Raw genomic sequence first — 120968 nt, forward strand, 5'->3', positions numbered from 1 at the left:
TAGTCCTATAGCTCGCGACCCAAGCGTCCGAATAATTTGATATGTCGGTGTTTATCGAAAGCAAGTGTCGCACTGATTCCAAAAATACGAATTGAAATCTCGCCAGGGCAATAAAACTACTCCGAAATAGCCAGCGAAGGTTGATTGTTCTGAACAACGGGAGCGGGGCAACACAATGGCCAATGGCGTCAAGCGAATGATCGGAACAATGCCAATTTTCATATTTTGGTGACTATTTTGGGCTCCTTTCATTGCCCTGGTATTCGTGCGGCCCCGACCGTACTCTGAAATTCAAAATTTGGCCCTGCCACCGAAAAAGGTTGGGAACCACTGATTTATACCGTAATTATGAGACACTCAGACACTCGACTCTGAGCCCGATACTCGATTTTGATTTTGCCCAGCCCTACTACTTAGACCACCTCTGCGGAATACTTGTTAGATTTTGAAAAGGTTTCGTACCTGGTGGACCGTGGAGTAATATTCCTTTCACGTGTTTCGCCCCCATTTTCTCCACAATGTCCGCAGGGAGCACTCGCGACGCAAACGCTCTGCGAAATATTTCCTTGAATTCTTCATCGAGTCCTCCGATTCCGAGCAAATTGAAGTCAAAATCCGGATTGACAATGTTGGTCCGAGCGGCTCGAGTCTTTGCCTTTCCGGTGAGACAGATCGGAGAGTTCTCCGCGCTTTGGAAAATCACTTTGGTCGTCGGCTGAAAAACATACAATTGGTAGACAGCTATTTGCAGAGGTGATCAGAAACCAAGTATTTTTCAAAGTGTTTAAATACGTTTAGCCTACTTGTAGTGGTTAGTCAAGTGCCTTAACACGGGGTGGCTTTGTACCACTTTTTCGACTCATTGCTAAATTATTTCATGATAGCCTATGTCATGATGTTCTGCTTTTTGCTATTCTGTTATGGGCGGACGAGCTACAGCTATAGATTAATCATGAAACAAAAAATTGTTTTCAAGTTTTTGATTACTTTTTCAAAAATTTTCTGTGGTGACTTTAGCCGAACACGATTTTTATTGCAATGCTACAGCAGATAGAAGTCATAAATGCCAATCACACAAGCTGAGAAGTCGAGTTTGGCCCCCTATGGTATTTTAGAAACAAAATATCAATCTAATAGTGGCACACTGTTACACTATCAAGCTGGCTGGTTAGATGGTAGAAATATTCCTGGGCGTCATCGGTTGTGACACCTGCAAGCAATAATTGTACACAGCCTTAGTGTCAATGACTCAATACTCAGCAGATATTCCCTGACCCAGTCCGATGAGACAGTGGGACTGAAAATACTTGAAAAATTATCTGAGATGATCCTATGATTATAGTACGTGAATTTGGCTACAAATGCATGCTGGCAGAATCTTTCACACTAACAAACTAGCCATTATTTTTAATGTGAAGTGTAGGGCTTGTACCAGGGTATATAATGACACATCTTTTTTAATTCAATACCATCCTCGAGTTGACTATTTTCAATTCAATTACAATATTTATCGGATGGGGGGCCTATGGTACCATACAGGGTTGGATTATCCAGATAACGGTTAACCGGTTAACCGCATGTATTTTCACTATCTGATATCCGGATATTTTTCTGCCGGTTAACCGGATAAAAAAGAATCGTTGCTAATGCATTTTACACGTTTTAGTAAGCTTCAATAAGTAGTATTCAGTGTTGGCGCGGCCGATTAACGAGAAGCGTGTCGCCAATTAGCGAGATGCGTCTGTGCACATTGCACAATGTAATGTGACGCGATCTCCTGCTGAGAAGATCGTTAAATTAGGTCATTAATTGCCGCGCGCTCGGCTATCGTCTCTGGCCTGATTTATCGCGTCTTCAACAAGCCGATAGTTCCACTGGATTGAAGAATCGCATCTGCAATAGGCCATGTGCAGTGGACACACTATTCCATCGCTGGCCTGCACAATCGCATCTTCATTGGCTTGGTGCTCACGATATTATCGTTGACCTACACAATCGCGTCTGCAATAGGCCTACGAACGATATAACCGCTGGCCTAACCATCTCGGACCCAGCATGCATTGGCTCCTATCTCTCGATGGCTTGTTGACGATATGCCGTTAAGTGTATTCTAATTAGTGATTCTGAGAGTGACACCGCGAAACTGAATGACATCGAATGTTCTCAAAAATGTGCGTGCGTGCAAGCGTAATTGATTTCCGCTGATGATTAATTCGAAAAAAAAATCGAAACCCCCTGATTTTATTTAAATCTCCCTACATTTTCGGCTGGCTGCGTGCCTGATCACGTGAATTAGAGCGAGGTATCATGTCGGCATCAATTCCAGTATCAGCTAGTCGTCCTTCTAGTACCCCAAACCTAAACATAGGGATGGTCAAAAGTATGTAAAGCCGTTGAAGTTTCCGGCGTACGACCTGCCAACCTTTTGACTCTCTACGAAGCGCTGCTTTCTATTCAGTCCACTTCTGTGGAAGCTGAAAAAGCATTCAATGAACGTGGACTCTTCTCTTTGTTACAAAATTCCGGTGCCGGCTACAGGATCCCACAATTGATGCATCTGTGCTTTATAAAGAGGGCATTGCGGAAGCAGTGAACATTAAATTTGCGTGGTTTTTCTCGTATTCGATCGCTCATACTGCGCGCGTAGGTAGGTACTCTACAATAACACTGTGTAATGATTTTGCGATCCGTTTTACATGCAGACCTAATGAAATCGATTGTCTCACTTAGCAGTTATTATCCGGTTAACCGGTTAGATAAATTCCAAAATACCCGGATATATCCGTTATCCGGATAGTGAAAATTATTGATATCCGAACTAACCCTAGTACCATAACCAAATCAAGCAAAATGTTTGAATCAACTAATCACTTAACAACAGAAACACGCCTACACATATAGAGGCTACAAGTCATAGTTTCCTGTGGTGTTTTATCATTACAACGAGGTATTTGAAAGTCAAAATGTCGATTTACGGGTAATATGTATGTGCCAATAATTTTGTTATTTTGGACGTAAATCGAAAGGTGATTTTACTCCAACATTTGAGTTGATATAATCAAATAATCTATTTTATTCTTGAAGGTGGCGACAAAACATTCTTCATTGACCTGCTGTAGCTTAGATTATATTACAAAACAAAACAACATGAAAAATTTGAGTTTTTGAACGTATGTCTCATAGGTCCCATGGTCGTGTGCCTTTGGAGTCCACCTGTGGGGACCAATGATACGTTCGAGCAACAAATTTTGAACGTTCATAAATATTTTTAAAAAACGGATATTCATGTAAATGTCCGAGATACGTAGAGCTTGCATCAAAGTGTTGAGCCAGCAAAAGATATATTCTCGGCTGAAGATTTGAGGGCCAGAGATCATTTTGCAATTTTTGATCCATCGGTACCACATCTCCCCTATGCAATTACGAGATTACATTTGTCAGGTATATTGATTCTAACTTGTTTCCAGGTTGCGTGTGACGGCTGTGGTCGATGGACGCACGAGCACTGTTGCCCGGGACAGCAGATACCTGATCCTGATTTTTATTGCATGCTATGTACCCAGATGTAAATTCTGATGTTAATATATTTATTGGGGACATTTTACTGTGGTTTCGTTGCGTATTTACTAATGATTTGTACTGTGGTTCCATTGCTTATTTCTCAGTCACTTTTACTGTGTTCCACTGCTGATTTCTCAATGACGTTTACTGTCGTTCCATATCTTATTTCTCTGTGACTTCTACTGTGGTTTCGTTGCTTGTTTCTTGATAATTTTTACTGTGGTATTCGTTGCATTTTTCTTATTATGGTTTCATTACAATATACAGTATCTACAGACTTGGGTCTGAAATTCATTGCGAGTGTACAGATATAGTGTTGGGATCAAGTCACTACCTTCGAGTCACGAGTCATTTCGAGTCATTGCGCATTTTGACTCGAGTGAAGTCAATCGACTTTCGAAGGTGACTCGAGTCAAGTCAAGTCATTTTAGCAAAGTGAATCGAGTCGATTCAAGTCATACGAAAAAGGTGACTTGAGTCAAGGTGACTTGAGTCAAGTCATGACTCGAGTCATCCCAACACTGATATGGGGTGGTGACAGGGTTGGAACCAAGTCAATTTGACTTGAGTCATTTTCAATTCACCACCGAGTCAAGTCCGAGAGCAATGGGTTGAGTCCAAGTCATAGTGTTTTGTGTTCCCCCATCCAGTTCAGCTTTAGGTCCCTTCTGTGGAACTCTCGGGGGTGATATCGAAGGCCTCGGATAATTAATATATTCATTTTTCCCACTCTGAACATGTTTATTGTAACAGATAAAAGGCAGGTTTTGGGCATATTTTTCATTTATCAGTCCTGATATACCATTCTTGAATAAGCCATGAGTAAATCCAATGTTAAGAAAATAACTCAGGTCAGCAAAAAAAATTGTGAGTTGAGTCATGACTCGATTCATTGCAACCCTGGGTGGTGATACAATAATTTTAAACAGCTGAACATACAATCATTTGGGATTCTGCCAACGCTTATTATGAAAAAAATGTAACAATATGCAATCTTCCGTATCATATAGTTGCGAGAACATAATAGTCGCGCCATGAAAGGATTTAGCCTCTGCTCAGTTTACCGAGATACCAGACTCCAAACGCCGTATAGCTACTCGGCGTCCTAACATAACAGACGCCAAAATCCAAATAGCTACTCGGCGTCTGGACATAACAGACGCCAAACGCCGTATAGCTACTCGGCGTCTCACCATATCAGACGCCAAACGCAGTATAGCTACTTGGCGTCTCAGAAAACCCCTACTTCAAAGTAGACGATACTGATAATTGAAAGTGAAATATAAATACTACTTCTATAGGCGAAACATGTATTTCATGTCTTTGGTCTAGAAAGTTTCGAAGGTGGTATGCTAAAACAGCTCTAAAACTAAAAAAATCAGAGTCCACTTTTCAAGATCAGGACACGCCATGGACATGCTAGATAACGTTATGATAAGTAACTATGCTACATTGCAAAACATCAGTTTCAAATGTTATGATGAGCCATATATACTGTGATGAAATATTTCATAAGGGCGAAGGGCGACAATGTGGTGTGAACGGAACCACGCCAACCCGCTACCTAAATTATATTCACCGATACTATCGTGAAACTATACTAGTCACTACGTATCCACTGCGCGCGTAGCGCGACAAAAATTCTAGGCTTTACTCAACTTTTATGAGTAAGTACCAGAAGTAGAGGAAAACTACTTGAGTACTTCAAAAAAGTAGAAGTACTTCGTTACTGACCACCTCTGCCAATAACGCAACTAGAATTATCTTCTTGTCCAAGTCTGGTTACCTGCAGGACACCCCCGATCGCACCAGGTTGACCTTCAGTTGTGATCCACTTGACACCTATGTTCAAGTGCTTTCCTTGGGACAAAACAATCAGGCTCTCATCTCTGGCGAACCAACGATGGCAATAAAGATCCATGAATAAGTTGGCAAGAACATCCGAATCCACTGGATCAGAGGATGCTTCTTTAGAACGATAGAAATCCACTTCAAGCTTCAATTCTGTAATCACATCGTTCCTCGTTGGCGTGAATTTCTCCACTTGCAAAGGTTGATTGATTCCGACATACGCCCATTTTCTCTGGACCATTGAAAAGCCAAGGTACTTGTCTTGAATTTGAGCGTCGGCATGACACGTGAAATGATACAGTTGGCCGCGATTATGGAATCGAACGTAATGATACCCGCGGGCGTAATCGGCAGGACTGATGATAACGCGATTCTTCAGTGACAGGTCATTACTTGGACATTTGGTGACTTGAAATTCCTCCATAGGTAACACTGTTCTAGTTAGAAGCAATTAAAATATGTAGTTGCTAAAATGTTGGTACACTCAATATTTTAAACCTGTATCGAAAAAACGGCATATTATATCATACCGTTGGTCAGTTAAATATACTAATCCGCCATCAATCAGGGTTGTTAGCTCCTATACTCTCCTCTAGTGTTGTACAACATGCGCCAACGATACCCTAAAAAAATGCTAAATGGCTTGGATGTATGAAAAGTTACAAAATATTGAAGTTTCATGTCTACATCTACAATCTACATACATCACAAAACTATATGTAGGCTATAGTCAATATGAAATACTATAAGGAATAATGAGAGATTTAATATTTGTGGTCTTCGTCATGAATGTTAAAATTGAAGCAGCTGGGTGGGCCAATACAGCAAAATGTCATTAAAGCTGTTGTAGGGAAGAGGAGGCCAAGATGAGACACTTTGATATTTCAATACCACTCGAAGATAAATGCTATGTGAGCATCAATTTTGGTGCCAATGAAAAGCCTGTGATATGTACTTTTCATATCTATGTTTTGAGTTGTATTGAAGAGCACACTCCCGGATTTTTAGGGCTTAAAAAGTCATTGGTCAAACGTCTCAACTTACCCCGGGTAGCATGAGACACGCTGGGTCCAAGATGAGACACCGCAGCAATTCTTATTCGTTACAGCACCAGTTTATCCTAACGACATCTATCAACTTGTAACATCATTCATGAAATTTAAGTAACCACGAAATAATCAACTTTCAAAATGACTTTGCGCATTGTTTGTGACATTGAACGTCATCAGATTGTCCAGCGGAGTGAGTTGAAAATCTTTTCATGACCTGAGACTCTTCAGACTGTCGGTTCTGGTTAACTCTGATAACTGTTGTATTATTTTTGCTGTAGACAGTTTACATTTCAAGCATATCGAGGCATTCAATGTAAAATCTTTCCTATACCCATGTCTTAACTTACCCCTATTCATTAGCCTCATCTTATCCCCACATCTCAGTTATTGAATAACCTTCAATAAAAACTTTCTTGTCTATATGGCTTTTCAGAAGTAAGTGCATGACTACACTGCTAATATTGTAATCTACGGACTCCACTAATGTCATTTCATTATATGGAGTATTATGTTTGTGCTTGGTATGCCCTTACAAACATGAATCAGCATTAATTTACTCCAACTATAGGCTAAAAATACCATTTTTGGAATATTTCTGTCCAACCTCGAACCTGTCAGCCTCAGTCACATGGTAGAACTTTAGAAAGGCACTGTGGGAACAACAAGGTTGAATCATTCTGTAAATCAACAAATTGTTCTATGAAAAAAATCCATCTCTCATCTGACACCGTGTCTGATCTTTGCCTCATCCCCCCTACCCATAAGGCCATAACCAATATATATACAGTTGAGGTTAACACTCTTAACAGTACTACAAAAATATAATCGAATATATAAGACAGGCTAACCATATTGAAATGAACTCGAATATTTTCAGCTGACACTGATCACTCGTCAGGGGAATCGTCAGAAATAAGTACACAATGCAAAAGAACATTGTACATCAACATGGAACAGCAGTCGACCACTGTGATTCTATTAGAATTTTTGACGAAAATCGGTGATCGGGTGAATCATGGAAATATACTCGGGTGTCATTACGTTTTGTGCTTTGGAAATTACATCGGCATATTCGGGAACCTCTTGCCAGACTATTTCTTGGTGATGTACCCAACGACAAATGCATGTAAACGACGGTTTTCGGGTGTATTTCCGGGTATTATGACGAAAGAACAATTTTAAGCAGACGAATGGATACCTACTACGCAGTCGTTTGACTGAATATGTTGCAGAGAAATCGCCAGAACTGTGTCGATGATAACGCTCAGCAGACCATGTCTATCGACAATGCTTGGGGTATAAATATATTTCGAAGAGTGCGAGAATGGTTTGACACCGGCGGCAGCTACAAAGAATCATCATTTTCCCGAACATATGATCACGACGGATAGTAAAACACTTTTTCAAAAGATTTAGGCTCCGGACTCTACATATATCTCATTAGAATCGAATTGAAATCGGACATTTTCGAAATTTTGATAATCCGGACACAATTATGGCCCCAGTTCGACCCTTGGGACGTCGACTTGATTAATAATTTTGGTCTCGATCGAAGCGGCTAGACTAGTAGAATCCATTTCAAAACGAATTAGGCTTCGGACTCTACACTACATATATCTCATTAGAATCGAATTGAAATCGGACATTTTCGAAATTTTGATAATCCGGACACAATTATGGCCCCAGTTCGACCCTTGGGACGTCGACTTGAATAATAATTTTGGTCTTGATCGAAGCGGCTAGACTAGTAGAATCCATTTCAAAACGAATTAGGCTTCGGACTCTACATATATCTCATTAGAATCGAATTGAAATCGGACATTTTTGAAATTTTGATAATCCGGACACAATTATGGCCCCAGTTCGACCCTTGGGACGTCGACTTGATTAATATATTTGGTCTCGATCGAAGCGGCTAGACTAGTAGAATCCATTTCAAAACGAATTAGGCTTCGGACTCTACATATATCTCATTAGAATCGAATTGAAATCGGACATTTTTAAAATTTTGATAATCCGGACACAATTATGGCCCCAGTTCGACCCTTGGGACGTCGACTTGATTAATAATTTTGGTATCGATCGAAGCGGCTGGACTAGTAGAATCCATTTCAAAACGAATTAGGCTTCGGACTCTACATATATCTCATTAGAATAGAATTGAAATCGGACATTTTTGAAATTTTGATAATCTAGACACAATTATGGCCCCAGTTCGACCCTTGGGACGTCGACTTGAATAATAATTTTGGTCTTGATCGAAGCGGCTAGACTAGTAGAATCCATTTCAAAACGAATTAGGCTTCGGACTCTACATATATCTCATTAGAATCGAATTGAAATCGGACATTTTTGAAATTTTGATAATCCGGACACAATTATGGCCCCAGTTCGACCCTTGGGACGTCGACTTGATTAATATATTTGGTCTCGATCGAAGCGGCTAGACTAGTAGAATCCATTTCAAAACGAATTAGGCTTCGGACTCTACATATATCTCATTAGAATCGAATTGAAATCGGACATTTTTAAAATTTTGATAATCCGGACACAATTATGGCCCCAGTTCGACCCTTGGGACGTCGACTTGATTAATAATTTTGGTCTCGATCGAAGCGGCTAGACTAGTAGAATCCTTTTCAAAACGAATTAGGCTTCGGACTCTACACTACATATATCTCATTAGAATCGAATTGAAATCGGACATTTTCGAAATTTTGATAATCCGGACACAATTATGGCCCCAGTTCGACCCTTGGGACGTCGACTTGAATAATAATTTTGGTCTTGATCGAAGCGGCTAGACTAGTAGAATCCATTTCAAAACGAATTAGGCTTCGGACTCTACATATATCTCATTAGAATCGAATTGAAATCGGACATTTTTGAAATTTTGATAATCTAGACACAATTATGGCCCCAGTTCGACCCTTGGGACGTCGACTTGATTAATAATTTTGGTATCGATCGAAGCGGCTGGACTAGTAGAATCCATTTCAAAACGAATTAGGCTTCGGACTCTACATATATCTCATTAGAATAGAATTGAAATCGAACATTTTTAAAATTTTGATAATATGGACACAATTATGGCCCCAGTTCGACCCTTGGGACGTCGACTTGAATAATAATTTTGGTCTTGATCGAAGCGGCTAGACTAGTAGAATCCATTTCAAAACGAATTAGGCTTCGGACTCTACATATATCTCATTAGAATCGAATTGAAATCGGACATTTTTGAAATTTTGATAATCCGGACACAATTATGGCCCCAGTTCGACCCTTGGGACGTCGACTTGATTAATAATTTTGGTCTCGATCGAAGCGGCTAGACTAGTAGAATCCATTTCAAAACGAATTAGGCTTCGGACTCTACATATATCTCATTAGAATCGAATTAAAATCGGACATTTTTAAAATTTTGATAATATGGACACAATTATGGCCCCAGTTCGACCCTTGGGACGTCGACTTGAATAAGAATATTGGTCTCGATCGAAGCGGCCACACTAGTAGAATCCATTTCAAAACGAATTAGGCTTCGGACTCTACATATATCTCATTAGAATCGAATTGAAATCGGACCTTTTCGAAATTTTGATAATCCGGACACAATTATGGCCCCAGTTCGACCCTTGGGACGTCGACTTGAATAATAATTTTGGTCTTGATCGAAGCGGCTAGACTAGTAGAATCCATTTCAAAACGAATTAGGCTTCGGACTCTACATATATCTCATTAGAATCGAATTGAAATCGGACATTTTTGAAATTTTGATAATCCGGACACAATTATGGCCCCAGTTCGACCCTTGGGACGTCGACTTGATTAATAATTTTGGTCTCGATCGAAGCGGCTAGACTAGTAGAATCCATTTTAAAACGAATTAGGCTTCGGACTCTACATATATCTCATTAGAATCGAATTGAAATCGGACATTTTTGAAATTTTGATAATCCGGACACAATTATGGCCCCAGTTCGACCCTTGGGACGTCGACTTGATTAATAAATTTGGTCTCGATCGAAGCGGCTAGACTAGTAGAATCCATTTCAAAGCGAATTAGGCTTCGGACTCTACATATATCTCATTAGAATCGAATTGAAATCGGACATTTTTGAAATTTTGATAATCTGGACACAATTATGGCCCCAGTTCGACCCTTGGGACGTCGACTTGAATAATAATTTTGGTCTTGATCGAAGCGGCTAGACTAGTAGAATCCATTTCAAAACGAATTAGGCTTCGGACTCTACATATATCTCATTAGAATCGAATTGAAATCGGACATTTTTGAAATTTTGATAATCCGGACACAATTATGGCCCCAGTTCGACCCTTGGGACGTCGACTTGATTAATAATTTTGGTCTCGATCGAAGCGGCTAGACTAGTAGAATCCATTTTAAAACGAATTAGGCTTCGGACTCTACATATATCTCATTAGAATCGAATTGAAATCAGACATTTTCGAAATTTTGATAATCCGGACACAATTATTGCCCCAGTTAGACCCTTGGGACGTCGACTTGAATATTATGGTATTGATGGAATTGGCTAGACTAGTAGAATACATTACAAAACGAATCAGGGTTCGGACTCTACATGTATCTCATTAAAATGGAATTGAAATTGGACATTTTCGAAATTTCGGTACGCGAATTACTAATAGGGCGCCGCTTGACGCGAGGATTTTGTTCTTCCAGCACTCTGTTGACGAGCAGGTGATATTGTACAGCTAAATTTTGTGCAGAAGTAATCTTTAGAAATGTTAGGGTTACAATACCTCCTTTAAAGAAGATTTGTACTCTTTTTTGACTATTTTGAAAGTGTCCCCGGAGGACGCCCAAATCTCTTTTTTTTTATTTTGCCATATTTTTTTTTGCGAATTATGGTTAAATATAAGGTGAAATTCGACTGAGTTACAGTAAATCGGCACCGGAGTAACGTTCTGGAGGACATTCCGGGAGCTGAGCTGGAAGTCGACATTTTTGTCTATTTAGGTCTGAAAATTTTGAAAATCTGTCCTCTTTTCAGATTTCCAAGATATGTTAACCCTGATTAATGTATTAAATTTAGTTGAATGTTTGTTTTGATTGGCGATTATCAACACTTCGGTCAATTGCGCCCTCACGGTAATTTCAGAACTTCGTGTCTTTTCGTTTTTTTTTTTCGCCTTCGCAGTTCTTTTTCTGGTCTCTGCTGGCGGCTTGGCTTTCTTGAGTCCGTGTCTCTCTTCATCTGGGCTTGTGAAGGCGCTGAGGAGCCCAGATAGACACATAGAAACATGGCGGTACCGAGACTACATCCAGCAACCATTGGTGTCGGGACTGTGTTGCTTAGCACACTGCGCCACTCGCTTTCCCTGTATTGTGTAGTATTGTGATAGATATTTGTATCAATGAAATTTGGGGTTCCGTGAAGGTCTCAAAATTGACGTGTTCCGTGGGTTCTGCGGCTTGGTAAGGGTTAATAACCACTGAGCTGACAGCTTCACGCCTTCACCATTTAGGCCTACTTTTAATTCAGACAATACATCTTCTGATCGGTTCAAGGTCTGGTGTCAGTCAAAATCCATTAGCGGTGTGTGCATGGCACGACGACGTAACTATGACATTTAAAATAATCAAATTATCAGGATTATTGACACCGTTGCTAAAACTTGAAGGCTTCAGCACAAGTTTAACTCATTCCGAATTCAAGAATGATAATTTCTCCCAGATGGCTTCGACCCCCTTCAGATGATTTGACGCCTGCAAAGGGGGTGCACCCCCAGAGAACCACTGTTATTGAAGAAGAACTATTGACAGCAATGCTTGGAGCAACGCGGGGGTCGTAGCTGAAGCAGTACATTTTTTGCCATTAGGGAGTATCGGTTTCAGACTTCAGAGTCGAAATCACAATTTCACTCACATGAGAGCCGGTAGCCGGAGCGAGTCGTCAGTCTGAGTCGCAAAGTTGAGTGCAGTCAGGAGTGGAGGCGCATCTAGATGCGAGATCTCCAGCCCGCGCGGTAGGCACCGGTTAATTGGAAAGGGACCCGGTGTTGGGTTTGGGATCAAGTCACCACCTTCGAGTCACGAGTCATTTCGAGTCATTGCACATTTCGACTCGAGTCAAGTCAATCGATTTTCAAAAGTGACTCGAGTCAAGTCAAGTCAATCAATTTTTGGAAGTGACTCGAGTCAAGTCGAGTCAGGTCAAGTCAAATCACGAGTTAAGTCACAATTCAAGTCAAGTTACCTTTTCGAAGTATGGGGCATGATTACGTCATTGCATTTTGCGAGCTGTCTGAAATACAGATTGAGTGGTCATTGATTCCGAACCGATGAACGAATATAGAGTTAAATGTACTTGTACATGCTAACAGACGCGACAACATTAATGTTCCGCCATTGCAAGTCGATCTGGAATGGACAATACCAAAGTACTGACCAGGGAGCAACGTATCGACAATAACAGCCAAACATCGACACTACAATTCCAAGACAAGCAACGCGAAGAAATGAATCCACGTTATTTCGTTTACGAACGGGACACTGCGGATTGAATGGACATCTCCACAGAATAGGGATCTCTGCGACACCTGTTTGTGACCATTGTGGAGTCATCGAAGACGTGCGCCATTTTTTGATGAATTGTCCGACATTAGAACAACGCAGACAGATACTAAGAAACAGTGCACATCGAAGGAGAATACCATTCGACTTGGAAAACTTATTGATAGACACCAATATATTACAACACGTAATCGACTTTGTAGCATCATAGGGACGCCGTATTTAGTTATTGACATTTGACTTCCCACTGAGAGTATCATGCACTGAATTTACAAGTTAGCTTGAGTTAGCGATGGAATTTGTTGTCACGTGGTGCAAAAGACCACGCTGTTATAAGCACCATAACATGCTTTTATTAATAAATAATAATAATAACTTGTACATGCAAGAAGGAGCTGTATCGCGTAAGTAATTGCACAGCCTCAGTTTATACTTTCCAGCCAAAATAGAGAATAGAGAATAGAGAAATGAATTGATAAGATATGCAATACATTATCCATTTACAAATTGATATGATACAATTCGAGCCTGCGCCAATGGTTTAGGACTATATGAATTATATATTCGAATTTAATTTCCTTAAACCAAGAGTTTTGGTTAAGGTAAGAGCAGAGAACAGAAATGCGCATTTTGCTACTAAACTACTTTACTACTAGTTTACGACAACGTAAGCTGTAAGCTTCGATCACTTCGATTGCGGTAATTTATTTGTGAGAGAACAATGGAGGCTCAGTCACACGAAAAAGGTGACTCGAGTCAAGTCATGACACGAGTCATCCTAACACTGAGGGATACATTGTTTGAGGGCCCTTTTTACAACAGTGCGGCACAGGAAGGATGACGCATAATGCAGTATTACGCGATTTATGGATCTATATTTTATACCTATACGCCTCTAATTAGGCGTTGTTTTAAATTGAAAAAAAAATGAAAATATGAGGTGTGTCAAAACACTTTGTTTAAAACACGTATCCTGCGAGCCACCTTGCTACATGACAGCCATCAAAGTTAGGGAATTTCTAGATGCTTACTACGCTAACTCAACGACTATATTCACAGATGGGTCTAAGACCGCGAATGGATCCGGATACTCGATATATATGCCAAGTATTAACCTGAGAATTGCTCACGCTGCTCACCGCAATTCCTCGTCATTCACAGCAGAATTATGTGCCATTAAATGTGCCTTGAATTGGATAGACCAAAACAACATAACTGACTCCATCATTTTAACAGATTGCTCTAGTGGGGGAGACCGGGGACAAATGTAACTAGGGGAAAATGTAACAATCGACCTCACCGCTAGTAGGGTGGAGAAATCAGCTTGATATTTTAAGTGCGCATGCAGTAGTTATCTCTCCTATTATACCTGGAGTTACGTTGAGCTACGACGCGAAACCTCGGAATAATTTGAAAAAAACGAAATTTTTGACCCTCGAGTAAATATTTTCTGGTCTGGAATAATTTGTTTAGACGAATAGTGTCTCAATTAGTTTCAACGTAATATCTGTAGCTGGAACAATGTTATCATACTCTACCGTGATGATGGAAAGAGTAGGACTTGCATCGCCTGGAAGGTACCATACTGAGACACTAATCATGGTCGAGCGTGTCAGGGGCAATCGTAACCCTCTGTTACTTTTGCCCCGTTACAATATGTTATCAATTCTGAATGTCTTTGTTCATATGTTGGTATTACCATTCATCTACTGCAGAATAATCTTGCAACAGCCAGAAGTTCACCAGAACAGATACTACCTTGCGATGCCAATTCTAACATGATCATCTGTCGAAACGGCCATACAAGAGTGGTGATGTGAATCTTACGGTTCGTTTATTTCCGTGATTCAACCACCCTTTCTCGTGTTGATCGGCTTTTGGTGTGTCGACCTTTATTGGTCATGACTGAATCCTCATCCCCTGACTTTGATCATGGCCCACTTATATTTTGATATTTGATGTGAACAATATATTTTAATTTCATTCCGCCCAGAAGACTGTCATTATAGCTTTGACGCCACACAATGTTGTGTCCTCGTTTTGCTATACTATCATCGGCCCATTCAACCAAGATATGTTGGCCAGGTCGGTTTCGCACCTTCGCATGTGACCGAATGACCAACCCATTATGCACGCTGAACAACAGAACCTTGGTAGAAGAGGCCGAATATGCGTAGGGAGATGATGGAATGAATGTGTTTCTTGTACACTTTAAGCTTGAACAAGACACGAAGGGTGATATTGCATTTAGATGCCATAAATGCGATGGGGCGTAGCCTGGAAGCGTTCAAACGTCTCTTCCTTTAGTTTAATGCAATTTTACAATTTGTGCTTCCGTTTTCATTGTTCATTTCGTTTGTTTATTAGTTATAAATAACACTGTTATAATTGCCCCGCAAGGGTGATACAATTGCCCCTATGGGTACGGTGCGATTGTAACATTTAAGCGGCGATTTTCGCGACCCAAAATTTCCATGATTGATTGTTGATTGAGTTCCAATTTAGTTTTTATATCAACTATCGAGTTGTTGGCTTCTTTATATAAAACTTTGGAAATGAAATTTCCAAGAGAAAAACACGTAATGTTGGAAAATACAAAAAGTGTTACAATTGTCCCCGGTCTCCCCTGCTCTACAATCCATCCACAATTTCCACTCAGCTCGACACTTCATAATCAATGAAATCGTGGAAATAGGACACCGCCTGAAGAATAGAAGCATGTCAACTACAATTGCGTGGATACCCGGACATTCCGGCGTCAGAGGAAACGAAATTGCAGACTGGTCAAATTTGGCCGTAAAATCGCCTTTAGACAAATGGAAAGTGTGTCGTAACCTAAATGCCGTTCAATATCGCTGTGGCAACACCACATGGTCCAGGGTTGCAATAACTCGAGTCGCGATTTTCTGATGACTCGATTTGGCTTTTATCAAAATGCAAAAATGACTCAACTCGAGTCAAGTTAATCTGTGTACTTGAAAATGCGACCAGAAACGGTTGAAAGTGAGGAAATTAGTATATCTTCAGTGCGAACTATTCGATATCACCAAACAGAGTTATAATAAGCGGTTTTCAACAAGACTTTAATTCGAAACTTAGCAGTGAGCAGTCAACGCAATGACTTGGACTCGAACTCGAGTCATAATACCACGACTCGGACTCGACCCTCTACTCACTGACTTGGACTTGACTCGGTGGTGAATTAAAAATGACTCGACTTTACTCGAGTCAAAACTATAAAAGTGAGATTGAATTGTGACTTGGTTATAACCCTTCTATGTTCACACCATCCCTATTGATTACCATTTAGCATATTTTAATCGAAAAAGTAAAGTTTAAGTGCGAGTTCAAGTTCATCAATGAAAGGAATTAATTCCGCAACTGTATAGCTCTCTACAATCTTTTCTATTTTCACTGTCTTATAGGTTACAATATAATTAGACGACAGAGATCGAAATTTATACATTTTTTTAAATATCACATCAGTAAACGTTTTAATTATTTCAAAAACGATCTTAAAAGACCGCATCTAATGATCGAATCGAGCTTCGAGGATGACAATATAATCACGCAAAAAGACAAAATTTCAATGGGAAAGCGCCGCAAAATGCCGGAATCTTCATCACCGGTTATATACGAGAGAGTTCCGATTTTCAAGACATTTCAAGCACCGATCCCGGAAATTTTGTCGGCGGAACAAAGAGAGGAAATTTTTAACACGTTAGGAGCATTTGAGTATGCTCTCTAACCAATTCAAATCAAGAGCAGCAGCACCTTCGTCGACACCGGCTTTTTCTGCTATCAAAAAACCATGACAGGTTGAAAATGCATGGATTTACAAATTCGATTTGGGAATACAATGACGTATTCTCGGTGTGTAAGTACGTCAAATCGAAACTTTGCTTACTGAGGACGTTTGCGAATAAATCAAAGGCAGAATACTTTCGCGACCAGGTGAATTAACAATCGAGGTGAAGGTAATCAACCCTGGCGTTAATGCAGAAAACTGTGATATTATGAAATTTTTGAAATCAGATTTCAAAGTCCATTCATATTTTAAACTTGTAATATTGATTGAATTTATAATCAAACTTACCATGGTAAAAAAAAACTTAATTACAAAGACGCTGAAGAACTCCTAGGATGTTACTCATCGATGATAGTAAATTGATTAATAGAACAGCCCGAATTTTGAATGTGCCTTACCGTATTTGTTATCTTCATCTTGTACATTCTTACATTGCGAATAAATGTGATAAAATCGGACTTGCTAGAGTGTTGTTTTATTGGTCTGTAACATTGGAGAAAGCAATGTTAATTAATTAGCAGCTGTGTACTTACATACATAGGTTGGATGAAAGGACAGAGCAGAGCAGAGCCATAACATACACAATTCAAACCCACGGGTCAAACGGGGGCCATAATTGTGTCAGGGGTACCGAAATTTAGAAAATGTCCAATTTCAATTCGATTCTAATGAGATATATGTAGAGTCCGAAGCCTAATTCGTTTTGAAATGGATTCTACTAGTCTAGCCGCTTCGATCGAGACCAAATTTATTAATCAAGTCGACGTCCCAAGGGTCGAACTGGGGCTATAATTGTGTCCGGATTATCAAAATTTCAAAAATGTCCGATTTCAATTCGATTCTAATGAGATATATGTAGAGTCCGAAGCCTAATACGTTTGGAAACGGATTCTACTAGTCTAGCCGCTTCGATCAAGACCAAAATTATTATTCAAGTCGACGTCCCAAGGGTCGAACTGGGGCCATAATTGTGTCCGGATTATCAAAATTTCGAAAATGTCCGATTTCAATTCGATTCTAATGAGATATATGTAGTGTAGAGTCCGAAGCCTAATTCGTTTTGAAATGGATTCTACTAGTCTAGCCGCTTCGATCGAGACCAAAATTATTAATCAAGTCGACGTCCCAAGGGTCGAACTGGGGCCATAATTGTGTCCGGATTATCAAAATTTCAAAAATGTCCGATTTCAATTCGATTCTAATGAGATATATGTAGAGTCCGAAGCCTAATTCGTTTTGAAATGGATTCTACTAGTCTAGCCAATTCCATCAATACCAAAATTATTATTCAAGTCGACGTCCCAAGGGTCGAACTGGGGCCATAATTGTGTCCGGATTACCGAAATTTTGAAAATGTCCGATTTCAATTCGATTCTAATGAGATATATGTAGAGTCCGAAGCCTAATTCGTTTTGAAATGGATTCTACTAGTCTAGCCGATTCCATCAATACCAAAATTATTATTCAAGTCGACGTCCCAAGGGTCGAACTGGGGCCATAATTGTGTCCGGATTACCGAAATTTCGAAAATGTCCGATTTCAATTCGATTCTAATGAGATATATGTAGAGTCCGAAGCCTAATTCGTTTTGAAATGGATTCTACTAGTCTAGCCGATTCCATCAATACCAAAATTATTATTCAAGTCGACGTCCCAAGGGTCGAACTGGGGCCATAATTGTGTCCGGATTACCGAAATTTCGAAAATGTCCGATTTCAATTCGATTCTAATGAGATATATGTAGAGTCCGAAGCCTAATTCGTTTTGAAATGGATTCTACTAGTCTTGCCAATTTCATCAATACCAAAATTATTATTCAAGTCGACGTCCCAAGGGTCGAACTGGGGCCATAATTGTGTCCGGATTATCAAAATTTCAAAAATGTCCGATTTCAATTCGATTCTAATGAGATATATGTAGAGTCCGAAGCCTAATTCGTTTTGAAATGGATTCTACTAGTCTAGCCGCTTCGATCAAGACCAAAATTATTATTCAAGTCGACGTCCCAAGGGTCGAACTGGGGCCATAATTGTGTCCGGATTATCAAAATTTCGAAAAGGTCCGATTTCAATTCGATTCTAATGAGATATATGTAGAGTCCGAAGCCTAATTCGTTTTGAAATGGATTCTACTAGTCTAGCCGCTTCGATCGAGACCAAATTTATTAATCAAGTCGACGTCCCAAGGGTCGAACTGGGGCCATAATTGTGTCCGGATTATCAAAATTTCAAAAATGTCCGATTTCAATTCGATTCTAATGAGATATATGTAGAGTCCGAAGCCTAATACGTTTGGAAACGGATTCTACTAGTCTAGCCGCTTCGATCAAGACCAAAATTATTATTCAAGTCGACGTCCCAAGGGTCGAACTGGGGCCATAATTGTGTCCGGATTATCAAAATTTCGAAAATGTCCGATTTCAATTCGATTCTAATGAGATATATGTAGTGTAGAGTCCGAAGCCTAATTCGTTTTGAAATGGATTCTACTAGTCTAGCCGCTTCGATCGAGACCAAAATTATTAATCAAGTCGACGTCCCAAGGGTCGAACTGGGGCCATAATTGTGTCCGGATTATCAAAATTTCAAAAATGTCCGATTTCAATTCGATTCTAATGAGATATATGTAGAGTCCGAAGCCTAATTCGTTTTGAAATGGATTCTACTAGTCTAGCCAATTCCATCAATACCAAAATTATTATTCAAGTCGACGTCCCAAGGGTCGAACTGGGGCCATAATTGTGTCCGGATTACCGAAATTTTGAAAATGTCCGATTTCAATTCGATTCTAATGAGATATATGTAGAGTCCGAAGCCTAATTCGTTTTGAAATAGATTCTACTAGTCTAGCCGATTCCATCAATACCAAAATTATTATTCAAGTCGACGTCCCAAGGGTCGAACTGGGGCCATAATTGTGTCCGGATTACCGAAATTTCGAAAATGTCCGATTTCAATTCGATTCTAATGAGATATATGTAGAGTCCGAAGCCTAATTCGTTTTGAAATGGATTCTACTAGTCTAGCCGATTCCATCAATACCAAAATTATTATTCAAGTCGACGTCCCAAGGGTCGAACTGGGGCCATAATTGTGTCCGGATTACCGAAATTTCGAAAATGTCCGATTTCAATTCGATTCTAATGAGATATATGTAGAGTCCGAAGCCTAATTCGTTTTGAAATGGATTCTACTAGTCTTGCCAATTTCATCAATACCAAAATTATTATTCAAGTCGACGTCCCAAGGGTCGAACTGGGGCCATAATTGTGTCCGGATTATCAAAATTTCAAAAATGTCCGATTTCAATTCGATTCTAATGAGATATATGTAGAGTCCGAAGCCTAATTCGTTTTGAAATGGATTCTACTAGTCTAGCCGATTCCATCAATACCAAAATTATTATTCAAGTAGACGTGTCAAGGATCTAACGGGGGCCATAAATATGTCCGGGGTACTGAAATTCCGAAAATGTCCAATTTCAATTCGATTCTAATGAGATATATGTAGAGTCCGGAGCCTAAATCTTGTAAAAAAGTGTTCTACTATTCGTTGTGATCATATATTCGGGTAAATGATGATTCTTCGTAGCAACCGCCGGTGTGAAACCATGCCCGCACTCTCGAAATATATTTATACCTAAGGATTGTCGATAGACATGGTCTGTTGAGCGTTATCATCGACACATTTCTGACGATTTCTCTGCAAAATATTCAGTCAAACGGCTGTGTAGTAGGTATCTATTCATCTTCTTAAAATTGTTTTTTCGTCATAATACCTGGAATTACACCCGAAAATAGTCGTTTACGTGCATTTGTCATTGAATACATCACCAAGAAGTAGTATGGCAAGAGGTTCCTGAATATGCCGCTGTAATTTCCGAAGCACAAAACGTCATGACAACCGAGTATATTTCCATGATTCACCCGATCACCGATTTTCGCTAAAAATTCTAATAGAATCACAGTGGTCAGCAGTCGTATCCCCAAATGACAAATCAAATATGACGTCATTCTATAACAAAAATTGAGGCGTACAAAAAGGCTTAGGCTTGCTGATGAATTTCTTTTGAAATGTCTACCGTACTAGTTGCTGACTTACCACACGAAGCTTGCATAAAAGATACATTCGCAAGGCACATTTTTCTGTATGTGCCGCTCAGCTGCTGCGAGGAGGGTTGGTGCGATGACATGCAAAATAAGGTCAACAACATGCAAAATAAGGTCAACAACATGCAAAATAAGGTTAGTCGCGACATGCAAAATAAGGTCAGTCACATGCAGAATAAGGTTTATAAATTTTTATTCGTGTTCATGGAAAGCATTTATTGGTGATCATGGTGAACACTTTTCGATGTCTACCTACTATCGAAGAAGTGCCGAATGTACTTGGTAAGACTAATTGGTTTTAAGACTTCTTTTTCTAAAAAATCGATTTGAGACCAAATTTGTCTAATTTTAGAGGAGGGTTGGTGCGATGACATGCAAAATAAGGTCAAAAACATGCAAAATAAGGTCAGTCGCGACATGCAAAATAAGGTCAGTCACATGCAAAATAAGGTCAGTCGCGACATGCAAAATAAGGTCAGTCCGCGCATTAATCCAAATCTATACTTCAACTCCAAATCCAACTCTTTTTCTTATGAAAACGAAATTCAAAATATCTTTCCTGTATAGTAGCCTACTTTCAACAGTGAAATTCCTTATCTATATCCTAAGTCTTAAGATGTTTCAATCAAAAGATAATCATGATTATCTTGATTACGAAGTCAGTCGCATGTAGAATATTATTATCAGTCGGCGCGTAAATCCAAATCCATATTTTAATTAGAAATCCAAGTCTTTCTCTTATGAAAAATAAATTTAAAATATCTTTCCTATATAGTAATTTCATGATTGAGATTCCTCATCTATATCCTAAAGGTGAAGATGTTTAAAACAAAACATAATCAGACGATTATTTCGATTACGGGGTGATTAGTCGCATCTAGAATATTAACAGTCCGTGTATAAATCCAAATATTTACTTCAAATCCGACTTTTTTCTTGTGCCACTGACCTTATAGTCCGCAATCTGCATGTGGCGACTGACCGTATTTTGAATGCGAATGACCTTATTTTACATGCGACTGACCTTATTTTGCATGTGGCTGACCTTATTCTGCATGTCGCGACTGACCTTATTTTGCATGTCGCGACTGACCTTATTTTGCTTGTGACTGACCTTATTTTGCATGTGACCGACCTTATTTTGCATGTGACTGACCTTATTTTGCATGTCGCGACTGACCTTATTTTGCATGTGACTGACCTTATTTTGCATGTGACTGACCTTATTTTGCATGTGACTGACCTTATTTTGCATGTCGCGACTGACCTTATTTTGCATGTGACTGACCTTATTTTGCATGTGACTGACCTTATTTTGCATGTGACTGACCTTATTTTGCATGTCGCGACTGACCTTATTTTGCATGCGACTGACCTTATTTTGCATGTGACTGACCTTATTTTGCATGTCGCGACTGACCTTATTTTGCATGTGACTGACCTTATTTTGCATGTGACTGACCTTATTTTGCATGTCGCGACTGACCTTATTTTGCATGTGACTGACCTTATTTTGCATGTGACTGACCTTATTTTGCATGTCGCGACTGACCTTATTTTGCATGCGACTGACCTTATTTTGCATGTGACTGACCTTATTTTGCATGTCGCGACTGACCTTATTTTGCATGTGACTGACCTTATTTTGCATGTGACTGACCTTATTTTGCATGTCGCGACTGACCTTATTTTGCATGCGACTGACCTTATTTTGCATGCGACTGACCTTATTTTGCATGTGACTGACCTTAATTTGCATGTCGCGACTGACCTTATTTTGCATGTGACTGACCTTATTTTGCATGTGACTGACCTTATTTTGCATGAGACTGACCTTATTCTGCATGTCGCGACTGACCTTATTTTGCATGTGACTGACCTTATTCTGCGTGTAGCGACTTATTGCGACCTTATTTTACATATCACGAAGACCTATAAATTCAGGGACTGGTATATTATTATCATTATTACAACTCACAATACAACAGTGATGCTTATAGCCTGATTAGGGCTTTGTGCTCCACGACATCACATTTTATCACACAGTTTAATGCATTTCTTCATGAGCTGATGGGCAGTCTCTGTATCTTCAAGGCTTTCATCGGTTCGTTATTTTCGACTCATAGCTTATAGCTCCATCCACTGTCATATCTGGGCCTTTTAAGTCACCGCAATTGCAGTGAGGTCGGTGATGAGGAGCCCATGTAACCTCCGACACATATAAGTTAGTCCGAACCGGGATTCGAACCACTCCCCTTGGTGGTTAACCAACTACGCCACTCGCTAGCTAACTAGTAAAGTTATTTATATAACATGTTGCGGCGAGTCGTCAAGCTGTTTGAAATACATTTCTGCGTGGGAAAATAAAACGAGCTCTCTGCACATTCCGCATATTTTCATCATTTTAAAACTGCGATACAATGAGAAGAAAGGAATAGGTGTCGAAACGACTTGGAGTGGGCTAGTCTTTGAAATCAGGCACCCCCCTTAACCTAGCCGAAGTAGAGAAGAGGTATGCACACTAAATGAAAAGTAAAAGTAGATAATATAGAAAAAAATGAGGTGGCATGATGGCGGCTGGCGAGATCGATATGTTAGTTCATGATCCGGTAATCCTGAAGGCTGACTAATAGTAGGCCTATTCATCTAGATAAAATTGCTTGTATTTCGACTTGAATGCGGACATGCTCGGCGATTGTCGGATAGTCGGGAGATGCTGTTTCACCACTACAGGTCCGGCAACTTGATAGCGCTACGCTTTTTCTTGTATTCCGCCCTGATCATATGGTAGTTTTTCTTCGTTCAAGCATATGTCGGTTTCCAGGTTTTGACGGGCAACGAGAGCACATTTATAAGTGCTATTTAAAACTACTCACTTGAGTAGTTTTCATAGTCACCTAATTCTACTTAAGGATGTTTTTGGCTGCTTCGAAAAGAACTTCCACTCGTAAAAAAACGCCTGTTTTTTGTTAGACCCAGTCTCGAGTCATTTGACTTGGTCCGAGTCATGCAAAATAAGTCGAGTACAAGTCGAGTCAATGAGTAGAGTCATTTTTAATTTTAAAGAAAATGACTCGAGTCACCAAAAAATCGCGATCCTGCATAAGACCGACTTCAATTATGCTTCTTGAACGCGGCAACCCGCTCGGCACTAACTACTAAATGACGGGTTTACCCCTGACTCCAGTAAGCAAATATTTAGTTTTACAAACCTTCTTTGAACTTTGGGCTTCCTATTTATGACAGGCCAGCTCGTCCTTTATGGGTGATGATGACACATAGTATTGACGCCACTGATTGACTTCATTTATGAATATTAAGCACAGACCGTGTAATTCGGTTTCGGGATATGAGAATGGTGATAAGGAAGGTTTGGTGACTTCTGGTGACAATAATTGTCAGGCTTAATTTGCTACATTGACATTATTTTGATTCTGGATTACGCAGATCAATTGTGACTAAGAAACTTTGCAGTTACGACGCTTTTAGAGCTCGTAAGTACACGGAGGTGTCAGAAAAATGAATTGATAATAGGAACGATTGTGTTGAAGGTTTGTCGAAACACGTTACGGTCCAATTTTGTCTTTTCCTTATAACAGCCGACGATCTATATAATGCAGACTTTTTCAGAGTTCAATTGTACATTTTGTATGATCAATATCCAAAAAGTCCTCTGGAATGTGTCCTATAAGTTGCTTAGGGATATCTAAATATCCCTGGATTTGGTAATTTAATTTAAAGAAGATGTCAGTGTTGGGATCACTCGAGTCATGAATTGACCCGAGTCAGACTCGAGTCAACTTTTTCGTATGACTTGACTTGACTTCACTCGACTTGACTCCAGTCACCTCCAAAAAACGAGTGACTTGACCTGACTCGAGTCATCTTCGAAAATCGATTGACTTGACTTGACTCGAGTCAAAATGTGCCATGACTCGAAATGACTCGGGACTTGAAGGTAGTGACTTGATCCCAACACTGGAAGATATACGCATATGCTACTCGTTCAACGCAATTCACGCATAAAGATAGGCTAATTGCAAAGTTCAATTCGTACAACGTGTCGTTCCGAGAAATATCCGACTTTAATAATATTATAGTAGGTCTATGGCTAAATTATTATAGAAGTACTTGAAGTCAATGCCATTTCGGGAATCTAGTCTGGCCATTATTGTTTATTATTGCCAATACGTTAGACCACAGCGATAACGTAATTATTAGGGCCATTCAGTTAACAAAAATATGCCTCGACTAGAACAATATTTCAAAATTTATACTCAAAATGGAAAAAAATCAAAGAGGCTCATGCCGATCTAAATACCCTTGATTTCGGAAAAGAACTGCTTGAGCTCAGAAACTACACGAAGAAGCGATTCGACAAAAACGATGGGAAACAAATTATGGAGCTACAACGACAAGACATTTCGCCAGTGCTGTATGCAAAACTGCAGAAGTGTCAACCCTCATCAGTGTCTGTGAAATCATTTTACGTCCAAATCGTAACTTCAGAGACTCTAACATTCCACACTAGGATGAAACTGTACTACAACAGTGGGTTAAAATAAAAATGGATGTGTATTAGTTTTATGTTGCGTATGTTTTACTCCGTAATTCCGTGAGTAAAAATACGCAATTTTCAGATAAAGTCATATAAAGTCATATTTTCCAAAAATTAAAGTCATATTATTGATTTTTTATGGTCATATAAAAATGGCCCTAGTAAAAATGAATGACTGTTTGATTTTTCAAGTGGAATATGATCTCTTCTGACATTAATCGTATCTCCGTGTCATTGCCAAGGCCCCAAAAAGGTCCTGTGCAACTTGCGAATCGCTCACTCGACCTTTAAACTCGTTTGCAATGAGAGAAACGAGTTTTAAGTAGTTATTTATAGTATGTATTAGTTTATACTGAGATCGCCATAGTGTATTTTTCATTTTTATATCCTTTGATATAAATTTCTAGCCTAATAAATTTATTTTTATCCGCTCAAGACACACAATGCAGTATGCAATACATATGACACACCCGATATAATGAACGGATAGAAGATTGCTGAAACGATATGCCCTGGCCCAATGCCTGATATAAAACTGTTCGCTATATATCTTTTGACGCTTCTCCTTGCTCTCTTTATTCACTTTATATTTTGTATAACTTTGTATTCGTCATTCACCACGTCTTTTTTCAAAAGGACGCTGTATATGAATACTGACGTAACATCATGTCTGCGATGAGGAGCCTGGACATCAATTTACATTATACAGTGACCGTCCGGGCGAAGATGACAGCGGTCTCAAACCACCTCTTCAACATACAATCCATGCATAAGAAGCAAACAATTCAGATTTTCTGGCGCCGGCAGTAAAGACATATTGACCTGACGATATACATCCTGAATCAAGCATTTTTTTAGTAATGGCTGGAAGAGCCCACCGCTGTAACTTTGCTCCCGGTCTTCCCCTATATTTGGATATGAAATTTAAATCATAATGTAGGCATGCAATTTGCAGAGAAGCAAAATAGGATTTTGATTTTAAAATGACCAAAGGAAACAAATCGAACGTTTCAATTTTCACGAGGACATATACCTGAATTTTCATTCGAATTTTGCAATTTCAATGTTGAAAGTAGGGTAGGTAGCAAAATATATATATTTTGATTTCAAGTAGAAAAAAGTTGGATTTGAAATTATGCTTTATGCGCGGACTGTATGCAGAATAAGGTCAGTCAAATGCAAAATAAGGTCAGTCCATGCAAAATAAGGTCAGTCGCGACATGCAAAATAAGGTCAGTCACATGCAAAATAAGGTCAGTCGCATGCAAAATAAGGTCAGTCGCGACATGCAAAATAAGGTCAGTCACATGCAAAATAAGGTCAGTCGCATGCAAAATAAGGTCAGTCGCGACATGCAAAATAAGGTCAGTCACATGCAAAATAAGGTCAGTCACATGCAAAATAAGGTCAGTCGCGACATGCAAAATAAGGTCAGTCACATGCAAAATAAGGTCAGTCACATGCAAAATAAGGTCAGTCACATGCAAAATAAGGTCAGTCGCATGCGAAATAAGGTCAGTCGCATGCGAAATACGGTCAGTCGCCACATGCAGATTGCAGACTGTAAGGTCAGTGGCACAAGAAAAAAGTCGGATTTGAAGTAAGTATTTGGATTTATACACGGACTGTTAATATTCTAGATGCGACTAATCACCTCGTAATCGTAATAATCGTCTGATCATTTTGTTTTGAACATCTTCACCTTTAGGATATAGATGAGGAATCTCAATCATGAAATTACTATATAGGAAAGATATTTTAAATTTATTTTTCATAAGAGAAAGACTTGGACTTCAAATTGAAAGATGAATTTGGATTTACGCGCCGACTGATAATAATATTTCACATGCGACTGACTTCGTAATCAAGATAATCATGGTTATCTTTTGATTGAAACATCCTAAGACTTAGGATATAGATAAGGAATTTCACTGTTGAACGTAGGCTACTATACAGGAAAGATATTTTGAATTTCGTTTTCATAAGAAAAAGAGTTGGATTTGGAATTGAAATATAGATTTGGATTTATGCGCGGACTGACCTTATTTTGCATGTCGCGACTGACCTTATTTTGCATGTGACTGACCTTATTTTGCATGTCGCGACTGACCTTATTTTGCATGTTTTTGACCTTATTTTGCATGTCATCGCACCAACCCTGTAGTAATTTTATGCTTTTGGCCCATGTCAACTTTCCGGTCTCATTTTCAAGACCACAAACCATGTTGTTTCTTGATTAGCGAAATCCGACTTCAAAACAAGACCGAAAATAATGAAACATCAATAACTGTCTCAAAAAGCTAGTTATGTCTTGTGCTCTTGGCCCATGTCAACTTTCCGGTCTCATTTTTAAGACCACAAATCATGTCATTCCTTGATTAGTGAAATTTGTCTTAGAAACAAGACCAAAAATACTGACACATCATAAACTGTCTTAATAAGCTTGTTATGTCTTAGAGCTCCTGACCCATGTTAACTTTCCAGTCTCATTTTTAAGACCACAAATCATGTTGTTACTTGATTAGCGAAATCTGTCTTAAAAACAAAACCAAAAATACTGACACATCAGAAATTGTCTGATTAAGCTAGTTATGTCTCAGAGCTCCTGACCCATGTCAACTTTCCGGTCTCATTTTTAAGACCACAAATCATGTCGTTTCTTGATTAGCAAAATTTGTCTTAAAAACAAGACCAAAAATATTGACACATCAAAAACTGTCTTAATAAGCACAATATGTCTCATGAGATGCGTTTTATTGGTCTCATTTTTAAGACCAAATAATTGTGACAATTATATATGGTCTTAAACAGCTGAATCTGTCTCAATTTTAAGACCTCAATTCATCAGTGAGACTAAAATTGCTGAAAATGAGACCAAATCATCCTCATTTCTTAAATTTGAGATCAAATCTGTCTAATTTTTTTTGTAGTGTATATGGAACTGTTTTTGCATAAATAGTACAGAATAATCACGTCTTAACATCGTACGTTGGAGCTGATGTTCCCATTTCACAAGATGATATGCACTGATATCGATACACAGTACCAGAAACATAAAATCTCCAACAATTTCTATGCTTACGAAACCTGCATCAGTAAATTATTCATGATGAAAAATCTGAAATTACAATACGCTGTCAGTGGAGTGCATTTAAATTGTAGACGTCAGCTATGCCGGCGATGTCATCGATATAATCATTGATTTTGTCAGTCACAATAAGTTAAGGTTACCATACGTCCTTTTCGGGTTTTTGAAAATGTCCTACGAGGACGTCTAAATATTATTTGTGTGTGCGTGTGTGTGTGTGTGTGTGTGTGTCTGTGTGTGTTCTTGTGTGCAGACACAGCCTTTCTAGTTTATTTCGTTCAAGTATAACAATGGCTGTAAATAGCTAGTGAAATAATCATCATTGGTTTATTAGCAATTTTATCAGTTCAATACACCACAAAAAATGCGATACAATGAAAAGACAGGAAGATGTCGAAGCGACAAGGAGTAGTCTATGGAATCTGACACCCACCTTGGCCTAGGCGATGTAAAGAGGAGGCATGCACACTGAATGAAAGTAAAGAAGATAGTATAGAAAAAGAATGCGACAAGAAATAGGGCGGCATGTCATGGGAAGCGAGATCGATAGGTCAGTCGTGGTCCGGTAATCTTGAGGATGGACTGTATTTATTTAGTAGTAATTGTTTGTATTTCGACTTGAATGTGGACATGCTCGTCGACTGTCTGATGGCCGGCGGGATACTGTTCCACACATCAGGTCCGGCATATTTGATGGAGCGATGATCTTTTCGGTCGATCATATGATATTTGGAAGACGTGGACGCGCGTGTGTTGTACTTGTGCGCTTTTGATTCAGAGGTAAATGCTATGAAGTGTTGAAAAATGCGCCTTTTGAGGTAGATTCCACCTTATTTAAATATCGACTGAATATATGGGCTAGAACGGACCGCGACTTCAAAGGATCAACATCGAAAAGAATTGTTGCATCAGGCACTCTAGGTGGAGGTGGATGTCCGTCTAAAAGACCGCAACTCCGCGTCGTTCGGCATCCTCCTCTCCGTTCATTACATCGCATGGTGTCTTCAATCAATCAATCAATCAATCAATCAGGTTAATTAATATTTTCATCGTTTCAAAACATCACAAGACTGCGATACAATGAAAAGATGGGAAGATGTCGAAACAACTTGGAGTAGCCATAAGACCAGACACCCACCTTAGCCTAGGCGAAGTAAATAAGAGGCATGCACAGTTACACACTGAATGAAAAGTAATGCAGAGAATATCCCAGCAAACACAGAACCGTAAAAAAACCTTTCGGGATGGTTTCGAATGGTTATTTTAGGGTTTCGATTTTTATGTTTCAGAGGTATGTTTAAAAAACGTAGGAAAAATGATCTTGAGGATCAAATTATTCTGTATGAATTCGAATTTGGTGGTAAGTATTCTGATGTGGGAAGCTATTTGGAACCTGTAGATACCGTTGCGTTTTGATAGAGTGCTGCCATCAGTATAAATTCGTGTTACTTGGTCGAAAACCTTATTTTCTGATTTACCGTCATCATTATATACAGCCTATATTCATTGTCTCGTGAGTCTCATCTGTTTCGCTAGCTGAGCATGAATTCCAGTTTTATTCCGAGTAAATATAACTAAATAAGTCGAATGGGTGCACTTAACTGTACGTGGTTATCCGAGCGTGACTTCTAGATTATTCTGGAAATTTGAACCGCGCTTCGCGCTTCGTTCGCGGGATGACTGTTTCGGAATGTGGTTGTAGTTGTGTATGTTAAATTCTGGAAGCTGGAATTGCGACTCGTACCGGATGTGGGTAAAAACTAGGTGTACGGTACATAGTTGAGCGAGTAATATGCTATTTTGAAGGAATACCCTGTAGTTTATGACTCCGAGAGCTGTTTGACTTGCTGCAAACAGTTCGAAAATTACGTCTATTTCGGTGGCTGTAATAATAATAATACAAGCATTTTCAGCTATTTATAACATTATAATGTAGCATGTTATCAGGGACAATCACCGTACCGGACTGCATACTATATGGGTTGCTCAATGGCTTGGTCGTCTGCAGTTATCCACGTAAGTTTCTAAAATTATGCTTATTATATGAGTCATTTTCGTATCATATTATGATAACATACCGTAACATGTAGGAGATTATATGACACGGCCTACTGGGTATAATCTCAGCGCTGGCGACCAGCTGTACCAACTACTTTTTCACTGATTCCTAAAATACTAATTAAAATCTCGTCCGGGCACTGAAACCCCCTAAAATCTCGCACAAAGTTGGAAATTTTCATTTTACTGAACAATAGGGGCGCCCGAGCTGAATGCCGATTAACATTTGGTACGCACGGTACCGATTGTGACGCCATGCCATTGAGCGTCTCGGCGAAGTCAAGCCGTGCTCCCGGTGAGGCCGTGACCCTCTGAGAGTCTGAGTATGTTGCTAGAGATTGATGTGATGCCAATATACGTCCTATTCGAGTAGTTTTAGTATTTCGCGTCGTAGCGCATTTACAAATTTGAGAATACAAATGATAGCACTGAAGCCAACGCATACTGTAGAATTTACTATCAACATCAACGTGTACTTATTTGAAGCTAGCTGGCCTATTTACAAAACAATTATATAGTTCCATTCGGGTCTTGATGGTTCCTAAATTTTATTTGAATTGGCAATATTGGAACGTAGTTTTAGGTGTTGCAACCAATGTTCCCTGTAAGCTGCTCAAGTGTGCAATTGCGACATGCTGACACCGTATCTGGGAACAGAAAATTTATGCTGCGCACAAAACATCAAAGTGATAACCTTTTTTTAGTCGCTACGCACTGTTGTCCAAGTTGAGTGCGTGCAGACTCTTGAAAAATTGGAGGGAACATTGGTTACAGCTACTTTGAGTTGGTTGCATCGCATCAATCGCTGTAAACGCGAATACGTCCTAAAATGCAAGTAGCCTACTTTCATATTTTTTGTCGCACATATAAAAATTTAAACAAATAGAAATGAGAACACACCAGTTATTCTCTGCGATTAACCGACTGATTAACAAAACGGCTCATTCTCATAATTCATTCAGCTAAGTCCTAAACGGCATCCCAACCAAACCAAAAATGGCATAAACAGTGGTGTGTGATCTAAGTGGTTTTTGGCCGCCATGTTTTGATCGGCGTCGCAGATATCGCAAATGTATGATTTCAAACTGCCGAACATCCCAATTATAGGTACAATTTATCTATCTATGATGCACTATAAACACTGTTTCGTTAATTAGCCTGTTATGCTCAGAGAACACCTAGTGTGTTATCGCACTGGTGTCTCATTCACATTAGAACTATGTTATAATATTGTCAGTTCCGATGAAATTTATGACCCTCAAAGAGCCGAATGGATTCATCTGCTACGTGCAAGGAAGTACGCATCTATATCGAATTCCGCAGTGATATGCGTAGGTAGGCTGCATTTGTATTAAAATTCGTGGATGCGCGATGATGCGAAATGCAAAAACTGCTCGACGTATTCGGGTCACATTGAATTATATGTCGCAAAATACTCTGACAATCATGGGGAACAGAGCTCGACTTTGCCGAGACGCTTGTTGGCGTCACAGTCGAAAAGAGACTTTATTCGACTATTGTCTATGGGCGATACAATTGTTAGAAACAATGTAGATTCGGACATTGAGGGTTATTTTCAGGGGGTTCCAGTGGCCGGACCAAATTTTAATTTATATTTTCGAAATCAATGTGACAGTAGCTTTCGATTGAGACCGGTTAAACAAAATTTTGAGCTCGAGTTGCCAGCGCTAAGATTACCACCTACTGCTTTCGATTTCAGAAACAGCAGCACTGATTTTTTTCGGAAGAGCAAGCAGATGCGTAAGAGCTGGCAAAATTGGTAAACTTCTTGACCGGAAAGTGAATTAAACTGTTCTACAAAAAGATTGTACCGCAGGTATGAGGCTGAATATTTCTAATACTTCTGAGACTTATGGCTAGCAAAACATGATATACAATTGCAGTTTAAAGTTCATCCAACGCAGAAGCAACTTCCCACTTGGCAGACCGGACTGTCACAATATCACACTGAGACGATCGCAAAAGTGGATTTACATACTTTCGTAGTATTCCCTCGGTATGTCTAGAATTTTTAACCGGACTGACTTTGATAAATATAATGATATCAAAAACTCAATCTCAAACCAAGTATCAATGTTTGATTCGTGGATGTGAAGCAATAACTGCAACTGCTGTACCCAGAATCCCTCAATAGGGTTCTTTAGAGTAATGAGGTATCTTCAGTAACTTGAGACTATATTTTCATGCTTTGCGGGGATAGTTATGTGCACTAGATTCATTTTAATATTCTGAAAACAATGTGGGGGTCGAATATCCGCATTTTAGTTTCATGACCAAAAGTATTTAAGAACCCCTGTAGATACGATACCGCCATATTGTATATTTTGACTCGCGTCAAGTCAGGTTAATCGATTTTCGAAGGTGACTCGAGTCAAATCACTCGATTTTTGTATGTGACTCGAGTTGAGTCAAAATTCAAGTCAAGGTGCCTTTTCGTCGTATGAGGCATGATTATGTCATTGCATTTTGCTAGCTGTCTGAAACAGATTGAGCGGTAATTGACTCTGAGCCAATGAACGAATATAGAGTTAAATATACGCGCAAGAAGACGCTTTATCGCTCACATATACGCAGAACTGTTAAACTGCGTAAGTAATTGCACAGCCTCAGTTTATAGAACTTCTAGAACTGGTAACTTTACCAGCCAAAATAGAGAATAGAGAAATAAATTGATAAGATGCAATACATTATCCTTTTACAAACAGATATGATACACCATGCGTTAGTACAACGACGAAGCCGTTTCTGCTAGTGCGGAAGAGTATTGTTGCACACAGGCAAATAGCTTATTTTGAAAAAAAACAATAATTTGAAACTGACATCAATTTCAGCATTCAACCGTCAGCCACGTGTTGCACATCTATCCGTAGATTAGTTATCAATACCTATATCTATAGCTACTGTTCGGTCAACTGGAAAGTTACACAGCACATTGCATTGAAATAGCAGTGACGTAACGTTAGCAGTCTTCTCACAACTTTTCTGCAATCCTAGTTAAAACTCCAGACTCGAAGCAAGAGGCTTGGATGCATGATTATGCATTTTTGTTTTACTTCTAATCCAATTCCTGGTTTTCCTGTAAAGGCGACTGTAGGCCTATTGTGTGAAACAAGCCAAGCTTGCTGTACGGTACAGACATTTGCTATTCTCATGTCCTTAATAAGAATGGACCATGATTTGGAACTTGATGCGATGTCCGAGTTTTCTCGAATTTAGTCATTTTAATCTAATTTGTATACTAACTGTAGCTATAATTCTAATTTAAATCTAATTTGCAGACAACTGTTGTGTAGCTATAATCCTTATTCTACTCTGATTCGGAAATATATCTAACTGTAATTCCAATCTAATCAGGAAAAGCTAAAATATTTCTAATTGTCCAAGTCTTTTTGTGAAGTCCTTGTCGGGTATGATCGTTGCACTTGAATAATTCTGTTTGTATATTATGATTTCAGATAGCTGGATTCAGCTCAGTTGGAGGCGACACAAATGGCCAATCTGTCAGATCCATCATGAAAAAGGTCGCTACTACCCGTGTGTGGAGCAGTTACAGCCGTGTTGGAAAATCTGGGAAGGAGGCTTTTAACAAGCTCGCGTTGTACAAGATCATATATATAGTGAGCAACATTTATGTTTACCTTCGAACCTATCTATATGTGTTCAGTAGCCTACCTTACACCCCATGTAAATGTTGAGCTAGCTCAGTGGTTCTCGAACTTTTTTGACAAGCTACCTTGACAATAGCTAAAATTTTCCCCACCACCCCTTTATCGTCATATCAAAAATATTAAAACGAGCAGCCAGAATATTAGCGACCCCAACACATTGTTTGGCGGCATGCAGGGTATTCTGGCTACACTATGTTGCCAGCCTGAACTATCGCGTCTCCAGCAGGACTGTCGTGTGTGCGCAGCGTGTGCGAATGTTAGCCTGACCGCGGACTTTAGGATGTTGATGACTAAAATATCAGTTCCGACATGTTGGCGTAGCCAGGAGCCATCTTTGTATATGACCATAAAGTAGAATATCTCGTAAAGGATTTATTTGTCTTGATATTTTTTTAGCGCTGCGCTCGATTTATTGCCAATCGATTTCTTGCTTTTAGTATTGGTGTCTCCTCCTGAAACGTCTTATTTACGGAATTGATATTAGCTATATTGGCAATTATGCGAGAACGTGTCGTCCGACATACGACTTCGCGTCTGCACTCGCGAAAAGATCGTCGGCGATGAAACCTTTGCACAAAGTGATAGACGCACTTTCACTGAACTCTTCGATATTGATACGTCCAAGCGTTGATTAATCATGTCCTGGCCAAATGCGCCCAGCAGTTTACAGCGTCGACCCACAATATATGCAACTAACAATGTTTTATTGACCTAATTCTTTCATTAACTTTAATAATATTTTCGCGCTTTGCGCGACTAGGACATGTTTTCATGACATAATTGTTAACGATTTTGATGTGTGGTAATATGAGTCCTTTTTTACCGTTACCTATAATCCGGTTCGTTCCTATCGAACGACTAAAAAAGCACATCAACATTCAAGTGGCCCACGCAATGGTTTGGAAATCTCATGTGGCCCGTTGGCCGAAAAGGTTGGCCACCCCTGATGTACGGTATCAATAAATTTTTGTCAATCATTATTCAATCGATTAACCAATTCAGTGTCATGGTTCAGTTATTCAAATGTAATACGATGTAATGTTATTCAACAGAATGTTATGTAATTTAACATTGCAAGTCTATTATGGTTAGTGCAGGGGTGGCCAATCGTTTTCAAAAGTCTATTATGGTTTGTGCAGGGGTGGCCAACCTTTTCAAATTTTTTCAAAGTTCACGAAACAATTAAGTCAATGAAATAATGTTAGTTGCATATATTGTGGGCCGTCGCTGTATACCGCTGGGCTTATTTGACCAGGACATGATTAATCAACGCTTGGACATATCAATATCGAAGAGTTCAGTGAAAGCGCGTCTATCACTTTGTGCAAAGGTTTCATCGCAGACGATCTCTTCGCGAGTGCAGGCGCGAAGTCGGATGTCGGACGACACGTTCTCGCATTCCATTTTGCTGGGTAAAAGACGGATTAATTGGTCATTTATCTTCAATCAAATAATATAAAGTTAAATATAAATGCAAAAGGCGTTTTATCACTCACACGTAGAACTGCTAATAGCATATGTGAGTAACTTTATAGCTACACGCTACGTTCTATTATCAGCCGAAATAGAGGATCGAATACGAAGCCTCGAGAAGTTGCAATAAATTGATAAGGGACAATATACTACCCTTACGTGAGAATAGGGACGCATAGACAATATTCGTTCGATTTAAATTATACAGGAGAGTTGGTAAAAGATAGCACCGCGCAATTTAACCACTGTGCTGTCTGAGAAACAATGATACCTTGCTAACAGAATAAACTACTACTACGACGACAACGCAAGCATAAGCTGTGACCGTTTCGTTTGCGGTCAATTAAATTATGATGTAACAACAGGATCAGTGAAAGGTGCGATCAGTGAATGGCTGTTTGCTCTCACAAGTGATACCGGCATATCGCAAAAAATCCGAACGTACATAAGATATAGGGTGATTTAATTGACACCGTTTACTTGATTACTTGAAATTGACTCGTGAATTTTACTCCGAGTCACGAGTCAATCCATATATCTCGAGCGCCGAGTCGAGTCAAGTCATTTTTGCAAAGTGACTCGAGTCATCCCAACACTGCGTAGTACTAAGAGCTATCTAAACAGGATCGAGCATGTCTTTAACATTCAATGTTGTTGTTTCTCTGTAGGGTTCTATGGGGAAAAAGGCAGAAAGCAGCGTCTTATCCTCGTCATCAGAAGATGAAGAAGACACATAATCAGTTGGCTTGATTATTTTTTCATTCGCTTCTTTGACATCGTTTCGTTCTGAATTATTTTCTTTGAGTTTCGTTGACACTGTTTTCTGTATGAATTATAAGTTCATCAAAGGCAATGTGTACTGTGATACGTGTATGTGTCCGCAGCCACCCTCAGGTATGCCTAAATATGGGAATACAGGGATGTTAGTATAGCAGGATGTTTTTCTGACCATCGATTGTACGTTCTAAAGCATTGTAGATACACAGTTTTATCTACGTTTTATTAACGATCCCGATTTGCGTGAAGAACGCGTTAAAACGCGTCGACACAAAAACCGACTTAAAACTATCCTGCTAGTCTTTAATATGAACCAAATAAAAACGTTTTTTTAACCTCAATGGGCTGTTTCGTGTTTGCTGGGATAAGACGCAAGCGACAAAATGAGGTGGCATGTGGCGGAGGGCGAGGTCGATGTCAGTCCGTCCGGTCCGGTAATCCTGAAGACTGGCTAGTATTGATTTAGAAGAAATTGCTTGTATTTCGACTTGAATGCGGACATGCTCGACGACTGTCGGATAGCCGACGAGTTGAGTGTTCCACAATTGGGGTCCGGCATACTTGATAGAGCAATGCGTTTTCTTGTATTCAGTCCTGATCATATGGTAGTTGTTCTTCGATGATGACGCGCGTGTGCTGTACTTGTGCGCTTTTGTCTCCTAGGTGAAGTAGTCGTTGAAATTTGAGGGACATTGACCGCAATGGAACTGATACATAAACATGGCAATTTCTAGCTTTCTCATATCTTCTAAGTTTAGAACACCAAATCTTTTGAGAAGCGATTTATCAGTTGCACATGGGTGTCTTTGATTTGTAGGCCTACATGTCGCCAATGTCGAAGTCTATCTATTTTGTCAATGTCACCAATGTCACCAATGTCGGCAATGTCACCAATGTCACCAATGTCGCCAATGTCACCAATGTCGGCCATGTCACCAGCAATGTCGCCAATGCCGATGCCGCCATTGCCGACGATGCCGCTCGGGGGCCGAAACTAGGATACTGTAATGACTCGAGTAAGGATTTTTGGTATATCACCCCAACGTTTGTATCAATTGAGAATGTTCGGAAAATCTTGAAACGTGATTTCAGGAGGATAAGAGTCGTACCGGCGGAAACCGACACGATAACTACCGTTAGAGCGTTTGGAGTTACGTGCTCAATAGACGCACAGCATCCTGGTAAAACGGTCGGGATATTGATGTCGTTATCTAGGCTTACCATACGTCCTCTTTTAAGAGGATTTGTCCTCTTTTTTGACTTTTTTGAAAGTGTCCTCGGAGGACGCCCTTTTGTCCTCTTTTTTGAGATTTTGTCCTCTTTTTTGAAAATTTAGGTCAGATATAGAGGAAATTTCGAGTGATATGCCGCAAATTAGCGCAGAAGTGAAGCTCCGGCGGGTATTTCGGAGGAAAAGCGGTGATTTCAGCTCTGAGCGAATTGAAGACCTTTTTTTTTTAGTCATCCACCTAGCAATGTGGGAAAAATTCACCGCATTTTGAGAATTCTACTCCTGTTTTGTATCTTGCAAATTTCTGAAAAAGTGTCCTCTTTTTGCATTTTCAAAATATGGTAAGCCTATCGTTATCATGTCAATGAAATGATAAACAAACTACTTCCAGTCGGGTATTTTCATAGCAAATCTAACACTATAATATATAAAGACTTCGACGTTTATTCAATTCAACAGGCCTAATAATGTAAATAATATGATTAGAGTTATAAATAATTTGCGTTTGTGGCCAATCTTCAGGTCTGGTCGAAATCGAAAATAATCGCCGATGTCTGTTTTGCGTGCGTCGGCCTCCTCAGTCTTGCAAGTGGTTTGTACCAGATAAGTCCGTAAGTTATCCCATGCGGTCTGGAGTCATGCGCAATGACTCGATCAAGTACAGTACAACGTGCCAACTTTTTGCCAGCGTACCTTACGTCCAGTCGTGTATTTTCATCGCGAATCTTACACTGGAATGTATAAAGACTTCGACGTTTATTCAATTCAAGAGGCCTAATAATGTAAATATTATGATTAGTTATATGATAATTTGCGTAGGCCTAATAATGTAAATAATATGATGAGTTATAAATAATTTGCGTTTGTGGCCATGCAATCTTCAGGTCTTTCCGTCAAGAATCGCTTAGTATGTAGCGAGATAGTCGAAGTACTTGAGTAGCCGAGTGCAGGTCAAGTCAATACCAAGATTGATTCAAGTCGAGTCGAGTCATTTCAGTATCCTAGTTTCGGCCCCCGCGAGCGGCATCGTCGGCAATGGCGGCATTGTCGGCAATGGCGGCATTGTCGGCAATGTCGGTATTGGTGACATTGGCGACATTGGCGACATTGCCGACATTGGTGACATTGCCGACATTGACAAAATAGAAAGATGACGTCGACATTGGCAAAGACACCCGTTGCACATCCAGGCCCCCGTGGGGCTTTGGCAATGATACGGATGATTCGATTTTGAAGTTTTTGCAGTGGGTCAATTGTATTCTTGCAGGCAGCACCCCAACAAAGAATTCCGTATTGTAACTTTGATAGGAATAGAGTGTTGAAGAGTATTAACAGCACGCTGACAGGCAGAGTGTAGCTAAGGCAGCGAAATAGACCACATACCTTCGATAGTTGTGGTTCGATAGTCTTATCGCATTATGCATTGTGTGTGTCATGTTCAGATGAAAATATAACTCGACAATTATTATTATTGAAGCGCCGAAAGATGACGATTGAACAATATTACATCGGGATCGGGCCCTGAGCCAAGATGGCGGGTGTATTGACAGCAGCAATGATATATATTGCAGCATTCATTTTGTCGCTTAATTACTTCCATGCTATCCTTTCTGTTATCCAGTGTGTATGCCTCTTATTCAATCAATCAATCAGTTTTAATAATGTTTCATCGTTTCAAAACACCACAAAACTGCGATACAATGAAAAGATAGGAGGGTGTTGAAACAACTTGGAGTAGTCTTTAAGATCAGAACCCACCTTGGTCTAAGGCGAAGTAAAGAAGAGCCATGCACACTGAATGAAAAGTAATCCAGAGAATATAAGACGCAAGCTACAATAAAGGACTGGCATGTGGCTTATTCCACAATTGGGATCCGGCATATTTGACAGAGCAATGCGTTTTCTTTTATTCCGTCCTCATCATTAGTTGTTCTTCGTAGACGAGCGTGTGTTGTACTTGTGCGCTTTTGACTCCAAGGATGATCCGATGTTGAAGATTTTGCAGTGGGTCAATCGTATTCTTGCAGGCAGCACCCCAACAAAGAATTCCGTATTGTAACTTTGATAGGAATAGAGTGTTGACGAGTATCAACAGAACCCAAACTGGCAGAGTGTAGCTAAGGCGGCGAAACAGACCACATACCTCGATAGTTGTGATTTGAGTAATTGTATGGGACTCTATCAAGACATGTCCGAAATCCAGTAAGACACTAAGGTATTTGGCATTTTTAGCGTTGGAAATTGGTTGGTCAGCGATTTCAACGGTTAGGTTATGATGTATATTTAGGATATCGCAGGAGTTTACGACCAATAATTGGGATTTCGTTGCGTTAACTCGAAGGATATTATGGGACGTACACATTCACATGCTGAAGGGCAAGGTGGGTGTCTGATTCAAAGACTACACCAAGCCATTTCGGCATGCTCGTATCTTTTAATTTAATTGCAATCTTGTGGTGTATTGCTTTGATCAAAATATTACTAAATGTAGTGATGAATAATATGAGTTATTTTGTCTTGGTCCGCACTTCCGCTCGGTCCGCTGTTTAGTATTACGAGTTTAGCGGGCCTCTCGTTGTTGCTCCGCTGTGGTGCGGAGAATGACGTATAGCATCTTGTAGTCTTAAGCTATTTGAATTTCAATATCAAGGGCTAAAACTTACTTTCACGTCAATGGTATTTATGACAGTCAGCATCTTGTTCCACTTCCATCTCTTAGAAATTTGAGTGAGGGACTGATAATGGATTTTTCCGAAATATTCCCGTGAGATCACAGATCGACAGTAGGCGACTGAAATTTGTTGGCCAACTTACTCCAATACCAGGCTAAATCTATACCATGACAACGAGGAAGCACGGAGTTCAAGCCCCTGGATGCACCGGGACAGGAGAATGTCGGGTTATGACTGCCAGTGGGACTGCTGCTGCTGGTCGATACTTTGCTCAAACAACCACGGAAATAACAACAATAGGGGAATTACCATTCGGAAGTGGAAGTGTCACCTCTCCACAGCCGCCAGAATCGGTGAGTTTTATTTCTAAAGCCGAAAAAAAATGGTTTTGTAACCAATAAATCAATCTTACTTTTATCATTTTGACTCGAATCAAGTCGAGTCATTTGCAATTTGGCACTGAGTCGAGTCTAGAGTAGGGGTTAAACCCGCTCAGACGCCAAACGCCAAGCGGCGGCCAAATGTCTGTACGGCGTTTGGCGTCTGTTATGGTGAGACACCGAGTAGTTATACCGCGTTTGGCGTCTGAAAGTAGCTATACGGCGTTTGGCGCCTGTTATGGTGAGACGCCGAGTAGCTATACGGCGTTTGGCGTCTGTTATGTTGAGACGCCGAGTAGCTATACGACGTTTGCCCCCGTTTGTGTCTCGGTAAACTAAGCAGAGGCTAAATCCTTTCACGGCGCGACTATCAAGTTCTCGCAACTATGTGATATCTAAGATTGCATTGTAAAATTTTTGTCATAATAAGCGGTGGCAGAATCCCAAATGATCTATTGTATGTTCAGCTGTATCAAATTATTGTATCACCGCCCAGGGTTGCAATGAATCGAGTCATGACTCGACTCACAATTTTTTTGATGACTCGAGTGACTTTTTTAAAAATGGATTTACTCATTGTATGATTTATTCAAGAATGGTATATCAGGACTGATAAATAGGCCCAAACCTGCCTTTTATCTGTTACAATAACCATGTTTAGAATGGAAAAAATAAACATAAAAATTATCCGAGACCTTCGATATCACCCCCGCGAGTTCCACAGAAGTGATCTGAAGCTGAACTCGATGGAGAACAGTAAACACCATGACTTGGACTCGATCCATTGCTCTCGGACTTGACTTGCCGGTGAATTGAAAACGACTCGACTTGACATTCTTGAAACCTAGTGACTTGGTTACAACCCTGTCACCACCCCATATTTGAACACTCGCAATGAATTTCAGACCCAAGTCTGCAGATACAGTATGTAATGAAACCACAATATGAAATAGGCAATGAAACCACAGCAGAAGGCAGTGGAACCACAGTAAAAGTCACAAAGAAATGAGCAATCGAACCACAGTCAACGTCGTTGAGAAATCAGCAGTGGAACCACAGTAAAAATGACTGAGAAATAAAGCATTGGAACCATAGTAAAAGTCACTAAGAAATAAGCAGTGGAACCACAGTAAAAGTCAGAGAAATAAACAATCAAACCACAGTCAACGTCGTTGAGAAATCAGCAGTGGAACCACAGTAAAAATGACTGAGAAATAAGCAGTGGAACCACAGTAAAAGTCAGAGAAATAAGCAATCGAACCACAGTAAAAGTCATTGAGAAATCAGCAGTGGAACCACAGTCAAAATTACTGCGAAATAAGCAGTGGAACCACAGTAAAAGTCAAAGAAATAAGCAACCGAACCACAGTAAACGTCATTGAGAAATCAGCAGTGGAACCACAGTAAAATGGCCCAAATAAATATCTAATCGTCAGAATTCACACCACAGTACATAGCATGCAATAAAAATCATCAGGATCAGGTATCTGCTGTCCCGGGCAACAGTCCTCGTGTGTCCATCGACCACAGCCGTCACACGCAACCTGGAAACAAGTTAGAATCACTATACCTGACAAATGTAATCTCGTAGTTGCATAGGCTACCCATTTCATGTCTTTTTTGGGGGTTCTTGACTACTGCATTTAATGCAATAATCTTCCAATTCTTTCTCATCTGCGGGAAAAATATGCAACGTATTTAATATGGTCTTAATGTGACATGGACCAACATACCCGTCGCATCAAGCAAGATTTGACCAAATTGCAGGCGATAGCTATCGCAAGCTCGTCGAGAATGATCAAAATCCAGGTTTGTATCAGGGATTGATGATCCAGTGGTCAAGTAGAGTTTGGCAGCCTATTAAGTTAAAGTTGATTGCAAATCAATTTTCTCAAATCTCAATACATGAACGCATCACAAACCTTCAAAGCAAGGACTCCACAATTAAATCCGTCATTTTGAACACCGGTCCTTATTAATCCTGTATATCTCGCAACTGATTCTCTTCTTGAGTACATTCGTATAAATTCGCTGTATTAATACAGAAATGAAATATGTCTCTTGAATACGACCTCATCAACTTACTCAAACTGTTGCAACACATTCCCATAGCGATCCTCGTGGCCCATTGGATCGTATAGTAGAACCATATTTGATTCAACGTCAGATATCTGAAAGAGCATATACACACATTACACTAATACAGAATATATTGACGAGACAGAACATGGGTGAAAGGGGTGAGAAGCAATGAGCTTCACAAACTTATAATATCAAGGTAGAATCTGCCAGGTATGGAACATGCTTACCAAAAGAATCCAATGGTTGCCCCTGCCCACACCAGTTCCGCCACAACGAACATTAAGTGGCGCTACAAAAGATTTTGTAGCTGCTTCTTTCTAGAGTGAATCACTATATTAGAGAATATTCAAAAGTCTTGTTACTATGACATGTACTGTTTTCTTCTTGCCAGAGGCAAATTTCCCAGCAACAAACCAATCAGTAGCTAGCAGACAGGAAACAACCATCGTATGACTTTCCGACTGAAATTACAAGCTTTAAATAGCTTTCGGCAACAAAAAACTTAAGCAAGGCAATGACTTACTTTTTCATTGAGAGCAAAAGAGAGCAATCCATCAACTGAAATTTAGGAGATGAACAAGATCAATTAGTCTTCATAAAAATGACAGCAGAGCAAATGACCGTGTCATCTAGCCAGCCACATCCATTCAAAAGCAGCAGGTTATGTTTGAATAAAGACAGCTTCAATCCTATTTGCTTTATGTGCCGACGTAAAAAGTGAATTTATTTCTAAAAAGAGTATTATCATCAGTACGATAACAATCACCAACATGAAATATAAAGAAACATACCTGTGAATTTGAATGGAAGTATCTGGATATCTTTGCATTTTGTGGCATTTTCGTCCACAGAATTTTCAAATGCATCTCTTGCAACAATGGAGCAAGATTGCTTTTTCGGCTGAGACAATTTGTCATAGCATGAATCAACAGATATGGAATTGGTAACAGAATCAACATGCGGAGAAACAGTCACAGTAGCAATAATGAGACGAGTGGGAACATTACTACCACTTGATGCTTGTACAGGGTCGGTGACAGTGGGAGGAATAGTGGCTTTTTTTATCAGTTCGTGACACCGTTGCGGAATTGGCAGACCGGTCGTAAAAGGAGCTAGCAGCAACATTGCCAACTGGTCCATCATCTGTGAGTAACAAGTCCATATTTAATATACTGGAAAATCAAAATTAGACTTTATGATAAAACAAAGTCACAGATGAAATTTGCTGCTTCTACCTTTCATAGCCAGTGTCGCACGGCCATCATCTGCGAGGACAACAGACTTGGAGAAATGTCTCTTGGTCTTTTTCATATATCTTTCATTAATCTTCATATTTTGAAGATGCAGGGAAACTCTCGACAGAAATATGAAATCTACCGGATCCATATTGCAAAGAAAAGGCCTGAAATACCCAATGTTTTTGCTAGTGCTATTCTATATGTGGCACACAATTCACTGACCGGTCTCGTGCCATGATAGCATTTTGCTGCTCAGCAATACTTATGTTAACAAGAGCCAGGTCTTTACAGTATTTCATATCTCTGAACGACTTCTCAGCAGACTTTTTCTTTGATTTTTGATGGAAACGATCACCGAGAGAGTAGAAAGTCCCAGGAAATTCGTCCAAGCGTATTGAAATTGGATCAAGATGACCCTCTGACTCCTTCTTGATGTTATTTGGAGTGCATCCAAATAGCATGCCTCTGAATGGCGAGAACATGCCCGGAGAGCGATTTTCGCCATGGCGGGCAATCTAGAGAACGGAAAACGATTGTGACACACATAGAATGACTGATGATTTATGAGATTTCCACTTACCTGAGAGGCAATGTCCGAAATTATGACTCGGGGTTGATGTTTGAATGACAACAAAGCATCAACATAATCTTGTGCACTTTCTTGACGTAATATATATTTAAAATAAACACATGACACATGGACATCGGAGATGGACTATTCCCCCTGCCAAGTTAATATAATATAATAGTTGAGTTACTCCAGTCGCCTGGAGTCTAGTATAGAAAGTTTACCACCACATTTGGTAATGCTCTTGAACATTTTCGGGGTGATCGTTTTGAACAGTAGTACTTCATTAATTTTTTTAATCAAATCTCCTTTGCTTCCTGTGTCATTTATTCCCACTTTTTGACAGGTGTCACGCAAGTCACCCAGTGTGTTCTGAATATGCAAATGAAGTGTATCATACAATTGCTACTAGAATTTCGATCATACCGAAGGATTGATCAAAGTCAGAAGTATCTCTTCCTGTGATGTTTGAGCTGCATTCAGTTTGGACTTTTCCAGTGGTCTTTTAATAAGAGTGCCTTTCCGGTGTTCCGTACTCAAAAGAAGATCTGATGACCTGCAGCTTCTTGCCATCCAAGGTGCGACACTGTCGTGGCTTATTTTCACCTTCCACGGATTGGCGGACGTTCCTATAAAACAATTCAGTCACTACTCTGTTGTTGAATGATATATCTGAACTTGAAGCCATCTGTGTTGATCTAGAATGGATCCTCCGTAATCAGCTCCGAAAAATTTCATTACCACAGAATCCTCGGCCGATAATTTCTTTTCGATATGCCATCCAAGAATCCTGAATATTTACAGTGTCTTCAAATTGCACATCTCTCTTGGTAGCATCCACTGTATCAAAATTCATACAGGAAATGCAGAACCATTGATGCAGTGATGCAGAACCATTGAAATTCAAACATACCGTCAATAGCACATGTATTCTTCCAATTGCCATCCCCTACGACTATGGATGGGGAATTGCCACATTTTAGACAGGCGAAACTATCACTCCATGTCCTGCAGAGCCGAAAAATGGAGAAATGCATTTCTTGATTTGTTTGTCGGAATTTCATCAGAAAACAGTGATGCAAGATTGGCTCCCACTGAAATGTGATTCTGGAAGACAGTAAACACATGTATGGAATGGCAAGAACTAGATATGGAATTGAGATACCTGAATGAATCCCATTCTTCAAGTGCATACATAGTCGCAGCGTCAGTAATATACGACCGTCAAAATTATGCACACCAGACTTGTAATTCTGGAATCGAACCTGCCAGCCACACGAATTGCAAGACTTTTCCTTGATACAGACTCCTAAAATTTATCGGATAGAGAACAGAATGAAATAACCTCATTAGATTAACTTGAGCTATATTGCACCACAGCAATGTTTAAAGAGCTTCTTGGAGGTACACAGCTTCAATATACAATTGAATAGCATATAGAAATACAGCAATAAAAATAAAATTAATTACCTTTCCACATACAACCCACTCCATAAATCTGAGCTTTTCGCATTCCGCTCACTTCAAGGACTCCAGCACACCTTGCACAAACAGTTTCTTCTGGCGTCAATTCGGAAATTATTCCTTCCTTCAAATATTCATTAGGTATCTTTTCCGGGATCAGTTTATGCTCGAGAAAATACTTCATATTCAATTGCATGTCATCAGTTGGAGGTTGAGTACTGTAAATCAAATATTAAGAAACTAATTATGGAATCTTCGAAAGTTATGCAATGAAGATTACCTCGACATACATGATATGAGATCTGGTTCAGTCTGGAACACATACCATTTCGCCAGTGTGATGTGCAAGCATGTTCCAGTTTTCCATGAGCACAGACATGACCATGAGCCTCCGTCAACGTCAAATGTCACCCGCACTCTTTCACTAGGACTATAGTATGTCTTCTCGCCAGGGAAGATAGAATAATACTTGTATTTCTTCGAAATATTGAATGCTTCGAAATTCGCATGCACCACGAGTGGAGCATTGCATTGCACACTCCTCGTTCTTTCATTGCTGCATTTTTCACCAGTTGCGGTTGATATTAGCTTCATTTCAACGAGGGTGTTCAAAACCTTTTCATCTAAATCAATGTTTGCACATGGACGTGCATTTTCTACAGCATCTAAATGATCACATTGGACCCAGGGATTTTTGTCCTTGAGGGTCCCAAAAATTGATATACAGTCTTTGTCTTCACACCCAATCAGGCTTCTTAATAAATGCTTCGTAACGTGCAAAGGAGCAGCCTGGCCTGATGATCCTTGGGAGACCATAAACACACCATTTTTCGGATCAATACAAACTGCAGGAAGGGTTGCTGGAAGGCCGTGGGCATGTCTTGTCAAGCCATGAGACCTTGCATATGACTTGTCGCATTTGGTGCATTGCTTTTACTTTTGCTATATGCTGGGTGATTTAAACGAGGAGTCTTGCTTTCCTTGTTTGGTGGCAGATTGCCACATACTTTCAGTAAATGACTTTCAAATGTACCACGTCGACCAAGAACTTTAGTGCAGGTATGGCAGTGGTAGTGACTCCTGCCTCTGGCCTGACCAATACGTTCCATACACTTCAAACGGCATGGTACGATATAGCCTGGAATATGTGAATACAATTAGATACACAAGGGTAAATCCATGTCAAATCAACCACACTCGTATCCACTTGGTCTCAGACCAATATGGAATCGGTGTCTCTCACCAAATATATTACGCTAAATGTACCAGGATTTCAACCTGGGTCTCAGATTGCAATGAAAACGGAGCTGGGTAAATCTGGTATATAGCCCTGAGTGCAGTAAACCAAATCAAAATTGGTCCATGCACCACAGTTATCTCCTTTTAAAAAATGACCATTTCGTGATCATCCACACATGAAGTTTAATCGCTTTTAAAATCACTGTTACAGTAACGCTCATAAAACAGCATAGCCAAGTAGTTGAGAGTGGATTATAGTGTATAATGATAGAATATATTGAAGGAAAAATTTCCCCCAATCAAATCGATCATGCATAACATGAACTAGCGCAATCATGTCTACACGAAAATTGGAAAGTAACATGTCATATGAAAGCTGGTTCAGAGAGAAACATGGCTGACTCCGCTGACATGTCTTGCTAACTAATATTTGATGGGTAAGTAGCCTACCTCTAAATTAATTAACTTTACATAAATACTTCTGAATCTATTGGGTAGGCCTACCGGTTACAATTCAATTTGAGATTAACCAAAGCAGAGATTGGTTCACTCTCAAGTCTCAGATTTTGCTGAAAATTGCCCCAAAACATGAATTCCAGTTTTCAAATAATCGCAAGCCATGATAATATCAAGCTTTCTAACACTCAGTCGAGTAGAGATTCTTCACTGAGGAATCCAACATGGCTATTTACTCGGTAAGATCTTTACACACCTTGCACTTCGTTGTCGACAGCGTGAGGTACACGATGAGCCCAGTGTACCGCCTCGATATGCTCATCTAGCTTTTCTGACGTTTTGAACGTGTTGATTTCGCAGAGACCACAATTAAGTTCTTGAACTGTTATGATTCTAATGAGGTGTGTCAAATCCTCAGCTAGAGCAATCGCTCTCATTGCTGCAAGGAAACTCGATAATCATAAGCATCGAAAGACGTCTACCATAGAACGTCTACCATCGTGTTCTATGTAGCAGACATCTTTTGTCTGTCGGCGTTAAAGCTCCCAACTTCGACCCTTTAGCAATCCTTCGTGAGCGTGACTACCCTCAAATAAGATCCTATACGCTAGACAAATTCAGACGCCAAGTAGCTATACGGCGTCTCACATTTCGGACGCCAAACGCCGTATAGCTACTCGGCGTCTCACCATAGCAGACGCCAAACACCATCTAGCGTCACCAGTTCAGCCGCCAAACGCCGTGTAGACATTCAGCCGCCGCTAGGCGTCTGGCGTTTGGCCTGTGAGCAGGTTTAACCCCTGTTGCGAGTCTAAGTCAGACTGTTTATCACTGCTCAGTCTCGAGTTCAAGTCATGTTCGACTCATTATTTACAACTCTGAGTGAAACGAATTCACCGCATTAACTACTCATTCAGTCATTTGTCTCACTCTTAACCTGAAATTTTATGTGGAGTTGTACTTCTACTTGTCAAAGTAAGGGAGTAGGTTTTGCATTGCAATACTTCCCGAAGTGGTTTTGATTTTAAACTAGTTCTACTTTACTGTTTTCACTTTTTATCGGCAAAACCAGCCTTACTTTTTTACTTACTGGGAAACTTTTTTACTTACTGGGAAATCACTAGACCAGTGGTTCTCAACCGGGGGTCCGCGGACCCCTAGGGGTCCGCGAAGCAATTTCAGGGGGTCCGCGAGACCTCTAAACTTTTTAAATGGTTGAAAACCTATTTTTTTTTTTTAATTTGAGAAAGTATGAGGCAGTTTCGCACCACATCTGCTAAAACCTCGTGACTCATATCATCAGAATAATCGTCTGTCATAAACTATCGTGGTGTGGAAATTCATTTTCATTGCTAATTTTCCATTAACCTGCTGATACCAACATATTGCTATTTAAAAACGTTGTTTTGGGGTTTGTGGAAAAAATAAAAATATGGAGATAGTAACGGTGACTTCGCGATGTCTTCGAAACCTTCTCCATTTGAAGTTGTCAGTCTCATCAAACTAGTGTACAGTCGTTTGAAATAAAAATTTCCGAAGTATTTACCTATTTGTCTCAATGCAGGGATTGAAACCTCGCCACTAATCCACTTTATCCTGCGATATACATAACCAGTATTTGAACGGCTTCTTGGAGGTACAGAACTTCAATATATAATTGGATAGTATATTCATATTGAAATGAACCCAAATATTTTTGGCTTACACTCGTCATAAATCGGACAATGATATACCTGCTCTTAAAGCTCGGCTATCATATTTGGCGCATTCTTATTGCGGATGCCCTATCGACAAGGCTAGTTTTTTCGATGAACAAGGAGTGTTTCATCGCTATCGAAGCATTACGCTCCAACTCTGAAATTCATATCACCAGTTATATTGGTATGCAGCCTAGTCTTGTTAATGTTCAATTGTTGATAGTCGAAAATGTTTGCTCTTAAATAAATATGTAAACCCGAACAGAACAAGTCGTTTCAGGACAGTTTTTCTTAGGTTGGAAAACTTCGATCCATTCATTGGCGCATAAAATTTGTCGATACTTTTAGATTAGGATTTAACTTTTACGATAGAAACTCTCTGCGGGCCGAATCCGGCCCGTGGTCCGTATGTTGCCCGTCCCTGCGCAAGATGCTGGACATGATATGTTCATAAAATATACGTTTTTTCATTTTGGTGCTATAAATGTTGCGATCACACCAAAAGTATCGTCGGATGCGTTATGCGTTAACATTGCTCATTGCATTAGCCTCCATCTATCTTAGCCGAAATGGTTTTCGGCACTCCTCGTTCATATCAAAACGAAGACGTGGATTTCCAGGATTAGACCACGTATTTCAAGAAACACAGCAGCAAAATTAGCTTTGAAATAACAAAAGTCTACCAATTTCTACATAAATAGTATAATGTTATTTTCAAGAAAAATCATTATTTTGCTGGTTATCACAAGCCTACAGTTCATATTTGCACAAGACAGATATGAAGGTTGCACCATAATAGCACTAAAATTGAACTAAAACTTGAGGGGGTCCGCGAGGGTCCGTGACGGTCAAAAGGGGTCCGCGAAGCCAAAAAGGTTGAGAACCACTGCACTAGACTATACTCGTACTTGAATGTAAATTTGCATCGTTAGCCTACTTTGACCATCTCTACACTCCTGACAACCTCTACTCAGGTTTATTTAAACTTACAAATTGGGCCAGAAACTGGTTACCATACAAGTCAAGTCAATACACAAAGTGACTCAAGTTGAGTCAAGACATTTTCCATATTTGAAAAAATGACTCGAGTCAAGTCAAGTCTCAGAAAAGTCGAGTCATTACGATCCTGATGTAAACATTGCTAGACTAGTGATCAGAGCAGTTTATCCAAATATACCGTGATTTTCCATGTATAATGCGCAAAATTTTACCGATTTTTTGCCCTAAAATAGGGGGGTGCGTATTATAGATGGGTACAGCAAGCCTTGAAAAAAAAATCCCTCGATCAAAAACTTGAAATTACACCTTTCTTCGTGTTTGTTTAAATCGCGCATCACCTCTAGCCATTGGGCCCCGTAATTCGTATTATAGAGTGTAACGCGCTGCCAAATAGAGAATCGTGTTGCCAATTAACGAAAAGCGTGTTTCTAATTAACGAGAGTCGTCTGCAAAGCACGCGATCTCTTGCTGAGTTGGTTTGCCGTTTGTATGCGAGCTAAATTAGGTCGCTGATTGCTACAAGCACGGCAATCCTTGTTGATTCACCGCGTCAACGACAGGCCTCAACAATCGCATACACAAGAGGTCATGTGCGCAAAATATAATCGCTTGCGTAATCAGTTGCATCTCCAACAGGACTGATGCGCCCGACATAACTGTTGGCCTGAGGAATCGCATCTGTAATTGTAATAGGCCACATGTGTAAGATGTCGTGTGTCGCTAGCCTGAGCGATCGCGTTGCCGACCTCACAGGCTTTGGCTACTATCTACTTTCGTTTAGAGACAATGCCGTCAATTGTATTATGATTAGTGATCATTATGTCATGATTGTTCGACAGTGACATCGCAAAACAGAACAACATTGAATACTAAACCGCAACTATTCATGTACTCATGTACTGCGAATGCAGGGTGTGTACTATACATGGGTACTGGCTACACATCATTTTAAGGGTGAGTATTATACATGGGAGCGCACTATATTCGGAAAATTACGGTACTAATTTTGAATTTATAATTCCAACCACACTTAGACAACCAGAATTGCTCTAATTATAATTTGTGAAATGTTATGTTCTCATTATAATCCCTATCTTATTTCTTTTTTTTACTGAACTTGCTACATGAGAACCGTATCGTGTGAAACGAGCCAAGCTTGCTGTACAAACATTTGCCGTTCTCGTGCTCATGAACATGAACTCTGATATGATATGAACTGAACGTGATTCAATGTCCAAGTTTTCGTGAATTCAGTAGGCCGTAATTCGAATCTAAATTGGTACAAAATTGTCTAGCTTATTCCAACTAGGACCTTGCAAATAAACATACTGTTGTTATAGCAAAAGCGCAAAATCACTCCGAATCATGAAGATTTTCAGGGTTAGTTTCGTTTTGTTGTTATTTGACCCACATTATTGTTTTAAAGTTGCCTTATTTCATCAGATCCGCCAGCAAAACTTATCAAGATTGCAAAAGGTATGGAATACATATGGTGCACTTTTTCATGTTAGTTTAAAGTTTATTTAATACCAGGGTTGTCACAAGGTTCCAAGTCACAAGTCAATTTGTCTTTAATAGTTCTGACTCAAGTCAGGGAGCAACAGGTCGAGTCCGAGTCATAGTGTCTACTCTTTAGTAGGCTATCGAGTTCAAGCCGGGTTCAACTCACTTCTGTAAAACTCTTGGGGATATCGAAGGCCTCGTATTCATAATATACTCATTTTTCTCACTCTAAACATGTTTATTCAAACAGATAAAAGACAGTTTCTGGGCCTATTTTTCAAGTATAGGTTCTGGTATACGAGACTTGAATAACTCATGTAGAATGTCTGAGTCATATGACTTGACAGAGTCATTTCCTTTTTTAAGAAAATAACTCGCTTCAAGTTGAGTTACTGAAGAATTGTAACTCTAGTCGGACTTTGTCACTGCGACCCCGAGTTGAAAGATAAATATATTGAAATGAGAATGTTGTTTGTTATTTACTGAATTCATATTTTTCAGAATTTCCACAAACCACATCAAAAGTAGCCCACGCCAGGAACTACACCTGTCCCGACTTCATCAGCCTTAGTACCAAAGGTCAGTTTCTGAACTCTTTTCTCAGAATTGTGTAGCCATTTCTGTTTCTCGATGTTGCGAACTTTCAGAGTTGGGATCGGATGAAGAAGCAAAGACGAGTCGTCGAACTGGTTCGGGTAAATTTTCAGCTGAATTAGATTAGAATTACTGAAAACTTGAAAACTGAATTTAGTTAGGTTCATATCAAATCATAGTCTATTGTCATAAGCACGAGAATGGCAAATGTCCGTATGCAAAGCTTGGTTCGCTTCGCATTACACAGGTCTCCTGCAGCATTTTCAGGAAAACCAGAAATTGGAATTAAGAGGAGAGCACAGAAACATCTCAAAAATTGAACTAGTATTAGGACAGAGAATCATTCGACAACTAGAATTATCTAGTTCGTCCAAGTCCGCGTGTAGGCCTAATAGAGAAAAATTTCAAAGTTTTTGATGTGATTCGAAAATATTTCTACTATCAAAATACACCAACCAAACTCTGTCAACAAAAGATGTTCGTGTACCACCTAAAAATAGTACATTGAACGCTCTCTCATTCGAAATTTCATGCTGGTGACGTCATATTTTGTGATACGATTGTTGATATACAATGTTCTTTCCAATTCTCTACTAGTTGCTGACGATTACCCCTGACGAGTGTCAGCCGAAAATATTCGGGTTCATTTCAATATGAATATACTATTTAATTGTATATTGAAGTTCTGTACCTCCAAGAAGCTCTTCTACTAGATTTGGTGGTCATTCTATGTCAAAATCTCATTCAGCTGTGTCAGCAAAGGGAGACGAAGCCAAAATGAGAAAAAGAAAAGATTTCTTGCAGCAACCTCCGCATAGTTTGACCGAGAGCCGTCGACTTTTCATGAAAGATCAGGTGCATATGGATGTTACAATGTACAATGTTATTTGCCCAGACTTGTACAAAATACCAAGATAGTTGGTGGGCGGTGAACTAACGACTAGTTTTTGACTCGTTCTAGTTCTAATTGCGGATATTGAAAAGTGATTCGTTGTAGTTGTAGTTGTGTATTTTGAAAACCCAGTAGCATGTGCAAGTCCCTATTTACCTTTGACTTTTGTGTTGTGCAGCCCTCGAAAGACATGTACAATTTTTACGTTCAAAATCGACAACACGAGGGATTGTTGGTGAAGAAAAAGCAACTGACTACGGTGAGTTTTTGTTTTCAATTCGCTTTCGTTTCAATTTGTTATTTTTGGGAGCCTTTTGAAGTACGACCGACTACAAATACGTCAAACCCAATGGCAGTTTGAGTTCATTGATTGCGCCTATGGCTGGTCACAACACGATCGTATCACAAAGCTTTGCAAGTTAGTGAAAAGGACATATCTGTGAAATCCTGATCTTTCGTTGTACTACGCAAATTATAATAATTTCTACAATAATGCGTGATGTAACTACTGGAATTCTTCATAGGTCCAGATTTCATTCAAATGAAAGTTTTTTCAAGTAAAAATTCGTCAGTTTTTAGGTCAAAAAAATTTTTTCAGGATAAACTACTTCGTAAGGACAGACAGTTCCAACCAGAAATGAAGATTAGTAGTACAATTCTAACATATATATAGGAAAGCACCTAATTTACATACACAAGGTCAAAACTTGGTCAGAATTGAGTTTTTCCGGGTAGAAAAATGTCAAAATATTGATATTTCACGTCAAAATCTTCCGTTTTTAGGTTTAAAAAAAATCGGCCGTAGTTATAATCAATGTTACTCTGCGGAAAGTCTCATACTTTGGACTTGAATCACTCAGGTACTGTGGTACTGGTACTGTACTGATTGTCCCGGCCTATATGTGATTATGTCTGTCAATGTATTTTTATGAGCCTCTAACTTTATTGTTTTGTCAGGCCTTGGCCCGTGTTATTAACGATACCATCGACAAAAGGTGCCAGGTGTATCTCGTTGGTTCGTCTGTTAACGGCTTTGGAAGCTGTTCAAGCGACATTGACCTTTGCCTCGTCCTCAACCCAGCAGAAGAGAAATTGACGGTGATGATGGGACTTGTATATATTACCGATCTAATTACTGATGGTCAATAGGGCTCTTCAAAAATGAATTTTTTGTCAAATCGTACTGGCTACTTGATAAAATTGTTAGGTTACCCAATTTAAGCCTACACACAAAATTTGGTTCAATTCCAGCCAGTAACCGCTTTGCTACAGGAGAAGAAAGTTTCTATTTATTATATAAAAATAAATAATAAAAAATTTGAAAATTTTCAACCAGTGGAAGTGGAGTTATTGCCGCCGAAAAATTTGCATTTGAATAAAATAGTATTTACGGTGACCGATTCTTTGTTTATTTATTATAGTTGTGCTCACCGTAAATACTATTTTATTCAAATCAAAATTTTTCTACGGCAATAACTTTGCTTCCACTGGTTGGAATTGAACCAAATTTGGTGAGGATCGTTTCTATAGACAGCCTAACACTTCCATGGGGTGAACAGAAAATTTTCAAATTTTTTATCATTTATTTTGATATAATAACTATAAACTTTCTTCTCCTGTAGCAAAGCGGTTACTGGCTGGAATTGAACCAAATTTTGTGTGTAGGCTTAAATTAGGTAACCTAACAATTTTATCAAGTAGCCAGTACGATTTGAGACAAAAAGTCCTAATGGTCAACTAACTACTGCTTTTTTAGTAGTTCTAGTCAGAAATTTTGGAAAGGAAGTAGTTCTAGGTAAAGTTTCAACAAGTGAATAATTCTAGTTCTAGTTGAGCATTAATTAAGAAAAATTAGTTGCTGAATGCTGAACAACTAGAAAACAGTTGTTGTTGTCGTTTGGCGCGAATCGTGTTTTGTGATGTTCTTGAAGACGATACTAGCTCAGAATCATCACTTCTAAAAATGGTGTAGCCAGGGGTGGCTTTTCTGGGTCGAAACCCCTCCTCGTACTATGGACAGCCGATCCGATTCCGATAAAATCAAAATAAACGAGATGCATCGTAATTGAATCTAACTAGTTGTGTTTTAGAGGTGGTTAGTTGCGAATTTTTAAAGGTCGTTACATCTAGTCTAAATGCAGTAGTTTGTACGAGTGTGCTGATGGTTGGCCATTCCATTTTTAATTTGGTGTATCGAACGATCCGTGTGTTTTCAGAATCGCAGAAAAGTGATGTCGACTCTATACGAGATCCAGAAACTGCTTCGAAAAGTATCGTTTGCGAGAGATCTCCAAGTTATCCCGGCAAAAGTATTTCGGCCTCCATGCATTTTTAGCTCCATCTCATTACTTATTTGTCTTGACAGGTACCGATATTGAAATTTAAAGATGTTTTTTCTGGAGTCGGGTGTGACATCAATGTGAACAACTTGACCGGCATCAGAAATTCTGAATTACTACGATGTTATTCGTCTTTAGATCACAGGTTTGTGTGTGACCATTGCCGGTGACTTGGGCTTGAAACCAAGCACCTGAGTGATTCATGTATCTCTATGATGTCAGAACAGTATGAATAATGATTAAATATCAAATATGCACCCCGCACCTAGTGTGTGATCACAAAGAATATAATGCCAGTTCTACATCACATCAAAGATCATCTCGCACCAGGGCTATGTAGTCGGTAAACTTCTCCGACTCCACACATTTTAAACATACCGACTCCGACTTCCGAGTTTTTAAACGTACCGACTCCAACAGTATTACCAATTTACTTCGAAAGTTATATGCCACACTGTCGGTTGAATGAGTATCATACAATTAATACACATATGCAAACATATGATTAACGGTGGCATGCAAAATTGTTTCATTGTGGCACACCTCGAATTATATACTATGCAATTAACATGAAATAATGATTTGCTAAATATCCGTCCTTTTTCATATTTTATAATTTCTTTTACATGGACTCTATCATATCCTAATATGTATGAATCATTCAAAAGTTATATATATCGAATCCTGTATAATTAAAATGTAGATAAAAAATCCAAGTGTAGCTCTTGCACATGTGTATGAGTCAGCAACTAATACAAAGATTGAACTTACTAATTTTCTTATTACACACTATCCTGATTACAAGCACACACACTCTTACTACTAATAGACATTGATCATAAATTAAATTCAATAAGTAGTCAAATACCATAGCCTATGTCTAGTCTAAATAATGTACGTAGTCAAGTATTCAAGGACTAGGACTTGCAGTCGTTCTTGATCATTTGTTCGGCCCAAACAGCTAAGCTGCACTACAAATATTTTTTAATTTTGTCAAATGGGAAGCATCGTTTGGTTATATTTACATCAATTTTACAATTTTATAAAACAAGCCAATGCATTTGCGCTGTCACAGTATCATGGTGTAATTACAAAAATTGCATCAATTTTGACTGCATCTGGAAAATGTATATTGCGATTTTCTTCCTCTATGCAACTGAATTGTAATTTGTAAGTGTAATGTCTAATTTTATCGATATCAGGGGTGGCCAACTTCTTCGGCCAAAGGGACACATGAGATTTTACGAACCATTGCGAGGGCAACTGGAATGTTGATAACCTTTTTTTAGTCGTCCGATTGGAGCGAAGCGAATTAGGTAACATTGAAAACAAGACTTATATTACTATGCTCTAAAATTGATAATAATTTTGTCATGAAACTGCAGTGTGCAGCCATATGCCCTGGTAGCGCAAAGTGCGGAATTTTTCCAAAGGTTATGACTGAGTTCTATCAATGAGTATATTACTAACATATATTGGGGGTCGCATCTGTATACCACTGGTCTCATTTGGCAAGGACAGGATTATTCGACGTTTAAATATAGCAATATGGACTGTTTCGGTGAACATGCCTCTATCATTTTGTGCAAATGTTTCGTCGTCGACGATCTCGCTGCGAGTGCTCGAACGAAGCCACATGTTGGACGACACGTTATAGTTCGACTCAATTCTGTAAATAACATGTATTAATAATTTTCAGAAAGGGGCTCCAATACTGAATGCAAGAAATCTAGTGACAATAAATTAGGCAAGGTGCCGAGAAAAATTTCAAGTCAAGTAAATCTGCCACAAAATATTCTACTTCATGGTCATTGGTCATATACGAAGATCTGAAATAAATTTGGCTGGCCAATACGCCGATGCGTCAGAACTGATGTTTTAGTCATCATCAAATTTCGCTGTCAGGCTAATCAAATTTTGATTGGCCTTGCAATTTTACCTGATGTTATAAATAATTTTGAGAATTACCTCGTAGGCCACATAAAAGCTTCTCGCGGGGCACATTTGGCCTGGTTGCCACGGGTTGACCGCACCTGATCTGTATGGTTATTAATGACAGTGATTGGTGGTACATATAAATTCTATTGAAAATCCTTTGAAAGCAATTGTTTTCATGATATAGAAGTTGGAGTCGAAGTCAGATTATTTTCACAAACTCCGACTCCAGTCAGTATTTTTCCCACGACTCTGACTCCACAGCCCTGTCTCTCACTCTTTGACTCAACTCATTCTACCCAGCCCTATCTGTAGCAGTATTGTAGCACTAGGTTACCACTTTTTCATGCTCTGTCAGGGTGAGTCCGCTGGTACTAATCATAAAAGAGTGGGCGCATCAGAAGGATATCAACGATGCCAGTAAAGGGACATTGAGCAGTTACTCACTCGTGCTCATGGTCATCAATTACTTGCAGGCGAGTACGGAATTTCAAGTTGAGTTTACTAACAAAATTTCATCCAACCAATACACCACAAGATTGCGATACAATGAAAAGATAGGAATTGGTGTAGTCTTGTGAATTCAGACAGCCACATTTCTCGGTATTAGCATTCTGTTCTGTCACAGTGCGGAGTGGACCCTCCAGTTTTACCATCACTACAGCAAAACTATCCTGGTTGCTTCGACACAAGAACACCGTTAATGGAAATCCATGACAAGTCGGAAAGGTTATTAAGGTGAAATGCGTCGTGGTTAGTGAGAGATGGTTTTTGCAGTAATGAAATGAGACACTCATTGCCAGTAACGGTTAATTTTTAACAATTATAATTTTGATACTATTTTCCCACTGTGAAAGTCTGTAAACCTCGATTGGTGGTATCGCAGTATACGAAACATGCAGTACAAAGCTATGCACGTTACTGGAAATGACGTAACTGTGAAGTCATAATCAACCCTCAGCATTGTCACCCATGCTATGATCGGAAAAAATATGAAATTATCTTTGATATGATGTAGAAGTGGCATTATAACCTTCGTGGTGGCATGAAGGTACCGCAAACTGGGGTTACTTTGGACTTGGGGGTAACTTTGGACACTAAGCAATGAAACATTTAAATGGTTATTGATAGAAAACTGCTGCCACTGGATGTCCAATTCTTTTCAATGGGGCAACAGTACCACAACTTGTCTCAATAAAAGTTGGAGTCATTTCACTACCAGATAAACTTATACTTATCGATAAATTAATGGTGAGGGTAAATTTCATCAAAATTGATGGTTATTAAACTTCTTGGCACCAAACATGGATAGAATGTGAGCCATAGATTGAAAAGTTGGCAGCAGATACCTTACGTAGTCTTAATCCATGGCAGAAATCTCGGCAGGCTACCCCTCATGTCAATGAGAAAATGTCTTGTCTAAAGTTACCGCCTCCCATTTTATCGGAGCGGGGTAACTTTGAACATTAAAAAATATGATCTTTGAAACTTCGAAAAGTGGCTGCTTCCTGTGTGTCAAAGTTTATCATCAACTATATTGGGCATGCCTTGCTAATTTCTGGTGCGTATTTGCACTTTCCACGTCATTCATACTGCTGTCCACTGACAATGAGTGTGTGGTGTATTGATGTTGAAACGAACATGAATATTTCCGGTTGACACTCGTCAGTGGTAATCGTCAACAGACGAAGCCAAATTCTCGATACGGTGCTCGGTTTTCTCCAGCCCTATGGCCACTTTCATTCAGGGCTGAACCGTTTCGGTCAAGGAACAAGATGGCGCTTTCTCAACTGCTGCTACAATTTTTTGAATACTATTCACGACGATTCAACTTTCAAACACAAGTGGCGTCGGTCAGACTGGGCTCGGTGAGTTGATTTGCTGCCCTACAACAGACTTCTCCAAAGTATTGGATTCTCGAAATGCGCAACTAGAACTTTGACCACTCACTTTTCAAAACTTGGATTTAGAACTAGAACTGCTCACTTTTGAAAATACGAAACTAGCACTAAAACCACTCGCTTCTTATAACTTGTAACTAGAATTACTCACTTTTCAAAACAGCTAGCACCAGAACAGCGCATTTTTTAAAATCCGCAACTAGAACTACCGACTTTTAACGAGAACGACTCACTTTTCAAAACTTGTAACTAGAACTAGTCACTTCTAAAAACTAGAACTACCCGCTTTTCATAATCTGCATCTAGAACCAGAACCGCTCACTTCTGAAATCTTCAGCTAGGTCAACTCACTTTTAAAATACGCAACTAGAACTTGAACTACTCGCCACTAGAACTATGACTTCGCGCCCCCCCTTCGGATGCTTTCACGCCCCCCAGGTTGAGAACCACGGTACTAAACGAACTCTTCGTAAACTAATTAGTAGGGTGTTTTTTTTTTACCTAAAAAAAGGAAAATTTTCACCTAAAAAATTAACATTTTGACTTTTTTTGACCTAAACAAACTGAATTTTTACCTAACGTATCCAAATTAGGTGTTTTCCCACATAATGTTAAAATTGTACCACTTATCTTCATTTCTGGTTGGAACTGACTGTCCTAACGAAGTAGTTTGGCCTGAAAAATCGATTTTGGCTTAGAAACAGGCCACTTTTTACACGAAAAAAAAAACAATATTTTGACGAAATCTGGCCCTGTGAAGAATTGCAGTGGTTACAATATGTATTATGGTAGAAATAATTTAAAAAAATTGTAGTACAACGAGATAGACTTTCATACATTCTTGGGAGGAAAGTGCATGTCCTTACCAAGTAGCTTGCCAAGAATGGATAAAGAACGTTCAACAGCAGCAGTTGCTGGCTGACAACACTCAAGTTGTGCGTACACTGCTGGTGACAAACCGTGTTGCTTCATTCTGACAATGTTGTCTACATCACAGTTTTTCATCATGATCTTCTTAATATAAGAATGATGCAATGCGCAAGAAGTCTTTATTCAGTTAGGATATTACGGTACGTTAACCATCACACCATGTTTACCTACTTGTCTTATTTGACCGTTTATGATTCACAATGACCAGACAATTAGCCATTTACAACGGTAGGCCTATAAAATAGGCTACAAGCTGTGAAATATCAAATAAGTTCATCGACAGTGCAAAATCTACGATACAAACGAAATGCAGACGTCAAAAAAATTTTGAGTTCATGAAAAATTTTGACATGTCAAAAAAAACGCCCTACTTATTAATCAGTAGTTACAAACCGTTGACGTTTCAGACGCGAAGTGCCCGGCTCTACGTGGGCGACGCGAAAGAGTGGACCAGACTCATCAAAATCGAGGAACCTTTCGAACTAAGCAACACGGCACGTGCCGTCTACTGTCCCGTCACGGGCAAGAAAATAGTGCGAAAATTTAGGTGGACTACGAGCTAGCTATAATGCTTTGCAGTTTGTGTGTTAACAGTTTTTTTTCAGGGAAGCATTCGATTTGTTTCGTGCGCATAAACGTTTGGACAAACTCATACGAGTGAGGAGGGGAGAAAATCAAGATCATGTGATTGTTTTGGATTGATCATTGCCTTTGTTTTATATTTGCAAGAAAAAATTCCGCAAGCAACTTGCCGATTGGTTCTTAGCTTATTTTGAAAAGTTAGTTCATAGTTTCGCTTTCAAGAAGCCAATAGCTAAAAGATATCTTGTCGATCAGTCCTTTGCGAGTATGGTATGGTAGATATGTAAACGCAACTGACTTGGTGCAAAATCTTATACGGTAGTGCCATATATCTCAGTTTTAATGCATCGCTTGATTGGTGTTTTGTGTGTCTAATTAGGTTGGAATATCTGTTATCGAACTCGTATCAGTTTTGTGAGATGTCATTTCTGGATTTTTTGAAACTGCTACAGCAGAAATGTATCATGGGTTTTTGCAGATTCGGTAATTCTAATGTAATTTGCAAAAAAAACTAGCTATAATTCGATGATTTGGAAAAAATTGTAGCTATATAATTCTTGTCTAATTTAGAAAAAAACGGTGTAGCTATTATTCAAATCCAATTAAAAATTATATTTAGCTATATATCATCATAATTTTTAACTCATTTGAAAAAGCTGAATATTTTCTCATCTTCCAACGCTCCCCTATATAGTCATGTAGTTAACATGTGTAATGTGGTGCAATAATGTGACTAGGCAAAAGTTTTTGGGTTCATCAGATTCCATGAATGCGGTGATTGCGATGTCGGGTGGCTTTCGAAAGGTCAACAACCTTCATCCAGGCAGACCTATCCCCTCAATTCTCTAGTATCAAGCTGTCCTGTGCAATATCTTGGGTATTGAATGCATACTTGTCGCTTGATTTTCGCAAAACGTTGAAATGGACCGTAGCTCAGGTCTGTTACGGTAACAAAAACAACACAGGTACACAATGTTTCTCTTAGAGCAGTGGTTCTCAAACTGGGGGGCACGAAGCTGCGATCAACTGAAAATTTTATTCTCGCTCTATGCGATTTACCAACAATCCATAGTTATTACCCTGTGTAGACATATTTGAGAATTCTCTCATCAACGGTCATAACCTTCCATGCACCAAACTATCCTTTGGGATTGCTAGCATTCTGGTTTCATTTTGTGATATGATGATAAGCGGGAGCGCGAAATTTTTCACTATCGTAAAGGGGGGGTGTCTAAAAAGTTTGAGAACCACTGGCTTAAGAGAATAAATACAATATCACTGATTGAAAGTGAGAAAGCATTCATTGGTCTTCTACAGATTCCTTCAACACAACTGTTCCGGCGTGCCTACATCTTGAGATATAGTGACATCCGTTACACGTTCTTTGGAGGAACCCTGAAATTACAAAAAAATTTATGTTCGACTCCAATAACTTCACTTCCGCAGGTTGGAACGGAGCCAAATTTGGTGTGTAGGTTTTTTAGGCAACCTAACAATTTTATCGAATAGCCAGTAAAATTTGATTGTTAAACGATCCCAGTGTGTACCATGTATTTTTTCATTGGGTAAAACTGTGCTGAATGGCACGTCATTGGCGAAATCACTGCATGCATTGCATAAATTCAATGCAGGTCACCCTGTTTGAGTAGATTTACCGGAATGCGTTTCAAGCTTGATTTTGTAGGAGTAGGCAGATATTAGGCAGAACAGGAACAGGTCCCATTCATTTTCAACTATGACTTGAAGCAATGTCATAAGGCTCGGAGAGTAAATAAGCAGACAAGACCTGCTGATCATCCTTGTGCTTCTTCAAGTGAGCCAAGAAATTGCTTCTGTGATTGAAGCACTTGCAGCATTTTTCACACGGACCGAACAAGTCACCTAAAACAAATAAGACGCTAACTATTTTGTACATTGCCACTCAAAAAATCAACCGAACAAGTTCTTCATCTCTGATATGTAAGCATATCAAAGCCACATAGTCCACAAACTTAACATTGACCAGGCTGCCTTTCAATACGCCGCAAGACATAATTGTCAGAGGGCAGTGTGAGTGACCCGACGTTCATAGTTTACAATTGAATAATATATGGCCGACATTGAAAATTAAGATGGTAGTCAATTGTATACTGAAGCTGTGTACCTTCAAGATACTATACATAAGTTCAGTTGCCAATATATTGCCCATACTGACCACTATGCTCCCTCAGATGTCTCTTCAAGTCGCACCGATACCGGTACGATTTGCCGCAGTTTGGGCACGAATAAGGTTTCTCTTTTGTATGCGAGCGTTGATGCTCCCTGTCAGAGTACGAGATGCTACAGTTTAGAAGGAAATGGAAAAAGACTTGACTTGAGTCAATGCGCATGACTCGATACTAGAGCCCGACCGATATTGGATTTCTGAGCCGATACCGATAAGACCGATATCCAGTACCTCCACCGATAACCCCGATATATTCAGCCGATATTCAAAAGATATGGAATCTAGCTCAAGGCCCATATGTAACACCTCAGAGCATTTATTTCAACAACTTTACAGCCATTGATATGCTTGAACATGAAATAAATGATCTAGGGGCTATAAAAATATATCAAAAGCACCAATCCAGCAGTTGCAGATTACAGTTCACGAAGCACAATTTCTCGGCCCTTTCTCTCCAAGGAGTGAACTTCTGTGGTCTTCCATAAATGATGTGTTTAGTACTAAACATAGAGAGCAGTCTTTCACTTGGTACCATAGTTAGTGGCACAGCAAGAATTGGAAATCTTTCTTCATTTCGGTTCCACCGCTCCCTTGCAGGGGATCTTTCCTTCAATGGTTTCACCAAATATTGATATTAATATTGATAATCTTCTGGCAGTGCACCTGGAGCCTTCAGCACATCATTAACAAATAGCTGAAGAGAGTGTGCAAAACAACTCCACGTTTGCTTGATTTTCTTGCCCTCTATGCTCGCATATTTCCTATCATGGTGGCCCCGCAGGCCTCAGTCAGACGACTTCATACATTACTGGTATAATTAGCTCTGTTGGTACCGAACCAATGGCACTATCTTCAGAGAAATGTTTCGACGCCATGCTTTTCTCTATCATCACGAGGGTCAGTCCAGCATGATTGAAGAAGTTCCCATTTCTCTTACTGATTGAAATCTTCTGCAGACAACAGCTGCTCTCTGTCTTTGGTGATCGATTACTCCAGGGGGATTCCCACGAAGTCAGTGGGGGCATAACGGTGGTTAGTTATCTATAATATTTTTCAGATAGGCACGCCTACTGCCCGGTATGCAGTATGCACTATATGCAGCTTAGCCATTTATTTTTATAATTTACCGTCCTCACGTCTTCTATCGACTTCTCTGACTCCCTGCCACCATGTTGTGACGTCACGAAAATGACCGATGTATTTTTAACTTCAATGGCCGATACCGATATTTCTCTCCAAGCGTAATATCGACTCGATATTATCGGCGAGCCGATAATCGGTCGGGCTCTACTCGATACATTCTATATGAATTATTCAAGTTTCGTATACCACGAATAATAATTAAAAAACAGGCCCAGAAACTGTCTTCTATCTGTTTAAATAAACATGTTCACAGTGAGAATAGTGATTATATTCGGAATGGGAGGACTTCAATAGCACCCAAGAGTTTCACAGAAGATAATTGACTTGACCCGCTCGAGGGTAAATTGAAAAAGTCAAATTGACTTGTTACTCGGAACCTAGTGACTTGGTTACAAACCTGACCAATGCACCATATGTAAGAAAATGACTCGACAGCGACTCAAGACATTACAATCCTGACGCCTGCCAAGCAATGGAATCATAACTGACCTGAGTTGTGTTTTTGTGACAAATAATTTGCTACAAATATCGCATTGATGGTTGCGCACTCCGGCGTGCCACAGAAGATGTTTTCGCGAGGTTGACGGGTCCGCAAATGTCTTTCCACACAACTTACAAGCGTAAGGTCTTTCCCCTGGAGTATGGGCAATGATAATGGAATCTTTACATAGAAAACCAGGAACATTACCTGTATGAACTCTCTCGTGTATTTTAAGATTGTATGGACTCACAAACTTTCGACTGCAGACGTTGCATTCAAACAGTTTCTCTCCAGTGTGTTGACGCATGTGTGCTTCATACTTTGGCCTGTTCAATTTGTGGACATCTTTAACAATGCGAGATAACCAACTTGTACAAACTACTGGATTTTAAAAATTCGTCAAAAGAACTAGGATTAGAACTACTCTTTTCGAAACTCGCAACTAGAACTAGAACTGCTAACTTTTCAATATCTGAAACTATAACTACTCAGTACTCACTTTCTATAATTTAAAACTAGAGCTAATGGGAACTCACTTTTCAAAACTCGCAACTAGAACTAGAACTGCTAACTTTTCAATATCTGAAACTATAACTACTCACTTTCCATAATTTAAAACTAGAACTATTGGGAACTCACTTTTCAGAATGCACAACTAGAAGTAGAACTACTCAAAAAGCAGTAGTTAGTTGACTGTCAACTAGATTTGTAGTTTGTACAAATCTGGAGATAACATCACTCTTCACATACCTTGTGAAGGACTTATTGCAGTATTCGCACCGTATTCGAGACTGAGGTTTACGACCGCGTTTTCTGGCATTCTGAAATACGACTGCATATTTACAAGTTCAAAAATCGCATTATGTATCAACGAATATACCTTCTCTGAAGCATGAAGTGGTTCCTGTCTAGAAGGAGGTAAAATATGATAGCATAGTTAAGTGGGGGAATTAACTGTTTCAGGAGGTGTCAATAAAAATTTGTTTCGTGTTCACCTGTCCGTTTCATCTTGGTAGACTTCAATCATCATCTGGAAAAGTGAATCAATGAGATCAAGTGGATTTGAATGGATTCAATGCAGAGCTGAACAACTAGAAAATGTTCATCTTTTCCAAAATAGATTAGAATTCTTGCAAGACAGTTTTTCAAACTGGATTGAATTAGAATTACTGAATTCGCAAAAACTTGGAAATTGAATTAAATTTCGAATTGGAAAGTAATATGAAAAAAATCAGGTTCCGTTCATATCAAATAAGATTTCATTCTGTAGATTTTCAGGAAAAGCAGTAGAGCAAGTAGAATTATCTAAGTATGCCTCAATGTAAACATACCTTTGCGGTCGATGTTGATTGCTGAGAATTCTCCGGAATTTCCACATTTGAAGTATCGGGTTTTGTGTCGACGTGGCATTCAACCGACTTGACTGCACGCATTTCAGCTGAGCAAAAACTTTCTCACAGCTCATTACAATATTTTATGGAGATGCAAAATACCAAGTTGGGTTTGGCTTTTTTTGACTTTCGTGCAGTAGTCAATGACATCTTGTACTTGAAGAAGCTGGGCTGTCAATTGTAATTGGTCAACGTTACTTTTTGTGACTCCGAGCTTTGAAGTGTAGATGAACTCTATGATGGATGCGAAGTACGTGGGATCGATTCCATCTAGATTTATACTCGGCATCGACTGTGAAAAAAAATATGTTCACTATCGCATACGATTGAGAAATCTATCGATATCACCTGGTACCCATTAATATTCCGCAGCACAGAAGAGAACAGGGCACTGTGAGCTGCCAACAACGACTTGTGCAGGAAAAAACTACGGTCTGCGAAATATCACTGTTATATTTAGGGTTTTCTCTTTATGAGCTGGATTTTTACCTCCTGCAGTCACGGTGACGTCTGTGAACGTAGCTGAAAGACGCTGATCATTCAATTTCTCCAAAGTTTTGGTCGCATGATCATGGATGGTGATCATTTTCAGCCTTTAGGTTCTATGCTGAAAATAATAAGCGGATGTATGATAGCATATAGGGTTGTCGCTGTGTTGTAAGGCAAGCAATAGCGAAGATGTATCGTCTTTATTATTGACAACAATTATAATACCTTTGCATGACAAATCTCATATGATTTTATGGTGCCTTCTTTGGAAAGCATTTACTTGGGATATTCTAGGTCTGGTATAAGCGTATAATGAAACAATGTAGCAGACGCTAATGTTTTCATCATCTCAACACACAAGACAATTTTCAATGAACAGATAGGATTTTATAACGACCAACATCCACCATACCGCGCCTGACACTGACATACTACACTGGTTATTATTTTATTTGAGTAGCCTAATAAAGCAGTAACATTGATTATGTTCATGATCTGTTTCTTTACACTTTTTGATTCTTTACCATGAATGGGTTCTTTGTCAGATTTTTTCTGGGCTTCTCGTCTCCGTACACCAAACTCACCGGTTAGCAATCTTTAGCATGCAGCCATGCACGAATCTGGAGTCTGGAATATTGTTGTTGTTGTTGTCAGTTGCCACCAAGTGTCTAGTAACGAGTACCGTGAATGGACTGGACACGTAACAGGGCATTCCACTTCTCCTAATCTTATTCATATAGCTCAGTGCTCATTCTGAAAGCCTAGACCAGTGTTTCCCAAACTTTTTTGAGCTACCGCCCCCCTGAACCACGAATAAAGTGCCTGCGCCCCCGACACCCCCCCCCACCACGCCTAATAAATCATAAAACGGAAGTTGTTCTGCATTTAATAAAGCTAATAATAAGACGGATGAAGCTGGTGTATCATTTTCATCATCCTCGTCATATTGGATTTGAGTTTTAATAAGAACAATTTAATTCTAAAATCTCCAGTGTCCACTTCTCGTACTGCCAAAGTCGGTTTCAGCTGTGAGTCAGAAACTTTGTCAGGGCGCTGAAAAGACTTTCTATCAAATATGAGCGGGGAAGGGCAACGACGAACGAGTCAACCCGACTCCAGTGAGAGTATTTCCATTTGACTTAATTGTGTATCCACTATCCAGAACGATTGATTCGAGATACGTAACTTTGGGTTGAACTCAAAATTGTTCTAGACACAAATGTAATCAGCTCCTCAGTCATTTCATGCTCGGAATCTTCACAAAATGGATTGGTTATCCCGTGAGGAATTTCTAATTGGAATAGCCTATATCCTGGAATCAAATCAGCATATCCATCGTGCAATTTCAGAGATTATTGATTTATGTTTCTTCATCAAAATTGGGTATTCGAGCTGGACCGGTCGCTCATGCATGATTGAGAATCAGAACAGTTCGGGTGACGAAAAATGTCGGTGAAGTATCACGGGCTTATCATCAATGTTCCCTCTAGATTTTCACGAGTCTGCGCGCACTCACCAAATCACTGCGCGGTCCCTTGGACAACAGTGCGTAACGACTAAAAAAAGGTCATCACTTTGGATTTTTTGTGCGCAGATTAGATTTTCTGTGCGCAGACCGAGTCAGCACTGCGCACGTGCGCAGCTTAGAGGGAACATTGCTTATCACTGAATCCGGATAGTGCCATATTCACCTTTATCATAGGCGGTTATGTTACCATACGTCCTCCTTTAGAAGGATTTGTCCTCTTTTTTCAGGTTTTTGAAAATGTCCTCCGAGGACGCCTAAATGTCCTATCCACTGTTGAAACCTTGATTGGAGGTATCGCAGCTAGGGCTGGGCAAAATCGAGAACCTGAGTGATTCGACTCTGAATCACATATAGGCTTCGAGTCGAGTAATCGAGTATCACCCATTATTACGTCATAACAGAATGTAATACGCCAAAGTTCAAATACTTACCGTTTATGCCACTACAAAGAATATACTGCCTGTTAACCGTCACATAGATGATACTTTGATATTTTTTCGACCATACCGATTTCATTCCACTTTGTGACAATGTTGTGGGATAATCATGACTTCGGAATTGTGCCACGTCCAGTAATCTTCGTAGCTTGTACTATATGTTCTGTATGCTTCGATACCGCCAATCAAGGTTTCAAGGCTTCAATAGTGAAATTTAGTATCGAAAACGACAATTCTCATTGATAACTTAACTTTCAGTGGCAAGAAGCGTACAATTTCAGTACTCAAAAAAATCCTATTTTACTACTCGACTCGAATCATCAAAATTAATACTCGATTCAGATTCGAGTACTCGAATCATTGTATATTAGGGCTCTTAAAAATGACTTTTTTTCTCAAATCGTACTGGCTACATGATAAAATTGTTAGGTTACCTAATTTAAGCCTACACACAAAATCTGGTTCAATTCCAGCCAGTTCCCGCTTTGCTACAGGAGAAGAAAGTTTCTATTTATTTTATAAAAATAAATAATAAAAAAATTTGAAAATTTTCTGTTCACTCCATGAAAGTGTTAGGCTGTCTATACAAACGATGCTCACCAAATTTGGTTCAATTCCAACCAGTGGAAGCGAAGTTATTGCCGTCGAAAAATTTTGATTTGTATAAAATAGTATTTACGGTGACCGATTCTTTGTTTATTTATTAAAATTGTGCTCAGCGTAAATACTATTTTATTCAAATCAAAATTTTTCGACGGCAATAACTCCGCTTCCTTGATTATAAAATTGCTGATAAACCAATGATGATGATGATAATTCTAGGATTATCCACCGATCAAGGATAATCCGAGAATTATCAATGAAAAATTCAAATAAATCCGCTTCTACTAGTTGGAATTGAGTCAAATTTGTTTTGCATCGTTTTTGAAGACAACTCAACAATTTGTTTTTTTTTTCCTGTCAAATAAATAAAAAAAATTTATTGGATATGCGGAGCCATATACTTGTTAGAATACTCATGACGTGTATGCAAATGTACGGACCATATGTATGTCTATCATGAGCCAGTGTATATGCCGCAAAATGCATCATCCAGTATGCATTGTGCAAGCCTCCTTTTTTGCATCGTCTAGGCCAGGTGGGTGTCTGATTTCGAAGACCACCACAAGTCGTTTCAGCATCTTCCTATCTTTTCATTGTATCGCAGTCTTATGGTGTGTTGAAATGATAAAATTGCTGATAATATATTGAATGACAATATAAACGTCCTATTCATATCCTATTCTAATGAACTGACACACATCACATTGATTTTCATTGCTCCATTTCATGATCTGACTGAGAACCCTAACCATAAGCAATTACCCGTAGTCACGAAAAGCCTAAGCATAATGGGCAACAACACAGTGGTTACCGTATTTGGAGCAGTAGTTCAAACAATAACTAGAAACCAACACAACAGAAATATCCAACGAGTCATATCCCTCCCATATCATGATTTTCTATTGTCACAACACAGTAACATACATCTTTCTATACTTTGAGTAGAAATTTGAGCAGTGGGCCACGGCTATAAAGAGCTTACGAACCCCTGGTCGAGACATTGTACTCGATACTCGTAATCGAATGCGCATTGTTTGATGATCATGTGGATCATATTGAATCGGTGAGCATCAGACACACGACTACATATGTTGTGTATTGCAGATTTCAATCATAATAGCAGGGGTCTGCAGTTTGCCTTACTTCTTGCCTATGCTGCACACAATACGGTTACATCATAAAACACAGACTCAACATGGTTCACAAGTCCATATACATTCAACTCCAGACTTCTTCCTCGACCCGAGTACTCAAAATGTTGGCATAAAAAATCCTATCTCCACTTTCGAACATTGCATGCATCTAAGTTCGTACAGTTTTCATGATGACAAGATATTGCGTTGATCTTTTTTGAATGCTTGTTTGCACAATAGCGCAAGAGTATGGGTGTCATAAAATTGGGTGGTTCGTTTTGGGTGTTAGGATCCAAGATTGTACAATTACATTCAGAATTGAATTATATATTGATATTGAAATATACCCGAATATTTTCGGCTGACACTTGTCAGGGGTAATTGTCAGCAAATAGTAGAGAATTGCAAAGAACAGCGTATATCAACAATCGTATTGCCATATTCGAGTTTATTACAATATGAATGTATCATCCAATTGTATATCGAAGTTCTGTACTTCTAAAAGTCTTCATTTACTTTTACATTCAAATATTTACACTTACAGGCTTTGAATGAAACATGTTTTATCGTATCCTTAGTTCGAGCAGTTAGTTGTATTGCAACATCACCAAAACCCACCATTACATTTTACACCCATACATGACACTGACAGCAATAATTCACTTAAATACTTCTAATAAGCAGTGCGAGTTTATAAATAATCTCCATTGCACACTCCATCAAATTTAGTTCCGTCACACACATCACTATTCAATCAAGTAAAAAAGAAAGGAACCCGCCGATCCGGTGCCAGACTGCATCATACATCTTCCAACATCGAACTCGGATCATTTCTGCTTCTTTTTGCCAGATTTTGTCCCGGAGGTTTTGGTTTCTTGAGCACTAGCATCCTCTGAATTTGGTTTTTGCCAGTTCACAGGATTCCGGCGATACATCGGCCAAGGAGGAATGGTTATCAAACAGCCCAGCAAGCACCCGGCGCCCAAAACATACATCGTGTAACTCAATTGTTGAAAGACATAGCCCACAATGAAGCCGATCACTCCGAACGTGACTGCGAATACCTGAAAGATTTGCTCTGACCGCTTCTGGCCTTGGTAATCCATGTGGGTTGGTATGCTGTCGAACATTCCCATTGTAAGATCGTTGATTTCAGTCTTAACCTGAGCACAAAAACACTATTTCAGTTTGACAGCAAGCCGGAAAACTGTGACGAGTCATTCTTATGCGATGGACCGTGACTTTTGACGCCTACCACTGAGTTGCCGCTTGGTGTGCGTCGTCTATTTCGTTGTTGCATATAATATTATTATGTATTACGAAGTCTGGGTGCATGTAAAAATCATTTTATGATATGCCAAACAAGAACCATGATTATTATCACAATTATCACAGAAATAGGTTGCGTTTATTGTTGATGATTCTATTCTAAACATAAAAGTTATGCGTAAACTAGAAATTACCACTTTTTTATAATCAGTTCGACTACGGTCACTGCTCCGAAAATTTAAATGACTGCTTTACCTCGGTATTAAAAGTGTGTAATTACAACACACGCGCGTCCACGTCGTCCAACTACCATATAGTCAACGTTAGGCTTACCATATTTTGGAAATCTAAAAAGAGGACACTTTTTCAGAAATTTGAGACTTGCAAAACCGGAAAAAAAAGGTCATCTTCTGCCCAGAGCTAAGATCACCATTTTTCACTCCGAAATACCCGCCGGAGCGTCACTTCTGGGCTTATTTACGGCATATCACTCGCAATTTGATCTAAATCTGACCTAAATTTTCAAAAAAAAGTACAAATCTCAAAAAAGAGGACGAAAGGGCGTCCTCCGAGGATACTTTCGAAAAAGTCAAAAAGGACGACAAATCCTCTTAAAAGAGGACGTATGGTAACCCTAGTCAACGTGAAAGATCATCGCTCTATCAAATATTATATGCCGGACCTGCAGTGTGGAGCAGCATCTCGCCGGCTATCCGACAGTCGTCGAGCATATCCATTGTCGACATTCAAGTCGAAATACAAACCATCTCTACTAAATCAATAACAGTCAGCCCTCAAGTTTTCCGGAACACGACCTAACATATCGATCTCGCCTTCCTATACATTACACCTCTTTCTGTCACCCGTCCTTTTACATTGTCTTCTTTTACTTTCATTCGGTGTGCAATGTGCATGCCTCATTTTTACATCGGCTCGCCCAGGGCCGGCCAACCCGTGGCCCGCGAGAAGGTTTTGAGTGGCCCGCGTGGTAATTTTAGAAATTAGTAATATTACCAAAAATGGATTGCCCAGATTGTGAACTTGCAACCAAAAATTTGATTAGTCAGGTTGCAACCTTTTGGATGTGACGACGCATGACAGATCCATGGGCCAGTCAAATTTTGGTAGACCTTCGTACATTACAATGAAGCAGAATATTCTGCGGTATATTTATCTAAAGTAAATTGATTTTCACGCTCCACGCAATATGTTGTCACTCGATTTCTTGCTTTTAATATTGCTACCAGAGGTGGTCAGTAACGAAGTACTTCTACTTTTTGGAAGTACTCAAGTAGTTTTCCTTAAAAGTCAAGTAAAGCCAAGAATTTTTGTTTCGCTTCGCGCACAGTAGTTATGGAGAGATAAATATGTTTTCACGAAAGTATCAGTGAATATGATTTGAGTACCGGATTGCTTGGTTCCGCTCACACCGCATTGTCGCGCTTATCAAATATTTCATCACAGTAAATATGGCCCACCACATTCCGTTTGACACTATACCCTTTCAGACATGGGGTGATTACTTCACGAATGTAATCGATTGCGATTACGATTACTTGTGAATCCCGCGATTACGATTACGATTACAGCAAAATCAGGAAGTAGTCGATTACGATTACGATTACATTTCTAAAGTAATCACGATTACTCACGATTACATTTGTTTTGCTTCTTAGAACTAATTTCAGAAGAGATATTGGAAGACAATATAAGGCTTGCGATGAAAAGGTCTACTGAGATAACAACTTTCCTTATAAATCATACGTTATTTGCTTGTTACGTCATAATGCACCCATTGCTTAACTCTATACAGGACTATTCGTCGCACCCAACGATTTGCATTCTGGCCAGGTCTGTAGCTGCCACACCCAAAACTCCCCAATAGGACCAGGAGCGAGCTCTAAGAGGACTCAAGAGTATCTCGTGTATCAACATAAATTATTATAGAGTATTTTCAAGAGAGTTTATTAACTTGGAAATTTTCTTCGAGCTTCGGGATTTAATGTCTCTGAATAGCTCGATTTTGAAATGCATACTTCTCCCCCTCAAGAAAAAAAGCATGCATAATTTATAGGAATAGGCATTTCGGTGGCGGTCATTACCCCGCCACGACTCACCAAAAGACGTATGCAATTTCGGCCAACATGCAACTCCACAAAGTGTGCTACCAAAGAATGACCTTGGCCATAACTTTGCGTATGTGGCCATTGTCAGTAGCCGCGCTCTGCGGGCGTGACGAATAGTCCGGTCCTTCCAATCTGAGCCCCTACAATGCAAATGCCACCCGGGGCACTCACAGAGGAATGGAGACATGACAATTTGTGTGTGCGTCTCACGAAAGTTTTTCTTTTAGTCTGCTACGTTTGAGCGACTACAGTATCTTTTGAATATATAAAAGACGAAAGGTCACGAATTAACAACATACAATAAAGTATACTTATAACAACATACCAGATGCTATAATTATGAATTACGTGCCCCCAGCTCTACCGGTAAATCTGAACGAAAAGCAATATAATGCAATTACCAATATTATTGACGAAATTCAGTCATCAACTTGAAAACTGACCAGTACCCTATGGGGCCCCAATACCCAGGGTTGTAATGACTCGAGTCATGACTCGACTCGAGTGGCGATTTTTTTGGTGACTAGACTTGACTCGAGTCATTTTTTCAAATGCGTTAATTGACTCGACTCGAGTCAATTTTTGTATTGACTCGACTTCTACTCGAGTCATTTTGCATGACTCGGAACCAAGTCATATGACTTGAGACTAGAACGCGGCCAAGACAGACATTCCATGTAACTTCGAAGAATAGTAAAGTTACCACATTATTTGTATTTCGTCTATCAGTCCTGATACTTGGAAATAGGGCCGTAAACTGTGAAAACTGATGACAATTACTATATTATGAATACGAGCCATTCTATATCACTCGAGCAGAGTTGAAAAAAGTGGGTCGAACCGGATTGATCTGAAAACTGATCTGTGAACATAACGACTTGGACTCGTACTCGAGTCAAACACTATGACTCGGACTCCACCCTATACTAGCTGACTTGGACTCGAACTTGACTCGGGGGTGAATTGAAAATGACTCGAATTGACTCGAGTCAAAACTATAAAAGTGCGATTGACTTGTGACTCGGAACATTGTGATTTGGTTACAACCCTACCAATACCAACGTTTGAAGTGGGGGACGAATTGCTGTTTTGGTCCTGATTGTACCTACAGCCCACGCTAACGTGTTGTATGAGCGGATGGCTATATGGCGACAGGTATAAATGTCGAGTGAAGAATTGGGAAATAACGATTGGCGCCCGTTTCAGGTAGAGTCATATGAGAATAAGATAGAGTGCGAACTTAAAATTCTACCTTCCACTTAACACAGATACTGCAAGCCGCCGTTACGAGAAATGGCAAATAACGGCTCGGTTATGATATATATCAGCAGCTGTTGATTTTAACCATCGTAATGGTTTATTTGACGAGTACAAAATTTCAGATCTTTGTCCGGTGTCCGTACAATACATACTTATACTACATAGATTGGGCTACTGCTCGCCAAGCAGCAACGGTCAAAGTGCGTTTAACTAAGCATAACCAAACATCAATACATAAGTTTTTATTTGAAACTAGGCAGAGTGGTGATTATTATCTTGCTGCGAGGTTGTGGCGTCTCGAGTGTATTGATAACTAGATATACAGCATGGCTTACACTGTTCTAACAATCACACCACAATGTACATCGAATATATATTTACTACGTGTGGATACTTCTTACGCAAGGACAGGCAAAGCTAATACTTCTGACGTAATAATGAGCAGTGGCGTTTGAGAATCAACCGTTTGCGCTATCAATAACCCGGTATAATATCACTTCCTTGTTAACGAATGTTTGGTAATGCCATATTCATTGTACAAATAAAAAGTAATCGTTCTTTCACGAAGAAATCGATTAGATATGTGAAGTAGTCGATTACGATAACGATTACTTTGGATTTTTTTCGAATGTAATCGATTGCGATTACGATTACTTGAAAATGATGTAATCGTCGTAATCGATTACGATTAGCCTACTAATCGCGATTACCCCATGTCTGTACCCTTTTGCAATCTAGCAATTACCTATCATATCGTAATCTAGCAGCCCATTACGTGCCTTGCTAAACTGGAAAATCCAGTCCTTTGGAACGTTACACCTGTTTTAGCAGATCACCTTCGAAGCTTTATGGACGAATAAAGACATGAAATGTATTTTCCGCTTATTTAGAAGTGTTATTTGTATTTCACTTTCAATTGCGAGTATCATCTTTGAGTTATAATTACTTTCAGTTCTTTTGTCCGCAGAACATACATGTGGAAGCATAAAGCAAATGTAGTAAAGCCTCTATTTTCCGAAAATAATGCTACACCAAACATAACTTTTACGATCCACAATATTTTTATTAACGTATACTAATCGTGCAAAGTGATGAAACCGTGTCCGATACAACTTCTACGTATTGCTCTTCGCCTAAAGTTGGGGCCTTAGAATATGGGACAGGGCGCCATGCCATGATATTCTCTAAAACGGCGTCCTCTAGTAAACAATGGGTTGTATCGCATTTTCATATCAATACTATAATTGGCTTCCCATGATACAAAAGAATGCTTTTCTGTCGGAAATTGATACCTCCTGGGATTCGTAAATACAAATAAAGCTCTTCGCACCTTCGGCATAACTCAATTTGCAACTTTTGACAGTCCATGCGAACGAATTAAGACTGTTTTCAAAACTACTTACTTACTTGAGTAGATTTAAAGTCAGTCAATTCTACTTCTACTTCAAGTAGTTTTCGGTGCCTTGTTGAAAAAGTGCTTCTACTTGTACTTGAGTAGATTTTTTCGTCGCTACTTCTACTTCTACTTGAGTAGCTTTCTTGACTACTTTGACCACCTCTGATTGCTACCCCCTCCTGAAAATGGAAGAACGCCTAATGTACCATATTAAGTCTATAATTATGATCGCAATTACGAGAGAAAATATCACCAACATGCGACCTTGCTTTTGCGCTCGCAGAAAGACCGAAACATAGGCATAAAATGATTGACTTATATGTTGGCCAAAGCTTGCGATATCGATATGTCCAGGCGTCGAATAGTCCAGTTCTTGCAAGCTGAGCCCAGCAATATACCGCAGACTCGCAATATACTCAAGTAGCAATATTAACCTATGAAATTTTCGCGCCTCGCGCGGCTAGTGGCCCGCGGGATAGTTCGTCAATGAAATGTGGCCCCTTGGCCGAAAAGGTTGGCCACCCCTGGACTAGCCCAAGTGGGTGTTTGATTTCGAAGACAATCTTTCATTGTATCGCAGTCTTGTGGTGTATTGAAATTATTAACGATGAATTGAATTCTCTCAGAAACACAAGAATGCGGTGCTGCCAATGAAAATATAGGTTCGCTACTGCAAAAACTTGAACGGCAGGTTCTCCGCATGAATGCCAGTGCTAGAATAAGCTTGCGACCAACAAATCGCGAATCAGAAGAATCGGTGATGCGAGATACGGGGAAGCTAGAAATTGCCAATTTTATGGACCATTGCGGCCACTGCCCAGAAAAAATTCGCCGACTCCATCATCATACGTCTAGCACAAATTAAATGCTGGGCCACTTCCTTGTCCTGTTATCTTGTGTTACTTTTTATTCAGAGTGTATGCCTCTTGATCGCATGTTCTGGGTCGAGGTAGATGCCTCCCGATGGACTACTCCAAGTCGTTTTTAACGCTATCGCAACTTTGTGGCGTTTTCAATTGAAAAGTAATTCAGTCAACGAATGACTTTCATCAACTCAAGATTCAAGAATGGTCTACCGTTGTAACATAATCACAGTGTGTGCTTCACAAATAGAATGTTAATCAGTTCATAGTTTCATCGAAGCCCCGTTCCATCCTTTAGAATCAATTTTAATTAAAATCTTGAAGCCCAGCGTATGTGGTCAGGTCATTCATCTTCGTAGCATTTGAGAGTTGAAATTTGTTGAACTCTTCCTGTATCTCTTCACCACAAGACCAGTGTACCACCGACCTATACCTTGTTTTTACAACGTCTCCGGTCATCAGTCTACCGGCATCTAGAGACGACTTTGTCCGAAACTGCAAGAATAGTATATTACTACAGACCTGTAACACTGCAAAGAACTCAGAAATAACTTTGTGCCAGAACAAGAACGGGAGATTGACTTCGGTTGTATTTTATATTTCGAGATAGATAGAATACTAAAATCCCCGCTGCAGATATATACAGAGCTGGTGGCCAAACACGGATGGCTCCATTCCAGAGAGGTTGCATAATAGGCGTTCCGACGCGGAGCAACGCACGACTCCATTCCCGAGGACAACACATTCGATAAACGCATCACAAAACAATTAGAGAAGTGCAGTGAAGTTCACAGGGAATTAGGACTAGGGTTGGGCAATACTGAGTCACCGAGTCATTCGATTCTGTATCGAGCAGAGCATCACGTCACAGCAGTATCAATGATGTGGGAAGTTCAATGTTTACCTTTTATGCGACCATAAAAAAACAATGCCAGTTCTACATCACATTACAAATAATTTTAGTATTTTTTCGACCATGCCTATTTCATTGCACTTCGTGACAATCGTGCGTTCATCAGTTGATCACGACTTCACAGATATGTGATTTCCAGTAACGTGTGAAGTTTTGTGCTACATGCTTCCTATGATGATCAAGGTTTCAAGACTTGCACAGTAAAAAACGGTATCGAAACTATCATTTCGGTTAATCAAATAACTGTTAGTGGCAGGGAAGCGTATCATCTTAGCACTCAAATCGACTTGAATCATTAGAATTAATACTCAATTCAGCTCAGGAGTACTCGAATCAGTGTGCCCAACCCTAGTTAGGACCTCGCTTTCAGACGACCGCGCGATCAGAATTGGGTCTGTGACGTAAGCAGAGGGCGAAAAACCGCAGTCGAAATGCATGAACGAAATACATGTTCATTCCTGTCCGAAGCCTTCCGTTTCTTCGATGGCCAGCGTCAGTTTTTCTCTGAGCTGTTCGTAGCTTTTGTACGGCGGCAGATCAATCCGGTTGAAGCTGAAAGAATATTGGAATTTTAAACTCGAACTGAAACCAGACTTTTACAAACTGCTAATCTATTATGGTGACGGTAGATACTGTTTTTTTGACTAGTTTCAGTTCTTGCTCTAGTTGAGGATATTGAAAAATGAATAATTCTAGTCCTAGTTGCGGATTTTAAAGAGTAGGCATAATTCTAGTTGCTAGTTATAAAAAGTGAGTAGTTCTAGTTGTGGATTTTGAATAAAGTAGTAGTAGTTCTAGTTGCGCAATTTGAAAAACAAGTAATTCTAGTTCTAGGCTAGTTGCACATTTTGAAAATTGAGTAGTTCTAGTTCTAATTGCAGTTTGAAAAGTGAATAGTTCTAATCTAGTTCTAGTTGCACATTTTCAAGAGTACGCATAGTTCCAATTGCTAGTTTTAAAAAGTGAGTAGTTGTAGTTGCGAATTTTGAAAAGTGGGCAGTAGTAGATCTAGTTACGCATTTTGAAAAATTGGTAATTCTAATTCTACGCTAGTGCATTTTGAAAATTGAGTAGTTCTAGTCCAGTTCTAAGTGAGCATTTTGAAAAGTGAGTTATTCCAGTTCTAGTTGCGGATTTTGAAAATTGAGCAGTTCTAGTTCTAGTCTAGTAAGATTTGAAAAGCGAATAGTTCTAGTGGTACATTTGAGAAGCAAGTAGTTTGTAAAGTTTGTTGAAAACACATATCAGCAATATTTACCAAGTATGACTTCTCGGAAGCCACGTGTCTTTGCCGACCTTTTCGATGCAAAATCTTTGCGGCCCGTTGCTTCCTGCGACAATGTCAAGATTTCAATGTAAAATTTCAAACCATCATCATTTTTCACAAGACTTGTGAACAAATTTCAACCACTACCGGATATGTACTTGTATTCAGTCAGCAGACAAAATGAGTTGAGATTTGGATTGGAGAATATCAACTCAACAACTCACCCAGGAGTTCGGCGAAACCTCCGACCGGGACGCGACAAGTCCCGGTGACAAATTGCAAGAGCCTGGCCCGCTTCTCGTTGTCGATCTCTCGCAAATACTGCCAGAACCACAACACCTGTTTGCTTGATTTGGTGTAATTACGGTAGATCGTGTTCCTATACCAATCGTCGACGTCAAATTCTTGCATTCCGCACAACATCAGCTGTGAGATGAATTAATTATACCGATCATCAGACTTGTAGAAATTATGTGTCTAGCTATTTGACGATGAACAAACTACTGCTTTTTTTAGTATCTCAGAAATTGAGTAGTTCTAGTTTTGATTTTTGAAAGGTCATTAGTAGAGCAAGTTTTTGCAACTTTTTGTTACAGCTTCCGGCAGCTCCCTAATACTCGGAAGTTATGTAGTCTGGTGTTTTAAGCTGTTTGGAGGATTCTTATATTGCAACTGTTTGCAACTTTCCTGCATTTTTTTCTTGCAACTATTTGTAACTTTTTCGATTTTTCATGAAACTTTTTACTGATATTATCTGGCACTATATGTAAATAGATTGCTTGATTATTTCACTGTCGTTTAAATTTGAGGTCCTTTCTGATTTGACGTGCATTCAGGCTATAGATCGCCGAAAATTATAATTTCGTTGGGTCAGATTTTTCATCGATTCTAGTATCTCGTGTACGGGTACACCCCAATCATTTCCAGGAACTTGACCATAAAAGCAAATTTTTACTGCAACTTTTGTGAAAAATAAATGCAACTTTCCAAGGATTTGACTGTAACAAAAACTTGCCCTGGTCATTAGCTCTATCTCTAGTTCAAGTTGCGCATTTTGAAAATCAACTACTGTGTACAAGTCTACATCACAATGATCATTGAAAAATTTTCAAGCACTCAGTAAAAAATCTCACTTCCAGTTCTCTCTCGTCGAAATATTGCAACCATTGAAGGGGAACCACCTCGTTGAAACCGTTCAAAAACGCTTTGGTCTGCTCTTCGACGCCACGAGAAAAGCGCCATTCGATCATCAGCCTGGAACACGGTTGAACAACGAAATATTTTCAACTTTGCCAATATATATTATAATTACTGGATTCACAGTCTTGTCGAAAATAGAATGACTGAATCTTGCAATAAACTTGGAAGTCCATCAAAGTTCCAATTAGTAAGAAAAAAGTAAAAAATCAAGTTCAGTTTCTATCAAATCAGAGTCGATCCTCGTCAGCACGAGATGGAAAATGTCTGTACAGCACCGTCTAGCACAGGGGTTCTCAACCCGCGGCATCTTTCATTATAAACGCAATTATTGCTGACACGGTATTGTAACAAGTTAGTTTACATACTTAGGTCTTTCATCGCACAGTCTCTGTTTCGTTTGATTACTCATTCATGAATGCAGTGGTTCTCAAACCGGGGGGCGCGCCCCTTGGGAGCGTGAAAGCATTTGACGGGGGCGCAGCTCTGCGGTCAACTGAAAAAAAATTCCGCATTGTGCGCAATTTATCTTCAATTCATAGTGTTTCTCTTTGTATATAGTCCGAATTTCATGTTTGAGAATTCTCTCATCAACAGTCACAACCTTCCATGGCAGCAAACTAGCCGTTTGCAGCATTCTGGTTGCATATTGTTATATGACGATAAGGGGGCACGAAATTATTCTCTATCAAAAAGGGGGTGTGTCTGAAAAAGCTTGAGAACCACTGCTCCAATACCTAAGCGTTGGAGGCTTATCTAGGCTCCTCCTCGCCACCTCATCCGCGCAAGCGGTGTCTTACAAGAAGCTTAGAAGTGGGCTGTGCTAAAAGTTGTTACGGAATAAGTACGAAGAATATCGGCCTGGTGTAAATGACTATAGTAGTCGACAAACACTATGAATACCACAACAACAGCAACACTGCTTTAATGTGTTCTCGTTTATTGATGTATGTTGCGTAGACTGCTTTAACCCAACCTCGGACAAATCCACCAACATTACATAACTAATTATCTGGTGGAATTTTATCAGAGTGGACATATATGCAGAGGAAATGCTGGGTGGGAAAACGTGGGGCCAGCGAAAAATATGTGCTAAATGACCGTATGCGAGGGGTAAATAGGCTACTGTAGCCTAAATTTAATTGTAGCCCACAAATACATGGTAATATTGTTCTGCGGCCCGCAGCGTCTTTTGCTGTTAAAATGCGGCCCGTTACATAAGCGAAGTTGAGAACCCCTGGTCTAGCACGAATTCTAGTTCTCCTGTAGCATATACAAGGAAACCAGAAGTCAGATTAGAATGAAAACGCAAACCTGATGTATTCCTCTTTATTTTCCTGCGTGACCATGATGTCTTTGCCCCCTTCTTTGAGTTCCTGCGACTCGATCTTGCCCAGAATTTCCTGATCCATCGTGAAAAACAACTCCAGTCCACATTCCTCCAGGTCGTTGTCGCTGAACACAGAGTACTCAAGTCAGTTATGCCGATTGTTTTAAGGTCTTAGAATGCTGCTACTTCTTCGTGATTTTTTTTTTAATTAGGATTTTGCAAAAGTAGTTTTGGGATACAATTGCTTCATTCTTATGGGCAAAATTGTCGTGCCAAGTGTCTAAAAATTTCACGGTATCTATTATCGAAGATTCTGCATAGTTGTAGTGTCATAAGTAGGGCGATTATTTTCTGACATGTCAAAAAAAAATCAAAAATTGTAGCGCTAGGTTAAAAATTGTTCAAAGTCAGAATTTTCTTCAACATTTGACACCTTTTAGCCTAATTTATACTGTTGTCGATGGTGGATCTTCAACTTGCTGTGAATCACAAACTGTCATAGACCGTTCAGTCGCTTGACTGGCTATCAGAAAATGTAGCAAAGTAACTCTAATTGTCCTGCAATATATTTCACATTTTCGTACAATATTACACTACTTAACTACACGAGTTCTTTATTAGTCAAAATTAGAAATTTTTACTTCAAACTTTTTCGGTTCAAGGTAAAAAATACTCGCCATATTGATAAGTCACATTTTGAAACCACTTACTGTAGCACTTTTCGGGTTCTCATTTCCTACTTCAAATTGTAATTGAGTAGAAATGTATGCCACTGTGTCTACTTGAGTAGTACTTTGCCCACCTCTGGCTAAACACACTTGTCATGACGACCGCATAGTTACTGGTGCAGCTCATTGAGTTAATCTTAAAATGACATTGTCACATCACCCTTTGCCAAATTGGTTTGATTTCAATCTGTTTCTGTGCTTCTTATGGTGCCACTGCACAAAGTACACAAAAAAAGAACTAGAAATGATACTGCAATGAATGTGGTCTTGAAAACGAACTGAGCACAACCAAAGGCCAAAATTTGTGACGGTACTAAAACAAGATTTCAATCACGACTCACCGAGTCCAAACAAGAGAATTATAGAATTCCTCGTCCACAGACTCGATGTCTTTGATGGTCAGCTTCCTGCTCAGCATTCTCTTGTAGAACGGGAGAGAGAAGCCCGTGTCAATGAACTTTCCGTGATAGAGCGCCTGTGAGAAAAACAATACAAGGCTACCGCTACAAGAAAGGATTTTCTCAAAGTTTACGGATCTGTACGATGATAATTTCAATACAGCAGGCATAATAATTTGAGTTCTCGAACCGAAATCGAGGATTAACTGTATTGATTTGAGTGGAGTATTTGAGTGGAGCTTTTTGAGTGCTGAAATGATACGCTCCTTGCCACTAAGAGTAAACTTATCAATGAACTGCTTGGAAGCTATTTCCCACTGTGGGAGCATTGAAACTTCGATTGGTCGTTCCCCATCATACCAAACATGTTGTGCAAAGCTACGCAAGTTACCGGAAATGACATATCTGTCAAGTCGTGATCGGCCCGGACAGCATTGTCACAAAGTGCAATGAAATAGGTATGAAACACTCAATTATCATCAATTTGATGAAAAACTGGCATTATAGTCTTTGCGTTTGCATAAAAGGTACATATTTCAAGTTTCCGCATCATTCATACTGCAATGACTTCATAAAGAGTGATACTGAAAAGCTAGAAGCCTAATTACATGATTCAAAATGAAATCACTCAGGTACGGTACTCAGAATTAGGCCTAGCCCTGCTAAAAAAAAACAGTTTAAAATCACACCCAAGATTCGAAAGTAACAGCCACTGCAAAACACCAGTCGAGTCCATCTCTACCACTCACCATGGCTATAAACCGTCCCACGAATCGAAAATAGTTGAGGTGGTCCGGGTTTATTTTGGAGGCGGGGTTGATCTGCAGCGTGTAGTTTGTGGTGCCCGCGTATTGAAACAGGCAGTACATCGGGTTCAGGACTTCGTGAGACACAAGAAAAAACCATTCCCTGCACAAAAACCCGTTTTCAAAGAGTTACGTCTTGGAAAGCGATATGCTGGGGGTTCTCAAACTGGGGTACGCCAGAGAAATTTCGGCAGTGCTTGAACAACTTCATTTATCACTTTTATCACTTTTTTTTACCTAAAATACGGAAGATTTTGACCTTGACAATCTTAATCTCGGCAATATTTTGCCCTTGTGTGTTTTTGAACATCATTTTAGAATTGTACTACTCATCTTCATATCTGGTAGGCAATGTCTGTCCTGAAGAAGTAGTTTGACCTGAAAAAACTTTTTGACTTAAACACTGAGAAATTTTTACATGAAAAAACTTGATTTTAACGAAATCTGGACCTTCCGATAGTTACATCACGCATTATGGTAGAAATAATTTTAAATTTGTTGCAGTACAAAGATACTTACCTACATTCCCAGGTACAAAGTGCAGGATGCAACAATTTTTCGACTTGGTAAACAATTTTGACAAAATTTTGACATGGCAAAAAATCGCCCTATTTATCGCGCATCTGATGGTATCGATTGTAACGACTTACGCAAAAAGCGTGAGTAAAGTTTAAGCACACCGAATGTAGTGTAGGCCTAATATATATTGTAGTGAATTTCAGTTTCTGCAGTGCTGTGAATTTCAGTTTCTGCTGCAGTGAATAGAGTTACCACATACCACTGTAGATTAGTCCTACCAAAAGCACTGACATCTGCTTATGATGAAGGCTAAATTGATTAGTGCCATTGCCATCTTCTGTTTTGTTCATGTACATTGTACAATGACAAACAGGGTATATATCTAACTATCTGATAGACCTACTCACCGTGCCACGCCGCCGTAATCGAGCCCCTCCTCCCCTTTGAACATGACGTAGAGACGCCTGCGCAAGTCATAGGCTTGAAGCGACATGATTTGTTGGAACGACGTCTCAAAGATGTTGTCACGGGTCACGTTGACTTTGACGTGGCTGGGCAGCTGGTTGGACTGTGAGGCAGAAATCGGGTTCAAATTTACGTCAAAATATGACTTGGACAAACTAACAATCAGGGGCGTATCCAGAGCGCGAAAAAGGGGGGGTTTTGCGTTACGAAATTGGCTATTGTGACGTCATCATTACGATCACTCGTCTCCACGCCGTGGCGAATAATTAATACATTATAGTTTAATAATAAACAGAGATTTGCGGTGAGTGGGAGATGTACGAATACGATACGGACATTGCCTGAAAATCGCGTTTCTTTTATGGTCTGATTGAAAGAAATTCGTAAATGCTCACATTTAGTCATGAGCCGGCAAATGCCGCCCGTCTTCAAGCGCCTAGTTCCGGTCAGAGATGCGCGATTTTGTTGGGTTTTGACGATATTATGCGCACGGTCGGTAGTATCGCAGCGGACGAACAAGCGCGGAATAGGGCGGTAGCATAAACGAGGGCGATCGCCACAGAGAGGTGTGGTGTGAACAGTGTACGTCGCACACGAATGTGTGCTTTTCGATGGCTTTACTAGCCATACGGCTGAGCGTGTAGTACGCGCGAAGATAATTAGACCTTAATTGCAAGCACGCAAGTCAGTCAACTAATACAGAGTACACACTGGGATAATAACTTGATCGACAGAGAAACTTGTCAGCCGATATAATTAGGCTTTACCACTAGGCCTACTCAATTCTCCCGTTCAGCGACAACATAGGCCTGTATTTGGACGACAGCAAGCCACCTAACAATCGGGAACGTGGATTGCTAGGCTTGTATTTTGAAATGTGAATGTCAATCCTAGGCCATTTCTCGCCAATAATCGCGAATACAATGTGGATTTGAGAATAGCATTGTCGTTCTGGTGCCGTCGTGTCTGCGTCTCGCTGATCGATCAACACGCCGCCGCGTGCAATTCTTAATTAGGATTTCAAGGCGAGCAGGTGGAGCGAATTCGCGAGCGATGTTGATTGCCGACAACTTCGTCTTTGCAATTACGTATCGCGTCGGCCAATTAGATTAGATTTTCCTAAAATGAGTCTCTCGTTTCAGCAAGGCGAGAGAAATCGAGGGAAGAAAGTTGAGAACGTCGGCAATTGCCACAGCTGAAATGTAGCTGAACAAGTGCAGAATTCGTATGGAATTAGCGAATTATAATGACCTATTTTATCCTTTCGACTAATTCGGCGCATAATTCCAATATTTTGTAGGGGTCTTAGTCCCCTTAAATAACATTAAGACGCCATATTCGCCTTCTCATACGTAAAAACGAATATGTTAAACTAATAAATTAGCAAATATTAGAGGCTATATTTGACATCAATTTTTAGGATTTTGAAAAGGGGGGGGTTCCGACCCCCTAAAACCCCCCCCTGGATACGCCACTGCTAACAATATAGTTCATTGATGTTAAAATACCTTCTAGTTCTTCAGTAGGTCTAGTACAAGTTGCGAGGTTTAAAATGTGAGTGGTTCTAGTTGCGAATTTTGAAAATCTAGTAGTTCTTGTTTTGGAATGTGGGTAGTTCTAGTTGTGAAAATTGAGTAGTACTAGTTGAGTTTTAAAAAGTGAGTAGTTCTAGTTCTAGTTGAGAGTTGTGAAAAGTGAGTGAGTGAGTGTGAGGGAGTGAGTGAGTGAGTGAGTAGTTCTAGTTGCTAATTTTGATTATTTAGTGGTTGCAGTCATGAAATGCGAGTAGTTCGAGGTACTGATTTCGAAAATTTGGTAGTTCTAGTCAGAGGTGGTCAGTAACGAAGTACTTCTACTTTTTCGAATTTTCGAATTCCTCTACTTCAGGTACTTACTCAAGTAGATCTGATTTTCACTACTTCTACTTCGTAATATTTTATGATCTACCTACTTACTTTTCGCTATTTTCAGTTTGTCAACTAGAAGTAGTTCAATGTTCCAATCAGGAAGATAGCCTAAGAAATTTCGGGCCTGTTTTCTTGGTGTATCAACATTTAATTTTCATAAAAGTTGAGTAAAGCGAAGAATTTCCGTCACGCTTCGCGCGCACTGGATACGGAGTGACCAGTATGATTTCACGAAAGTACAAGTGGACATAATTTAGGTCGCGGGTTGGCGTGGTTCCGTTTACACCACAATCTCGCCCTTCACCCATATGAAATAATTCATCACAGTGTATATATATGGCTCATCATAACGTTTGAAACTGATGTTTCGCAATCTAGCATTTACTTGTCATATCGTAATCTATCATGTCGATGGCGTGTCGTAATCTGGAAAAGTGGACTCTTACTTTTTGTTTTAGTTTTAGAGCTGTTTTTAGAGTGTTTACACCGTATCCTTTACAACTTCTCCGTATTGCTCTTCGACTAAACTACGGGCCTTATAATATGGGGGATGGCGCCGTACCATGCTATTTTCTAAAACGTGCTGTTCGAGAAAACAGAGGATTAATATCGCATTGCCATATCAATACTATCATGATGTGGATGAATGCTTATGCTATCGAAAATTGGATACCTGTTGGTATGCATCAATATGAATCAAGCTCGTTACCTTTCGCATAGCTCAATTTGCACCTTTTTACAGTCCATGTGAACAAATTAGAATCGTTTTCACAACTACTTACTTACTTGAGTACTTTTAAAGTCAGTCAATTCGACTTCTACTTCAAGTAGTTTTAGGTTGCATATGGAAGAAGTACTTCTACTCCTACTTGAGTAGATTTTTTCATCGCTACTTCTACTTCTACTTGAGTAGCTTTCCTGACTACTTTGACCACCTCTGGTTCTAGTTGTGCCATTTGAAAATCCAGTGGTTTGCACAAGTCTGGTCGGTATTCCTGACCTGGCAGAGGAACCGGAACTGCCCCAGCTTCCACTTGAAGCTCCTCTCGTAAGCGGCCGGGACTCCGTACGATCCAATGGCTCTGAAAAGAAACGTCTCAATTAGACGCAACCTTCACAAATAAGTAAGCTGGATTTTCGGCCCGTATTCAAATCATTTTGACATGTCTTAAAAGTTGCTACTTTCTACTTGTAATTGAGTAGAAACGGACGGGATGCTTTTACTTACTAGAGTACGATACCCATACATGTCACGAATAGAAACCACCTTTGTTGAGCGCAGGCAGGCTCGTAGACCGAGGGGGGTTTTGGGGGTCGAAACCGAAACCCCTCACTTTTGAAACTCAAAGTGAAAATTTTTCTACGGTAGCTTCACTGCTACAGGTTGGAATGAGCCAAATTTGGTGTGCAGCATTTTTTAAGGTCAACCTACCAATTCTATCAAATAGCCAGTAACATTTGAAGAAAATATTTTGAACAACCCTACTGCGCAGTGAAGAGTTTCTCGCATATATCCAGAGGGCTGGTTATCTATGAATTGGACAAATTCGCACGACATCACCCACTCACCCTCCTCCTTTTGAACTTTGGCGTGGGTCCGTGAACGTAGTTGCCTTCTTGTTATGGTCCACGAAATATCGGACTCCTTCCGTGGTGTATCGAACCTCCCACCCAGCGGGCAAAGGGTCTTCCACCGAAGCGATCCGTCTGGGATGCGAAGCGAGCAAATCAATTTGTGGTCTCAAATAACGATGGGGTTTAGACAGGGCAGAGTTCGACCACGAGAAAACAGTCAGCTTTTCCAAATCAGATGACAATTGGATTTATAGCTGCACACTTTTTTCCAAACGGCTCAGAATCGCAGTTATAGCTACATCATTTTTTCCAAGGTGGATCAGAAATAGAATGATAGCTACACAGTATTTTTCCAAATTAGATTTGGTGAATTCACAAAAACTGGAAAATTGTATTAAATTCAGAGTCAGAAAGAAATACAACCTAAATCAATTCCAGAGTTCCTTCACAAAAGCATGGGAGTGGAAAATCTCTGAACACCCAAGCTTCGTTCGTTTCAATACAGCTCTCCTGCAGCATTTCCAGGAAAACTATCATTAGTTTAGAATGAAAATGATAGCATAGACACGTTTCTCAAATCAGATTAACTACGTTTCACTCTAATTAGGTCGCTTGAATTATGTAGTTGTCCAAGTCTGGCCGAGGGTTGCAATGCACGTCGAATTGTCTTACCCCTGCGTCCTGGGGTCCTCCCATTGCGTGGTCCGCGTGTTATGATTGACGAAATACACCCGATTATTTTCATCTTTTCTTCTTTCTATAAAACATTAAATATACGGTATATAAAAAAAAATTCGTGCCACGCTCGACAGCCCCGCAGGCGCAGACTCACCCCATCCCTTAGGCATGGGACCGTTATCATCGTCCTGGACGGCTTGCTGCTGCTGTTGTTGCCCAACCAGGTACCTTTGATTGTAAGCCTGAAGACAAAAGTGAACATGTAGTCCAGACACATTCCCAGCGTCAGAAGGTTGCCAGAACGCCGGGCATGTAATCTGACAATCTCAAATGCTGATCGTACTCCCAAAATTGGTTCTAATATTTGAATTAACCCATACCAAAAGTGATACTCTCTATTTGACTCGCAACAAATTACTCAATTCACAATAGAATCACTCCAATACTCGAACTTGTCTAGCCCTGTCAATTACAGTATTCTAATAATCGTAATCGTTTACATTCGAAAAAATTTCAAAGTAATCCTAATTGATTTTTTCGCATAGTGTGAACATTTTTGCACTAAAGAACTGACACTGAACATTTGTAATCCTCGAAATTAAGCTTAGCCAGGAAGTCGACCTCCCTCCCCAATTCTAACCATAACCCATATTCTCAATTGCGTCTTGTATGTCCCCGAACCCAGTGTGGTAGTGGTAGTGACCTGCTGCTGATTCTGGAGGTTGTTTCGTTGATTCATGAACTGAGCGTAGTCGTGGACGCGCTGTACGGTTGGTCTCTGCCACGTGGTGGTGCGCGTGTTGTGGTCCACGTAGTATATGCGATGGCGTTCGTCAACGCGACGTTCCCACCTGAGAACAAAGTTGGACCATTGGAATATTTCAGCTTTTCCAAATTGGATTACAATTAGAATAATCGCTGCAAAGTTTGATCCAAGGCTAGATTAGATTAGAATTAAAGCTACAGCTGTTTTCCAAAATTAGATTAGAAATAAAATTATAGCTTGAACGATTAAATTGGAAAACACTTGGAAATTGAATCGATTCCGAATTGGAAAGAAATAATCCAGTCTGGTTCAAAACTCGGCCCGTTTCACACGATACAGTTCTCATGAAGCAATTTCAGGAAAACCACAAAATAGGAGAATTAGAGTAAAGAAACTTGTCACAAACTAGATTAGAATTAGATTGCCGGCATGCAGGGTTGTAACCAAGTCATTATGTTGGCTGCTCAGTATCCAGTTCAAGTCTTGTTGAACCCACTTTTTATAACTCTGTTTGGTGATATCGAATGGTTGGCATTTATAATATACTAATATTCCTCACTTTTAGCAGTTTCTGCTCGCATTTTCCAGTACCGGTACCAATAGACGAAATCCCAATAGTGTGGTTACTTTACTATTCTTCAAAATTACAATGAAACGCCGTCTGAGTCTCGAGTCATGCGCAATGACTCGAGTTCAAGTCGAGTCAATACACAAATTGACTCGAGTCGAGTCATTTCCGTATTTTGAGAAAATGACTCGAGTCAATACAACCCTGCCGGCATGTCGCTGTAATTGGTCTAATTTGAAAACTAGAATTATCTAGCTGTCAAAATCTGTTGATAATGCCCCAGTCCTGAATCTGGGCGGGTCAAGGTATTCCAACTCACCCAGGCGGTAGGGGTTCCGGTCTCTCCCAGGTAGTGGTCCGCGTGTGATGGTCCACGTAGTAGACGCGACCCATCGGGTCCGTTCTGTATTCGTATCCCTGGGGCAGTGGCGGCGGCCCGGATACGACTTGCGGATTTGGTGTCGAAGTTTCAGTGCTCTGAATCAATTTTAATGGCTAGTTGATAAAATTGATTAAAAATATTCAATTCTGGATCAGTTCCAACCTCTAGAAGCAAGGCTATTTTTAGAAAATTATAATTATTACCAAATTTTTTTTTTTTTACATTTTACCAACTTTGCTTCTACAGGTTGGAATTGAGCCAAATTTAGTGTGCATCATTTCATACCCAGCCTAATAACACTAATAGCTAATAACTCACAGCCGTGCTCGATCCAGCAGCTGACATTACAACGTTCCTTGACGGCGTCGTGCCTCCTGCTGTAAAATTGAGAGTTTAAATTGATTATTACAATTAAATCTACTCAGAAAAAGTTGAAGTTACAAACCAACTCAGAACAATTGAGATAATCTCACCCATAAAATCTTTGCAAACTTATCCGAAAACTAATTTCCACTTCAAAAAATTTCGAGCATAAAAAGTGAGTGGCTTTTGCCTAAGAAACTGTCAAGTACAAGTAGTCTAAAAATAAAACGGCAATAGTACTCTAAAGAAGTAGAAGCATTCTAAATTTCAACTGTTCAAAAACGTCCGGCGTTACCGGACTGGGACTAAAAATTGGAAAATCCAAAATCAACAACGTACCTGGGTTATTTGGTGGGTTCGGCCGTGTGGGAGCCGGTCTATTCTTTCGTCTGACCCCGTTATTGCTAAGATAGAGAGAAAGATATCAAATACTTGACAAGTGCTACTAAACTTAGATATCGATTTTAGGACTAGATTCTTTGCAGTAGAATTTATATTCTTAATATTGATAGTATTCATATAGTAATGTAGGCCTATAGTAAATAGTATTCATATTTATAGGATAGTATATATTTAATATTGATACACAGTACTGGATTTACAAAATGCACAACTAGAAGCGTCAAACGACAAGTGTTTTCTAGTTGTTCGGGAACTCATTTTTATTAAGATGCACATTGCATAACTATAACTACTAAAACTACTCAAAAAACAGTAGTTAGTCGACCATCAACTAACTAATATTGGTAGTTTGTACAAGTCTGTGTTTACATGGGTGTTACATAATGTTCTTTCCAATTCTCTACTAGTTGCTGACCAATGTTCCCAATAAGCTGTGCACTAGGGTTGTTCAAAATTTGAAAAATGCTTGGAAAACTGCGATACGATTAAACTAGATGCATGCATCTTACTACCTTCGACCTTTCCAAAACTTACTGACAGTGAGTGAAACTGAACAATTCCCCGCCAGTAGTAAACATCTCAGTAGTATGTTATGACTAGTCGACGTCTCACCCGTAAACGAACTCATATTACACTTTCTATTCAGGATTGAATGAAGGCAAAAAGCACTATTTACAAAATACATTTAAAAAAGTGCGTTGCAGGATCAGTGTTGTATTGTCAGGCACGAGTTGCAGACTACAGGCTTTTGGTTAAAGTTGACTTCCTGCTGTCTCAAATTGTCTCCTATGCTGTTCCACAGCTTGAAGCAGACTGTCTCTTTGTTGTTCATTGTCAGTCAAGATTGCAGCATAGTCTGAGTTTAGCTTTACACCTCGTTCAGTGGCATCATTAACAACTTTGACAGAACTGATGTAGGAGCTCATTCTGGTGTAGGAATCTGATAAGTGCCAAACATCAACCGGTTAAGCTAGCCACGCCCCAGAGCATTCAAAAACCTCAGATATGTACCACAACTATGTGGCCCGATAAAATCAGACTGTACAGTTGCATTTAAAGAGGGCGGGCCCCTTCTGAAACTTGAAGTTAGCTCTACCTGCAGGAACGTCTTAGCCATATTTTCTCGGGTTTCATTGCTTTCACTCAGCGAAAACACGGCATATACAGCGGTTTCCTCCACGATATAACAGTCATGCTTCAAAAGCTTTTGTGAAGCAGCTTTGGAAACTTGTCCATCATGTTCCTTGTAACTCAACATGTCCTGGATGAAACTCAAGTCATTTCCGGCAGCATCACCACCGATGCTGGAATCAACCCAGGCAGGGATATTAAAGAGAATTTAAAATAAATTGAAGCGATGCAGTAGTTCCACTTGTTCAGATTTGTAATGTAACTGATAAGCCCACATGAATATCTTCTGAGCATACAGAATTGTGCCCATCTTGCATGGTGTGTTGCACCAAGTTTGTGATGATGTATATCTTCACCTGCATCGAGAAGAGCAAGAGTCACACAGTGTCTCTAGTCATCCCGTGTGAAGATCTTTTCTGGTCAGTAGTATCTTGAAGTTGTTGAATATATATTTACTACGCGTGGATAATTCGTTTCGCAATGACGAGCAAAGCCAATACTTGTGACATAATAATGGGCAGTAGCATCTGAAAATCCGACGTTTCTGCATAGTATAGTTTGTGCCATCAACAACCCGAGATAACATCGCACTCTTCATTGCTCAAGAATGTTCACTGTTCCAGTCCTTGCACAAATAAATGTAATCGTTTTATCACAAAGAAATCGATTTAGAAATGTGAAATAGTCGCTTACGATTACTTTGGATTTTTTTCGAATGTAATCAATTGCCATTACGATTACTTGAAGATGCTGTAATCGTCGTAATCGATTACCCCATGTCTGGTTGACAGTGGACAATGCCCTTTCCGATGCCGAATGTAACTCATTACTTCTCGTATAGTAGGTAATCTCGAGCCACAGATGTAATCGCAAGTATATCCGACCAAGTACTGCTCAGATTTAGATCTTGTTCTTTGCTGCGGCATGTGTACAGTGTACAGTCATTCGCCGTTTTACCTCTGCCATGCAATATTGATTGCAATATTATTGCTCCAAATCATAAACTACTGCAATCGACTCTAAAGCATTCAAAGAACACGTGTTGCAGTACTACTAATAGACTCATCAACCCACAACGCGCTTGTACAGAACCACAGCCGCTACTAACAGACTCGACCTCAGCAAAACAGACTTTCAATTTAGTAAAGCGAAGCACCGGAATCCGAGTCAGCTGTTGCAGTAATCATTGAAGCTTAGCCGATTACCCAATCAAGAGCCGTGCTTTCGTGATTGCCCGTTTTTCCGTTACTCTGCTGTCGGTGGCCCGACCACTCTTCAACAACGACTTTCAAACGCATTTAGACAAATCTTACCGACTTTCATGCGAGCTTCTTTCAGGCCCCTTATTGTTTTTTAACAATAATCTACAGAATATGCCATCAATACGCAGCATTCCAAACATTTTGAACAACCCTACTGTGCATGCGCGCAGTGCTGACATGGTCTCTACCCACAAAATCCGAAGTGATGACCTTTTTTTTAGTCGTTACGCACTGTTGTAAAGGAACGCGCAGTGAGTTGGTGAGTGCGTGCAGACTCGTCAAAAATTAGAGGGAACATTGTTGCTGACGATTACCACTGACGGGAGTCAGCCGAAAATATTCGGGTTCATTTCAATATCAATATACTATTCAATGGTTGTTATTGCGCCGTTAAATCTTGATGAAGGACAAGCGGAAAAGTCTCCAGGCTAATAAATTCCACTGCAGTGAATGTAGTCCTGAATGCAAGATTTTCAAGTGCGCCAATCTTACTTTGGGGCAGTTCGTGGAGCTGGTTGCGGGTTCGCAGGAATCGCAACACTTGGAGGGCTGGCTGTCGGCATCACTGGAAAAAGAGGGACCGTCTCACAGATGGAGCAAAATAGAACTCACAGCCCAATGGAAACCGTCGGCAGTAAGTCAGCGTTGCTACCCAAGTAGATGTAGATTTCATCCCATAAAATTTTACGTAATTACAAGTAGGCTAGGAGTAGCTATTTACAAAAACAAAATAAGTCGAAACTATTTCAAGTAGAAAATAAAATGTTGGAAAAGCACTTGATCACGTACTTTCAAAAAATAGATTTGGACGATCGGTCGCATATTTTTCGCAATGAATTGGAAGGTGGCTACTTTAAAAATTGCAAGATAATTATCGAGACTACAAATCGATCATATAAAAAATATAATCACGTCAGTTAGTGTAATACAGGCTATTCCACTTGATTATGACGGTTTTACTCGTAAAATAGATACAGCATATCCCACAATTAATTCCTAATTTCCTAAATACAAATTGTAAATTAAGTAGTTTTTCCTAAAATAACTGTTAAGTTTAAAAACACAAGCACTCGAGCCAGTAGAGCAAGTTAGGGAAACTTTTTTTGAGTACTTCATTTAGTAAAAGTGGCGCAAGCTAGTACAGAAATTATGCTATACTTTTCAAAATCTAGAGTGCAAAAGTAGGTAGATTTGCGTAAAATACTGTTCAGCTACAAGTGGGGATAATCTAAAACCACAACCTGCATGAACACTGTGAATAAGTGCGGACATTTGCCATTCCCGTGCTTATGACAATCTACTCTGATTTCATACGAAGCAAATCTCTGTTAGCGTAAGACCTTGATAGCTTCCACATCCTGATGTTCACTCGTGTGAATAGAACTTTATTAGTTAAACGAGCTTTCGAAGCTCTGCTCCTTCAACGGGTGATTTTTTTTGTATCTCTTTTTAATACGGAATTTATTATCATTTCCAAGATTTTGCGAATTCAGTCATTCTAATTTTAAACTGATTTCTGGTTTTCCAGAAAATACTACCGCAGAACTGTATCATGCGAAACCAGGCAAGCTAACCATACAGAGATTCGCCATTCTTGTGCTGATGAGGATAAACTCTGGTTTAATATGAAGTGAACCCGATTTTTGTTGGATTTCCTTCTAATGCCAAATTTATTTCATTTCTAAAATTTTGCAAATTCAGTCGTTCTGATTTTAAACTGATTTCTGGTTTTCCAGAAAATGCTACAGGAGAATTACATCATGCGAAACCAGCCAAGCTCGGCATACACTCTCACGCTGATGAGAATAAACTGATATTCGATTTGAAGTGAACTTGATTTTCGTTGGATTTTTTTTAAATCCGGAATTGAATTCAATCTCCAAGTTCAAGCGAATTCGGTCATTCTACTTTCAATCAATTAGAAAACAAAACTGCAGCTGTCATTCTAGTTCTAATCAAATTCAGAAAAGCTGAAAATGTACTGGCGGTTCAACTCTGGAACCGGTAAGTCCTTTCAGCCATCACGTAGATTTGGAATTTGACGAAGCTTGTTGAATGTCTCGCAGATCAACTGCGGCTTCACAAACAAGAGTTTTGCTGCGAGTGTCACATGAATAAATGACATCACAGAGATCACGTCAATATGATGTCAGAGTCATGGCAACGAAGACTCACCTGCAGGCCGAGGAGGCAAGGGAGGAGCCGCGTCTATTCTGGGGCTTCGAGGAGGTACGGGGGGTGGGGTCGGTACATGAACTGAACGGAAACAAAATTTGTCGGAAAGCAGGCAAAATGTCAAAAACAAGATGATTGGTCGCTCCTTCAATATATGCTCCACAAAAAATGATCGCAATGACACCAACAAATAACGTTCCCCAGGAATGGGGCAAACTATTATTTCACATTAAGGTGGGGTGTGATGGAGGTCACCGATTATGGGTAGACTTGAATACTCGAATCTGTATTGTAACGATTCGAGCCGAGTAGCGGGAGATGATTTTTTCGAGAATTCTACTTTCGATTCTATTTTCCATCGTGTGGGCATTGAAATCTCAATTGCTCGTATCACAGCATACGAAACATGGACCGGTAGCGAAAATCTACGCACGTTACTGGAAATGACAAATCTGTCAAGTCGTGGTCAACCCACAGCATTCTCACAAAGTTCAATGATCTTTAATGCGATGTAGAATCGAATCAAATTCTTTGTGGTCGCATAAAAGGTACATATTTCCACTTTCCACGTCATTTATATTACTATGACGTCATAACTCAAAGCCTAATACTCAATTCATAGTCGAACCACTCAGGTTAGCTACTCAATTTCTCAAGCCCAGTTATGAAGACAGCCCAAATACCCAAACCTAACCTGAAGCATACTATATTTTGATATGTTCACAGGGAACCTTATTAATGAGCATCACGGGAAGCACCAGTTTGTTATGGAGCGTAGATCGAAGAAGCGCCATCTTTGATCTTCATTCAATGAAATGAATATTTTCAAAATTTTTCCTGAAATAAAACTTCGAACTCAAACCTGGGTTTCCGTTAGCAACACCCTGCAACTGAGCCATGGGTACAGTCATCCCTTCGAGAATGATGAAAATCTCTCCCACATTTTCAGAAGCGTTTTTCGCTCTCACAAGGAGTTTCACCTCGAGATTAGACACTAAAGATAAGAATGAACGATTTCATCTAAATGACATCATTGTTGCGACTAGAACCAGACAGATATCGAATTTTTGAGCCTATAATGATAAAACGGATTACTAGCACCTTCAAACGATGGCTACTTTCCGCACTTCTGCCTGCAATCTATAAGAAATAGATGAATATTCCTGGTGCAGAAGTCCCACTACCATGTTGTGACGCCACCAAAAGTGACGATATTTTGTCCCTCAATGGCTGACACCGATATTTTTTTTAAGTGGGGTATCGACTCAATAATATTGACGAGCTGATAATCGGTCGGGTCCTACATATCAGACTGGGACAACGAGATGATTATATTTGTCTCATTAGACTAATTAAAGAGAAATGCTGGTAATTTAATTTGTGAAATCATTCTTTGCTCCAATTCTAATTTTCAAGTGTTTTTATGCCGTCATTTCAATTCTAATTTCGTTTCTGGTTGACCTGTGAACTTGATTCAATGACCAAGCTTTCGCGAATTCTGTAATTCTCATCTAATTTGGAAAAGCTGAAAATATTTGAGTCATCAAGGTGAGCTAGATATGAGATGATCAACATACGTTTTCCGCCATTCTCTTTGAGTGTCTCAAAGACGGATAGTTTTGCCGATCCGAGTTCGTTGTCTTGTTTCAGCGAATTGTAGCAGAACACTTTGAATTCAATCATGGACGTCGGTTTCGCTAAGCTTCATAAATAAAAATCGGTTGATTAAACACAAGCAGTGCTAGGCAGTCTTGAAAGACATGACGAAAAATGTGAAACGGACTTATACTAACTACCGGGTTTTCAAAATGCGCAACCAGAACTAACTAAAAATCCGTCGTTAAAAGTGGCCAACTAGAAAATCCATAACTAGTGCTGGCACTACTCGAAGTCGCAACTAGAACTAGAACTAACGGCCTTTAAAAATCCAACTAAAACACAACTAGATTCAACGAACGAACGAATTGATTTTTAAATGCGCAACTTGAACTAGAACTACTCACTTTTCAAAATTTTCAATTAAAACTAAACCAGTAGTTAGTTGACCGTCAATTAACTAGATCGGTAGTTTGTGCAAGTCGGATAGTAAATTGAAAGCTCTTAAGAAGACTCACATGGTGAACGGTTCTTCCCATTGTGGCGTATTTGTTCTCGTAATAACCTGAGATTTCTTCGGAGGATCATCGTCCAGTGTCAGTGTGACGTAAGAATCAACGACCTTTGTCGTTCCAAACCATCCTTTTGGATGCAAGTTGCCACTTTTTACTGAAACATCAACAAGAAGTTGTACTGTACAATAGAGACTTGGACAACTAGATCATTTTATTCAAACAAGGGCAATTCCCTGCACAGACAACCGATTTCCCCACCACTACCTCTTCAAATCTCCTGAAATTTGCTACACGCACAGATGAGCTAATTCCAAACAGAATGTACTTTATTTTAAGAAAATTGGACTTTTGAGTCAAAAGTTAAATCACTTTGAAAATTGACGATTTTCTGCTCATTTCGGGTCTGCACTTTTAGGTTTTATCAATGCAATATTCAAGAAGGTTTAGCTAGATGTTAGACGACAGTTGGGATACGGCACTTGGATTTATCTGAAGCTTGTCTGATCGTCTATATTTCCAAGTGAAATTTAATACCCTGTAGGTTAGGGTCAAAGGTTAAATTGAGAGGGAATTTGGTCAATGGTCTAAAATCAGTCAGGCGTTACACGATTTAGACTGCGGATTGTTCAAAAACATATTAAAATATTTGGAAAATTGGGTCTTAAATGAAAGTTTGCATCAAGGGGACTTCGTTCATAGCTGTTTGAGTTTTAAACTGTAAAGTGATGAAATTGCAGTTTCAAGAGCACACTTCATTTGCACATGGAAATTCAGTAGTAGTAGGGTGTGTTCGGACATCGAGTCTGGGGTGTGTGTGGACATCATGTCTGGGGTGTGTTCCGACATCATGTCTTGGGTGTGTTCGGACTGTGTTGCCATTTGAACATCGTGTATGGGGTGAGTTGGGACTGTTTTGTCCCTCGGACATCGTGTCTGTGGTGTTTTCGGACAGTTTTGCAACTCGGACATCGGGCCAAGGGTGTGTTCGGAATGTGTTGCCATTCGGACATCATGTCAGGGGTGTTGTTAGGACTGTGTTGTCACTCTGACATAGTATCTGGGATATGTTTGTGTTGCGCCAGACATAACTCAGACCTGATATCTGCACACTATTTTCATCTGGACATGCTCCGGAGCTGATACCTGCGCACTAAATACCCCCGGGCCTGGTCCGAACCGGATATATGCGCGCTTAATGGAAACAGACATGCGTGAGACGTGATACCCGCGTCCCAAACGACGCGTTTTTGCTGATATCTGCGATAGCTGGGTATATCCACAGTAGTGGTAGCTGAGTATATCCACATTCACAGTAGTGATAACTGAGTACATCCACAGCTATCACTACTGTGGATATACTCAGCTATCACAGATATCACAACTGTGGATGTGGATATACTCAGCTATCACTGCCATAGATATACTCGGCTATCGCAGATATCAGCAAAAACCGCAAATATAGAGGTCATAAATACGTCAAATGTCGTTTAGGACGCGGGTATCACGTCTGACGTATGTCGGTGTCCATTAAGTGCGCAGATATCCATTTCCGACAATGCCTGGGGGTATTTAGTGCGCAGGCATCAGCTCCAGAGCATGTCCAGATAAAAATAGTGTGCAGATATCAGGTCTGAGTGATGTCTGGCGCAACACAAACATATCCCAGATACTATGTCAGAGTGACAAAACAGTCCTAACACACCACTAACATGATGTCCGAACACACCCTAGACACGATGTCCGAATGGCAACACATTCCGAACACACCCTCGGCCCGATGTCCAAGTTGCAAAACTGTCCGAACGCACCCAAGACATGATTTCCGAAAACACCCCAGACACGATGTCCGAAGGGCAAAACAGTCCGAACTCACCCCAGACACGATGTTCGACTGGCAACACAGTCCGAACACACCCAAGACATGATGTCGGAACACACCCCAGACATGATATCCACACACACCCCAGACTCGATGTCCGAACACACCCTACTACTACTGAATTTCCATGTGCAAATGAAGTGTGCTCTTGAAACTGCAATTTCATCACTTTACAGTTTAAAAACCAAAACAAACAGCTATGAACGAAGTCCCCTTGAAGCAAACTTTCATTTAAGACCCAATTTTCCAAAATAATTTAATATGTTTTTGAACAATCCGCAGTCTAAATCGCGTAACGCCTGACTGATTTTAGACCATTGACCAAATTCCCCCTCAATTTAACCTTTGACCCTAACCTACAGGGTATTAAATTTCACTTGGAAATATAGACGATCAGACAAGCTTCAGATAAATCCAAGTGCCGTATCTCAACTGTCGTCTAACATCTAGCTACACCTTCTTGAATATTGCATTGATAAAACCTAAAAGTGCAGACCCGAAATGAGCAGAAAATTGTCAATTTTCAAAGTGACGAAACTTTTGACCCAAAAGTCCAATTTTCATAAAATAAAGTTCATCCTGTTTGGAATTAGCTCATCTGTGCGTGTACCAAATTTCAGGAGATTTGAAGAGGTAGTGGTGGGAACATCGGTTGTCTGTGCAGGGAATTGCCCACAATTAGACTGATTACATGGAAATGCCATGCCATGATATGAAGTGAATTTGATTTTTGTTGTATTTCTTTGTAATCCGGAATTGAATTTTCGCGGTTTTACCTAATCAGTAATTCTAATCTAATGAAGAAAAACGGTTGTAGCTATAATTCTAATTCTAATCTAATTATGAAAAGGTGAAAATTTTCTTGTCGTTCACAACTACGGTTCGGCAACACTCCGCAGCTTTTACGTTTTTTTAACAAGGTCCAAGTCGCAAATTTTGTGATGTTCAACAATTATTGTGCTGCATTACAAACATGGAAATCAAGATTCCTCGCTAGTTGCTGACCATTAAGCCTGGCGAGTGTCGGCCAAAATAGTAGGGGTTATTTCAATATCTATATATTAGTCAATTTGAAGTGCTGTACCTCCAGGAAGCTATATAAATCAAGATACGATACGGAATTCATACCTATGACTTGTAGTTGAGATAGCTGAGGCAAATTGGGCATAACCGGACCGTTCGACATTATCAACTTCTGCCCACGGCGGTCACTTCCAATACAATCGCATGAGTTTCCCCGTGCTCTAGCTATTTACATCACCTAGGAAAGAGATTAAATCGTATACTAATATACTGTAAAAATCAATTGGAAAACCAATGCAATAACTAGATCCTCAATGTGCCTAAAAGAAGCACACGTATTGTAGTCAGTAAATCATTCAACCATTTCGCAAAACGTAGTGGCGCTTATCGGAGTAAACCAACTGCCTTTAGGTGTAGCAACCTATTGTATGGGACGTGAAAGACGAATCGCTGATCAGTTGTGCGCTTTCTCGTTTGTGAATGTCTCAAGCCTTGTCTGCCTTATACACTCGCATTCCCAAATTCTCATGTCACTTGTTAGTATCTATTCTTATTCGGTACTCACACGACGCATTGCGCGTTGAATTACATTCTTAAATATTGATGCACATTAGATTCTCAGTGGCACAAATACACATTTTATATTCGTTTGGTTCAACGGGATTGTACTGCAGTCCAATAATTTGATCGCCATCAGACGGACCGCACCATTCCAAGATTAAAGTTGACTATAGCCTGATATTGTCGAGTGCGATACTTGTGTTAAAATGTCACATCCGAGTTTCAACTCTGTACACACCAATGGCAAGTAGTCAAGTGTTTTATTGTGTGGCGGGCAGGGTCGTAACCAAGTCACAAGTCGATCTCACTTTTATAGTTTTGACTCGAGTCAAGTCAAGTGATTTCCAATTCACTAACGAGTCAAGTCCGAGTCCAAGTCAGAGAGCAGAGGGTTTAGTCCGAGTCATGGTATTATGACTCGAGTCACACTCATTACGTTGACTGCTCAGTTTCATGTTCAAGTCTTGTTAAAACCACTTTTTATAACTCTGTTTGGTGATATCGAATGGTTCGCATTTAAAATACACTCATTTTCCTCACTTTTACCAGTTTCAGGTCGTATTTTCTAGTACCATTACTGCGAACCCACTCAAAATGACGATTCGGCACCTATGTCCAGATCACCTTATGACAACACACATGTCATGATTCAACCTTCTCACACAGCATTACCTCATTGCGTGACAAGTCAAGAATCCTGTCAACGTGATTTGTAATGCACGCACACAGGGTTGAACTGAATGCTCTTGTTGGAACAAGTTGACAGGCTCGTGTTTGACCAAGACACACATTTGAGCTACCAAAAGCCACTTACAACCACGAGTCAATATATATGCTGTTTGGATCATCTCCAGAACAGTACTCACGAGAAGGGACGGGCATGATGATACGAGCATGATGATACGTAAAACTTACTCCACAGTTGGTAAAATTCAAGTCTATACATCGAGAATTTTAGTGGAATAAATGGCAAAAACACGGTAAAATATTTACAAATTTCCATCTCACGTGTTGCTACATTGATGGTGAATACCAAGCTGGTGATTCTTTGCTTTTTTTCAATGCTGAGTAGCTTTTATCCATTTTTCAAATTTAGAGATTCATTTTCCGAAATGATACCGCAGTCTGCGTAGTCAATCAAGCTTTTGAATTTTTTTTCAATTTTTTTGGACATATCTTGGTCATATTTACAATTTTCACAATGTTTAAAAGTTAATCATGGCCAAGATATGACTGGAAGAAAATTAAAACTTAACGCAAATTAATTTATATATGTTGGAATGTACAGTTAGGAGGATGTATCATTGCACTATACACTCATGTACGACTTCACTCTTCAAGTACCGGCATCGTTTATTGCAGATCAATCAACCTAAAGGCCGCATTCATTGAGAAAAACAGAAGGCCAACCACAATTTTAAGGTCTGTGGTCAATTACAATTCAACTGACTATCTAAACACGATAATATCAGATACAGTAGTGCTAGAATTTCTTGCTCAACCCCAAAATACATAAGTCGCGCCGGCGACATTGCATTTATATATCAGAGCGGCTTCTAGATGCGTAAAACTGTCATCGATACATCAGCTTCCTGTTCAAAATTACTTTCACGTTTCCTGTGACTATATTGTCTCTTTCAATTATCACACGGAAAATGCTACATTTCGCCGATCGCATAATCTGCAACGAAGCTTCACTTCAGACAGGCGCAGTTCGTAAATCGGTTGGGAATGTTTTTGGTTGGATGGATAAAAGTAAAAACTATATTTTCGTTACGGTACCGTATCAAACAACAGAAACCTCCTTTTCTGGTTACTCACATCTTAAGCATAGCTTGACTTGAAGAGTAGAAAGTTTGAAACATACTACCTATATGTACTTTATAACTGTTCTCGCAAATCAAAAGCATATAAATAGATATATGATCGCAGCTTAGCGTTTTCCAGTATCACAAAGCTGTTTGCTGAATGACGTAGGTCACGTGAATTAACTCGGTCAGGTGAAACGGACGTATATTTGCGGTTGAGACAATATTACTAGTTGCTGACGATTATCCCTGACGAGTGTCAAAGAAAATAGTCGGGTTCATTTCAATATAAATATATCTATACTATTCAATTGTATATTGAAGTTCTGTGCCTCCAAGATGCTCTTCAAACACTTCTTCTTTGCGTATAGTCCGTATATACATTTACACAGGGTTCACTGGCGTAGCCAGGGAGGGGCGAAAGGGGCGGTCGCCCCCCCAAAAAAAAGTTTGGATTTTTTTTTAAATCAGTAGATATTACAGTATTTTGCCGTAGATGTATGTAACCTCAATTTTTTCTTCGCGCCTCGCGCGATTTATTGTCCATTCATGTCTTGATTACTTGAAAACTATCATGTAATTTCAATTATTATTATTTTATTCATATTCCTAACCACATAACGTACGAAATAAGGCAAAGTCATTTTTCAGATGCAGTTGACCTTTAATATCGGTATCACGAAAAAAAAACTCTTCCGCAAATACCCATTATTGAATTTAGCTATTATTTAGAATTCTCTATTATGAAAATACAACAGTACCAGTAGATACAATACAATAGCCCGAGGTCGTTGGGTTGATTGAGTCTATAGGAGTGTCAGTTAAGTATGGGTGTTGGGGACTGATAGTTCTGGCAACTTCCGTTCCGGGACACACGAATATATATAAAATAGGCTACATGCGACTCCGCAAAGTGCGCTTCCAAAATGATTGACGGCCATAAAACCGACCCATGTATTCCGAAAGGAAGTGTCTACTCGTCCGGTCCCGGACGAATAAAGTTCCTCAGGCTATTCGTCCGGCGTAAGCATGCCGCAACTGCAGAATGGGTGCCGGGATTTCCGGAACTGTGGGCCGTAACTGCGGCATGGATTCCGAGAGTAGGTTCGCCTCTTATGAAGACTTAAAAAGTGCTTTGGAGAAATACCAGAAAGAAAATTACGTCCAGCTCTACAAGAGAGATTCACGTACGCTCGATGCAGTAAGAAAGCGAACCACTCGGCGAAATTTCAGTGATGCGCTCAAGTATGGCCAGATATCTTTTCACTGCATCCACGGCGGCCGCAGATTTCAGAGCTTATCTAAGGGTCTACGACCTAACCAACGGTAAGTATTAAGTAAGCGTTACGTATGATACGGAATTTCCACCGGGTCCACAACCACATGAACATGAAGAAGCAATGTTCCCCATGAGCATTTTGTAGTCTTGGTATCGTGAAATTTGGGTTAAATTAGCCTCAGCCTAAACCCCAACCCATTCCTATGACACCCCACCACCTCATCTTACGACACCCTAATCCTAACCCACGCGTGCTGACACCCCAATCCCTAACCCCACACATGCAACCGCAACCCCTATCCTAACCGCGCACATGCAACTGCAACCACACCCCCACCACCTCACCCCACACATGCAACTGCAACCCCACCACCTCATCTTACGACACCCTAATCCTAACCCCACACATGCAACCTCATCTTACGACACCCTTCTAACCCCGCATACGCAACCCAACACATGCAAACCCCACACATGCAACTGTAACCCCACCACCTCATTTTATGCATACGCAACCCCACACGTGCAACCCTGCCACCCCTATCCTAACCCCGCATACGCAACCCAACACATGCAAACCCCACACATGCAACTGTAGCCCCACCACCTCATTTTACGCATACGCAACCCCACACGTGCAACCGCAACCCTGCCACCCCTATCCTAACCCCGCATACGCAACCCCCACACATGCAACTGTAACCCCATTTTACGCATACGCAACCCCACACATGCAACCTCATCTTACGACACCCTAATCCTAACCCACGCGTGCTGACCCCACACTTGCAAAACTGGAGAAGAATTCTGAAAAATCGGTGAATTTTTCCGAGTGTGTCATCGGTTGACTAAAAAAAAAAAAAAGGTCATCTTTCCAATCAGAACTCAAAATACCGTTTTTCGCTCCACCTTGGTAGGTGGATGACTAAAAAAAAGGTCAACTTTTCGCTCGGGGCTCAAATCGCCGTTTTTCCGAAATGCTCGCCTGTGCTAATTTTAGGAATATCACTCGCATTTTGCTCTAAATGTGACCTCAATTTTCAAAACGGAGGACAAAATCTCAAAAAAGAGGACAAAAGGGCGTCCTCCGTGGACACTTTCAAAAAAGAGGACAAATCCTCTTAAAAGAGGACGTATGGTAACCCTATAATATAATAATGATGCAATGCCCAAGAAGTCTTTCTTCAGTTGGGGTATTAGGGCACGTTGACCTTAACACCATGTCTACATATTTGTTTTCTTTGACCGTTTACAATGGTAGGCCTACAAAGTAGGCTACAAGCTGTAAAATATCAAATGATAAGTTCACCGACTGTGCAAAATCTGCAATACAAACGAAATGCAGACATCAGAAAAAAATTTGACTTGATGAACAATTTTGACATGTCAAAAAAAAATCGCCCTACTAATAACAAACTGAACAATCTGCAAAACCCTGTCATACACCCACTTCGATTACGCGCGATTCAAGCAGCCGGCAGACGAGTTCTTTCTATGCGATAGATAATACTTTTACTCACAAGACAGAAAAAACGACCGAACAGGACAAGAAACATTCTCAACAAAACAAAAAATCGGGAGGCAGGACACATTTTGGAACACTAGATAGTTGGAGCGGCGGAAGCAAAGAACTCCAGAACACCTTATCACGCCGCATCTCGAACAAAATTCGGTTGCTCGAGAGTTCATTATCGCTGATCGACTATTCGGCATTGGCGCCTTCTGTAAAATGCAGAGGTCTGGTGTGCATTCTCACCCGTAACAAAATGACCATCGACCATCAGTTGCACATGTTAAAATGAATACCCTACATAATTGGTGTAGGGTTGAGATGTCGTAAAATAGGGGGTTAGGTATGAGATAAAACATAGCATCAGGGTTGGGGTGAGGGCAATAAATACTGTTACAATGCACTAAACCAATTATAAACGCCATACATTTTGACTAGGGTTATGCAGCATCGAGTGCATGAGAGATCGATTCTGAAACGAGTATTCGATAATTAAAATCACGTCATTACAGTATTAATGTCGAAAGATCAAATATGTACCTTTTACGCCACAAGCAATATCATGCAAGTTGTACATAGCACTCAAGATTATTACAGCGACCACACCATTTCAATGCGCTTTGTGACAATGCTGTCGGTTGATCAAGATTTTACAGATATGTCGATTCCAAGAACGTGCGTAGCTTTGAACTACATGTTTCGTCTGCTGTGACAACACCAATCGAGGTTTCAAGGCTGCCGCAGAGGAAAATTCTTTTGAAAATAGAATTCTTGTCGATAAATTAACTCTTGGTGGTAAGGAGCATATCATTTCAGTAGTCGACTCGAACCATAAGAGTTATTACTCGAATCATAGTGGCAAGCCCTACATTTGACTCGATGTTAAACCTGATTGGCGATGGTCATGTTGTTGTGGATATGAAACTGCACTTGACCAAAATTCCGGACACGAAATAAAATGACTTTGAGGATGAGAACCACTCGAGGAGTCGATATCAACAGAAATGAAGACTCTCCGAGCGTCGGAAACGCGAGATGCGTCCAGCGAACAACGGAGGCTATTTTCTGGGCTTCTTAGAAACGTTTGGACAGTCCGAGCTGCTGGAATCGGAAGACGGGTTTCGTTTTCGAGACTCCATTCGCATGGACGAGGTGGAGGGCGACGACTCAGTCCTGCGATGGCGAACCCCTTCAGGGGGTGGAGGGTCCAAGCCGGGCACGGGAGGCGTCCTCTGCCTTTGACTGGGCGAGCCGGGGTGACCGCGGACGCTGATCCCCGCCATGGCGCCGCTCAGACCTGGGACGAATCAGAGGCGGTGAATAACAGAGTACCTCTACTCGAATCATTTTCCAGAAAAACTACTCTTTCAACAATTTGGGTTTTGAAAAGTAGCAAGTAGTCCGTGTCCACAAAACTATTTTTAGTGAAACATTAGAAAAACAGTGTGAAATAGACATTATCGATTAGGGATGGTGTGAACCAGTGAACGTTAGAGGGTAGAGGTTCACGTTGACAAAAGAACCTTGGTAGGTTCTGCCCTGTGAACCATTTTGGTACAATACAATTTTTCACGTCATTATAACACCTTCAGTTGAAATTCTTTGCATTTCAACTTCAGACCACTCTATGCACAGGACTGGCAAGTTGCCAGTGGCAACGTAATGAAAACCAACAATAACCGAGCATACGCCTTGCCAATCTCAAAAATTCTACTTGCTTTGTTACAAAGTTTGCTCGAAATATTCAGCTTTCCGTTCCTGAATGCTTAGCGACTCTCTGCTGTAAAAAATTTAGTAGGCGTACGGGTTCAATCTTGATTTGATATGTTTATTATATCATAAAAACCAAATACTTGCGATTAGGATGTTGGCAACTGTATAACTTGTTTATGAGGTAATATCGGCAGTAAGTATAGAAACTCGTTTTACACACTGCTCAATATCAATGCAGCAATAGTCAGACGCCGAATACATTGTCTGGTCCGGTCCTGACCGTTAAGGCGTAAGATTATATTCCTTTGCAAGTCTTCGTCGGAATTATTGGCAAAGCGACAGAAGATATTGATTTTATTATACCATTTGATTGCTCCAGTTGATACATATGGTGACGTTTAAAAAGTCAGCATGTGTTTCAGCATTATGGCATAATGTGGCCCGAGTTGTCGCAGGGGTTCCCATCATCCCAAATAGCGATAACTGAATATATTTTCGTCCCTTACACGTATTTATCATTTTGCTTTCGTTGCCAAGATACAATTTGCAATTTTTACTGTAGCCCCCTCCACCTGCCACGAACTGCTAAAAAGGTGCCTCTCGACCAAATCTACGTTTCAAAACGAGTCCAGTACCTTTCAGACCTTTCATTTACTGTTTACGCGTAAAGCAGCTTTGACATGTCTTTGGAATTACCGCTTCTACTTGGAATTACCGCTTCTACTTGTAAATGAGTCAAGTGCATTTTGTCTAATGTGCAAGGAGTTACTTAGATGGTTATGTTTTAGACCAGCGGTCCTCAACCTTTTTGTCTTCTCGGACCCCCAAGTTTTAGTTCAACTGTAACTTTATCATCGTGCAGCACTCGTCTGTCCTGTGCAACTATCAACTGTAGGCTAGTGATAAATAGCAACAAAATGACCCTTCTTGAAAATAACATCATAGCCACCTATTTTATGCAGAAGTTGGGAAGACTTTTATCATTGCAAAGCGAATTCTGTAGCTAAATTTCTTGGAAGTACGCGGTTGTGTCTTGAAAATCCATGCCGTCTATTTGATAAGAGCGAGTGCCAAAAATCCATTTCCACAAAGATAGGTGGTGACGAATGTAATAATAACGCAAGCTTCCCAAGACACTTTTGGGTATGATCGCAGCATATATGACATGAACATTGAAAAACATATTTTTAATGAACATATAACATCCAGCCTAACGTATAGCAGCTCATCTTGAAGTTATTCAGGAATAGCGGTTAGGTATATCACAGGAGAAAATGAATTTTTTCCAAAATTAATTTTTCAAACATCCTAACAGAACATCTCTAAGCAATATGTTTGTATAAGTAGGTTATTGGCAATTTTGAACTTAGAATGAGTTTGCACAGTAAAATATTTCATCACAGACGGCAATTCTGTTCACGTGAGTTCGGAAGTTTTAGCTGTTACGAAGCGAAACTGTCTCGTGATTTCTCCAATTTACAAAAATACCAATTAGGTTAACAAACATTTTTCAAGTTTGGAGGTTTTGCAGACCACCTGAAAATGCTTCGCGGACCCCCCGTTAAGAACCACTGCTTTAGACTACTTTGAATTGTACTCGAACATTTTTTAGGAAAAACTACTTACTGAATGCTTTACAATTTCGATATTCACAAGTAGAAATTAGTTTGTGAGAAGCTTGCATAACTACTTCAAGTGAAATCGTCGTAAGAAATGCGTCTTTGACATTCTACTTGAGTAGCAACACAGATTGCTTGGGCACTTCTGGGACAAATTCATCAATTAATCAAAAACAAAAACCCACTGAAAACAGACCTTGCAAGGAGACGGCCTCGTGAAATTGACGCAGGTCCAGTTCGTGGGTGACGTGGTCCGGCTTGGGTAAGGCCGGGGAGTGTTTCGAGGGGCGGCCCCCGGATGTGCGATGCGGGGATCGCCCGCAGAGAAAGCTCAAAAGGTCTTCTCGCCTGAGAACAGACATTTGTAGAAATTGGTTCAAATTTTGTTATTGTAGCCAAGATATCCAACTATTCTATTTGACTAGCATCAATGTGAGCAACCATTTCAATTCCACCAGCTACTATGCAGTATTTCATTATTCTACAAGAGCATCACATTGGCATTTATCTCGACTCTACCAGGAAATATTTCATTATTTTACTTGAGTAGCATCAAAGTCGGCAACTATCTAGTGCAGTCAGTGGCTCTAAAACTTGTTTAAACACGCCCCCTTTATGATAGTGAAAAATTCCACGCCCCTCTTACCATCATATCAGAAAATAGTAAAGAGAGCAATCAGAATGCCAGCAATCCCAACGGATAGTTTGATGGCGTCGAATGTTTTGGCTGTTGATGAGATGAATTCTCAAATATGAATTTTGGACAATAGAAACATTTCACGAATTAAATCATAATTAGATTATGGAGATTTTGCTCTCAATTAGACTGGAATTATCCAAAAAGATTCAATTGCATCAAGAAATAACACCGACCTGATATTTCGTTTCCTTTTGCGAGCCCACGAAATCAATTCCTTATTTCTGCGCTGAAAGCCGCACTGAATCGCCAGATCTCTCGTGGTTCGCGATATTTCCACAGATTCTGAACGACAAACCTGGATCTCAATTTGGATTTTGCCTATTCACACTTTAGCACCGCTTCCAAACTGAACACACCAATTCGAAAATATTTGAAAATAATTGGGGCTGATCTGAAATATTTGGATTTTGCCTATTCACACTTTAGCACCGCTTCCAAACTGAACACACCAATTCGAAAATATTTGAAAATAATTGGGGCTGATCTGAAATTGACGGTAACTGGAACAGGCTCTTATTTTGGATCGGAAAAAAATAGTACCGTATTTACGGTGGGAAATTCTTTTATTATTAATTATGAAATAACCCATCGTAAATAGGCTACTGCAATAACATCACTTCTGCAGGTTGAAATTGAGTCGAATGTTTTTAGCTTCGTTTTTTCAGACAACCTAACAATTTCATGGAAGAGCAAGTAAAATTTGGAAAATGCATTTTTTACAATAATGCTAGAATATTATACTCTCATAGCTACGCTTCGACAGGTTGGAATTGAGCCAAAGTAGATGTGCAGTGTTTTTTTCAGCCAACCCAACACATTTATCAACGAGCCAGTGAAATTTGAAAAACTGTTGCAACCCTAAATGTGCAGTTAGGTTTTACAGTTTGCCCTGCCTTTAACAAGCTTATCAGCGTGACAGCAAAGCCGTAATATACCTTTGTAAAGATTTGTTGCAGAGGCAGCGGAGTTCTGAAACGGCATCCAACCCCCTTCGTGTTGTTGGAGACGTTCTAAATATGAAACAGATTGAAAGCTTAGTGGAACTAGAGTTGGTTTACTAGAAATTTTTGAGCTTTTCCAAATTAGATTAGAATTAGTACTACCGGTACTCAATTTGTATAAACTTAGAAATTGTATTAAATTCTTAATTGGAGAAAAATACAACAAAAAACGAGTTTAATTCATATCATATCAAATCAGAGTTCATTCGAATAAGCACGAGAATGACAAATGTCTGCAGAGAAAGGTTTTTACAAAATCAGACTGGAATTAGAATTATAGCTACTCAGTTTTTTCTAAATTAGATCACGGTAGCAATAGGATGATGGCTAAAATAGCCACATATTTTTTCAAAATTAGACTAGAATTAGAATGACACCATTTACTAAATTAGACTGCAGTATTTTGCCAAAAGAGATCACAATTAGAATTATGGCGACATGTTTTTTTTCAAATTAGATTAGAATAAGAATGACTGAATTTACAAAAACTTTGAAATTGAAATACATTGCAGAGTTCATTCTTACAAGCTCGAGCATGGAAAATGTCTGAACACCAGGCTCGGATTGTTTCACACAATACAGTTCTTCTGAAGCATTTTAATTCAAGCTCGAAATTAGATGACAACACAGAATCATTTCACAAATTGGACTAGAATCAGATTTTTGTCATTTTGCTATACAATCAGTCTAATCACACAACTAGAGTGTATTCAAGTTGTCCTAGTCTGTCTGGAACAGATTTTTGTTCACACTAACCTCGGTACAGTTGAGCTATAGCCGACGCTGTCGTTTGAAATGAGAGCCACAGCTTCTGGTCTGTGTGTTGCTGGTAATTGGTGAGGCGGGCCTCAAACGATTGTTCGCCATCAGTCTGAAGAATCAATGTTATTTAGGCCATCGCTATTACAGAATAGCTCTTAAAAACCAACTTCAATCAGCAACTGCTCCTCCCACGCACTGAACCTGTTGGATGGTGGATGCTCCTGAATATCAGCGTGCAATTCTTTGCGGTTTCGGCCTTGCTCCTCCATTACACTGAAATTAAGTCATTCGTCACAGCCAGAGATAAAAAAATGTATGGTTCGTTGCTCAAGATGGTATGTTGCGATCATCTGAAAGTTATTGGATTTCAGAAATATTTATTAATTCATTGCATTTTTGCATCAATAAATGCACTAATCGGCGGGTTTATTGATATGTATTCCATGGACCTCATATTTCATTCATTCATTTCTTGCTATAAAAAATCTTACTTACAAGATATGGCAGAAAGAAATTGGAAACTTTACAAAAACTTGATTTTCTTAAAATGTGAAAAACGGACTTGGGCCATACTCTGATTCCACAGTACATGCATTGCTTAAATCTGCGTCCTTTGCTATCAAATATCAACAACAACAAGTAACTAATTAGTAATTATAATGTTTCTTGCTTAAATAGCAGTGTTACATGCAACCCTCTTGATTTGAAGGATTTGAAAGATTTGGGGTCATTCATCAATTCTATTCCAGTGATGCCACTATATAAAGACCACGAGCCATAATGCTAGTTATATAGTAAGCAAAAACAGATACATAATTGTTAGGTTGAGACTACACAGAAAACATGAAAGCCAATTCACTTTTGGAGTTCTTTATTAACAATCCTACACCCCAGATGAAACGTCGCAGTGGTATGGTATCAGTGTCAGTTTACTAAATTGTATAGACATCCCAGAGGGCAGAGTCGTTTCAAATACTTTTGTCATGGCACACCGTACAAAAATTCCTTATAAGCTTTTTAGAATGATTAAGTTGGAGTGCAAAGACTACACTACAAAAAAAAATAAGACATTTTTTATCTTATTATCTTGAAGTGACTTTTTATGAAAAAATGTCTTAAAGACCAATTAGTCTTACCAAGTACTTTATGTCTCAAAAGTAAGCCAGAAATTGATCGAAAATGGTAGCAGTGCCTTGGGGGCATCCTTTTCAATGTTAGGGGTCTGAGCGGAGGAGGGGAAGGATGACTGGATGAGAGTGACCATAAATTGCAGTGTTGAGATGATCCTGTATCAACTTTACAAGGTATTCACTAGATATAGTTATCAAGGTACATGCCACTTACTACTCACGTGTACTATTCAGATCAATATATTTAACGGAGTATATTGGTATAACGCCATTTAAATATTATTCGATAAGGAGTTGGTAAACCTTACATAATTATCTGAACTGGAACCTGATAAGACCTTTGTAAGTCGTATATTTTATCGTGTGAACGTAGATAACAATTCGTGCATGTACTCTCTCGTGGCTATGAGAGACGGTCATTCAATTCATGATATTTCGCTGATTCGGAAGTCCGTTACTTTGTCGTACGTGAGTCAATAAAGTTACAAGTCGTGGAGACGGAAACAAATATATTCGTCAGTGTGATCCATCGAATACGTGTCCAATAGACAGGCTTCGTGGTACGTCAGCCAACAAGGCCGTACGGCGCGGTTACGCCGGTTCGTCGAACGAAAGAAGAAACACGCAGCGAATTGTAAAACGCAACCTTCTTGGAGTCAATAATACATCTTGGAGTCAGATATACAATTATACAACTACAAACGTTCGCTCTGCGTTAAAATATATATATGGTTGTCTGAGTCGAAAATAGCATTTATGGTGAGTGGGTGGTAAAATGAGACCAAATCATCCTCATTTCTTAAATTTGAGACCAAATTTGTCTAATTTTGAGACCAAATTGTCTAATTTTTTTTTTGTAGTGTATACGAGGTACAGAACTACAATATATCCATTTCAACAATATTGAAATATGAATGTATTAAGATTTAACGAAGCCATCGAGATTACTGGGTGAAGCGGATCTGCTTCATACCTATCAACTTTACCGATAATCTCTGTCATACATGCCTGCTGTCAAAATCATCAACACCAGACCAGATTTCCTGTATCAGATCATTCAGATGCAGCAATCGAGCAAACGGACTACGTAGACCCAGGAGGACGAAACAGCGAAATCTCTGAAATCTCTCTGCGCTCACGTGCAGCACTATAAATGCCAACAGCAGCACATTTATTTCTGCCAGTAGAGAATTTCAAGTATTTGTGCCACTATTTATAACTAAAATACTAATTTTCTTTCACAACCAACGATTCACTTGATTCAAGATAACTAAGTAACCATAATTACATTATTAACTGATCTGAATAAAGTTTGTCGCCATTCGCCACACGACATTTCAATCTTCCAGAAAATAGGTAAATTTAATCCGAATCCTAATCCGTTCTGAAACAATATCTAATCCAAATCCAATCCAAATCCGAAAAAATTTCACAAATCCTGTTTTTTCAAAACCTAATCCTAATCCATGCTCATCTCTGCTATAGAGATCCTACAATCACTATAGTGCCACTGAGCTATATAAACGTTAACATATTGAAACACAAAAGTTGTTAATCATCGCCAGTGATGCCTGGAACTAGATATCCCTGATCTTCGCGCCGCGCTAGACGGACGGACACCCTTACGTCTGACGTATCAACATTCTATAGTAGTGTATGCAGGTGCCGGTCTTGTGTAACTGCCGCCAGTGCCTTGATGGGTTATCCCAGGTTTATCAATCGTCATTTACGCTGGAGAATCGGGCTGGACGCGGCAGTACAAAATTTCGAAGCATCTGTCGTTTTTTCGTTCTACTCAACTCATCACTACTCTCCTACGTTACTGCTCTTTTCAACAACCGAAAGCCCAGGAAACCACGAAGGACGAAAAAAACGAAAAGGAAAGTATCGAGAGATCTACCAAAAGATCAGTATGTTTATTAATATTTTCATCATTTCAAAACAACACAAAACTGCGATACAATAAAAATATAGGAAGGTGTCGAAACGACTTATTGGAGAACCTAGTCTTTGAGCAGACCCACCTTGGCCTAGGCGAAGTATGGAGAAGAGACATGCACAGTGCACACTTGCATACTGAATGAAAAGAAAAGCAGATGATATAAAAGGCAAGCGACAAAATGATGTGGCATGTGGAGACATCGATGTTAGGTCGTGGTCCGGTAATCCTGAAGGCTGAATGTTCATTTAGAAGAATTTTCTTACATTTCGACTTGAATGCGGACACGCTCGACGACTGTCAAATAACCGGCGAGATGCTGTAGTCCACAATTGGGGTCCAGCATATACTTGATAAAGCAATACGTTTTCTTGTATTCCGTCCTGATCATATGGTAGTTGTTCTTCGCGCGTGTGCCGTCCATGTGCGCTTTTGACTCCGAGGTGAAGCAGTCATTGAAATTTGAGGGACATTGACCGCAATGGAACTGATATTGACAATTTCCAGACCTTCCTCATATCTTCTATGTTTAGAACACCAAATCTTGTAAGTAGCGAGTTATCAGTTGTACAATTGCACATCCAGGCCCCCGTGGGGTTCTGACAAAGATACGTATGATTCCAGAGGTGGTCAGTTACGAAGTACTTCTACTTTTTCGAAGTACTCAAGTAGTTTCCCCCTACTTCTGGTACTTACTTCAGTAGATATTTTTCGCTACTTCTACTTCTACTTCTACTTCATAATATTTTGTGAACTACTTACTTACTTTTCGCTATTTTAAGTTGGTCAAGTAGAAGTAGTTTAATCCCCCAATAAGAAAGATATTCTAAGGAATTTCGGGGCTGTTTTCACGTAATACCAATATTTAATTTTCATAAAAGTCATGTAATACCCAGAATTTTCGTTGCGCTCCGCGCACAGTAGTTATTGAGTGACAAATATGTTGCAAGGAAAGTATCGCTGAATATAATTTAGAGACACCGGGTTGCGTGGTCCCGTTCACATCGCATTGTCAGCACCTATATCAAATATTTCATCACAGTAAGTCTGGCCCCCCATAATGTTTGAAACTACCGTTTCGCAACCTAGCAATTACCTATTATACCTACCAGCCCATGACGTGTCCTAATCTGGAAAAGTGGACTTTGACTTTTTTAACGTTAGACCTGTTTTAGCAGACTACCGTTGAAGCTTTCTGGACAAAAGATATGAAATGTATTTTCCTCTTTTTAGAAGTAGTATTTTTCTTTTTCTTTCAAATACGAGTAGGCTATTAAGTTGAGTTCTAGTTTCAGTTTCCAGTTTCAGTTCTTTATTGGCAGAGTGTAATTAAGGGGATGAAACAGGACTTCTGTTATAGTTGTGGTTGAGTAATTGTAGCCTATGTGACGATTCTTCCAAGACATTTCCGAATCCAGTAAAACACCATTTGGCATTTTTAGCGTTGGATCACTGTTGAATCGGGCATTAGGCTGAGTTTAATGGTAGATCATAGCAGTGTTGGGATGACCAGAGGTGGTCAGTAACGAAGTACTTCTACTTTTTGGAAGTACTCAAGTAGTTTTCCTCTACTTGTGGTACTTACTCAAGTAGATCTGATTTTCTCTACTTCTACTTCTACTTCATAAAATTTTGTGATCTACTTACTTTTCGCTATTTTCAGTTTGTCAAGTAGAAGTAGTTTAATCCCCCAATACGAAAGATAGCCTGAGGAATTTCGGGGCTGTTTTCATTTAGTACCAACATTTAATATTCATGAAAGTCAAGTGAAGCCCAGAAATTTTGTTGCGCCTCGCGCATAGTAGTAATGGACTGACAAATATGTTTTCAAGAAAGTATCAGGGAATAATATTTAGGCACCGGATTGCTTGATTCCTCTCACACCGCATTGTCGCCCATATCAAATATTTCATCAGTCATCACAGTAAATATGGCCCGCCATAACGTTTGAAACTACCGTTTCGCAATCTAGCAATTACCTATCATATCGTAATCTAGCAGGCCATTACGTGTCTTGGTAATATGGAAAATCCAGCTTTTTTTCAACGTTACACCTATTTTAGCAGATAAACTTGAAGCTTTATGGACAAAAGACATGGAGTATATTTTCCACTTTTTAGAAGTGGTATTTGTATTTCACTTTCAATTGCGAGTATCATACTTTGAGTAGTAATTACTTTCAGTTCTTTTGTCTACAGGACATACATGTTGAAGCACAAAAGATAGTGTAGTAATGCCTCTATTTTCCGAAAATAAAGCTACACTAATAAATATAACTTTTAAGATCATCAATATTTGTTATTAACGTATACTAATCACGCAAAGTGATGAAACCATATCCGATACAACTTCAACGTATTGCTCTTCGCCTAAACTTGGCGCCTTATAATATGGGGTAGGGCCATGATATTCTCTAAAAACGGGGTATTCTAGTAAACAAATGGTTAGTATCGCACTTTCATATCAATACTATAATTTGCATCCCATGATGCGAAACAATGCATATTCAGTCGAATATTGATACCTCTTTGTATGCATCAATGCGAATCAAGCTCTCTGCACCTGCCGCATAGCTCAATTCGCAGCTTTTGACAGTCCATGCGAACGAATTAAGACTGTTTTCAAAACTACTTACTTACTTGAGTAGATTTAAAGTCGGCCAATTCTACTTCTACTTCAAGTAGTTTTAGGTGGCTCATTGAAGAAGTACTTCTACTCGTACTTGAGTAGATTTATTCGTCGCTACTTCTACTTCTACTTGAGTAGCTTTCTTGACTACTTTGACCACCTCTGGGGATGACTCGAGTCAGAGTCGAGTCAGCTTTTTCGTATGACTTGACTTGACTCGAGTCACTTTGCTGAAATGACTTGACTTGACTTGACTCGGCGTATCAGAAATGTGGATTGACTCGTGACTCGGAGCAAAATTCACGAGTCAATTTCAAGTCATCATGTAATCGGTGCCGATAAAAATCTGTATCTTGCATACGTTTGGATTGTTCGCGAAACGCTGGTATAACCCATGAGAGCGACCAATCATTCAATGACCGTGCAATTCACTGAGCCTCATGTTCTCTCACAAATAAATTGACCGCAAACGAAGTGATCGAAGCTTATGGCTTACGTTGTCGTAAACTAGTAGTAAAGTAATTGAATGGCAAAATGTCTATTTCTGTTCTCACCTTCACCAAACCTCTTGGTATATTGAAATTGAATCCGAGGTAAAAAAAAAGTCATTGAAATATTCGGGACAACGGCTGCAGTGGAACTGATACATAAACTTGGCGATTTCTAGTTTCCGCATATCTTCTATAGGACACCGAATCTCTTCAGCGGCGATTTGTTGGATGGACAACCAGGCCCCTTTGGGGCTCTAGCTGGGTGTTTGATTTCAAATACTACTCCCAGTAGTTTAGACGCCGTCCTTTCTTTTCATTGCATCGCAATTTTGTGGATTTTTTTGAAATATTTCAGCTATCATAAACTGATACTGGGAAGCGCATCATTTGTCGCACTATGTTCGGTGCACTCATGAGCCATGTCGTAATGAGATCTGGCAAGATGATATTACGTGATGACATCGCTATTGCTAGAACTGGATGAGTGAACTTTGCGCTTAGCTTGTGAGCAAGGATTGGCTGGAATTGATTGAGTATATACTTTTATTGCGGCTGCTATCGAAATTTAGGCAATCAGTTAGTACCTCTGTATCGACAGTGTTGCAATAGCCATTTTGCATGTGGTATCGGTGCATGGCAATAGTTCGATCTCATAATTCAATCGCAAATCCAATGAATCGTCCGTGTTACCCTTGCCATGACCCAGGTTGGAATCCCGGTACGCTTAGCGCAATATCTTTGGTGTGCCAAGGCGGTTCTCGGCGTCACACCTGTGTGCAGTCAGCAGAATCATTGGTGTGCACGAGACACCGGATGTTTTACTTTTTATTAAATTACTTGAACTTGAAGAATCATCTCTGCTCACCTGATATGTAAGGCAATATGTACCGCGACTCCAAGCCCTTGCGCTTGTACCACTTGCCAGTTATCACACCTGCACCGCCTGCACCCTTATATATAGCATATAGCCTACCATGATCTGGCATTGGTATTCCATTCAAATTTTTTCTCTCTATGTGTTGTAGTATGTGGATATTTGTTCTGCATTATCGCTTTTTTCTCGAGTAATACCTGTACCGTTTCACTGACTTGTTCTTTGGCCGTTAGCTTTCTATTTTGGTATTGTAGGCTACCGCCATGCCATACTTGTATCTATATGGAATCGGTGTCCTGCGCTCACACAATTCCTAATTTTTTTATTATTTTTCAATGAATTACTTACTTGGAGAATCATCGCTGCTCAGTGCTCACCTATATTAGGCAAAACGTACCGAGATTCAGAGGGCCGTCGTGATATAGGCTACTAATCCCTTAATCAGTTCTGTATCAGTTCATGAGAAATTTTATCGTTTAAAAGCAAAAGATTACAATACAATCAAAATATAGCAAGGTTTCAAAATGGCTTGGAGTAGTCTATGAATTCATCCTGCACTGCAAAAAAATTGATTTGCAATTTTGGTCTTGAATTCTAATCAGTTAACTGATTTTTTAGCTATCTCAGTCTGACTAATGAAGCGAGGTCCGAGGTCTGAAGCGACTGACTGAGCGTTTTGAGACCATGTTGAATTATCACGATTACGGTAATCGGTCTTAATAATCATTAATAAGATAAATATTAAACAAATGTAAATATGTATTTTAAACGATGAGGGTCTTATTTTGAAGCAATCTTGGTCTTTGTTTTGAGTACTTGCTCCATAAGTAGAATGCAGAAGGCCTTACCAATGAATTTATGTGGCATAGTGATATTTCATAAAGGAAAGGACATAGTTTATTTTGTCCTTGATGTTTTTGCCGCATACATCCACAGACTCGTGATATACATACACACGATCTGTGCATATGCATACCATGAGGGCATGATGTGCTATGTGCATATGCCGCTGGACAAGGCAGGTGCAGATATAGCCTTTACGGCTTTCTAAGTCTTGCACCCTCCAGGCTATCCCAGTAATGCATGCGTGCCAAGCGGGAAGTCATGGATACCAGTATTACTAATCAGTTTTTTTGGTCTGACCCGGCCGGGTATCGAACCCACGAGCTACAGATCAAGAAGCCGTATGCTTCACCATTACGCTATCTTGTCGAGAGACGAGAGACACGCGTCTGTATTACATTGTATCATCTCAAACTACAAATCCTCTGAAATCGCCACCTTCTAGTGTCAACTTCTCTGTGATGCAGTATATTTTTACGAGGTATATTGTTATAATCACATATGCGGCTTGTCAACTGGAGCAAATGTATTCATGCTATGGCTCTTCGTGCTCATGCCGATTGTATACACAAATAGTCTAATTAGCGATACTGATTGATTTTTAAACAAACTTTTGCTTATTGCCCTATTTCTCTAGCAGATCTGTATAATATCAG

At 39.7% G+C, this 120968-nt stretch overlaps 7 protein-coding genes and 3 long non-coding RNA genes across 24 annotated transcripts in view; 4 read left to right on the top strand and 6 right to left on the bottom strand.

Moving 5' to 3' along the window:
* Positions 1–6937, bottom strand: part of LOC145443037 (vesicle-fusing ATPase-like) — a 21841-nt gene extending 14904 nt beyond the window's left edge. The window contains exons 1-2 of the mRNA XM_080321021.1: positions 5348–6937; positions 463–715 (exon numbers count right to left, since the gene is read on the bottom strand). Of these exons, the coding sequence (XP_080177147.1) occupies positions 463–715; positions 5348–5836 (742 nt within the window). The 5' untranslated portion in view covers positions 5837–6937. The remainder of the gene's footprint in view (positions 1–462; positions 716–5347) is intronic.
* A 22901-nt stretch (positions 6938–29838) lies between these two features.
* LOC145442770 (uncharacterized) lies at positions 29839–36658 on the top strand. Of its 2 annotated transcripts, XR_013916156.1 has the most exons (6): positions 29839–30601; positions 31881–31978; positions 32364–32480; positions 32548–32660; positions 34120–34281; positions 36474–36658. It is a non-coding gene; the product is annotated as an uncharacterized LOC145442770 (long non-coding RNA). The 2 variants fall into 2 exon arrangements; XR_013916155.1 differs by lacking the exon at positions 31881–31978 and having other exon boundaries at positions 29840–30601.
* Positions 36659–39678: 3020 nt separating this feature from the next.
* LOC145442494 (poly(A) RNA polymerase GLD2-like) lies at positions 39679–61449 on the top strand. Of its 5 annotated transcripts, XM_080320418.1 has the most exons (17): positions 39679–40028; positions 40101–40194; positions 40639–40838; positions 51949–51988; positions 52052–52084; positions 52613–52690; positions 52759–52806; positions 53454–53560; positions 53776–53856; positions 54555–54695; positions 55814–55906; positions 55963–56081; positions 58230–58347; positions 58500–58609; positions 59619–59739; positions 61110–61249; positions 61308–61449. In XM_080320418.1, exons 3-17 carry the CDS (start codon positions 40653–40655, stop codon positions 61402–61404), a joined length of 1512 nt encoding a protein of 503 aa, XP_080176544.1. In that variant the 5' UTR covers positions 39679–40028; positions 40101–40194; positions 40639–40652; the 3' UTR covers positions 61405–61449. The 5 variants fall into 5 exon arrangements, with proteins under 5 accessions (XP_080176544.1, XP_080176545.1, XP_080176548.1 ...); XM_080320419.1 differs by lacking the exons at positions 39679–40028; positions 40101–40194; positions 52759–52806 and having other exon boundaries at positions 40291–40838; XM_080320422.1 differs by lacking the exons at positions 39679–40028; positions 40101–40194; positions 58230–58347; positions 58500–58609 and having other exon boundaries at positions 40291–40838.
* LOC145442501 (uncharacterized) lies at positions 41761–44070 on the bottom strand. 3 transcript variants are annotated; one of them, XM_080320436.1, is made up of 6 exons: positions 43739–44070; positions 42951–43676; positions 42788–42896; positions 42599–42722; positions 42470–42539; positions 41761–42409 (listed from the first exon to the last, which is right to left on the bottom strand). In XM_080320436.1, the coding sequence occupies exons 2-5, from the start codon at positions 43046–43048 to the stop codon at positions 42475–42477; spliced, it is 396 nt and encodes a 131-aa protein (XP_080176562.1). In that variant the 5' UTR covers positions 43049–43676; positions 43739–44070; the 3' UTR covers positions 41761–42409; positions 42470–42474. The 3 variants fall into 3 exon arrangements, with proteins under 3 accessions (XP_080176562.1, XP_080176563.1, XP_080176561.1); XM_080320437.1 differs by having other exon boundaries at positions 42951–43036; positions 43175–44070; XM_080320435.1 differs by having other exon boundaries at positions 42951–44070.
* On the bottom strand, positions 44559–45388 carry LOC145442502 (uncharacterized). Its single transcript, XM_080320438.1, has 3 exons — positions 45180–45388; positions 44978–45125; positions 44559–44909 (listed from the first exon to the last, which is right to left on the bottom strand). The coding sequence occupies exons 1-3, from the start codon at positions 45324–45326 to the stop codon at positions 44863–44865; spliced, it is 342 nt and encodes a 113-aa protein (XP_080176564.1). The 5' UTR covers positions 45327–45388; the 3' UTR covers positions 44559–44862.
* Positions 61450–62164: 715 nt separating the features above from the next.
* LOC145442495 (uncharacterized) lies at positions 62165–67784 on the bottom strand. 3 transcript variants are annotated; one of them, XM_080320425.1, is made up of 13 exons: positions 67502–67784; positions 66995–67112; positions 66854–66939; positions 66608–66797; positions 66446–66552; positions 66110–66144; positions 65995–66022; positions 65865–65935; positions 65322–65440; positions 65123–65267; positions 63479–63585; positions 63071–63165; positions 62165–62679 (listed from the first exon to the last, which is right to left on the bottom strand). In XM_080320425.1, exons 2-13 carry the CDS (start codon positions 67089–67091, stop codon positions 62608–62610), a joined length of 1152 nt encoding a protein of 383 aa, XP_080176551.1. In that variant the 5' UTR covers positions 67092–67112; positions 67502–67784; the 3' UTR covers positions 62165–62607. The 3 variants fall into 3 exon arrangements, with proteins under 3 accessions (XP_080176551.1, XP_080176550.1, XP_080176549.1); XM_080320424.1 differs by having other exon boundaries at positions 67579–67783; XM_080320423.1 differs by having other exon boundaries at positions 67519–67783.
* A 10397-nt stretch (positions 67785–78181) lies between these two features.
* Positions 78182–102032, bottom strand: LOC145442491 (NEDD4-like E3 ubiquitin-protein ligase WWP1). Of its 3 annotated transcripts, XM_080320414.1 has the most exons (23): positions 101560–102032; positions 98556–98706; positions 98019–98143; positions 97304–97435; positions 96442–96522; positions 94759–94831; positions 91811–91875; positions 91427–91485; positions 91187–91203; positions 91046–91156; positions 90096–90243; positions 89547–89634; positions 89387–89471; positions 88709–88846; positions 88140–88221; positions 85175–85335; positions 84192–84351; positions 83386–83519; positions 82301–82441; positions 80923–81043; positions 80014–80215; positions 79781–79853; positions 78182–79074 (listed from the first exon to the last, which is right to left on the bottom strand). In XM_080320414.1, exons 1-23 carry the CDS (start codon positions 101615–101617, stop codon positions 78975–78977), a joined length of 2505 nt encoding a protein of 834 aa, XP_080176540.1. In that variant the 5' UTR covers positions 101618–102032; the 3' UTR covers positions 78182–78974. The 3 variants fall into 3 exon arrangements, with proteins under 3 accessions (XP_080176540.1, XP_080176539.1, XP_080176541.1); XM_080320413.1 differs by having other exon boundaries at positions 91046–91203; positions 101560–102025; XM_080320415.1 differs by lacking the exon at positions 96442–96522 and having other exon boundaries at positions 91046–91203; positions 101560–102031.
* Positions 86788–87097, top strand: LOC145442505 (uncharacterized). Its single transcript, XR_013916086.1, has 3 exons — positions 86788–86846; positions 86892–86934; positions 86969–87097. It is a non-coding gene; the product is annotated as an uncharacterized LOC145442505 (long non-coding RNA).
* On the top strand, positions 92445–94355 carry LOC145442504 (uncharacterized). Its single transcript, XR_013916085.1, has 2 exons — positions 92445–92584; positions 92618–94355. It is a non-coding gene; the product is annotated as an uncharacterized LOC145442504 (long non-coding RNA).
* Positions 102033–106588: 4556 nt separating the features above from the next.
* On the bottom strand, positions 106589–114695 carry LOC145442497 (HUWE1-associated protein modifying stress responses-like). 4 transcript variants are annotated; one of them, XM_080320432.1, is made up of 7 exons: positions 114546–114695; positions 112575–112680; positions 112402–112516; positions 111580–111654; positions 110818–110926; positions 110141–110292; positions 106589–107909 (listed from the first exon to the last, which is right to left on the bottom strand). In XM_080320432.1, exons 2-7 carry the CDS (start codon positions 112674–112676, stop codon positions 107671–107673), a joined length of 792 nt encoding a protein of 263 aa, XP_080176558.1. In that variant the 5' UTR covers positions 112677–112680; positions 114546–114695; the 3' UTR covers positions 106589–107670. The 4 variants fall into 4 exon arrangements, with proteins under 4 accessions (XP_080176558.1, XP_080176556.1, XP_080176555.1 ...); XM_080320430.1 differs by having other exon boundaries at positions 114511–114666; XM_080320429.1 differs by having other exon boundaries at positions 114524–114651.
* Positions 114696–120968: the final 6273 nt, after the last annotated feature.

This window comes from Botryllus schlosseri, chromosome 7 (assembly GCF_051294905.1).
Source record: "Botryllus schlosseri isolate E-star chromosome 7, Bs_hap1, whole genome shotgun sequence".
NCBI classification, from domain to species: domain Eukaryota; kingdom Metazoa; phylum Chordata; class Ascidiacea; order Stolidobranchia; family Styelidae; genus Botryllus; species Botryllus schlosseri.

What these genes read in the sequence shown, in the direction of transcription:
- LOC145442494 (XM_080320418.1), top strand. Translation starts at nt 40,653, where the DNA reads ATGACAACGAGGAAGCACGGAGTTCAAGCCCCTGGATGCACCGGGACA. An exon ending in GACTTTTCATGAAAGATCAG is followed by an intron (nt 53,561 to 53,775) that starts GTGCATATGGAT and finishes TGTGTTGTGCAG; the next exon opens with CCCTCGAAAGACATGTACAA. An exon ending in TATTCGTCTTTAGATCACAG is followed by an intron (nt 56,082 to 58,229) that starts GTTTGTGTGTGA and finishes ATGCTCTGTCAG; the next exon opens with GGTGAGTCCGCTGGTACTAA.
- LOC145442501 (XM_080320436.1), bottom strand. Translation starts at nt 43,048, where the DNA reads ATGCTCTTTCAGATATCTGACGTTGAATCAAATATGGTTCTACTATAC. An exon ending in GTGGAGTCCTTGCTTTGAAG is followed by an intron (nt 42,723 to 42,787) that starts GTTTGTGATGCG and finishes TTAACTTAATAG; the next exon opens with GCTGCCAAACTCTACTTGAC. An exon ending in AATCTTGCTTGATGCGACGG is followed by an intron (nt 42,540 to 42,598) that starts GTATGTTGGTCC and finishes TTTTTCCCGCAG; the next exon opens with ATGAGAAAGAATTGGAAGAT.
- LOC145442502 (XM_080320438.1), bottom strand. Translation starts at nt 45,326, where the DNA reads ATGGCAAGAAGCTGCAGGTCATCAGATCTTCTTTTGAGTACGGAACAC. An exon ending in TGACTTTGATCAATCCTTCG is followed by an intron (nt 45,126 to 45,179) that starts GTATGATCGAAA and finishes TTGCATATTCAG; the next exon opens with AACACACTGGGTGACTTGCG. An exon ending in GAGCATTACCAAATGTGGTG is followed by an intron (nt 44,910 to 44,977) that starts GTAAACTTTCTA and finishes TTAACTTGGCAG; the next exon opens with GGGGAATAGTCCATCTCCGA.
- LOC145442495 (XM_080320425.1), bottom strand. Translation starts at nt 67,091, where the DNA reads ATGATCACCATCCATGATCATGCGACCAAAACTTTGGAGAAATTGAAT. An exon ending in CACTTCATGCTTCAGAGAAG is followed by an intron (nt 65,936 to 65,994) that starts GTATATTCGTTG and finishes GTCGTATTTCAG; the next exon opens with AATGCCAGAAAACGCGGTCG. An exon ending in GTCACAAAAACACAACTCAG is followed by an intron (nt 63,586 to 65,122) that starts GTCAGTTATGAT and finishes GTACTCTGACAG; the next exon opens with GGAGCATCAACGCTCGCATA.
- LOC145442491 (XM_080320413.1), bottom strand. Translation starts at nt 101,617, where the DNA reads ATGTCGAACGGTCCGGTTATGCCCAATTTGCCTCAGCTATCTCAACTA. An exon ending in TGGGAAGAACCGTTCACCAT is followed by an intron (nt 98,144 to 98,555) that starts GTGAGTCTTCTT and finishes TTATTTATGAAG; the next exon opens with CTTAGCGAAACCGACGTCCA. An exon ending in GAACCCACCAAATAACCCAG is followed by an intron (nt 91,486 to 91,810) that starts GTACGTTGTTGA and finishes TCAATTTTACAG; the next exon opens with CAGGAGGCACGACGCCGTCA.
- LOC145442497 (XM_080320429.1), bottom strand. Translation starts at nt 114,561, where the DNA reads ATGATTTTGACAGCAGGCATGTATGACAGAGATTATCG. An exon ending in TGCAACAAATCTTTACAAAG is followed by an intron (nt 110,927 to 111,579) that starts GTATATTACGGC and finishes TTTGTCGTTCAG; the next exon opens with AATCTGTGGAAATATCGCGA. An exon ending in AAAAGGAAACGAAATATCAG is followed by an intron (nt 110,293 to 110,817) that starts GTCGGTGTTATT and finishes GTCTGTTCTCAG; the next exon opens with GCGAGAAGACCTTTTGAGCT.